Raw genomic sequence first — 144,179 nt, 5'->3', positions numbered from 1 at the left:
AGACTACAGGTGCTGGCCACAGTGCCAACCTATTTTTAGAGATGGGGTCTCACTCTTGCTCAGGCTGCTCTTGAATCTGTGAGCTCAATTCAATCAACCCACTTCAGCCTACCCAAGTGCTAGGATAAAAGGCATGAGCCACCATGCCCAGCCATGAAGTATTTTCTTTGATTAAGAGGCTACTGGACTGTAAATGCTTTATATATACTCTTCTTACAATGATTGCCACTATTAATACCATTTCTCTCCTACCACTATCAATAACAAAAATTATTTAATATTATAATATTTCCAAAGTAACATAGATATGAGATATGATTTTAATATCCATCTCTCCAACTTTAATACTCTTGATTGTCAGCAACTTCAGTAGTGCTCAAACTACCCTGCCAAGACCTAAGGGTCCTCAGGAAATCTATCAGGCTCTGAGATGATGGGAAGGGGGTTAGAAAATTCAGTATAAGGGCCAGGCACAGTGGCTCAGCCTATAATCCCAGAACTCTGGGAAGCCGAGGCAGGTGGATTGCCTGAGCTCCTGAGTTCAAGACCAGCCTGAGCTACAGCAAGACCTCATCTCTAAAAATAGCCGGGTGTTGTTTCGGGCACCTGTAGTCCCAGCTACTTGGGAGGCTGAGGCAAGAAGATTGCAGGATTACTTAAAACCCAAGGATCTGAGGTTGCTGTGAGCTATGGTGCCACGGCATTCTACCCAGAGTGACAAAATGAGACTTTTCTCAAAAAAAAAAGGAAAAGAAAGAAAATTCATTATAATCAACTTTATTTTACTCTCTGGTCATTTTACTGGTATTAGATTGTAATCTTCCCATTAGAAATGTTGAAATCAAGGGTTCTGTTGCCAACAGGATAAGATAACCCAACTCTTCATTAGCCCTACTTCTGTAGATACTGGAAATAATCTTAAATGAATAGATAAAAAAAGTGTTTGCAAGACACAAATTTCTCATATTTAGAATCAAACTAAGAAATTAGATATGTTGATAAGAAAATGAATAATGTATCCATTCATAATGAAGGTTTCCAAGCAATATAAATACAATCTCACAAAAAAGCCACTTAAATTGCTTGATTTTAATCATAAAACAAACCTTACTAAAATCACCTTGTTAGGTAAACATTACCTCCACTGCTTTATGCAGTACTTACATATTCTGATTGCCATTCATAAAGAAATTACTAATATTTTCTCTACTATTCTATTTCTATTAACGGAAGTTTGAGGTTAAATTCAATTAGATAATAAAGCTAAAAATTGGAGCAAATGTTTGAAAATAGCGTCTAAGATTAAATACTCAATTTAGAAATGCATAAAATCTAATTCACCCACAAACATTTTCAGGCTGTAAATGGACATTAAAACTGCTTATTTCAGAAATATTCAGGGAAGAAGGAACAAAAACACTGGCAGTTACAAAGATGAGAAATGGATGTACGTCCTTGAAGCATCTTCTTACGAAGTCATTAAAACTAACAAAACAGGTGACTGCTTCATTCTGGTATTCAGTTCATTTGCAATTTCAATAAAATGTTTTTTATATAAATCTTTATGTTCTCCTTAAAATTAATATCAAAGCAACTGTCTGCTTTTACTATATTATCTTTTAAAACTGGAGACACAGAAAAATCAGTAAATGAGGTTATATTACTAATTAGCATACTGTCTCCACTACCTATAGTACCCTACAAAAAAAATGTGACTTCCATTTTATCACATAGATGAAACAGTTATCTTTCAGGGTTTGAAATTTCTGTCATCTTTATGCTTAATAAGCTCAGTAAAAGGCATTCAAATTACATCACTTTTGTCTTGGAAGTTAAATTGGGAAATATTGCATTCTCTAAGATGATAAACTCTGCTGAAGATAAATTATCATGAGAAATAGTTTTAATTGATTTACCATAATAAAAGTTATGTGACTTTGAAGTGCAAATGACACATTAAAATGAATCTACAGTATGTTGATAATAAAGTGGCTTCTTTGTTAATGGAATCACTGACACTGCAGATGCTTTCAGAAGTGATGTCTTCTACTGTTAATCAAGAGACATCAGTGTAAAAGGAAGATGCTGTTTATTTAAACCCCAACTTCTCACTTCTTGCTTCAAGGCAGGTCAATAGTAAGGTCCAAATATCAAGAATTCAACAAAGAGAGTCAATATTTTAGCGGTTGTACTTCTGCAATATCTTAACTGTGTCCAGATTTTCCCTTTGTACATAAATTAGAAAGACAATGTCAGAGCAAAGACCAGTGACAATGTCCACAACAAATGTTCAGGTTTAGATGTCGATATATATATAGATTAGTGATAATATACATTCCAAAAGTTTCTGAACAGTAAGATTCAAAGGAAATCAGTATTTCGGGATTGTATTTTTAATAACAGAATAAAGTGTTTCAAATAAGCATGCTAGTTCAGTAAAATAGTTTCAGTTAAACTACATATTATAATCCATGATTAAACTAACTTCTATGAAAATACATTTTAGGCAAACTGTAGGAAATTTTTGAATATACTATTATTTTGTTTATTTGCCAATCATTATATTAATCATATAACTTATCAAGTTATCATTATATGATTCTACTAATCAGTAGCAGCATATGGAAGTAATTTTTAGTACTATGAATCTCTGTTTTGTAACTGAAAAATAAAATTACTCTCTTTTGACACTATCATCTTTCAATAAACATAAAGTGATTTCATGGGGAGGTATGGAAGGTGATGAGACAAAACCAGAACTCTACGGCGGTGGTTTCAATGCTAGGCATTGCAAGGGTTATTAAAGCAACACAGAATGTGTAGGGTAAACACCAGTTGTGTGCTCAGGAACACTCTGAAGGCTAATCATGTAGTGCTATAAATAGGGCTAAAAAGCAATAGGAATTATAAATTGAGTTATAAAATCTGTTATATTTAATACATGCCTCTGATTGACATTAATGTAATCTATGTCTCCAGAACTAACACAAATTTTCTTATTTACCGAATTACTTATACCAAATTTAGTATGAAGTATCCTCTCTTCCTATGTTTCATAAATGAATGACAAATTATAAGATTTCATATTTTAAAGCATTTATTAAAAACAGGGAAAAAAGTATAAGCATTATAAGTAATACCATTGTTTTAGATCCTTTCAGTTATTATATGAACAGATTATTTTCTTCCCCCAATTGAATAGTGATTTTTTTAGAAATATGGACAAAATAGTAAATAAAAAATGGTACCTTCACCATTAACTTTTTGAAAAATTCTAAATATGAATTTTTGGACTGTCCCAATCATTATTCTCATTAATACATATGGATGTGATCAAAGTAGGGAATATCACTTTTCATTCTAATATTTTCTCTTATTGTTTTAATTTGAAATAATTGCAGGTTTATAAAAAGCTTCAAAGATAATATAAAGAGATACCTTGTACTTTTAATCCAGTTTCCCCCAATGGTAACATCTTTTTTAACTATAGTGCAATACTGAAGCCAGGATATTGACATTAATACAACGTGTGTTGAGGTTTGTGTCACTTTACCACATGTGTAGATTCACAGCAATCAAGGCACAGGACTGTCACCTCACCAAAAAGGTACTTGGTGCTGTTTTTTTACAATGACAACCTCCCCTCCCTACCATCCATCCCTAACTTCTGTCAACCACTATCGTAGTTTCCATCGCTATAGCTTTGTCATTTTAACATCTTTTATGAATGAAATCATAAAATATACAACATTTTGAGATTAGCTATTTTTTTCACTCAGCATAACCCCCCTGAGATCCACCCCAATTGTAATATGTATCCATCGTTTGTTCCTTTTATGGATGGTATGCATGTGACACCATTTGCTTAAACATTCACATTCGGTAGGGCATTTTGGTTGTTTCGGTTTGGGGCTATCAGAAATACACTTCTGTAACAATCATGTGCAGGTTTTTGTGTGGACATAAATAGACATTTCTCTAGGAAAATGTCTGGGAAGTTGCTGGGTCATATGGTAAGCCTAGGTTTGGTTTTTTAAGAAGCTGGCAGCTGAGCTCTAGATTCACTGCAGCATTCTGCAGCCCACCAGCAACACGTGACAATTTTTGTTGCTCCCCAGCCTTACTGGCATGTGGTGTCATCATTATCTTTCTCCAGTCTTTGGCTTTCAATCTTCCTACATCATTAGCTTTGAAGTGAATTTCTTTTTCTGTTTTTCTGATTAACACACGGGTACAATATCAAAGATGTGGAAACAACTCAAGTGCTCTTCAACACATGAATGGACTAATAAACTAGTATGTGTATACCAGGGAATACTGTTCAGCCATAAAAAGGATGGAGACTTGTAACCTTTGTTACAACTTGGGTGACGTGAATTTCTTGTACATGGCACACAGGTGATTTTTTATTTTATTTTATTTTTTGTCCACTCTGCCAGTCTCTTGTCTTTTCATTGATACATTAGAACCGTTGCATTTGTCTCGGTCCATTCAGGGTGCTATTACAAAGCTCTATAGATGGGAGGCTCAAATGACATACATATGACATACAAATTTATTTCTCATAGTTCTGGGGGCTGGAAGTTTAAGATCAAAACGCTGGAAGATGTGGTGTCTGGTGGTTGGTGGGGGCGGGGGCAGGGTCCTGGTTCATAGATGACACCTTTTAGCTATGTTCTCATTCTAAGATAAATAAGCCTGAATGAAAGAAACGAGGTTTACATGTGAAAATAGCGAAATAGGCATAAAGTTTCTAAAATGTGTTATTTCAAAAGTGTTCTGTAAAAACTAAGTAACAATAATTTTATTACAGGCAGACTTAAACCAAGTAATACAATATGTAGGGATATAATACATAGATGTATTTGACTAAAACTGGAACAAACTTCAACAATGGAATAAAAGCAAATATTTGATAATTTCAACTTAGAAAAATGTCTAAGGGTATTAACGTTTGATTTTTAAAATTTCTGCTAATCTGTTTTCTACAAGTACGTCATCTGGACAGAATTTATTCTTTGACAATTTATTACTTAATCTCAGAAAATACTGTGCTGTGGTTGAAGACATTGAGGCAAACATCAGAAGTTTTCTTGCACGCATTTATTTACCAATTTGCACTACTCAGGCATTCTTTTTCTTTTAAACCTGGAAAGCTTCTATCTGATTTTTTAGTAGCTGTTTAAACAAAAATAGATGTTTATCTCTTTAAAATTTTGCCAGGAAGCTGTCACTTCCCCATTTACTCAAGCTATGTTGTGACAGAATGTGTCAGCTTCTCACACAAATGAAAAGAGATATAGACCTGTATTTACTTTAGCTGAAAAATAAGTAGTCATCAATTCAGAGAAAAGTGTTTTCCCATTTGAAAAGATGAAGTAAATAGGAGTGGTTTTGAGAACCAAGTATTTCCTAATGGTTAAAAGGCAGATGTAAGCCAAATCCACAGCACTGATTCACTTTGGGTTATCATTCTAAAAGTGGATAATCTCGTAGCGTGGAGAATCTGGTACTTCACTCTGTTCCTTTTGCAGTACATGATTTTGCTTTAACAATGATAAATGTTTATGCTGTTAATCTTCTCACATTTTTTTTCCTATGCAGCTTAAAAGCTTCCAAATTTAAATGGAAGAAAGAAAAAAATTATATCTCTAGAAAACAATTTTTGAAATCATGATAGATTAAAAACAAATAAAATTGATAGAGATTGGCCTCAAACTTTAGACTTTATAAAGATATTTGAAGTAATAGTAATGATCTCACTATTCATCAAACATTAAATGTATATATCAGTATATATGTTTTCCATTAAAATGTTTTTTAATTTTAAGAATGTCATAGGATACTATTTTATTGAAATATTACTGAATGCATTAAATTAACAGTCCTGACTTGAGCCAAAGAAGATATACAGTGACAGACTTTTGTTCAAAACTGATTAGAGTCATGTGATTAAATTAAGAGCAACTATTCTTAGTATATCAGAGGAAGGAAGGAGCAAATCCTAAGAGAAGAAAAGGATTTTAAATTAGGCACTTCTGAGTCTAACCTTTTGCCTCTGACTAGATGTTTCACTGATACAGATAGAAGCACAACAAACTTAAGTTATTTGTCTATTTCCTCATCTGCTAAAGAAACAACAACAAAAAAACCCTATCTAATAGGATTTTTATAAGAACGCTATGTGTAAAAGAGTATTTTTATATTCAAAATATATGTACAAAAATTATAGATCTTGCATTGTTTAAAAATACTTCTAATTCAATTGACAAGGCAGTGAGAAAATACAGGACAATTTCAAAATCTTAATATCTCATCAAGGAGAGAAAGGAAGGAAGGAGGAAGGGAGGAAGGAGGAAGAAGGGAAAAAGAAAGGAAGGAAAGAAGGAGTGAAGGGAAAAAAGAAAGAAAAAGGGAAAGAAGGAAATCAAGGCAATCATTTTCCAAAATGACATACTTGAATTAAGATGTCCATGGACGTCACCTCAGGGATCTTGGAGTTTTCTATATGACTATTTAGCTTTATGCTTCCATTTTAACTTGAAATTAAAAATTAGTATTACTCTAACATAGTGTCCATCGGGGCCACCACTTACATCTCAGCGTTTGTAAATATGTTCAGTGCTCATGTCTTTAGGTGTATGATGTCAGTAGTACAACATCACAGCAGTCTTCATTTTGGTTCTTAATGGGGAAATGACAGAAACATTTAATATACCAAGGGAAACTTATTTCTAAATAAAAGCTAATAAACATCTTGATTCCTCAGATACGGTCAAACTAGAGGTTATAAAATAATTTACTTAGAGTTAATACATGGAATATAGCAGTTCAGGTATGCCAAATTCAAAACAATATGTAATTTAGGAGTTTAAAGTATTTGTATTTATTTTGCTTCTATTTCATTAAATTTAGTTATGTGTATAGAATTATAATCCTGCCACCTCCCATTTTGTACTTCCTAGAGGTAAATAATTTCAACCATTGTAGATATTTGATTCCAGTATTTATCTGTGTGTCTCTCAAAGTTATGAGTATGCTGCCTATTTTTATTTCACAATTACACTTCTCTATTATCTTCTGCTAAGTAAGAGGAGAATTCAGCTCTCTTTTATGCATTCCCATCCCCTAGTATGTCCCATCGTTGGAGCTGTCAAATATACAAAGGCAAGTTCAATTTAAATTTAAGATATAAAAATAGTAGATTTTTAGTATAATAATTTTCAAAATATTGCATACTTACATGAACAAATTGTTATCCATCTGAAATTTAAATTTAATGGCATCTTATATTTTAACTGGCAGACTAACCCCTCCTCAATCTTTCCATATCACTCCCTGGGAGTCTGGTGTGATCGATATTACTTGTGGACACAATTGTGATCCTATGTAACTGACAGGAGACTGATATTTGAACTATTAATATTTCAACTTTCCTTGCACACTTTGTGTTTTCTCTGAAATTTCAATTATCTTACTTTTGCTTAGATTTTAAATGTAGTATTGATATATTCTCAAATTCTTTTTCATAGCCTAAATTTTGTCTTGGTGCTCTCAAATGCCTTGAGTATTTCATCACTTTCTCTTTCCTATGGATGGATTTCCTTTGCCATTTATAATGCATCACATACAATATAGACGTGACCTTCATTATTGCCCTGGGCTGTATAGGGAGTATCACTTTCCTACTTTATTGAAATAGACTTTCTTTTCCCTGGATGAGTTCTCATGCTTTTCTTTATCTGCTCCCTTGTTTGGAGCAGCACTTTTTCCAGTAGTTTTCTAGGATTGGGTACACGAGAAGTTGATTTTTTGAGATCTTGTATATCTGAAAATGGCATTTTTCTAGCCTCATGCTTAGATAATTCACCTTGTTACATAACTAGAGACCTGAAATATCTTTCACTGTGAATCAGAAAGTCTTCCTTCATAAGCAGAGACTAGAGAAGAACATACTCCTGAAAGGCAAAACTTTACCATCTGAAATTTTTGAGTCTATATTTCATTTTGTTTGTTTTTTTCATCAACACAATTCTAAACTGTACAAAGGTTGAGTAGGAAGAAGTTAAAAACTTACTCTATGGGCTATGAGAAGGCTGGGACCAAGATAGGCAGAGAAGATCAAAATGTATGAGGCATTCCACAGATACAAAGAGAATCAAGAGGGTGAGTCCCAAAATCCGTGTATGAACTATACTGAAATGCTGGCTTGATGTCCATGTTATGAAGCTGCAGGGAAAAATTCTACAGTACCAGAGCACTCTACAGAAGAGTGAGCAGCAGATGAGGAATGAGCAGAGATGCTGACTATTACCTACTGGGGATAAAAACACAGCTGACTGTCTGAGTCTTAGAAAGTCAAATGTCTACTAGAACAAAAGAGTAACTGAATCTATAGTCACTACTACATTTTATCTGTAATGTTTAGTTTTCAGTCAAAATTGTGTAAACAGTCAAAGAAGCAGAAAAGTGTGACCATACTCATGGCAGAAGGCAGTCTACAGAAATTGACTTCCAGTGTACCCAGATTTTGAATGTAGCAAGCCAAGAATTAAAGAAGCTTTTATGAATATTTCTAATTTTTGAGAAGACCCCAAAACATGGAGACAGAGAACCTCAGCAGAGAAACTATTTAGAAAGAAAATACTGGCTCAACGCCTGTAGCACAGTGGTTACCACGCCGGGTTCAAACCTGGCCCAGGCCTGCTAAATAATAATGACAACTGCAACAATAAATAGCCAGGCATTGTGGTGGGCGCCTGTAGTCCCAACTATTTGGGAGGCAGAAGCAAGAGAATCACTTGAGCCCAAGTGTTTGAGGTTGCTGTGAGCTGTGACGCCATGGCACTCTACCAAGGATGACATAGTGAGACTCTGTCTCAAAAAATAAATAAATAAATAAAATATTGAAACTAACTAGTAGAATAGTGGCAATAAAATAATTATCATACAGTTTTGGTAAACATTGGAAATGGCATAAGAAAGAATGAGTACTTTGAATATAAGTCAAAAGAAATTTATCAACATGGAAAATAGAAGGAAAAGATGTAAGAAAACTAAAATTAGTATAAAAGACACACAATAAGTCAAGTGATTAAAAACGAAAAGTCAAATTTTAAAGCCAAAATCCTGGAATAAGAGAAGTCAAGAAAAGAAGCAGCAAACATACATTTTTTTAAATAACTGAAAATTTCCATTAAAGAGAAATTCCAAACAGAGTAAAAATAAAGAAAAACACTCTTCAGGATTTCTTTTAAATACTCTTCAGAATGACTATTAAAGACAACAGAAAGGAGAAAATCTTCACAGCTACTACAGAAAAGGCCGTCACACCTGGGAAGATAATTTATTTAAAGAAAAAATCATCTTATTAAAGTCTGATTCAAACTACCATTATAACATAACATCTTATGTTATGAAAGACAAAATATATAACTTGCCATTATTTTAACAGTGAATTTCTTTTCTTTTTTTTCCTTTTTTTTGTAGAGACAGGCTCTCACTCTATTGCCTGCTGTAGAGTGTGACGGTGTTACACAGCTCACAGCAACCTCTAGCCTTAGCCTCCCGAGTAGCTGGGATTACAGGTACCTGTCACAATGCCCAGTTAGTTTTTTTGTTGCAGTTTAGCCAGCGCCAGGTTCGAACCCACCACCCTCGGTATGTGGGACCAGGTCCCACTGAGACACAGGTACCACGCAACAGTGAATTTATTTTCAAAAAATAAGATTAAAAGAAAAAGGATTTCATCACCAGGCTGATGAAAATGATGTCAATGTTACTGGAGAGCACAGCAAATGGTAAGCAGTAGGTAAATATAAAGAAACAAACAGAAACACAAAACACATGCAGCTTTACCTTGTCTTTTTTTTCCCTAAAACCATATCATAGTTCAAAGCAAATATTATAGCACTATATTTTTATGCATAGGGATATAATGCATAGGAAAAGATAGATAGCCATATGAAGAGGGTAAAATTAAAAGTAGAGCCTTGGAAGTTCATTTCCAATATTTTGTCAGATGTAATTCAGCCCAAACTGTATGAAGAATGCAACAGTTCAAAGCAGCATAACTTAATCTCAAAAGCAAACACAAAAATATAATGTGAATAGATACATCTGTGCTATCATAAGGAATTAAAAAGTAATATCAAAAACATTGTGATTGAGAGCTAGGAGCAAGATGGTGGCCAAGTAACAGCTTCCCTGCAACTGGGCATGGTGAGTCTGGGGAGATAAGACCCAGGCATATCTGGCTGGTGGGATCTGCCTATAATCATCCCTTTGAGGATACAGGGAGTCAACAAGGGACTTCTGGACCCCAAGAGGAGGACAAAAACAGTGGAAAACTGGCAAGTGGTTGCGTGTGTTCCATCAGCCTAATCCCGCCAGCAACAGCGTACAAGCAGCAGTGAGACTGCAAACCAGAAAGGCCTTACCTGTGAACTATTTCAGTGTTTTTGGACTTGGCACTCAGTTGACCTGCCTTTGGGAGAGCTTGAGTAGGAGTGTGGAGAAATTTGGGCATTGTCTAGGGCCCCTAGATGGAGCTAATAGTATTCAGCTGTGGGCTGCAGGGAGCCATTGTGAGAGAACTGCCCCGGCAAGCTCTGCCCTCAGGGTCACAGAGCAAGGATTGGGTGGTAGTTAGAAACCTAGTGACTGAGCAGCCTAAAGGGGCAGAGTGAGACCGGTTTTGGCACACTGGAGCCTTGGGCTGTTGCCCTGGGTAGAGTGCCTTAGCGTCACAGCTCATAGCAACCTCAAACTCCTGTGCTTGGCACCACCCGGACCTCCATAAGAGCTGCACCATGATTCGCAACACGTGACCTGAGCCCTGTGCCCGCTGGGCCTCCGCATGCTCTGACCAGGAACTGTGGGAGCCATGAAACCCTACATCCTCCCTCCTGTACCCTCCCTGCCTACACACTGGCCTGCTAGTCTGGCATGGGTCACTGGTAGCCGCTTGCCCTCCAGAGCCCTCCCTGCTTTGTACAGAGCCCTACTCCTGGCCAGAGACTGCTAGAGCCTTGGGCTCTCTGTGCCAAAGTCACTGGGCTCCAGGCACTCCCAGAACCGTGTGCACCACCTCCCGCCCTGTTGCTGGATCCAGGTGTGTCATACTCTGGAGCTTCTTCCACAACCAGAACTCCCTAGCTGGGGCAGCCCCAGAGGAAATACACAGGGTTACTCCTTACAAAGATCCAACAACAATAGAGTAATCCTGCTGGGGTCTAATCTTGGAGAGACACCTCCCCAACTCTGAGGACGGTCAGAGGATTGGTGAAAAAACAATCATGAGGTGAAATCAACAGAAAAACTCTGGCAATATGAATAATCAGAGTAGATCAACTCCCCCAAGGATCAATGGGGCAGACACAGCACAAGATGCCATCCACAAACAAGTAGCTGAGATGTCAGAAATCAAATTAAGAATCTGCATAGCAAATAAGATTGAATTAGAATTCCAAGCAGCAACATAAAAGATATCTCAAGAAGTCAACGAATTCAAAGACCAAATGACCAAAGATTTTGACACATTGAGACAAGAAGTTGCAGCCCGCAAAGATCTGAGAAACACAGTAGAATCCCTCAGTAACAGAATGGAGCAAGCAGAAGAAAGGATTTCTGACATTGAAGACAAAGCTTTCAAATGCTCCCAAACTCTCAAAAAGGAAAAGAAATAAAGGGCAAAAACAGATCACTCTCAGAGAGCTCTGGGATAATTTGAAGAAAACTAATATTCATCTCATAAGGATCCCCAAAAGCGACAAAGTGGCTTCACAAGGCACAGAGTCTCTTCTCCATGAGATTATGAAGGAGAACTTTCCAGACATGCCAAAAGATTCTGAAATTCAGATAGCAGACAGTTTCAGAACTCCAGCACAACTCAACCCAAAAAAGACATCCCCCAGACACATCATAATCAATTTCACTAAAGTTAATATGAAGGAGAAAATTCTGAAAGCAGCCAGACGAAAGAAAACCATCACCTACAAGGGCAAGAATATTAGAATAACTGCAGATCTCCCTGCTGAAACCTTTCAAGCTAGAAGAGGATGGTCATCGACTTTTAATCTCCTAAAACAAAATAACTTTCAACCCAGGATCCTGTACCCAGCTAAACTGTTTCATTTATGATGGAGAAATTAAATACTTCAATGAAATTCACATGTTGAAGAAATTTGCCATAACTAAACTAGCTCTCCAGGGTATTCTCAGACCTGTCCTTCATAAAGACCAGCGTAATCCTCCACCACAAAAATAAACCCACCCAGAAAATTTTGATCAAATTCCAACTCCCACAGACACAAAAGAATTAAAAATGTCCACCGGACTCTCGAAAGGCTTATCAATATTCTCAATTAATGTGAATGATTTAAATTGTCCGCTAAAGAGGAATAGGTTGGCTGACTGGATACAAAAACTCAAGCCAGATATCAGCTGCATACAAGAATAGCATCTTACATTAAAAGACAAATATACACTCAAGGTGAAGGGATGGTCATCTATACTCCAGGCAAATGGAAAGCAGAAAAAAACAGGTGTTGCAATCCTATTCACAGACGCAATAGGCTTTAAACCAACCGAAATAAGGAAGGATAAGGAGGGACACTTCATATTTGTTGAAGGCAATACTCAATATGATGAGCTGTCAATTATTAATATTTATGCACCCAACCAGAACGCACCTCAATTTATAAGAGAAACTCTAACAGACATGAGCAACTTGATTTCCTCCAGTTCCATAGTAGTTGGAGATTTTAACACCCCTTTAGCAGTGCTGGATAGATCCTCCAAAAAGAAGCTAAGTTAAGAAATTTTAGATTTAAACTTAACCATTCAACATCTGGACTTAACAGACATCTACAGAACATTTCATCCCAACAAAACTGAATACACATTCTTCTTATCAGCCCACGGAACATACTCCAAAATCGACCACATCCTAGGCACAAATCTAACCTCAGCAAATTTTAAAAAATAGATATTATTCCTTGCATCTTCTCAGACCATCATGGAATAAAAGTTGAACCAAATAACAACAGGAACCTGCATACCCATACAAAAACATGGAAGCTAAATAACCTTATGCTGAAGGATAGATGGGTTATAGATGAGATTAAGAAGGAAATCACCAAATTTTTGGAACAAAACAACAATCAAGACACGAATTACCAGAACCTCTGGGATGCTGCAATGGCAGTCCTAAGAGGGAAATTTATAGCACTGCAAGCCTTCCTCAAAAAAACAGAAAGAGAGGAAGTTAATAACTTAATGGGACATCTCAAGCAACTGGAGAAGGAAGAACAATCCAAGCCCAAACCCAGCAGAAGAAAAGAAATAATCAAAATCAGAGCAGAATTAAATGAAATTAAAAACAAAAGAATGATACAACAGATCAATAAATCCAAAAGTTGGTTTTTTGAAAAGATCAATAAAATAGATAAACCTTTGGCCAACCTAACCAGGAAAAAAAAGAGTAAAATCTCTATATTCATCAATCAGAAATGGTAACAATGAAATAACAACAGACCCTCAGAAATTCAAAAAATCCTTAACAAATACTGTAAGAAACTCTACTCTTAGAAATATGAAAATTTGAAAGAAATTGACCAATACCTGGAAGTACGCCACCTACCACGACTTAGCCAGAATGAAATGAAAATGTCGAGCAGGCCTATATCAAGTTCTGAAATAGCATCAACTATACAAAATCTCCCTAAAATGAAAAGCCCAGGACCAGATGGCTTTACGTCAGAATTCTACCAAACCTTTAAAGAACAACTAGTACCTATATTACTAAACCTCTTCCAAAATATAGAAAAAGAAGGAATATTACCCAACACATTCTATGAAGCAAACATCACCTTGATCCCCAAACCAGGGAAAGACCCAACAAGAAAAGAAAATTATAGACCAATATCACTAATGAATATTGATGCTAAAATACTCAATAAGATCCTAACAAACAGAATCCAACAACACATCAAAAAAATTATAAACCACAACCAAGTGGGACTTATCCAAGGGTCTCAAGGCTGGTTCAATATATGTAAATCTATAAATGTAATTCAGCACATACACAAACTAAAAAATAAGGACTATATGATTCTTTCAATTGATGCAGAAAAAGCTTTTGATAATATCCAGCATCCCTTCATGATCAGAACACTTAAGAAAATTGGTATAGAAGGGACATTTCTTAAACTAATAGAGGCCATCTACAGCAAACCCACAGCCAATATCATATTGAATGGAGTTAAATTGAAATCATTTCCACTTAGATCAGGAACCAGGGAAGATTGCCCATTGTCTCTATTGCTCTTTAACATTGTAATGAAAGTTTTAGCCATTGCAATTAGGGAAGAAAAGGCAATCAAGGGTATCCACATAGGGTCAGAAGAGATAAACTTTCACTCTTCGCAGATGATATGATAGTGTATCTGGAAAACACCAGGAATTCTACTACAAAACTATTAGAAGTCATCAAGGAATACAGTGCATCTTGGAATGGGTACAGGTGAAACTTACTAAATGCAGAATACAAATGTCTACATACAATAACTAAGAAAATGCCATGAAGGCTACGTTGAACAGTTTGATGAGAGTATTTCAGATTGTATATGAAACCAGCACATTGTACCCCTTGATTGCACTAATGTACACAGCTATGATTTAACAATAAAAAAAATGAAAAAAGAAAAACAAAAGAAAAAAATTTTGATTATTACAAAATAAGTTAAGAAGAAAGGAGAAGTATATTGAAGGTGAGAAGGAAAATAATGCCAAAATATTGAACATAAATACACCTATATCATTAATTACACTCCAATCACAAAGCTAAAATTATAAAATGAGGTTTTAAAAAATAAAGAGAGCATAAACAATGCTATCTACAATATAAGAATTTCAAATAATAACATTTAGGCCAATGATGGACCATATATATGGTGGTAGTTCTGTGCATTATAATACTATATTTTTTATATATTTTTATTTATATGGAACAAACCTGAGGACATCACTTTACTGGTAAATTGTAATCAAAGCAGCATGGTACTGGAGTAAAAATAGGAACATAGACTTATGGATCAGAACAGATAACCCAAATATGAAACCATCCTCATATTCCCATCTGATCTTTGACAAAGAAGATTAAAATCATATACTAGGGAAAATAAACTCTATTCAACAAATAATACTAGGAAAACTAGATAGCCACATGTAACAGACTGAAACAGGATCCAAAACTCTCAACATTTGCAGCAATTAATTCACAGTAACCTAAGACATGAAACTATAAGAATTCTAGAAGAAAATATTGGAGAATCTTTTATAGAAAATGGCTGAGGCAAAGAATCTACGATGTAGACCCCAAACCAATCACAGCAGCAACAAAAAATTTCAAAAATAGGACCTGATCATATTAAAAAATGTCTGCATAGCCAAGGACACAACCAGTACAGCAAACAACCTTCAGAATGGGAGAAATTATTTGACGCCATACATCTGATAAAAGGCTGACAAGCAAATCAGCAAGAAAAGATCAAATATCCCCATTGAGAAATAGGCAAAAAGCATGACCAGAACCTTTTCAAATGAAGATGGAGTAACGATCAATAAACACATAAAAGAATGTTCAACTTCTGTGACCATCAGGAAAATGCAAATCAAAATCACATGGAAATATCACCCACCTGCAGTGAGAATGGTGTCTATCAAAAGGTTCCAAAGCAGTAGATGCTGGCACTGATGAGGAGGGAAAGAAACATTCATTGTTGGTGGTACTGCCAACTAGTACAACCTCTATGGAAGTAGTTTGGAGATACCTCAAAGAACTAAAAGTACACCTACTCTTCATCCAGCAATTACACTTTGTTTTTACTCAAAGGAAAAGAAGACATTTTATGAAAAAGACATTTGCCCTTGAATGTTTATAGCAGCACATTTCACAATGACAAAGACATGGAAACAACCCAAATACCCATCAATTCATGAATGGGTATATGAATACATAAACCACATGAATAAATTGTGGTTTATGTATACCAAGAAACACTATCAGCCACAAACAAATGGTGACCTTGTATTCTTTATAACAACCTGAATGGATTTGGAAACCATTCTCCTAAACGAAGTATTCCAAGAATGGAAAATCAAACCCACCATGTACTCAATACGACAGTGGAAGTAGTCTATCACAACCTATGTGCACTTATGGCAGCAAAACTCAACAGAATTCAATAGTTGAGAAAAAAAAAAGGGATGGGCTCACACCTAACAGGTACACTGCAGACTTCCTGGGTGAAGGGCACTCTTAAAACTTTCACTTAAAATGTACAAAACCAAACCATGTGACCAAAACATGTATGCTCCTGCAGTACATGTTTTTACTACAGGAGCATACATGTTTTTTATGCTCCTGCATACAAAAATGCAGGAGCATTTTTAAATTTTTAAAAAATGAAAAAACTGCCATAGAATATTGAGCAGTATCTTGAATGATAATAAAAACCCAGAACATGTCAACATTTGTGGTATACATTCTTTGGAGGATAATTTATATTTTTTATGTTTTTATCAGCAAAAGAAAGTCTAAAGCCAAAAATTTATGCTTTCACTTTAAGAGTATCGAAAAAAAGGAGCAATTTAGAACCAAAATATGAGGAAAAAAGAAATGAAAACTATAAATCGGTTAAATAGAAAGAAGGTAAACAATTCAACATTCAATGAAACCTGAGATGGCTAGTTGGAAATATCCATAACACTGATACTCTGTGGCTTGACTGACCCAAAATTGAGAGACACATAGAAAAGAAAAAACTACCAGTATCAAGAATGTAAAAGGAAGACAATGGTACGGCGTCTAGAGACGTTAATTAATAAACAGGAGACCAATACCTGGAATGATAGTGGAATGTTCTACTAAAACAGACAGCAGCATAGATGGACCTTAAAACAATAAGCTAAGTGAAACCATTCAGGCACAAAAAAGGACATAGTATACTATTTTATTTATTTAAAATATAATAGAAATAAAAAATGGGATATAGTGCCTAAAAGCTGACCAGTGCATGATTGGAGTTCAGTTTGGGGGTGGGGTAGATAAAGGAAAAGGAATATGAGGGACATTTGGCGGGTGGCTAATACATTCTGTATCTTGATCATGTAATGGGAATCTCTATGGGTATAATTTGTCAAAACTTATCAAAGTATACTTTTAAAATGAATGCAGTTTATTATATGTAAATTGCTCCCTAAAAGAAAGTAAAAACAGAGGGCGGCACCTGTGGCTCACTGGGTAGGGTGCTGACCCCGTGTACCGAAGGTGGCCGGTTCAAACCCGGCCCCGGCCAAACTGCAACAAAGAAATATCCGGGCATTGTGGTGGGCACCCATAGTCCCAGCTACTAGGCAGGCTGAGGCACGAGAATCGCCTAAGCCCAGGAGTTGGAGGTTGCTGTGAGCTGTGCCACCAGAGCACTCTACCGAGGGTGATAAAGTGAGGCTCTGTCTCTAAAAAAAAAAAAAAGAAAGAAAGAAAGAGAAAATAAAGACAGAGAGTGGAATTTGTAAATTCATGGAATTTTTGAATCTGGGGCAGGTAGGGAGGATCATGCCTATAATCTCAGCACTTTGAGAGGCCAAGTTGAGGAGATCACTTGAAGCCAGAAACTTGAGACCAGCCTGGACAACCTAGTGAGACCCTGCCTCTCCAAAATACAAAACTAAATAAAAAAATAAATATTGGGGGGAAAGAAAGTAATTCACTATCTGTTATGGGCTGAATTGTATCATGCCAAAAACTCCTATGTTAAAATTCTAACTCTCAGTATCTGAAAGTGTGACTGTAGTTGGAGATAGGGCTTTACATATATAATTATGTTAAAATGAGGGCATTAAGATGAGTCCTAATCCTCTGACTAATGTCCTGATTTAAAAACAAAACAAATGGAAATTTGGATGTAGATACATACAGAAAGAAGATGATGTGAAGGGACAGGGAGAAGAAAGCCTGAAATAGACACTTCCCTCGCTGCCCTCAGAGGAAACTAATTCTGCTGACACCTTCATCATAGGCTATTAGCCTATAGAACTGTAAGGGAAAAAAAGTACTTCTGCTGTTAAAGCAATCCTTCCTGGCATCTTGTTATGGCAAGCCTAGCAAACTAATATACTATCAATAGATGCAATTATAGTAAATAATGATGTAAATCAACATTGCAAAAGCTATTCACTTTTTAATGATTTCTTTGCATTATTAAATATGAAAAATGGTGACACAGAATGACGCTTCTTAACCACTTTGGGGATTGACCTTGAACACATTTTCATGACAGTTACAAAAACTCTTTCGGCTTAGTTCCGGCCAGCTGTTTAATGAGGGCAGCTGTAAACTTCAGACTGCCTAAATGTGGAGCATCAGTCTTCTTCAGTATATTCCTGTATTCATGTCTTCTGTAAATCTTCTCTTCCAAGCTGTTCATATTATCCTCAAAAGAAAAATATGAGTTGTCTAAGTTAAAACAGTACATGGATAATGATGACTCTTGTAAAATGAGTAAAAGTGTCTTGAAAGAATATATAGAGATTTTGAGATTAAATCAAACGTAAGCAACTCAGCAAAGAATAAAATACTGCTAATGACATTTTATTGTTACAGTGAAAATAAACTTGATTTTGGAAACAATGTTAACTGAACCTTTTAATGTTTTCTGCCTCCATTCATTAAATGTTCTCCCGTGTTCTGAACTGACACTCAGTAAAACCTCCCAAAGATTGCTCGGGAGGGAAAGTGAAATAAGGACGGCAAAGCAGAAGTCCTAGGACTCACAGAAGCTTCCAACACGGGAAATTAGGTTTTATCTATTTATTTACTATATGTGATCCATTATAAAACTGCATGAAGTTTCTGTGTCAAAAAATTGAAAAGTGCTCCTCAAATAAACATTTACCTGAGTTTCTCATTTTTGATTATCTAAACATAGGAAATAAGATTTTAATAACTGACAATTTTGTTTATCCTAATTCAGGAATCAATCAAATAGCTTATGAGATATTTCTGAAGTTCCTTCTAGTTTTCACGTCTTCGTTGTTTGGCTTGTGTAAAATGAGACTTCTAGAGATGGTTTTATATTTTATGATTTCTTTTTTTTTTTTTTTTTTTTTTTAGGTCGGGTCTTTGTCACCTCGGCTGAAGTGTAGTGGCATCTTCATAGTTCACTGCAACCTCAAATTCCTGGGCTCAAGCCATCCACCTGCCTGAGTTGCACAAGTAGCTGGGACTATACAGGCCTGCACCATCATCGTCACATTGAGCTATTTTTTTTTAGAGACTGGATTGTGCTATTGCCCAGGTTGTTCTTGAACTCCTAGCCTTAAGTAATCCTCTGGCCTCAGCCTTTCAAAGTGCTAGGATTACAAACATAAGCCACAATGCCCAGCCTATAATTTCTTTTTCTATAATGTTTTATTATTCATCTTTCTGCCCTGTTGGCTGGTCTTCTTAATTTAAGTACTTCACTACGTTTTGTAAATCTCCATTAATTTGAATTTAATGAATATATTTAGAACACTTTATAGGATTAAAGAAGAGAAGCATGAGTTATTTTCCAACTACACAGCCAAAAAAGAGAAATAATTATAAACAAATATTAAAATAAAATATGTAAATGAAAAAATGCGATGTATTTTAGCCTGCTGAAGATATAAATAGGCATATTTTCGAGACGTGGAATGTTCACATTGATTATCTTACATTTTCTAAATTGTTTTGCTTTGTTCTCAGAACATTTGTATTGAACAATCATGAGTCATATGTCTGAAGTTTCTATAAAAATCAGCAAACTTAAATTGGCAAAAATCTCATAGGGACCAAACTGTGCTTATGCTTTTTTCTTTTTTTTTTTTGTAGAGACAGAGTCTCACTGTACCGCCCTCGGGTAGAGTGCCGTGGCGTCACACGGCTCACAGCAACCTCTAACTCTTGGGCTTACGCGATTCTCTTGCCTCAGCCTCCCAAGCAGCTGGGACTACAGGCGCCCGCCACAACGCCCGGCTATTTTTTTGTTGCCGTTTGGCCGGGGCTGGGTTTGAACCCGCCACCCTCGGCATATGGGGCCGGCGCCCTACTCACTGAGCTACTGGCGCCGCCCTGTGCTTATGCTTTTAATGAATACTGACCTCACCTCTGAAGTTTATATTTTAATGTCTTAACAATTTCCCAAATATAATTTATGTACATGTATTCATAAAAACATGCTAATAGTTTATTTAAATTAAATAATTTTTTATTAATAATTATGAACAGGCATGGACCTCGATGGGTCTGAGCAATATGATATCCAAAATCAAAATAATAATAGTAATTATTATCAGGCAGCACCCATGGCTCAGTGGGTAGAGCACCGGCCACAGCCACCCTGGCTGGCAGGTTCCAACCCAGCTCTGGCCAGCTCAACAAAAATGACAACTGAAACAAAAAAGTAGCCAGGCATTGTGGCGGGTGCCTGTAATCACAGCTACTTGGAAAGCTGAGGCAAGAGAATCACTTAAGCCCAAGAGTTTGAGGTTGCTGTTAACAGTGACATTACGGCACTCTACCCAGGGAGACAAACTGAGACTCTGTCTCAAAAAATAATAAGTAGCAGAATAAAGGTAATAATTATCAGCAGGTGGGCAGTGCTCGTAGCTCAGTGAGTAGGGCGCCTGCCACATATACCGAGGCTGGCAGGTTTGAACATGACCCAGGCCATCTAAAACAACAATGACAACTCAACAACAACAAAAATAGCTGGGCTGTGGTGGGCACCAGTAGTCCCAGCTACTTGGAAAGCTGAGGCAATAGAATTGCTAAAGCCTAAGAGTTTGAGTTTGAGCTGCGACGCCACACACTCTACCCAGGGCAACAGCTTGAGACTCTGTCTCAAAAAATATATAATAATAATAATTATTATTATTATCAGCAGGCTGTTTTCACCAGAGGGGGGAAAATGTTCAGAGAGACAATTAATAATTAATTAATATGGTTACTACATTTTTAAGTAAATGGAAAATTAGACCCAATTGACTAAATTAAACAAAAATAAGGAAATGTTTAAGCAAGTAGAAAAAACCTGCCATGCTTTTTGCCTTATAAGCTAAGACTATGATTATAAAATCAAGCTAGTTCAAAGAGCGAGATGGCTATGTCACATACACGCCTGCATTTGCTGTCAGGCTCACGGGGTTTAGGATGCAGTTCATTCACTTTACCACGCGTGGACATGCTCTTAGTCTATCAGCTTATTCATTTTACTCGCCTGCCTTTTAAGCAATACAACTTCAACAGTACACTTAGTATAAACATGCCTCAGAGAGAGAAAACCCTTGCCCTGGCCTCATGACTCACAATATTGAAGGATAATTTGTAAATCTAAACTCTTGGCATAATGTATTTTAGGCTAGGAGTAATGTATTAGAGGTATATAGATAATCTACATTCTTAAGAAAACATATGGTTGCACACAACCTCACGGAGGTTCCAATTTGCTCTGTGGGTCACCCCAAAGAAATTCTCCCTGTGGGATTTTGCCTTCAGAGAGACAAAGTGAATTGATTCTGTTGAAATATTCATTAAATTAAAAGGGTTCATTTACTATTCTAAAAGCAATTAATCAGTTTTCCTTACTCTGCTAAGTAAGTACTAGCCACCACTTCACATAAGTGCATGAGTGCTCTGGGGAGAAAGCACTAGCATTGCAACAAAAATTGATAGGATCTGTTAAGAAAGCTAGTTATAGACAGAAAGTTAAAAGTTTTGTTGGAATATAGAAAACTTTGAAACAGGATATTTAATAAAATTGCTCACAGATAGTAACTCAAATTCAAAAACAATAATAAAAAAGAAAATACCTGTTATGAATACTTCTGAAGAGTTTTGAATTATTGAATTTTTAAATCCAAGTGTAAAGAAATGAAATTTACTAAAATAAGTAATAGTAAATAATGAATTTTATTAAGAAGGGTCCCCCAAAATATTTAGAGCAATGACATTAGCAAGTACTTTTGATGATGAAAAAAATGCCAATATCTGCATGATCTTTGTATGCTCACATATTTATCATTAATTATTCTAGTAACAACATGTTCAGCACATCAGTCCTAAGTCACTATCTGAGCAAAGACCAGGATAATAATTACAGAATGTTGTAAACCAAATATATATTCCTCACCTTGCATTTCAGTATAATAGGAAAATTATTGCATGATTTCAACATAGTATTTAATTTAAAAAATAATGCATTTTGCTAGTTAAAGCATAAACTTTAAATAAATGCAAAAGTGTATTTTAAATTTTTTTGATTAGGCCAGGTGTGGTGGCTCACTCCTATAATCCTAGTTCTCTGGGAGGCTGAGGCAGGAACATCACTTGAGCTCAGGAGTTCAAGATCAGCCAGAGCAAGAGCAAGACCCCATCTCTACTCAAAATAGAAAAATTAGCCAGGCATTGTGTTAGGTGGCTGTAGTCTCAGCTAGTTGGAAAGCTGAGGCAAGAGGATCACGTGAACCCAGGAGTCAGAGGTTGCTGTAAGCTAGGGTGATGCCATGGGATTCTAGCCTGGGGCAACAGAGTTAGACTCTGTCTCAATTTGAATTAAAAAAATGTATCTATATAAATAAATATACCTAAATATATATTTATATAAATAGAAGTAGGTTAAAACAAAGTAGAAATAGTGCAAAGCATTAAAAATTAAAGAAAAATTTAGAACATAAGACATAAAAAATACTTACTTTTCATGAATGTTATAATAAAATATTGTTAAATTTACTTCCACGAAGAATGACCAGAGTGTTACAGACTAGACAACTACCACAGAATAGTTGGACAAGTCACTCAACAGCCAATGTGCTGTTTTGTACTGTCTATTTTTTTCAAAACAGATTTATTCTCCCTTGAAGGATGCAAACATGACTTGGAAATCTAATGAATTTCTTTGAGATAGCGACTAATTATGTTAAATGAACAATCAGTAAATGCCATATGTTTAGTAAGTTCAACCCCTTAGCTAATGTTACTTCTAAAAGATTTTTTTTAATATTAAAGAACATAAAATTAGAGGGGGAAAATTGAGATAGTGAAAGAACTAACTTTAAAAGTAAACAAAAGCAGGCATTTTTCTAGATGAAGTCGGTGTCCGTCAGTCAATGAAGAGGTTTCTAAGTCAAATAAAAAAGCATAAATCTTGAGTAGAGGGAAGGGATGGAGTCGGTAGGGAAATCCAGGTTCTTGCAGTTGCTTGATCGGGGCAATTAACTAAACCTTCCGACTTCAGTTTTCACAACTGTATAATAGGGGCAATAAAACATCTTTCTTTGGAGAATAAAGGCGATGTCTTGAAAGTGCTAAACACTGTACTTAATTGGCACTGAGAACAGACAAGTAGTTTTGGTAAGTTTTGGTAGACTACAATTTTTTTTTAGCCTCTCTGATTACTATTATTCAAGTCATTATTTAAAAAAATTATATGAAATATCAAAATAGAAATAAACGGTAAGATGACGTCATAATATTCACAAAAATACACAGATAATTGTTTGTTTGTTTTTTGTAGAGACAGAGCACCGCCCTCGGGTAGAGTGCCGTGGCGTCACAGGGCTCACAGCAACCTCTAACTCTTGGGCTTACGCGATTCTCTTGCCTCAGCCTCCCGAGCAGCTGGGACTACAGGCGCCCGCCACAACGCCCGGCTATTTTTGGGTTGCAGTTTGGCCGGGGCCGGGTTTGAACTCACTACCCTCGGCATATGGGGCCGGCGCCCTACTCACTGAGCCACAGGTGCCGCCCACAGATAATTGTTAAGAGAGTCATTTAGAACAAAAGAACCAACCTGTTTTCTAACACAAAGATTTCATACTCAGCACTCAAGTATACTGTCCGAAAGGGTCAACTCAATTGTTACTAAATGAATTTTTATTACTTGAATACTGACCTCCCTCTAATGAACCAGCCGGTCTTATGTTTAATCCTATTTGATTTTTACAACAACCTGTGACATGGGCTTTATGTTTCCCACCTTACAGAAAACTGAGGCCAAAGCGCTTATGTGACTTGTCAAAATCATAAATTTAGATGGAGAAAATCTACAATTTAAAAAGATTCTTTTCCTTTACATATTAATAAAGCTATCTCTTCTCTAAGGAAACTGAATGATGTTGCTGGTGCATAATCCTTTGACGTATGTGTTCACAACTCTTTATGAACATACTCCAAATTATGTATTTTTTCTTGCCTCCCAATGTTTGTGCACATTTTTCTGCCTGAAACGCTACTCTTCCCCGAGCAGCACTGAAGTTAGGGAAAAGTGAATGAGTCCTAAATCTACAACGTAAGGGGGTATCGACAAGAAGTAACTGAGGTAAATAATATTTAAATGAAATATTTATAACATTCAAAATAAATACAAAAAATTGTCAAAATTTTAAGTAAAGACAGTATCCACTGGGCATCCAGGAGCTTGAGCCAAAAGGACAAGATCGCTAATCTTACGTAATTTCTGTTCTTCTTCAGCAAGTCTCAGCTTAAATATCACTTATACTCAGAAACCTTACCACACTGGTTTACAAGCTGCACTTCTAAATTCCAATTGTGTTTTGTGCTGACCTCTCCAAATGAAATCAGCTACTCTCATTAGTGTATTCACTCTCTATTGTTGCATAACACAAAAATCCAAATATTAGTGCCATAGAACCTCAAACATTGATTATTTCATAGTTTTTGTGTATCAGGAATTGGGGACAGACTTCACTGAGATGTGACTGAGAGACCACAATGAAGTTTTAGTCAAGAGGTCAATTGGGCTGTAGTCACCTAACAGCTAGACCAGGACTGAAGGTCTGCTTCCAACATGGCTTACTCACACAGCCCATGCAGAGGTGCCTGCTCCGTGCTACATGAATCTCTTCACAGAGTTCCTTCAGGGATCTCGCGACATGCGAAGGCTGAACAATCCGGGGGGACTGCAAGAATGAAGTTTCTGAGTCTTGTATCACCTACTCCGTAAAGTCTCAAACCATCATTTCTAATTAGTTTTGTTCTTAGTACTCATTTGTTAAAAATGAGTACTAAGTGTAACTCAAGAGAATCAGGGTCCACCTCTTGAAGTGAGGATTATCAAGGAATTTTTGAAAATATTTTTAAAGTATCTCAAAAACTTACCTGTTACTCGGCTATTTCTGACTATCAATTCCATGAGAGCAGATACCATAAATGAACTATTTGTCATTTAATGTCTTAGTCCCTGAGCCAGTGCCTGACTCGTCGCAAGTGCACACACTTGTCACAAATGACACACGTGTCATTTAGAGCATTCATGGAATTCACAGAGACATCCTATCAGTGAAACCATGTGATAAAAGAGCCATAACAAGACAAATCCATTTACATGAAAAGGAGAAGCTCACTAAGGAGAAAAAAAATAATAATCATTTGATACCTGTTTGCCAGACAAAATTAATTGGGATATGACGAAAGTTTCACTTACGACACCATAAGTGAAAGATCAAGGCAGAAAAAATTATAAACTTTCACTAATTTTTATTATTTTGAAAAAGAAGTTAAGAGGGAAAAATTAGGTGGTTAGGGAAACTAATCGGAGTAGTACTATTTTATAATAAATTTTAGCACAAGCTTTAAAAAGTCATCTTATTTGACTGATGTCTTAGTTCAGGTTGCTATAATAAAACTCCATAGACTAGCTAATTTATAAATAACAGAAATTTATTTCTCATGGTTCTGGGTGGTAGGGAGTTCAAGATCAAGGTGCCAGCGGATTCACTGTCAGGTGAAGCTCCCTCCTGGCTTCATGGAGGCGCCTGGTGCTGCATCTTCACACGGTGAAAGGGGGCAGCAACTTTGCATCTCTTCTATAAGGTCACTGATCTTAAAGACTCAATCACTCCCTGAGGGCCGTATCTCTTACAGCTATCACGTTGGGGACTGTTTTCACAGGTGAGTTTGTGCTGGGAAAAGGCACATATTCAGACCATGGCTGGAATTGAAATTCTTCAAGGGTGTGACTAGGAACCAAATACATATACATACAAGTGTGTGTGTATATCTGTGTGTGTGCGTATATATAGAGAGAGTTTGAAAAAATATATATATATATTTTCTTTTCCTGGCACTGAAGTCATGCTTTTCCTGTTATGCCATGTTGTCTAATATCAGAATTTAAATATGGAGACCCTAGCAGTTTTTCCAAATTTATGAAATATCTTTCTGGAGTTGGGAAATTAAATTTATTTTCTGCTGTAGTATGAATGTTTATGACCCTCCCCCCAAATTATTGGTATTTACTCAAAATTAATGGGGTGGCCTTGAGGTAGTGCCTTTGGAAGGTGCTTGGGGTATGAAGGTTTTGCCTTCATGAATGAGATCAGCCTTCTTCTACAAAAGAACTGAGTTTATGTGTCCCTTGATCATGTGAGGTAGAGGAGGAGGAAGAGGAGAAGGAGGAGAACTGAAAGATAAAAATACTTTTCTACAATTATCTTTGCAATGATACTGTCCTTGCCACCCAACCAGGTTCATTACTCACTTCATTGCTCAAGAGGAAGCCAGTCCACTGAGACAGCAGGTGTTACAGCAGAGGAAGGGTTTAACATCAGATGTGCCATAACATGCGGGGAGATGGGAGGAATTTCTCAAATCCGTGTCCTTGAAAATTTGGGAGAAAAGGATTTTAAAGACAGTTTGGTAGGCAAAAGGCTGAGCAATTAGGTCTGTGAATTGGCTGGGTTGGGGCAGAACAATAAGAATGTGGTAGAAATTATCTTCTTTCCTGAGTCGGCTCCTGGGTAGGAGTTGCGATACCAATTGAGTCTATTCCTTGGTAAAGGCCTGGGCTGGGTGGGTCGGCCATTCCACTGGAATGTGGGGCCTGGAAGATATCTCAGAAATTACCTTTAGAGTTTGAAAAGGAGATGTTATATGAAAAAAGTTAAGAATCTTCATGACCACCAGTTATGCAACTCCAGAGTAGCAATTACAGAGAAGCCAACAGGGAGACAGTGGCTGATTATAATCCTTATTTTGAGCTAGGCCTGTGCCTTCACAGAGTTTTAGGCCCTTACCACAGCTCTTGCCTTACACCTTTTTTATTTATTTTTAGAGGTTGGTTTCACTGTTAGGTAAAACAAACTGGTTTGAGCCGCAAAAGAAAGTAAACCTAAGCAGCTGTGTAGATCAAAGTAAATTTCCATAAAGTAACTCAAACATAAACACTTGGGGCTTGATGGAATTTATTCAGTGACTGTGAGCTTTCAACTTAACAGATACTAATGTTATGTACCTTTGTCCAGTGTCCCCTGCTATGTAAGAATATATTTGGGCCGGGAGTGGTGGCTCATACCTGTAATCCTAGCACTCTGGGAGGCCGAGGTGGGAGGATTGATTGAGCTCAGGAATTATAAACCAGCCTGAGCAAAAGCCAGACCTTGTCTCTACTAAAAGTAGAAAAAAAAAAAATAGCCAGAAATCGTGCTGGGCACCTGTATCCCAGCTATTCAGGAGACTGAGGCAGATATTTACTTGAATCCAGGAGTTTGAGGTTGCCACCCAACCTGGTTCATTATCCACAGCACTCTAACCAGGGCAACAGAAGAAAAGAAAGAAAGAAAGAAAGAAAAAGAAAGAAAGAAAGAAAGAAAGAAAGAAAGAAAGAAAGAAAGAAAGAAAGAAAGAAAGAAAGAAAGAAAGAAAGAAAGAAAGAAAGAAAGGAGGGAGGGAGGGAGGGAGGGAGGGAGGGAGGGAGGGAGGGAGGGAGGGAGGGAGGGAGGGAGGGAGGGAGGGAGGGAGGGAAGAAAGAAAATATTTGGGGTGCTCTATTGCACAGAAAAACTTGCAAATAATATTTTAGGTAGACCTAGTATATCGACATAGGGAAAAAGTAATTTTATATTTTAGAATCAAGCTTGTCTTAATGATTTGCATTAGTAAGAGTAATGTGGTTCCTTCAGTTGAATTCAAATTATTACCTAATTTTAAGCTTGATTCCTACAAATCTCAAATTGTATCCTTTATGCCTTAGTGACCTGACCTAATAAAAATGTGATCACTGTACAGGTAAAAATATTATACCAATGACTCTTCATGTGAACACATAGCACAGGAGATTCTACTTTGTGAGTTAGGGAGGGAAATTAATCAACATAGAAACAAAATTTACTACCAGAAGCAAAATACTGCAACATTTGGGTTTGCCAATCTGTTTAAGAAAATGTTACTTACAATTTTCCTTAAGCTGAACAATGAACTTTTAGATAGATTCTAATTTACATCAGAGTCCACTTAAAAGTAAATTTTATAAATTCTATGCTTGTGAGAAACACAGGGCAACGTGAATACACTTGGAAACAAATTCACATAATGTATTTTGAATACTTCTCTTTCTGTCTCTCCTCTCGTTTTCTTTTCCATTAGACAAAAATTACTCAGATAGAAAAGTATCTCTCAATTAAAATTTGCCTTTATAATGAAATTTCTGAAAAATATATAAAACTATGCTAAAATATGAAATTAAATAAAGTAAGAAATTATTTGAACAATTTAAAAAACAATGTTACATGGTTTCAAAGTGTTATGTCTGTGCTGTGAATTTTATTTCCCCAATGCTTGCTAATATCAACCATCTTTTCAAGAGACTATTTGTGCATCTTTTTTGGAGAAACATTTACTCAAGCCCTTTACTTAATTACTTAATTGGGCTGTTTATCTTTCTGCCCCCAACTTTAAGGACTTCTTTATCTATTGTAGATATTAGGCTCTTATCGGAGAAATAATTTGAAACTATTTTCTCCTAGTCTGTACATTGAACTTTAACTTTCTTGAGAGTGTGAGTGGAGATGTAATTTTTAAAATTTTTTTTTGATGATGTCCAATTTGTCTATTTTTTTTGGAGGGTGGTTTGTTTTGTTACTTGGGCTTGTGGTTCCATATCTCAGAAACCACACACTATCCTTTCGATACACATCAGTTCCCACTCCCATCATCTTTTTATTTATTTATTTATTTTTTTTTTTTTTTTTGAGACAGTCTCACTATGTCGCCCTTGGTAGAGTGCTACGGCATCACAGCTCACAGCAACCTCAAACTCTTGGGCTTGAGTTATTCTCTTGCTTCAGCCTCCCAAGTAGCTGTGACTACAGGTGCCCACCACAACACCCAGCTATTTTTTTGTTGTTGCAGTTGTCATTGTTGTTTAGCTGGCCCGGCCTGGGTTAGAACCCGCCCGCCTGGTGTATGTGACTGGCGCCATAACCACTGTGCTATGGGTGCTGAGCCCCCATCATCTATTGTTAATGTGTCTTCTTTTTTTCCAATTTAATATGAGGGTACAAATGTTGGGGTTATATTGTTTTCATTTCTAGAGTAAAGTTCAAGTTGTAGCTCAGCCCTTCACCTGGGGCATGCTGAACACTCGCATTGTGTACGTTGGTTGAGGTCCCTGCCAGCCACCCTTCTTCCTTTCTCCTCCCCCTCAATAGACTATATTTATGTTTTCTCTTTCATATGGGTGTGTGGTTGTTTATATATCGGTTTCATGTTGGTATTGAGTACATCGGACATTTGCATTTTCATTCTTGTCATATTTTACTAAGAAAAATGTGTTTCAACTCCATCTAGGTAAACACAAATGATGTAAAGTCTCCATCTTTTCTTAAGGCTGAGTAGTACTCCAGGGTGTACATATACCATAGTTTGTTCACCCATTCATGGGTTGATGGGTGCTTGGGTTGATTCCATGTCTTGGAAATTATGAATTGAACTGCAATAAACATTCTGGTGCAAAATAAATAAAATAAAAGATAAGAATATTATATATAGTGAAAAAATAAACATGTAAATATCATGTATCCTTAGCATATCTCAAGCTGCTGCCCTGGGTAGAATATGTGGCCTCACAGCTCACAGCAACCTCTAATTCTTGCGCTTAAGTGATTCTCTTGCCTCAGCCTCCCAAGTAGCTGGGACTACAAGTGCCTGCCACAATGCCCAGCTATTTTTTGGTTGTATTTGCTGTTGTCATTTGGCAGATCCAGGCTGGGTTCGAACCTGCCAGCTCTGGTGTATGTGGCTGGCACCCTAGCCACTGAGCTATAGGCACTAAGCCTCAGAAAATAATTTTGATCTGATTTATCTTGAATATGATATCATAGATTATGACATTAACTCTTGATTATACTCTGAAAACATAGTCTAGTACATTTAACTTTTCAGTGAACTCTGTGATTTGTTTTTTTTTTTAACATTAGGCTTATGACTCTATTTTCCTTTTAACTATATCAGGGGTTTATTCATTTATTATAAATAATTTTAAATAGACCCATTCCCATCTTACACAAATATCTCACCCCAAACACTTAGGTATTTGATGTATTTTATACGTAGTCAGGTTTACCTTGAAAGGAAAAGCAACAAACAGTGATCTACCGTATGGAACATTGTAAAATTTCAATTTCAAGGACATCGATAAATTAATTCTTAATCACAAAATACAAAAACAACTTTTCTCTGATTTTAAAATATTTACACATACAAATTCTCTGTCTTCTGTATTTTTATAGACATATATGGCCACGAATCAAAATAATCAATGTAAATGCCATTGTATATTCACTATTTAATTTACTCATAATTAATAAAGAAACTAAGGACTCATGTGTTTCTTTGCATCTAGCAATTCTTCTCCCCTTCTTTCTCTTATGATGCATTAGCATTACATTCCAACCTTTCCCATTGCTCCGCCTTTTCTTTCAGTGCACACATAAACATCAGCAAATTCTATTATTTTTTCTAAAATGAATTTCATGTGTATATGTTCCTTTTCTAACTTATTATCACCAGGGTGACATGATGATATTTTATTTTCAGACTCCTGATTTCTTCCTTGTCATATATATTTTTTCTATTTTAATTGGTATAATTGTATTATACTTAGTGTTTAAAGGGCATTTCTCTCTTAGATTCTATTAGTAGCTCCTAATGATCTAGTAAATAATGAAATCTGAGCACCTTCTCTTGGCAATTGTTAATCACCCTAATCCAAATCTTTCAGAAGTTATATTCCATAACTCCAGCACAGAGCTACATTAGCCAGGCTTTCCACTCTCACTTTCAAATGCGATACAAGTTCTTGCTTCATGCTTTTGCTCATGTTTTTCCCTTCCATTTTCAACCTCAAGCTACAAATTGTTCATAAAGATTTTCATTGGGCTGGGTGCCATAGCTCATGCCTGTAATCCTAGCACTCTGGGAGGCTGAGGTGAGTGGATTTCCTGAGCTCAGGAGTTTGAGAATACCCTGTACAAGATCTAGACCCCATCTCTACTAAAAATAGAAAACTAAGCAGGTGCTGTGGTGGGCTCCTGTAGTCCCAGCTACTTGGGAGGCTGAAGCCAGAGGATTGTTTAAACTCAAGAGTTTGAAGATGCTTAGAGCTATGAACTACGACAACATGGCATTCTACTCAAGACAACAGAGTGAGATTCTGTCTCAAAAAAAAGGGGGGGAAAGGTTTTCATGATTATTTCCAGGTAAAGTGATCCTTTCTTTCTAAATTCTTTATTTTTGTGTGTGTGTTTTTTAGTTATCTATACAGATGTTCTATATATTAAGGATATCTGAATTCCTAATCATCAATGCAGAAATTTTATTTTGCAATCCTACTTTTGATGTTTAGATATCAGGAATGTGACTAATTGTTCACATCTACTTGTATCCAAGCCATTCAACTGTGCCCTTCCTCACTAACTCTGGGTCTGGATTGCACCAGTGGAGCAGTAGCCAGTAGAGTGGCTTGAGTGTGTTGGACTGGTACCATCTCCATCGGAAAATGCTTGTTGAAACGGTGAGCGAGCAAGCCAACTCACTCTGCCCTTCACCTGGCCTACTTCCAGATGCATCAGCTTCTAACTAGCACGCCAATGTACCCCCAACCAGGTTAGGTTAGTAAGCCCTGCCAAGACCAGAATGATAGTGCAGTTTAAATTATTAATCTGTAGTCTTGCAAGCCAAACAAATGCTTATTGTTTTGAGAGACTCAGTGTTGATATAGTTTGTTACACAGAGTTATTATTCCATTAGAGAACGATACATTGTCTCTGAAATCCAAACAACAGCCTAACAGTACTTGGCATACGTTCCAAATTTAGTGAGGATTGAATAAATATACCTCACACTATGCTTAAAGGTAACTATAACACATACACAAAGTAGTTTGAAATAGAAAGCAAAGGAAACTGAACTCTGCGAGCATCTGTAATATGCCAAGTTAAATGTTACATAATTTCATGTTTGTTCTCATTTATTCCTTGCCACAAAAAACTGTGGTAGTTGTTAATAAGCCTATTGTGCTTATTAACATAAAATAATGAAAGTGAGGCTTAAAGAGATAGTGTTATTCGTCTATACAGTACATAGAATGTTTAAATAGAGCTAAAATAATAACATAACAATCTAATAGAGAAGTTTATGTCCATTATATCAGAATTATAACTCAAGTCCTTTTAAGGAAGGGGATATTAACTGAGTAAATACATAACAATTTTTAAAAATACTTTACACTGACATTTTTATGACCCTTCTCTTTTTTGGAATGAAATTTGATGATATGCAAAGGAAGTAACTTACTTGTAAATACTGTATGCCTTTATCCTTTTCATATTGCCTCATATACTTCCAAATTTTTTTCCATTGTTCAACATTATTTTCTCATCAAATTTTTGTGTATAGCTAGTACAGTAGTTGGTACTAACTATATGGTTGTTGTAAAAACAGACACAGATGCATACAGGCATGTGAGCCAGTGATATTAGTAGCTTGAATTTAGCAGTGTGAAAGTATTAATATTTATACCAGAGTAATTAGCAAAGAGTACAAATTTTCTCTCTTTACTTCTTTCTTTCTTTTGTTTTTCTGTTTTGGGAGGGTGGGAGAAACTAGTTATTAAATATTTACAAATACATATTTAGAAGCCTTTGGCCATATAAGAAAGGAAATTTGATTTATATTGCATTCAAAAGCCCATACAAAAAGAATATAAAGAAATATGTGTAAATTAATATAGTGAAATGTAAAAAAAAATCAGATCAGAAAAAAGCAAGCAAAAAACCAATATAATGTTTATAAAAGTTAAAATAATCCATAGAATACACATATAATAAAAGAGGAAACAGCATAAATTGAGAAATATGAATATGTAAGGCAAACAGGATAGCTAGGCAAATAACAAACTAGATAAATATTAAAGCATAAAGTTAATATTGATAAAAGGAGGGATTTACTGTAAACATAAAGTAAGTGTGTAATTTTCAGCACGTAACAAGTCTCATAAAATGTAAAGCAAAACAAAAACTCACAAAACTTAAAGAAAACTTACAACCATAATTATGACATGAAACTTTTATATAAAATGTTCATTTACTTATATATAAATAAAGCTAAAAAATAATACATAAGAAATTTAAAAAATGAGCAGGCATAGTCATAGAAGATAAGAACCCAGTTCAGAACAATTAGAGAATGTATCTTTATTCTGGTTCAAATGAATTTTTTGTAAAAAATAATTTCAAAAATTTTACAAGCCATACCATAAAAGAGTTATCACAAATAAATGGTATTAATAGTGAAAATATCTCATAATTAGAGAAATCCAATTTATAAAAATAACACTATGAAGCACTTTCTATCAGTAAATTTTTAGTTTACACAAAATAGTTATATTGAGAAAACTATAACTTATTAATATTAGCTAATATAGCCTTTCAATGTTGAGTCAATAGTTTGCCACCTTTACATATAAACTTAATGGGTACATTTTTATAAGCTGTGCCAAACTTTCAAGTTGTAGACAGTTGTGAAATTTAAATAATTGGGTTTCTTAGAGGTACAAGTTGTTCTCCAATTTATGTCATAAAACTAGTTTATATTTGCTATGAAACAGTGAATAATACTAAATAAAAATACATTTAAAATGTAAATTCATTAATACAGACAGAAAACTCATATAAATGCTAGCAAACAGTATCTACCCTATATTAATAAAGAAAGAACATGGCATGACCAGTTTTGTCTTATCCTAGAAATACAGCATAGTATGTAATTAGTAAATTTGTTAACAAAATCCATTACATTAACAAGTTAAAAATATATATATAACCACCTCAGAATATGGAGAAAATATATTTAAAATAATTTAAAACCAATTTATAACTCATTACAAACTAAAAATAAAAAGAAGCACCTTAATCTGACAAGGGAAATTAACCAACAACAAATTCAGATTATACATTAGAAGTAAAATATAAGAATTTTCTTAGTAGTCAAGAAGAAAAAGGTACTCAGTAGTAAAACATAGTCCTAGAAAATTCAGCTAAACAAGGAAAATAAATGAATTGCAAAACAATTGGAAATAATTGAAGAAAGCTATCAAATAATGGTGGTTTTCATAGGAAAAAAATCAAATCCACAGAGAACTCAAACACATTAGCAAGAATAGAACAAGGGATCCCATCGCAGGCTGGGCAAGGGATTTGAAGAGAAACTTCTCTGAAGAAGACAGGTGCGCGGCCTTCAGACATATGAAAAAATGCTTATCATCTTTAATCATCAGAGAAATGCAAATCAAAACTACTTTGAGATACCATCTAACTCCAGCGAGACTAGCCTATATCACAAACCCAAGACCAGAGATGTTGGCGCGGATGTGGAGAAAAGGGAACACTTTTGCACTGCTGGTGGGAATGCAAATTAATACATTCCTTTTGGAAAGAGATATGGAGAACACTTAGAGATCTAAAAATAGATCTGCCATTCAATCCTGTAATCCCTCTACTGGGCATATACCCAGAAGACCAAAAAGCACATCATAACAAAGATATTTGTACCAGAATGTTTATTGCAGCTCAATTCATAATTGCTAAGTCATGGAAGAAGCCCAAGTGCCCATCGATCCATGAATGGATTAATAAATTGTGGTACATGTACACCATGGAATATTATGCAGCCTTAAAGAAAGATGGAGACTTTACCTCTTTCATGTTTACATGGATGGAGCTGGAACATATTCTTCTTAGTAAAGTATCTCAAGAATGGAAGAAAAAGTACCCAATGTACTCAGACCTACTATGAAACTAATTTAGGGTTTGCACATGAAAGCTATAACCCAGTTACAACCTAAGAATAGGGGGAAGGGGGAAAGGGAGGGGAGGGTGGGGGGAGGTGGGTAGAGGGAAGGGGATTGGTGGGATTACACCCGCGGTGCATCTTACAAGGGTATATGTGAAACTTGGTAAACGGTCTGTGAAGCTAGTGAATGATGCCCCATGATCATATCAATGTACACAGCTATGATTTAATAAAAAATAAAAAAGAAAAAAAATCAAAAAAATAAGATATGTTTTTCTTATCTTATTTATTTTTGAGACAGTCTCACTCCGTCTCTCTGTATAGAGTGCTATGGCATCATAGCTCACAGCAGTCTCAAACTCTCTGGCTCCAGTGGTCCTATTGCCTCAGCCTCCAAAGTAGCTGAGACTACAGGCACCAGCCACACCACCACACTAGTTTTTCTATTTTTAGTACAGACAGGGTCTCACTCTTGCTGAAAAAAATCTCAAATTCTTGAGCTCAGGAGATCTACCCACCACTTCCTCCCAGACGTCTAGGATTTTTAGGCATGTGTCGCCACACTGGACCAGAAAATAGAAAATTAGAATATTAATGAAAGTTCAACAAAGTTGGTGGATATATAATAATACACAAAAATACATTTAATTGTGTACCAAAACATAGTTTTTAAAATATAGCTTTCTAAGTGGAAATACATTTGGTAATGGTAGCCAAAATTATGTGATACTAAGAACAATAATTCCAAAATGTTTGCAAGACTTTTATGGAGAAAATCATAAAAGTTTATCAAAAGTCACCAATGCCCTGAAAAAAAACAGAAAAATAGTCTATAATCAGAGGAAGAAAGATGCATTATAGAAGGTGTCAATTCATTATAATCACAATGAAATTCCTTAAAAGGTGATGATAAAATATATGCAGAAAATGTATGGCCTAAAGATAGCCAATATTAATTTTGAAAAAAAAATAAGAAAATGAATAAAAGAGGGTAAGAGAGTGAGAAAACCACCCTACTAGATATCAAGTTTTATAATACAACTATACCATAGTAAAAAAAATAATATTATTGGAGATTTACTAAATTCAATATATTATTTAAAGAAATTGTATGTATTTACTCATTTATATTGAAAGCTATGCAAAGATAATAAAAATCAGAAAAAAAAAGGTATTACCCAATGTTATACATTTTAAATAACATAGCCAGGAATAAATATGATCGGTCTAGCTGCTCTACCACTTAGCTATAGTGCTGAACTTTCTTGTGTCCATATTAATTTAGTGTGGTTTTTTGTGTGGGAAATGACAAATCAATTGGTAGACTACCACATATAATAGAGATCTCAGAACCACATCTATTTAACCATAGTGGAAGGAAATAGTTAATAGCTCTGCTGAGACCCATTGCTAAACTCACCCCCCCAAAAAAAGAAAGAAAAAAGGAAGGAGACTTGATCAAATTGTCTCATAAACATTCTAATGAAAGCTCTTCTGGCAAACATATTCATCATGTTAGCTAATAGGAAAGGAAATGCTATTTCTTATTCTATGTTGTCTTGTAGACAACTATTTGGAATCTATGAATTTAGGGCCAGAGATCCCTAGGGACCATGATTATTAAAGTCTAAAATGGACATGTATCATAATAATCCAGCTCTTACCTTTGTAAATAATGTTATTTCAAATCATCCTGAGAAAACTCATATAAAAATCGGAGTCAGGGTGCATCCTACCTATCAGTAACTGATTTTACTTAGGTTACTAATTGTTGGTGCCTAATTATTTGTTATGTTTGATGCTGGCTCAGACCTGTATTTGTGTGCTACATGAATCTGTGTCTGTGTGAAGTCTGATTAACACTCTGATCTTCTGTGTCTGAAAGATGTAGTATTACAGATTAGTCAAAAAACTAATGAACTTGTCAATAATAGTTACTTAACTTACAGACTAAATAGATTTGGAAACTTGTTTTAAGCCATAGACAAAAAATAATTCCAGGCGAATCATAAGACCAAGTTATAAAGTTAAGCTTTTAAACTTTTATGCAAAGAACAGAAGAATATCTTGAAAACCTCAGGGTAGGAAGAAATTCTTAAAATATAAAAAGTACCATGAACTGTTTGGGTGCAGTGGCTGATGCTTATAATCTCAGCACTCTGGGAGGCTGAAGTAGATGGATTACCTGAGATCAGGAGTTCAAGATCAACCTGAGCAAAACCCCATGTCTAAAAAAATATAGCCAGGCTTTGTGGTAGGTGCCTGTAGTCCCAGCTACTTGAGAATCTGAGGCAAGAAGATCTCCTGAGCCCAAGAGTTTGAGGTTGCTGTGAGCTATAATGCCATGGCACTCAACCTCAGGTGACTGAGTGAGATTCTGTCTCATACAAACAAAACAAAGCAAAACAAAAAGTGCCAAGAGTTGATGAGAACATACATTCAGTACTTTTGGTGCAGAATGTTCTGAAAATGTGAGACCCATTTGTTCTAGAGTTGAGTTAAAGCTTATTGTTTCTTTGCTTCTTTTCTGTTTTGAAAAATATATTCTGTTTGGTCACTGGAGTGTTGAAAGCCCAGAGATGATATCACTGGTATTTATCATTTTGTTTCTATCGAATAGTATTTGGTTTACGAATCTTGGAGCTCTTGTGTTAGGTGTACAAATATTTAGCATTATTAGGTCTTCTTGTTGAATTGTTCCCTTCTCTAAGATTGGTCACATTCTAGGCCACAAGACACATCTCAACAAATTAAAAAAAATAAAAATTATGCCAAGAGTCTTCTCAGACCACGGTGGAATAAAATTAGAAATCAGGTCTAACAGAAACATTCATCCCTACATGAAATCACAGAAACTAAACAACCACCTGTTGCTGAATGACAGTTGGGTCAATGAAAAGATAAAGATGGAAATCAAAAGATTCTTTGAAATAGATAATAAATGGGGATAATGCAGATATAAGTTCTTAAAATCTATGAGATACAGAAAAAGCAGGCCTAAGAGAAAAATCCATAGCTTTAAATGCTCACATCCAAAAGACAGAAAGTTCACAAATCAATAGTCTAATGAATTTTCTCAAGAAATTGCAAAATGTAGAGCAAGCTAATCCCAAATCCAACAGAAGAAAAGAAATGACCAGAATCAGGGCAGAACTAAATAAAATTGAGAACAAAGAACTATACAGAAGATTAATGAAGCAAAAAGTCGGTTCTTTGAAAAGCTGAACATAATCGACAAACTCCTACTTAGATTAACAAGAAACAGAAGAAAAAGGATTTTAATAAGACTAATTAAAAATAAAATATGGGAAGTAACAGCTAAAGTCATGGAAATACAAATTACCATCTAGGAATATTATAAAAAATCTCATTTCTGACAAACTTGAAAATGTAGAACAAATGGACAGATTTTTGGAAATATACATAGCCTCCCTATGCTCAGATTTAGAACCCATAAAGAGACCAAAAGAAAGCACCAGAATTGATGCAGCAATAAAAAATCTTCCAACAAAAAATGTGCTGGATCAGATAGTTTCATAGCCGAATTTTACCAAACCTGCAAAGAAGAGCTTATAGCTATTCTGCAGAAATTATTTCTTACTACTGAGAAGAAAGAAATCCTAACTCATTCTAACTAACCTTCATACCAAAGCCAGGAAAGCAACCAACTGAAAAAAAAAAAAAAAAACTATCCCTTATGAATGTTGATGCAAAAATTCTCAGTAAAATCTTAGCAAACTGAATTCAGCTGCAGATCAAAAAAAAAAAAAATTTTTTTTTTTCATCACAACCATTGGGCTTAATCCAGACATTCAAGGATGGTTCAACATATCCAAATCTATAAATGCAATCCACCACATAAATATATTCAAAAAAAGGACCATAGGATTCTTTCATTGGACACAGAAAAAGCATCAGACATAATTTAGCACCCTTTTGTAACAAGAATGCTTAATAAATACACATAAATGAGACTTGCCTCAAAGTTATAAATACCATATATAACAAACCCATAGCCACATCCTATTGAATGTAGGAAAACTGAAAGCATTCCTGCTTAGAACTAGAACCAGACAAGGTTCTGTTCAACATTTTGCTGGAAGGCTTAGCCAGAGCAATCAGGCAAGAGAAGGAAATCAATGATATCCAAATGGAGAAAGAAGAAATCAAATTATCACTCTTTGCTTATGATATAAAAACATATTGAGAGGCTGGGTGCAGTGGCTCACTCCTGTAATCCCAACAGTTGGGAGGATGAAGCAGGTGGATTGCCTAAACTAACAGTTTTGAGACCAGCCTGAGTTAGAACGAGACCTTATTTCTAAAAATAACTGGGTATTGTGGCAGGCACCTGTAGTCCCAGCTACTCTGGAGGGTGAGGCAAGAAATCACTTGAACCCCAAGAGTTTGAGGTTGTTGTGAGCTACGACACCATGGCACTCTACCAAGGGCAACAGAGTAGACTCTGTCTCAAAAAAATTAAAAAACAAAAATAGCCTGGAGAAAAGAATCCTTATTGAATAAATGTTGCTGAGAAATTAGATAGCCACATATAAAAGATTGAATTAGGATCTGCACTTTTCACCACTTATAAAAATTAATTCATGATGGATAAAGGACTTACCTAAGGCATGATACTTTAAGAATTGGAAAAGCATGATACATAATGTGCAATCTCAATCCCAGAAAATCGGATGTTGTGTATGTACACTCAGGATCTAGAAAAGACATGTCAAACTATAATTTGCTTGTGATTGTGGATGACTTTGTTCTTTGCTTCTTGTGTTTTTCAGTTTCCTATACGCCATATATTAACTTAAAAAAAAAAGGTTATTGTAAAAACTGAAAAAAGGATTCTAGGAGAAAATATTGAAAAAACTCTCATAGATATCAGCTTTAGGAAATAATTTCTGAAGAAGACCCCACAAGCAATTACAGAAACAACAAAAATAAACAAATAGAACCTGATAAAATTCAAAAGTTTCTGCACAGCCAAGTACACAATCAATACAGTAAATAGACAACCCACAGAATAGGAGAAAATATTGCCATGCTATACATCTGATAAAGGTCTGAGTAGCAGAATCTACAAAGAACTCAAGCAAATCTTCAAGGAAAAAATCAAACGGCCCCACTAAAAAGTGGGCAAATTCAGGAACATAAAATTTTCAAAAGAAGAGTCTGATGGTGAACAAACATATGAAATACTACTCAACATCTCAGCGGTTCAGAACCATAATGAGATACCACCTAACTCCAGTGAGAATGACTCTTAGCAAACAGTCCCAAAACAAGTGATGGCCTGGGGGCAGAGAGAAAGGATCATAGAAAGTGAAGATACCCCCAAAGACTGTAAGTAGACCTACCTACCATTCAATCCAGCAATTCCACTTCTGAGTGTTTATCAAAAGGAAAAAGGAACATTTTATCATAAAGACACTTGCACCTGAATGTTTATAGCAGCACAAATCACAGTTGCAAGGATGTGGAAACAACCCAAATGTCTCTCATTACATGAGTGAATTAAGAAAATGTGGTATATGTATATCATGAAGATGTATTCAGTCATTAAAAAAAAAAATGGTGATCTATGATCTTTTTTAACAACCTGTATGGACCTAAAGTGAAATATTTCAAGAATGGTAAAAGAAATACTACACATACTCAATACTAAATTGTAACGAGTCAATCAATACTTTGGGGCATATATGGAAGTAAAACTCAATGGGAATCAAGTAGGTAGGACAGGGAAGAAGAGATTGGGTTAATTCAACCTAGCTAGTATAATGCAAATATTATGGCTGACAGGTATAGACACACTTATAACTTTGACCTGAAACATACAAAACAAACTATGTAACCAAAATGTATGTACCTCTGTAATATTCTAAAATAAATAAAAGGTAGAAAAGTATAAATCATTAAAAATACGATAAATCTGGTGGTGCTTGTGGCTCAAAGGAGTAGGGTGCCAGCCCCATACGCTGAAGGCAGCGGGTTCAAACCCAGCCCCAGCCAAAACTGCAAAAAAAAAAGAAAAAAATTGATAAATCTGATAGCTTTGAAATAAAAAATACCTTAGTGATAAAGTTATATAAAATTAAGATAAATATTTAGGGACAAAACAATTACAATGCATAAAATGTCAGTATCTGAATGTATAAAGAAGTCATAGAAAAAGTGAGTAATACCCATGAATTAGTAATAAAAAAGAGATGAAAGCTAAAATAAACAAATAAACATTATAAAACACAATCCAACATTAATTAGGCAAATACATGTTAAAACCGTAACAGAAGTATTACTGCAAATATTTCAGGTTAATAAAATTTTAAGTCTAACTATACTATGTTGATGAATATGTAAAATGATAGAAAAGTTTATGCACTGTGCATTTGTAGATGTAAATAAATTTATAAACAACCATAGAAAGTAACTTAGAAATAGCTAGTAAAGTTTAAAATTATGCATGTTGGGTGTTTCTCTGATAAAATATCAGAGGAACTCCTGTATACAAAGAGACTTAAATAAGACAGGCTGGGCTCGATGGCTCACGCCTGTAATCCCAGTACTCTGGGAGGTCGAGTAGGGTAGATTGCTTGGCTCTGGAATTCAAGACCAGCCTGAACAAGAGGTATAGGCCTTATCTCTAAAAAACAGCCAGGCATTGTGGGGGACACCTGTAGTCCCAGCTACTAGTGAGGCTGAGGCAGGAGGATCACTTGAGCCCAGAAGTCAGAGGTTGCTATGAACTATGATGATGCCATGGCACTCTACTAAGGGCAACAAAATGAGACTCTCTCAAACAAAAACAAAAAAAAAGATACTATATAAGAGTGCACTTTAGATCTCTGACTTTAATATTAAAATGTAGTAATTTCTAAATGTCTATAAACAAAAAAAAAGATTGATAAACTATGGTATATTTATACAGTGGAATACAGTATGGCAAATGCAAATGAGTGACTAATATCACATATACTAACATCACTTAATATCGAAATTCTTTTAGCAAATTAAAAAAATGAATAAAATACACTGAAGGTTACTATTTTTTTTTTTTTTTTTTTTTTGTAGAGACAGAGTCTCACTGTACTGCCCTCGGTAGAGTGCCGTGGCGTCACACGGCTCACAGCAACCTCTAACTCTTGGGCTTACGCGATTCTCTTGCCTCAGCCTCCCGAGCAGCTGGGACTACAGGCGCCCGCCACAACGCCCAGCTATTTTTCTGTTGCAGTTTGGCCGGGGCTGGGTTTGAACCCGCCACCCTCGGCATATGGGGCCGGCGCCCTACTCACTGAGCCACAGGCGCCACCCGAAGGTTACTATTATTAAAAAATTATATACTTTGAGGCATTTAAATATGTTGTAAAGGTATAAAATCTCCATGGAATTTTTAAATGACAATTTCAGCATTTAAGTTATATCTGAGGAGAGTGGCAGGTAGAACTGAAAAAAGTTTTACAGAAAGCTCTCATTTTACTGATTTTTATGTTTAATCTGTATGTGTGTTATTGGTGGATTGCTATCTTAATTCCCATACTTTTATCTGGGCTACATATTTAATAACAACACACTTAAAATAGGAGAAGACATTAAACATTAAATTATTAAACATTCAAGTTGATGCTGAAGCTGTTGGGTTTGGGAAGAGAGGCCCTGTTGAATTGCTACAGAGTTTTTGTTTTAATGACCAAAAAGTTGTAAGAGTGGTAATCTTGGAACTTAAAGGGCTAAGCCCTTAGGAAAGAATAAAGAATGAATGAAATTTTCTTCCCCAGACAAGAAGAATATAACTAGCGTGAACCACAGAGCTCTTCTTTTCCTAAGATCTGATTTTGCTTTTTTTTTTTTTAAGTAAACCTTTTTTTTTTTCCCAGAGAATTTGAAAACTCAGTACCACATTTTAGAGAAATTCAGCACTTAGAATTACTGGGGGTAGCAGGGGAGATACAGAGTCTCACTCTGTTGCCCCAGGCTGCAATGCCCTGGCATCAGTCCAGCTCACACACACTTGAAATACCTGGGCTCAAGTGATCTTTCTGCTTCAGTCTCTCAAGTAGCTATGACAATGGACACAGGCCACAAGGCCTGGTTTATTTTCTTTTATTCTATTTTTAACAGAGATGGAGTCTTGCTCTTGCTCAGGCTGGTCTCGAACTCCTAAACTCAAGCCTTTCTATGGCCTTGGCCTCCCAAGAATACTATGATTACAGGCGTGAACCACCATGCCCAGACAGCATTCAGAATTTGCAATTTGGCAGCTTCTTTGCAAAGAAACACTAGTGGCCGTCCTCCAACTCATTTAAGATGTATAGAGCTTAACTGAGCTCTTCTCTATGCAGGCAATACTGAAGATGAATGGAAAATCCAAATTATCAAACATTTGAGAAAATAACCACTACACATAACCAACATACACAAGAAAAATGTCTGATTTGGTTTTTTCAAAATTATTTCATAAAGATAATGGAAATAATATTTAAGGAAATGACCCAGAATTCAAAGCAACAATTAAAAAGAAATAGAAAATATTTAAAAAATGATTAAAAAAAGAAAACTAAGAGAATGCTAATTTTGTTAGTTGTTGTATTCCTAGGATTTAGAACAATGCCACAAAATTGGATTTTAATAAATAGTGATTAAATGAACAGAGGACTGAATAAATCAGCTCACAAGTATTTATTTTAAAAGAGATGTCAGTACTGGAACAACAAATGTAGGATTCATTGGCCCATAAATGATATTTAAAATACTAACCCTTATAATCAAAGAACAAAAAGACACGCAAAGAAGACTGAGGTGATAAATTAGGATGCAAACCAAATCAATGCTGTTATTATGGATTCCCCTTTCTAGACAATAATAATGACAAATTACGTGCCACACTGCCTTTGTCCAAGAACCACCCATTCCACTCTACTCCCTATCAGCCCCATAAACACATACTTTTTTATGGCCAGGGACGGTCCAATGATTCATCTGCCATGATCAGATCAATACCATGGCACATTCCACTGTTCCCAGGCTTTGTTATCTTGCTGCAAAGTCAAGTCCGCTGATCATTCAAGGGGTGACTAATCTTACCAGTGGTATGGCTGGTTCTTCCCTAATCATACTACTTAGAAACATGAAAGTTAATTGCTTGAGTACCTCCATGTTGTGACATATGGACCTGCCAGATTACTGTGAGCTCTCCAAGACTGTGTCAGGCAGTAGGAACCCTGTCTCATGAGTCGTCTCCAGGGAATGTGGTGCTGCAAAGTCAAATGTGAGAGCTCTTGGCACTGCAAGTGAGTCAGGTACCTTCTACCAACCCACTTGAAATTTTGAAGGAGCACTACAAATACACTATATTTTTATACAGTGTAAATTAATCTCCACAAATGTTTTCAGGAATTCAGAAAGAATGAAGAAAAAAGTCAAACTTTCCTTTTCCTCTCTCACTTCCTCTTTCCCTCTCTCCCTTCCTCTTTCCCTTCCTTTTTTCTCCCCCAGTCTATCTTAGTTTTATTTGTTTTCTCTTCCAAATAAACGTGCACACACACACACAGAGTTACAATCATAAAATACTATTGAATATGAATTATGAGCAAGACATTTTGCAAACAAACCCAGACTATTTTTTGTTATAGGTAAAAATACAGTGATGATTCAAATTGGCACTCTTTCCTCGAGGAACTTAGAATGTACAAAAAATGATTTTAATTCATATATGTAATTCTAGGTAAAATATAATCCAGTTTAAAATGTTCTATGAAATATGTGTGCATTATTAACATTTACTAAATATTTATTATTTGCCAGACACTGATTCTAAGTATTTTATTATATATTGTTTCTCTTAATTTTTACCTGCAAGGTAGATAGAAACTATTATTATTCTATCAATTGAAGAAACTGGAATTCAAATGTTTCAGTTGTGTGCTCAAGATCATATAAATTGCCTAATATATGGCATATTTAGAAGTTGATCCTCATAGGATGATGCTATAGCTTTTGAGTGTATTATCCTAACTGACCAAACTTCAAGAATCATGTGGGGTTTTTTTTGTAAGAGGAAATGACATCTGAATTTAATTTCAAATGATATTTTACCACATATGATATAGTCTTAAATATTAACACCAATATACTGTGAAAAATAAGACTATTGAATGAGTTTTAGGATATTTGTAACTCCACTTACTTTTGTATATACTTATAATAGTGTCATATTGAATTTGAATTGCAAATATCAATATAAACTTATTTGTTTCATTTAAAATACATGTATATCCTTAATTCTTTGTGCTGAGGTCTTAAAAGCAGTGACTGAGGTCTTAAAAGCCTAATAGTAATAAACACACTCAGCGCCCAGGTTATTGACCCTAGACAACAAGGAACCAAAGCTCTCTGAGGAGTAGCTAACTCCAGGTCCAGGGGAAGAAAATATACCAAGACCTAAATATTGTTGGTCAACAAAGTATGGAAATTTTTCAAATCCCACTTGTTTACAAAAAAAAAAAAAAATAGAAAAAAACACAAAAGCAAACACAAAGAAACAATAAGTGCCTGAGGTTGTAGAGACCCCAATTTAATCCTTATTTGATTAATTCATATTTATGCCTATATAAAAATATCACATATTCCTCATAAAGACATACAGCTTTTTATGTACTCATAATAAAAATAAAAAAATGATATCCACAGTAAAAAAAAGTGTGGAATACAATTGATTGAAATGTATTGATTAATAAAACCCAAAAGTTTAAAGTTCTACTTTCAAAAAGAAGACAGAAAGCATAAAAAGCAAATTGCTCATTGGGCACCATTGGACATAAATTGGGAACTAATGCCTACGTTAAAACAAACGCACAGTGCATAAACTTTTCTTCTCAAATCCCATGAGTTAAAAAATTAAAGCATACTCTTGAGTTGGAACTAACAATACTAACCTAGATAACTGATAGATCAAACCCTGCCCAAATAGGGTGGACCCACCTATAAGAATCAAATGCCTACCCTCCCCCCACCGGATGTCCCACCTAACAAAGGTGAGTGGGTCAACCCCCTACTCTACCCCACTGGATGTCCCACATGGGAAAGGTAAACGGGCCAACCCCTACCCTTCCAACAGATGTCCAACCCAGGAAAGGGAATGACCCGACCCCCACCGTCCTAACCTTTAAAATCCCCCTCCATTTGACCCATGTGCTGACTTCCTTCTTGAACTCAGCTCACCTTCACCAGAGTGGAATAAAGGCCGTGGTTGCCCACACAGAGCCTGGATCCTGTTTTCCTTTCGTCTCCCATCTCGAAATAATCTTTTATTTTTGGTCTTTAACCTCTCAATAACCAACAAAATTTCATCGTCAACTTATCTTCTCTGATCTATTTATCCTTCTATTTCTAAACATCATCCCTTCACACCCTGAACTAGTGACTTTCTGCTTCCAATTTGGGATGTGATGTGAGTATCCCTCAGTTCTAACTCAATTGTTTCTAACGTAGACAGTGTTTGTGTCCACATCAAATTCCCGCGTTGAAAGCCTCATCCCCAGTGTGCTGGTATTTGAAGTTGAGGCCTTTGAAAACTAATTAAGGGTGGACTATGTAAAGAGCATGGGATTCTCATGATAAAATTAATGCCTTTATAAAACAGAAGCAGAGAAATAGCAGGTCTCTTTTTCCACTGTCTGAGGATACAGCAGGTAGGTTGCCATCCACAAACTAGGAAGAAAGAGTTCACCAGATACTGAATATGCCAGAAGCTTTATTTTGGACGGTCGAGCTTCTAGAACTATGAGAAATACATATTTGTGGTTTAAGACACATCATTTTGTTATAGAAGCCCAAACTAATGTAAGATACTTCCTAATCCAGATACAACCATTAATATCACATTTAAAGTCATCTATTACTTGAAGCAAGATATTGAGGTTAGTGTTCTAACTGGCAGAAAATTATGATCTTTCCTGGTTAAGCATACAAGGTGTATGGTCTACACGGATTTTTCAAAACCATTGAGAAAAAGCAAAAATAAAACTGTGAAAATGACATTTAAAACGGGTATCTGGTATACAATCAAATAGAGGACGTGCAAAGAAAAGGGAGGGTTAAATTGGTTAGCTGAGGGACTGCTCAATAAAGGTAAGCATTTATTTGTTCTAAAGAATTCAAATGATAAGGGCTATTCAGCAGAAAGATCAAACCCTTTGATATTTGGTTCACTGTTTAATGCAAAGAATGCTTTAGGACATGACATGGAAAAGGCCTAACCGTGTCTTAAAGTTTACAGTTGAATTGAGAGAGTAAGAAAGTTTAGACATGTCCTGCCAATGGCAGAAGAACTGTAGAAAGACCCCAAAAGTTTTAAGAATACAGAATTGAAAGATATTCTGTTCACCTAGGAATAACAGGTAGACTTAAGGGAAATGGTAAAACCCCAAGCTCAGCCTCAAAAATTATGGATAACAGTTATTGGAAAACAAGAAATAATGAGAGTGGAAGACTAGAAAAATGGAACTACAATAACGATGGCACAGTTGGAGAAGTTTTGACAGCAGAGTAGAAAAAAAGTGGAAATACTAAAGTGATATATGTTAGACACCTCCATTGTTATGATGAATAATTTGAAATTTACTCTTGTCATTGGGAAATTTCTTTGTTTTTAGTTTGAAATTAAACCACATAGCATTTGTAAAATGGGACTAACAATTTGATATTCCACCTCTATCTGCCACATCTCTAACCATAACCAGGATAGTAGAAATGATGCATTCAAAGCATGACCTTAACCAACTAGATATAATCAATGTTTTGTAAATAAAAAGTACACCAAAAATATTTTTGGTCTTCCACATGTGTGCTGAAACTTTTGAGGTCTCTAGTTATTTATTTCTAAGGCTTCCTTTTGACTGTTAAATTTCCCCACTGTCCGGTTATGGATGATGACTTTCCATAAAAAAGAACTATGATTATTTAAAATGTTTTCCACCCAATTCTATATGGTATCACACACACAGAGAGCACTTTATAACATCAGCTACACTAACAGCAAGAGGTGTCAGTCTGCTTTTCATCTCTTTTCAATAACATCCACCACTATATGCATGAGACATTGTTTCTTTTTATAACTATTTTTATACTGAAACAGAATTCTGTATCTTCAAAGCCATATAAAAATCTCAAGTCTTACACAAAAGATGTGATTAGGGGCCCAATTGTGCCTCTCCTTGGGTCGAACTTTGAGTCAGGACTGGGAATTCTTATGTTATATGTTTATGAAGTATTCAACCTCTTCTGCTCAGAGTAATGATTGGTTTCTTTGGTTACAGCTAAAGTTGATATAGAGAATGCACCCAACACAAAAATTACACATAAGTGTCTTGATTTCTCCAGGGAATTTTGAGAGTATCTGCACTGCTGTGTTCCAGGAGACTCGCAGGGGTCCTCAAACAGGCCTGCGGGCCACATGAAGCAGTGCGATTGTATTTGTTCCCGTTTTGTTTTTTTACTTCAAAATAAGATATGTGCACTGTGCATAGGAATTTGTTCATAGTTTTTTTTTTTTAAACTACGATCCGGCACTCCAACGGTCTGAGGGACAGTGAATTGGCCCCCTGTTTAAAAAGTTTGAGGACACCTGTGTCTAGAGTGACTATCTTATTTACCCTGAAAATACTAAAAACAGTTACTGCAGCCTGGCAGTTGCTATAGAAATATCTTTACCCATGTTTCAAAAGGGCTTGAGGTCAGTCAGTGAAATGCATTTTCCCCCCACATAGCGATGCATGGAATTCTGTCACCCCAAAGTGCCTTGTCTAAAGAATTTTACTCAAGAGAAGTAAAATTTCTATCTGTTTCTGTCAAGGGAGGAAATGTTTGCACACTAATTTATTCACTGCTAGCAGAGTACCTACACAGGTGATCTGCCTTCCTCCGCCATTTCTGAGTGTTTGCGTGTGTATATGAGTGTGTGAGCCTGTGCACACACAAGCACACATGCAAATGTTTCCCACACATAATCTTCGCCTGCCAGTGTCGCCACATGGAGAATCGCAATGTGCCAACATCTGGGCAGGTGCTCTCATGACCTTCCCAGTGCAACGTGAATTTCCTTACGTAGTGACAACGACATTCTGGCAGCCGTTAAATCTAGATTCAGTGATGCAGTGAGGCACAGTTCAGCAGTCATTTATAAATTTTACATACACATTCATGCTGCAGAATACTTCCAAGAGAAGCGGAAACAGAAGTGGACGATGTTTATTCAGAGCTACTGTTTCAGCATTCATGGAAAAGAATCAATGAAAAGAAAGAAAGAAAAGCAAAATGTTTGTGCCTTGCTCTTGCCCCTTCTCTTCATTTTATAACAAATGGATTTAGTGTTTGAACTTAAGGTATTTCTAACAAGCATTCTACTCTAGCTACCTTCAGAGTGATTCACAGGAGAATTTTAGACAAGTTATAACATACCTTTGTATATAACATTTTAAAACTAAATCAAATCATTAATTTAAATAAAGACAACCTATGATAAAACAAATAGTTTTGGTGAAGCAAAGATTAAATAAATTCCTCAATAACAAGTTGGGACATAGGATACAGAACATCTATTTGAATTTACATTGCAGATTAAACAGAAGATTTCAATTTTTAGTGCACAATGTCCCAACTATTGTATGGAGCACGTGTCTGCTAAAAATTATTTTTTATCTTAAATTCAAATTTAACTAAGTCCTGGTGCTTTTATTTACTGATTTGATAAACCTCTATACGAAGGCAAGTGAGAGGTATATACCTTAAAATCTTACCAACCCGATGCCAGTGTCACTATATTTAAACATCTGAAGGTACTCTCCTACTTCTTCTAGCTCCATAATATAAAATATTTAGAACAAATAAAAAGAGATACTTCACTCAGCAGGTAGTCACCTTGTGAAATTCACTGTCACCAGAGGTCACTGGGCTGAATAATTTTATGACCAATAATAACATTTGTCTGAATGCATGCTGAGAAAAGGTAATCAAATCTCACACTTTAGGGAATACGTTGCTCATTGCAGAAATTGGGAGGGAATGACTTCCTGCACAATTGGCTAGGGGTATTACAAGGGTTACGGTCATCGCCAGAGAAGCTATCTGCCTCCGTGCACCAGTACAGAGGCTGACAAATCAAGGTTCGTGGTCCCGAAAGTGGATGTAAAACTATTCCTGGATAGTAATAACATAATCATGATGATGAAAATAACGATGCATGGGCTTATTTTAAAAGGGTAACTCACACCTCAGTGGGGGACAATGGCTAATTTGAGATTATTTTATGTGATATAATCTAAATAAACATATTAATTTATGAAGACCGTTTTTCTCTTTTGGGCCAAGACTATAGAAGACAGAGTGGGGACTGTTCACTAGCCTCCCTCCACCTCACCCCACTCCCATTTCTCTCTCTCTCTCTCACAGGACTTTTGCCTTCCTTTCAGCCCATTTTACACACAATCTTAGTTTTATAGCCTCAAGACAGGAAAAAACAATTATAAACCAATCGTAAATATATAAAAGAGGTGATTTCACAGAATTATGAAAAAGAAAACTTTGCCTCTTTTTCCAGCTCTCAACATCTCTTTTTCCCCTCTTTCTTATGAGTCTAGACTTGCCATACTCTTTCTTTTGTTTTTTGTCACAAAGAAATGCTGTAACAAATGAAGTCATTGTAAACGGATATCAGGCACAGTCCTATTATCCTATTAGGGAAGTCCTTCAGGTAAGGGGGAACAGGAAATAGGCAACAGTTTACCCAAAGCAAGGAAAATCTAATGGCAGAATTTCTGAAAATGTAAGGAAAATTCTAAATGTCTCCCAAAATCATTGCAGATGTTAGGCTGTGAGGTAGAGAGGATTCTGGCTTTTTTTAGAGAAAAAGGACAAAGTGAGTGCTCTACCTCAGTGCTGCCTCCAGCAGTTGCCCCTTCTGGGAAGAAGGAAAAGCCTGCCCCCACCCAGCCCCCCTTAGAGCCAGCCCACCTTAATCCCATCCTGAGCTGCTGCAGCACAGGGGAAGGGAATTCTGGTCTGCACAAGAATGCAGGGAATCCCAGCCCGTCAGCCAGGCAGCCCACCAGCCAGGCAGCCCACCAACAATAGGAACGCGAAAGTATTCTGGAACTCAGAAAGTGGTGTAATTCAGTCTGAGTCCAAAGGCCTGAGACCCAGGAGAACTGAAGGCATAACTCTCAGTGGAGGCAGGGTGTGCAGGTGCTCATGTAAATCCCGGAGTCAAAAAGTGAAAGGATAGCCAGGTGTGGTGGTACATGCCTGTAGTCCAATCTACTCAGGGGGCTGAGGTTAGAGGATCTTTTGAGCCCAAGAGTTTGAGGTTGCTGTGAGCTATGGGGAATCCATGGGCACTCTACCCAGGGTGACAGAGTGAGACTGTCTCCAATAAATAAGTAAATAAATAAATAAAATAATAGCTTGAAGTAAAAAAAAAAAAAAGGGAAAAGGAAAAGTATGCATTTAAATGAATAGAAAAATCACCTTTAGACACAATTAAGCAATTCCTGATCTCATTAAATATATAATTACTATATATTTTTTTTTTGCTCAAAAATACATCTAGGTTACAGTGTGTTCCAAAGTTTGTCCATCTATTAGGGGTGGCCCTGGGGACATTCTATATCTATAATATTAACTACTTCAGTTGCAGAAAACAAGCTAAAATGCAAAAGTATTTTGTCTAACTAAAATCTGAGGTAAAGTAGATAATCAAGGATGGATTTATGTATAAAGAAGTAAATAATTTATTTCCAGGATGAAACTTGACTCTAGAATCTAGTGACCTAATTGATAGAATCAAAGAATTTGAAACCATGGTTAAAAATCTCAGTGAGTAGTTTAACATTATTGTGAAAAAGATAAATATTTGAATTAAAGATAAAAAGTTCACTAATATATTTTTGTGACTGCTGTACCAAACTTTAAGAAATTTAAATGGAGCGGTGCCTGTGGCTCAAAGGAGTAGGGCGCCAGCCCCATATACCAAAGGTGGCAGGTTCAAACCCAGACCTGGCCAAAACTGCAAAAAAAAAAAGGGGGGGGGATTTAAATGAAGGTTGGTGATAATAATATTTTTAGCAAAGGTGGCAGATGGTATTTTAAATTGTGTTTCTGTATTATACTTGTGTTACACTTCAGTGTTATACTTGTATGAATTTTATACTGATGGATTTTCCTGAAAGTAATCAATGTTTTATGTTAGTAGAGTTTTTTGTTGTCTTTACTCTTTTAGGAAAAACTGTTTTGAAACAACCTAGATGTTTGGTTGCACCCAAGAATGCTTTAAGTAATTAATGTTTTGTTTTAGGAAAAAAAAATAACTGTTTGCAGGGTATTATCGGTACTGAAATGGAAAAGAGTAGGTATAATACTCCAGTAAATTAAAAAATCTCTGTATACTATTATCAGGTTAAATATGATGTATTCCTTTTATGATGTATATTTTCTATCTAAAATTGTTATATTTACATTAAATGAATACACAGACATTATAATATACTTTAAATTGTTATGTCAAATAGCTTCAACTTAAAAACATTTTCCTATTTTTCTGTTTCTTTTCATTGCCCTTTAGTTAATACTTAGGAAAATATTTAATCTTCGTAAAAATTTGCAGGAAACTTCATTTTTGATTTTTAAAGTTGTATAATTTTTCAATGATGTAAACAAGTCTACATTTGGGAGCATTTATTGTGGTCATTAAAGTGCTCCATATGTACCTATATTATAAAACAACTAAAGAGAGTAGATTTTGTTTAATGTCTGCAAATATTTCATTTTATAGATATTTCCTAACAATACGCAAACATACTTCAACCTCATGGATGGCAACAGCATATTGCCATCTGTCTGTTTGTATTTTAGGTAGATCATACTATGAAAATGTAGTAAAAATATACACCAGGAAAGATAACTGAAGCCAGTTTTAAGTAGATTACTTCTTGATGTGAAATGTTTAGCATGCAAAACATTATCATCTGTGCTCTTTTAAAAAGATATTTTAAAATAAATATAAATGAATACTTGCTTTTTAGGAAGAGCAAACAAATAGAAATAGTTCAAAAGGCTAAAAAAATGTTTATTTCTTTAGGAAAATGTCATTTTTAAAGATATAGTCCATAATATTTTCTATTTTTTCTTTGTTTTAAATTATTTTAATTATAGGTATATTCTGTGTTTCGTTAAAAATTCCATATTGAATGTGTATCTATATATGTATATACATATTATATATAATATGTTACATATTATACATACATATAATGCATAAATAATGTACATATAATATATAATATATATTATATACATATAATGTATATATTATCATATATTATACATATTATATGTATATATTCTGTGTTTAATTAAAAATTCCATATTTATATATGTATATGCAAATAATATATAATATGTTATTATCACACATACATATAATGCATACATAATGTACATATAATATATTACATATTATACATACATATATAATATATATTATCATATATTATACATATTATATGTGTATGTTATATATATACATATATATATATGGTCTATTCTGTAATTTGTGGTTACCTTCACTATTTATGGATTTCCCACTGTTAGATCAATGGCAAGGGACTTCCATGACTCTTCAAAGGGACAAAGTGGGTACTTTGCCTTTGTGCTCCCTCAAGCAATTGACCCACATGGGAAGAAGGAAAAGAATGAGCACCATCTTGATGCTGCCTTATCCTATTCCCATCCTGAGCAACTGCCACACTTGGTAGAAAGAGGAATACCCATGGGCCAGGTGGCTCAAGCATAATAGGATTTGGAAGGTGACTTCAGTTTACTCTAATGATCTAATCAGGTCATTAACTATCCATCAAAGTGGTTCCCCAGTGATGTCTGAACCAAGAACCCAGACAGTACAAAACAGGACCCCTGACTATGACCAAAGCCTTTTCCTTGTGACAGGAGTGCTGTTCGTTGTCCATGGGAAACATATCTTGCTCTGTAAGGCTGTACCTTGCTCTTAGTTTTTAAATCTATCTTCTCCTCCTCAGTGAACTTTCTTCCATGTTTGCCTTATTTTTGGTGGGTCTCATAATTCTTCAGCCAACATCACACCAAGAACTGAGAACACGGACAAGTGCCTGAAGGCCGGCACCATCACTCTCTCTAGAATTAAGTTCCTGAAACTGAATTTTTCTTACAACAAAGAATGAAAATATTTAATGTGAGTAACTCAATTGATATCACATATTTGCTATATTTTCTGGAGGACTATTTTTTCTGTGGCGGATGCAAATTTCTGGATAGATATGGAAGTATTAGGTAAATTATGTGCAGATTCTTGTTATATATAATGTAACATATCTAATAGGTTATTAGAAGACACAAAATTGCCTGAGGTTTCAATTTTTCTAAATGTCCAGTACATTAAAATTCCATGTTTGGATTTTTTATAGTACATTTGAGAAAACTGATTTCTAAAAATTCTAACTATTTATTCTATGTGTAACTTCATGTTTTCTAAAAATATCCATATCTAACTTGATATTTATTCATTAATTTATAAATATTGGTCATCAGAAGATAAAATTATAAGCAGACTTACATTTCAAAATATAAAAAAAATCTTGGGCGGCGCCTGTGGCTCAGTGAGTAGGGCGCCGGCCCCATATGCCAAGGGTGGCGGGTTCAAACCCAGCCCCGGCCAAACTGCAAAAAAAAAAAAAATAGCCGGGCGTTGTGGCGGGCGCCTGTAGTCCCAGCTGCTCGGGAGGCTGAGGCAAGAGAATCGCGTAAGCCCAAGAGTTAGAGGTTGCTGTGAGCCGTGTGACGCCACGGCTCTCTACCGGAGGGTGGTACAGTGAGACTGTCTCTACAAAAAAAAAAAAAAAAAAAAAATCTAATGCCTAAGATATTTTTACAAAATGCTAAAATTTGTTAACCAATGAAGAACCAAGGACCCACAAGTTAAATATAAGAAACTTCATTTATTGTGCTTCCAAATGCAATAAACAAACAAATAAGCAAATACAAAGCAAGATGGAGTAATGGAAACTGGATTTAACCTCCTGCTTGAAACAACCAAATAAATGGGCAGATACATGTAGCAATAGTTTTGAACACACTGAAGGAAAGTACTACCAAATCCAAAAAGCGGGGAGGGGGGACCAGCCATGTAGCAGCACCTCTCGCCCCTACCATAAGAATGTGACCTTTTGTAACTGTTCTAGGAAATGGCCCCAAGCTGAAGCAGATAACCGGTAACTGGTTCTGAAAGAAAAAAGCTAAGCAAATGTTCAACTGCTGATCTTGTCTTAAGACAGATGAGTAATGAACCAGAGTTCTTCTTATCTGGAAAAGCCCCTGCTATGACTGCTACCCCTCCCTAAAGCCCCTGCTATGTCTGCTACCCCTCCCTACTTTGTGGTTTTTGCCTTTATAAGCTTGTAAAACCTGCTGTTCAGGACTTGACTCCTCTGCTCCTGAGAGAGTTACGAGTTAAGCCCCAGCATGCTGGAATAAAATCCTCTTGCTGATTGCATCAAGTGCCGTCTCTTGCGGTTGATTGGGGTCGTCATCGTTCAGGACAGAGTGGGGGGTCCTGCCCCAAGTCTTTCATTTGGGGGCTCGTCCGGGATTTGACGACCACCCGTCACCTGCAGAGTCGACCTTGGAGGTAAGAAAGGGGTACCCCGAAAACTGTCTGGTCTGTGTTTTCAGTCCTTTGTTCTGGTCTGTGTTTTCAGTCCTTTGTTCTGGTCTGTGTTTTCAGTTCTTTGTTTGACTTTGAGTGCGTGCTTTCAATTTCACAGCCATTCGGCACCTCATGAGAGTGGCCGGACAGTGGTCGGTAGACGTGCCCGGAGGACCACAGGCTGAAATCCTGGGGGATGCCCCAGGAATTGAGGAGAACCAGGGACACCTGGTTGTCTCCTGCTGTAAGGGCGCTGATCGAGTCCGGTTGTTCGATCAAAAATTACGGGAAACGCGCTCGTCTGATTCTGTTGTAGACTTGTGAGGGACCAAGTGTGGTAGGTAGGTCCTTGTATCTGCAATATTTCTGTTATTCCTGTTATTTGTGTTTCTGACATATCTACTGACAATGGGACAGACTGTGACAACCCCTCTGAGTTTGACTCTAGATCATTGGACTGAAGTGAAGAGAAGAGGTCATGACCTGTCAGTAGAGGTCAAAAAAGGCCCATGGCAGACTTTCTGCTCCTCGGAGTGGCCCACTTTTAACGTCGGCTGGCACTCAGGAGGAACCTTTGACTTATCTCTTATTTTTGCTATCAACGAGATTGTTTTTCAGAAGAGGACTGGGAGCCCATCCGAATCAACAACCTTACATCATAGTCTGGCAGGACCTGGTGCAGAATCCGCCCCCCTGGGTTTGGCCATGGACTGCCACATCCAGGCCCCTGTCTAATCCTCGGGTGCTTGCTGTCCAATCTTCCGGTTCTAGAAAAGGGGGAGACAGCTCGGACCTCCCTAAGAAGATCTACCCGGAAATTCAGACTGATCATCTTCTCCTCGACCCTCCTCCCCCATACCCTCCCACCTTGGCTCCTTTTGGGGGGCAGAGAGGACCAGCATCGCCGGATCCGGCGATTGCCCCCTCTGCACCCCCGGGGGGAATCTTCACTGGGGCCCGCACAAGGTACCAGGAGTCACTGCCGGGGAGGAATGTCTCCCGACACTACTGTTGCCCTGCCCCTGAGGGCATACAGTCTCCTGCCGGTGGCAACAGATGAGGGACCACCTCCTCTCCAGCCCCTCCAGTACTGGCCATTTTCTTCTGCAGACCTCAACTAATCACCCCCCTTTTTCAGAAGACCCCCAACACCCGACTGGGCTGGTAGAGTCCCTGATGTTCTCTCATCAGCCCACATGGGATGACTACCAGCAGCTCATACAGACTCTCTTCATGACTGAAGAGAGGGAGAGGATTTTACTAGAAGCTAGGAAGAATGTACTCGGGGCGGACGGGCAACCTACCCAGCTCCCCAACATCATCAAGGCTGCCTTTCCCCTCTCCAGACCTGACTGGGACTTCAACACAGCAGAAGGTAGGGAGCGACTGACAGTCTATCGCCAGGCTCTAGTGGCTGGCCTCCGTGGGGCGGCAAGATGCCCCACTAATTTGGCTAAGGTAAGAGAAGTAATACAGGGGGCCACGGAACCCCCCTCAGTGTTTCTTGAGCATCTAATGGAAGCTTTTAGGCGCTACACCCCATTTGACCCTGCCTCTGAAGGACAGAGGGCTTCCGTGGCTATGACTTTCATAGGGCAGTCAGCTGTAGACATTAAAAGAAAGCTGCAGAGGATTAAAGGATTGCAGGACTATACCTTGCAGGATTTAGTTAAGGAAGCTGAGAAAGTATACCATAAAAGAGAAACTGAGGAAGAAAAAGAGCAGAGAAAGGAGAAAGAGAGAGAGGAAAGGGAAAATAAGAGAGACCGAAGACAGGAGAAAAACTTAACATGGATTTTGGCCGCAGTAGTAGGGGAGAAGAGCCAGGAACAGACCCAAGGTAGAACTAAGGAGTCAGGTAGCCTGGGCAACCGCGTCCCGTTAGATAAGGATCAATGTGCCTACTGTAAGGAGAAGGGGCACTGGGCCAGGGAATGTCCTAAAAAAAAAAAAGAAAGAAATCTCCAAGAAAGTACTGGCCTTAGAGGAAGAAGAAGATTAGCGGGGACGGGGCTCGGAACCCGTCCCCGAGCCTAGGGTAATACTTAAGGTGGAGGGGAAGCCAGTTAAGTTCCTAGTAGACACTGGAGCTCAACGCTCAGTCCTACTCGAACCATCAGGACCCGTCTCCAAGAAAAAATCTTGGGTTGTAGGGGCCACAGGGCATCAGCAGTACTCATGGACTACCCGAAGATCAGTAGATCTGGGAGTGGGACGGGTAACCCACTCGTTCTTAATTATCCCTGAGTGCCCTGAGCCCCTCCTCGGGAGAGATTTACTCACCAAAATGGAAGCCCAAATCACTTTCACTCCTGATGGCCCAGAGGTAACCCAGAATAAGAGAGTAACAGCCCTGACCATGCGTTTGGAGGATGAACATAGACTCTTTGAAAAGCAGTGGGAGAAAGGGACTAGTCTCGTACATGACTGGCTAGAAAAATATCCCGGGGCATGGGCCGAAACTGCCGGAATGGGACTGGCTGCAGAAAGGCCACCTATAGTCATAGAACTCAAAGCTACTTCTACTCCTGTGGCAGTGCACCAGTATCCTATGACTAGGGAAGCTCGGGAAGGGATTAGGCCTCACATTCAGCATCTCCTACAGCTGGGCATACTAGTAAAGTGCCAGTCACCATGGAACACCCCCTTATTACCCATCAAGAAACCTGGCACAGGAGACTATCGCCCTGTGCAGGACTTGAGAGAAGTAAACAAGTGGGCACAAGACATCCACCCCACCGTGCCTAACCCTTATAATCTGTCAAGCTCTCTCCCTCTGGACCATATCTGGTACACCGTCCTGGATTTGAAGGATGCCTTCTTCTGCCTCCGACTACACTCCTCTAGCCAGAACATCTTCGCATTTGAATGGAAAGACCCGGACTCTGGAACGACGGGGCAATTGACATGGACCCGACTTCCACAGGGGTTCAAGAACTCCCCAACCATCTTTGATGAAGCCCTCCACCAAGACCTAGCTCACTTTCGTGCCAGCCACCCTCAGGTAACGCTCCTACAATATGTAGATGACTTACTACTAGCTGGAACGACAAAGGAAGAGTGCCATCGGGGCACAGAACTGTTGCTGGAAGAACTAGCCTGCTTAGGATATCGAGCCTCCGCCAAGAAGGCCCAGATCTGCCAGAAAGAGGTAATGTACCTGGGTTACACCCTAAGAGGAGGGCAGAGATGGTTAACAGAAGCCAGGAAGCATACTGTGACTCAGATTCCAGTTCCCCGCTCGCCCCGCCAGGTGCGAGAATTCTTAGGGACTGCGGGGTTCTGCCGCTTATGGATACTGGGGTTTGCTACTCTGGCAGCCCCCCCTACCCTTTGACCAAGGAAAGCACTCCCTTCGAGTGGGGTGCCAGCCAACAGCGGGCCTTTAACAACATTAAAAAGGCATTATTAACAGCCCCGGCCCTGGCTCTACCAGATGTAACAAAGCCCTTTGTCCTATACGTAGATGAGAAGAGAGGAGTGGCCCGAGGGGTGCTGATGCAGCCTTTAGGGCCAGGGAAAAGACCGGTAGCATACCTCTCCAAGAAATTGGACCCCATCGCTGGTGGTTGGCCAGCCTATCTGAGGTCTGTGGCGGCAGTAGCGGTACTGGTAAAAGATGCAGACAAATTGACTATGGGGCAGAAGTTGACAGTCATTGCCCCCATGCCTTAGAAAGCATCATCAGACAGCCCCCTGACCGGTGGCTGTCCAATGCCCACATGACACATTACCAGAGTCTCCTATTAAATGAAGACAGAGTCCAGTTTGGCCCGCCTGTCATCCTCAACCCGGCTACCCTACTACCTGATACCTCTGTCCGGGAGGATGTATTACACACATGCCAAGAAGTACTGGCTGAGGAGACTGGAACTCGGAGGGACCTCTGTGATCAGCCCCTGCCGGATGCCCAACTGACCTGGTTCACTGATGGGAGCAGCTCCATAATAGAAGGTAAAAGGGTGGCCGGGGCGGCAGTAGTGGACCATAATCAGACCATCTGGGCAAGTAGTCTGCCTGAAGGGACATCGGCCCAGAAGGCCGAGCTGGTCGCCTTGACCCAGGCCTTACGTTTGGCAGAAGGGAAAAAAGTTAACATATACACCGATAGCAGGTATGCTTTTGCTACAGCCCATGTCCATGGGGCCATTTACAGACAGCGAGGACTGTTAACTTCAGCAGGAAAAGAAATTAAACACAAGGAATAAATCCTAAGTCTACTAGAGGCTGTTCACCTCCCTAAGAGAGTGGCCATAATCCACTGCCCTGGACATCAGAAAGGGGGGTCCAGAGTTGCTGAGGGAAACCAAAGAGCCGACTGAGAAGCTAAGCGAGCGGCTCAAGGGCTCAACATCCTACCGCTATATGAAAACACTTTAAGGCCTAGCCTTAAAGAAATAGCACCCCCGCCTTATCAAAAACTTTAAATATTCGGAACGGGATCTCAAGAGAATGGACAGATTAGGCCTCCACCTAGAATCCCCAGAGGGGATCCGAGAAGCCCTGGAAGGGAAAAACATCCTCCCTGAGGAGAAGGCAATCACCTTTCTCAGACAACTTCATAAATTAACCCATCTGGGCCCCAAGCATCTAAAAACCATTGTTCAGTCCTCTCCATACTATATTATAGAATTAAGTAAGCTTGTTGATGCAGCTGTAAAAGAGTGCAGACCTTGCCAATTAGTAAACACCCAGCCTAGCACACTAACTCAGGGAAAACGACTCTGAGGGGATCACCCTGGAAGCTACTGGGAAACAGATTTTACAGAGATTAAGCCAGCTAAGTACGGATATGAGTACTTGCTAGTGTTCATAGACACTTTCTCAGGATGGGTTGAAGCTTTTCCTACAAAGAGGGAGACTGCTCAAGTTGTGGCCAAAATAATATTAGAAGAGATTTTTCCAAGATTTGGGCTACCCAAAGTAATCGGATCTGACAACGGTCCCACTTTCATTGCCCAGATTAGTCAGGGTTTGGCCAAAATCCTGGGGCTTGAATGGAAATTACATTGTGCTTATCAGCCCCAGAGCTCAGGGTAGGTAGAGAGGATGAATAGAACCCTAAAAGAGGCCATGACTAAATTATCCTTAGAGACTGGCATTACTGACTGGACAGTCCTCCTTCCCTTTGCCCTGTTCCGTGTGCGCAACACCCCTAGTACTCTCAAGCTGACCCCCTTTGAAATCCTATATGGAGCTCACCCCCCACTCGTTGCCATGCAGCACCTCCCTTCCCCAGAATCTTACTCCTCTCAATCTCCATACACCAGATTAAAAGCCCTTGAAACTGTGCAAAAGGAAGTGTGGAGCCGGCTGATCGAAGCCTACAAGCCCGGAGATCTGCAAATACCTCACCAGTTCCAGGTTGGAGATTCAGTGTACATCCGGCGCCACCGGACAGCCAACCTTGAACCACGGTGGAAAGGACCATACCTAGTACTGCTCACAACCCCAACCGCAGTAAAAGTTGATGGCATTGCAGCCTGGATCCACGCGTCTCATGTCAAACCAGCACCGCTGCCAGACTCCGGGTGGAAAGTGGCAAAGACGGACAACCCCCTCAAGCTCTGCATCCGCCGCAGTAGCCCTGCTCCTGCTGATACAACTCCCCGTGATAAGTAGCTCTGGTCCCAATCCCCATGCCCCCCAGAGGTTAACCTGGCAGGTTCTCTCTCAGACTGGTGATGTAGTATGGAGTACTACAAAAGAGGACCCTCCTTGGACCTGGTGGCTGTCCCTCACCCCAGATATTTGTGCCTTAATAGCAGGGCTAGATAATTGGGATATCCCCGATGAGACCTTTAAAGAGGTTCCATTGAGCCTTGATCATCATTTGACAAAGCACTCGCTTACCCAAGGCTCCACATCCCAAGGCCAGTACATTGCAGACGCCCCTGGCTGTGGCAACTTGCCCGCCCAGCGCCAGATGCAACAAATGGAGTTCTATATCTGTCCCCGGGACGGGAGAACGAGAAGCCAGGCCAACAGGTGCGGGGGGATAGAAAATTTCTATTGTAAGCAATGGGGATGTGAAACGACTGGGCAGGCCTCCTGGCACCCCATCTCCTCTTGGGACTTAATAACTGTAAAGAGAAGCAGTACCGGGGCAGGGTCAAACCCCCTAAATATTTCCTTCATGGAGAGAGGGAAACAAGCCCGAGATTGGATAAAAGGAAGAACATGGGGATTCCGTTTCTATATGTCAGGGTGAGATAAAGGATTTACCTTCTTTATCAAATTAAAAATAGAAACCCCCGTCGCTGTCCAGATAGGACCCAACATCGTACTCTGAGGACAGCAGCCGCCAGCCAGGCCACCTATTTCCCCCCGTATGCCCCAGACCCCAGGGAGCACCCAATTAACTGGGGCCAGCACAGCCGCCCCATCGCCTGTAGAACTGTCTCCCCAGGTAACATCCCTGGAGACTCCAAGCACCGGGCAGAGACTCCTTAACTTAATACAGGGGGCTTTCAATGTCCTCAATACTTCCAACCCTAATCTTACTGAATCTTGCTGGTTGTGCCTAGCCCCAGGCCCGCCCTATTATGAAGGAATCGCCTTCTCAGGTATCTTCCAAAATACCACCTCCCATAATTCCTGTGACTGGGGGTCCAAGATCACCCTTACAGCAGTCTCTGGACGAGGCACTTGCCTAGGCACGATCTCTGAAAATCGCCAGCATCTGTGTAATCAGACCATAAAAAGCCCGTCAACCACTACCAATTATTATCTAGTACCCCCTAAAGGAGGATGGTGGGCTTGCAGCGCCAGGCTAACCCCGTGCATTTCCTCATCAGTGTTTAACTCCACTACAGACTACTGTATCCTCTTACATTTAATACCTAGAGTTATCTACCACAAGGCAAGTTCCTTCGAGGCAGAATTCGATCTCAGACCCCATAGACAGAAGAGGGAACCAGTCTCTATTACCCTAGCTGTCCTGATGGGTATAGGGGTGGCAGCCAGAGTAGGAACAGGGACGGCTGCGCTTGTCCAGACCCCACAGTATCTCGAAGAACTGCAAGCAGCCGTAGATGAGGACCTAAAAGCCATAGAACAATCAATCACAAAACTAGAAGAGTCACTGTCCTCCTTATCTGATAGTAGTATTGCAGAATAGACGAGGACTCGATCTCCTGTTCCTAAAAGATAGAGGGTTATGCGCTGCACTGAGAGAAGAAATCTGTTTCTATATAGATCACTCTGGCATGGTAAAAGACTCCATGTCTAAACTCAGGGAGAGACCGGAAAAAAGGCAACGAGACCGGGAGGCCCATCAAGGGTGGTTTGAAAGGTGATACAACCAGTCACCTTGGTTCACCACTCTCGTTTCCAGTTTAATAGGACCCCTTATTATACTGCTTCTAATTCTTACCTTTGGGCCCTGCATTTTCAACCGTATAGTCACCTTCATCTGGGAGAGAATGAGTGCTGTACAAGTGTTAATGCTCATACAGCATTACCAGTCTCTCTGCTGGGACGATAGCCATGAGAATAAATACATAGAGCCAGAAGTTCCATGATTAGAACTTCCCCCCCAAAAAATGGGGGAATGAAGGAAAGTACTACCAAATCCAAAAGGGGGGGGGAACCAGCCATGTAGCAGCACCTCTCGCCCCTACCATAAGAATGTGACCTTTTGTAACTGTCCTAGGAAATGGCCCCGAGCTGAAGCAGATAACCGGTAACTGGTTCTGAAAGAAAAAAGCTAAGCAAATGTTTAACTGCTGATCTTGTCTTAAGACAGATGAGTAATGAACCAGAGTTCTTCTTATCTGGAAAAGCCCCTGCTATGACTGCTACCCCTCCCTAAAGCCCCTGCTATGTCTGCTACCCCTCCCTACTTTGTGGTTTTTGCCTTTATAAGCTTGTAAAACCTGCTGTTCAGGACTTGACTCCTCTGCTCCTGAGAGAGTTACGAGTTAAGCCCCAGCATGCTGGAATAAAATCCTCTTGCTGATTGCATCAAGTGCCGTCTCTTGCGGTTGATTGGGGTCGTCATCGCTCAGGACAGAGTGGGGGGTCCTGCCCCAAGTCTTTCAACACTAGTGGACAATAATCCCCAAGGAACAGGAAACAAACTATTTGAATTCTATTACTGGCACAGTTCAGAATCTTGAAAGAATTTCCACACTGAGGAGCAGGATAGGGGAACCCCGGTGGAAAGAGTAAACTATTTGAACTGAAAACAGTGCTGTGATCTGAGAAGAAGGTGGCTGGAGTTAGCACAACAGAGAATCGGAGAGGAAGTCTTGCACAAACACATGAGGTGGCTGCAGAGGGTTCTCGTGACTTTTCAACTGAGGACTATTCAGTGCATGTTGTGTGACTAACCTGCCTAAACGCAGGCAAACAGTCATCTAAAAGGATTAGAGTAAATAATTCCCAGCAATGACACGGGCCTGGGAACAGTATCTCTTCCCACTAGTTCATTGGGAAACATGATTCACAGAACACTGAGGACCGTGCTCCAAAGCATTTTGTCTCAGTAGTGGAGAATAATTAGCCCAAGACTAAGCACTGCTGTAATCTTATCTTTACAAAGTTTAAAAACAAAATTCAAGGACCAGGTGCATTGGCTGACAACTGTAATCCCAGCACTATGGAAGGCAGAGGCAAGAGGATTACTGGAGGCCAGGAATTTGAAAGCACCCTGGCCAAGGGAGTGAGAGTCTATCTCTATAAAAAAAAAAAAATCTTAAAGCTGGGTGTGGTGACTCATGCCTGTAATCCTAGCTTTCTGGGAGGCCGAGGTGGGTGCATCGCCTGAGCTCAAGAGTTCAACAATAGCCAGGCATTATGGAGGGTGCCTATAGTCCCAGCTGCTTGGGAGGCCGAGGCAAGAGAATCACTTGAACCCAAGAGTTTGAAGCTGCTGTGAGCTGTGATGCCACAGCACTCTACCAAGAGCAACAAAGTGAGACTCTGTCTCAAAAAATAAAGTAAAATAAAAATAGCTGAGTGCGGTGGCTACTGCCTATAGTCCTAGCAGTTCAGAAGGCTGAGGCAAAAGGATGGCTTCAGTCCAGGAGTCTGAGTTGCAGTGAGCTGTGATCAGTGACGGAGTAACACTGTCTCTTAAAAAAAAAGAAACAAAATCAAGCCCCAAAATGATCAACTTGTTTTTAAGTAACTTAACTATGACCTAGAACAATGCTAAAGAATATCATTAGAAACACAATAAAAATATCCATCACCTAAGAAGATACAATTTGTAATTTACAGTATGTTTACACTATATAATTTATAATCAAATATTGCCAGGCATGTAAAGAGGTAGAAGAACACAAACTATAATGAGGAAAAGTCAGTCTGTCATAATCAACTTAAAACCGACACAGATGGTAGAATTAATAGACAAGGATATTAAAATAGTCATTATGAACTCCATATGTTCAAAAAATTAAGAGTGGATGATTTCAAAAGGCAGAAAGCAAAATTCTATAAAGGCAAATTGCAGCATCTGAATTGAAAATACACTGAGTAAGACTCATACAATATTAGACCAGGTAAAATAAAGGGGTAGTGAAATTCTATACCCCAGTAGAAATTATCCAAACTAAAACATAGAGGAAAAACTAAAAATTAAAATTAAAAAATAATAATGAAAAGCTCAACAGTGAGCTGTAGGACAATGTTAAGCAGCCTACTGGAGAGTAATTGGAATCCCAAAGTGGAGGGAGGAAGTGAAGGGGAATGAAAAAATATTTTTGAAAAGTTATTTTCTAGTTTGAAGAAAAAATACTCACACAGATCCCAGACTCTTAGTAAATCCAAAGCACAAGACACATGAAGAAAAAATCAAAAAAGAGTATATTAAAAGCAAATAAAGAACAAAAATACATGCTACGTAAAGGGAGAAAAGGATAATTGTGACAGCAGGTATGTCCTTGGGAACAATGCAAACAAGAAGAAAATGAATAGTAAGACAGTGGAAACATTTGAAAATCTCTAATATGGGCGGTGCCTGTGGCTCAGTGAGTAGGGCGCCTGCCCCATATACTGAGGGTGGCAGGTTCAAACTCGGCCCTGGCCAAACTGCAACAAAAAATAGCCGGGCGTTATGGCGGGAAGCGGTAGTCCCAGCTACTTGAGAGGAAGAGGCAAGAGAATCACCTAAGCCCAAGAGCTGGAGGTTGTGAGCTGTGAGCTGAGACACCACAGCACTCTACAGAGGGTGACAAAGTAAGACTCTGTCTCTAATAATAATAATAAAAAAAACTCCCTGCCCAGAAGGCTTCACCTTAAATTCTACCAACCATACACTTAAAAAAGAAATGTTAATTCTGCTCAAACTACTTTCATACATCACTAGTGGGAATATAAAATGGTCTAACCACTGTGGAAAACACTTTGAATAGTTTCTTAAGAATTACTATATGATCCAGCCATTCTAATCCCAGCTATTTCACTTTATTTATCTTTATTCAAGAGAAATTAAAGCAAACATTCACACCACCTCATTTGCAAATATTCACAGCAGCCTTATCTGCAATAGTCTAAATCTGGAAATGATGTAAATCATTAATAAGTGAATGGGTTAAAAAATTGTGTTGTATCTCTTGCAATGGAATACTGTTTAGCCATAAACTGAACTACTGGTTTAGCAGCTACATAGATGCGTCTCAAAATAACCGTGCAAAATAAATCGAACAAAAACCAAAACTCACTGTTACGATTTCATTTATACAAAATTATAGAAGATGCAAACAAACTAAGCTATTTCTACAGACTGCGTCTCAGAGACTATGTAGAGAACAGAAACAAGATACAGGTTTGGAAGAGTGGGACAAAGATTGCAAAGGGACAATAGAAATGCGGGGAGTATGGATGTGTTCCCATCTGTTGTTAGGGATTCACAGATGTATGCTTTACTAAACTACAGGCAAAGATACATAGCTGTTTAGAAAGAAACACACAAAAACCCAGATTTACATGAAAGGAGCTTATGTGCATTCTGATGTGCCCCCCCTTAAGCCAGAACCTCAAGTTTATATTCAGTATAGTATCAACTTATTTAAAGTATTTTATTGAAAGTAGTTTTTACCTAAACACAATTATCTGATTTTAAGCTTACCAAAGATCAGTTGCAAAGATTTAAAAGGTTTTAAGTTATTTTTATAGTTAGGAGAGCAAAAGATATAAATAAGAGTTGATATTGGGTGAAGACTTCTAACAATGGGTAAGTGTACCTGCACTAGGCATTAGAACACAGCACAGCTGCGTGGTTCCATATCCACCGCTTTGAGTCATTGGAGCAAGCTCTATTCTTAAATCATTTAGCTGGACTTCCTTGTAGTAGGGATAGTAGGGACTGAGTTCATTACCTTATATGTATCATCTCATTTAATGCTTATAGCAAACCTATGAATTAGCTCAAGTTTACTGAGATTGTGTTTAAGACCACACAGCTCTAAGACGCAAAGGGAAGATTTGCTCTCAGTTTGTTCTGAAGCCAGTTATCTCCTAATCACTCCACCTACTGCCTTTCAGAATAAATGCAGCGTTACTGTCTTGTATTCACCTTCCATAAATACACAAAGCAGAATATTTAGAGAATCAATTACTTTTCTTTTAAGAAACATAAAAAATAATGACTCAAAACTATAGCTGTGTGTCAGTGTTTCTGAAAATAAAATGAGATCATTATTTTCATATAGAGATGGAATAAAGGCGGATGAAAAACAACAGTTCAGCCATAATGATTTCATTAGGACAAATCTATGCAGAGATGAAAGGAGCAGATCACTAACAGATTGCTGGAGAAAGGGAGAGTGTGCTGAAGTCATTGAGTGTGATAACACTCACAGAAATGAGAGTTGAAATGCTTTAGAGAAATGAAAAAAAAACGAAAGCAATATTTTCTATCTGTCTTAGAGGGCACATCAGAAAAAGGGAAAATGCATATTTTTGTCAGTTCAGCCGAGTCATTGATCTCTTTTGAATGCTGAGTCTAATGAGGCAAGTAGGGGAAACGCATAATGGTTCTTACACGTGTGCTTAGCCGGGCTCAGATTATTGTGCAGAACTAAACTGGGTTCCACAAAAGAAGACTTATTTAAATGGATGCGCTCTTTATGGCTATAAATATATAAAAATCAACTTAGAAAATAATAAAAAAGGAGTTTTTTAAATAGCTAACTCTCAGGTTTTTCTAAAGCCTTACTGTAGGTTATTACAACTAAATGAATAGCAACAACGACAACAAAAACCCCAAACATCTGTTTCACTTGTACTGTGTTCTGTAACACTAAACTTCTTTGCATTTCGAGTTTTTACGGTTTTTTCACAGCCATAAAACTTCTCTAAGCAGGAGGTCATTTCTCATATTCTATATCAATCACTCTTTCACAAAGCATTGGACTATATCACAATTAATTGAATTTAATCAATTAATGAAGAAAACATAAGAGCAACACATATATACACTTTTGATATTTGAAATAACCTTTTTGTCCCATCTAAAGAGAATTTTTAATATCATGTTTAATAAATTTCTTACCTAATATAATTAACTGCCTTTTACCACTTTAACTGATGTTTCCAACCTATTCCAAGCATTTAATTGGTACCTATTAGAAATCTGAAAAATGTGTAAGAAAATTTAAATTGCTCATTACACATGATACTGTCATTTAGCTAGAACCTTGTTCTTATATCAGTGGATATCTTTCAGTCCTCCGTTCTGTATGCGGAGATAATTTTTATATTATAAATAGATTATATTTTGCCTCTTTGGCCATGCATAATTGGAAACATTTCCACTATCCTGTAGGTGTTAATTTTCCCACGTAATTCTAATTCTTTTATTAGGATTAATAGTTTGAATACCTTTGGAATTCTTCATACATCTTTTCTAATTCCTCTAGAAAAAATTAATTCATTTACTCTGACAGGAAATGTCTTGTAAATTATGTTTACCAGTGCGTCTCTGACAGACCTGGAGCAGCACTGTCTGCTGCTAAAGTTTTTAATACAGATGCAAGAGAAGCGTCCTCGCGCTTTTTGTCTGCCTGATCGTGGCAGCCAAGAGTTGAGTAAAGGAATACAGGGGAAAAATGGAGAATTTTCACAACCCAGAAATAACCTTCCTTGTAAATAGTGAAGAACCAACCTATTTTACCTTCCGACAACCTAAACTTTGAATTTACATTAGAAGTGTTATGGGGGGGGAGTAGAAAGAGGGATGGAGGGAGGGGGGTGGGGCCTTGGTGTGTGTCACACTTTATGGGGGCAAGACATGATTGCAAGAGGGACTTTACCTAACAATTGCAATCAGTGTAACCTGGCTTATTGTACCCTCAATGGATCCCCAACAATAAAAAAAAAAAAGAAGTGTTGAGAAACAGTCCTCTACCACCTGTATATGGTTGGTTACACTTGTAAAAGCTTAAAGGTTAAAACTAATCAAAAGCCAAAAATCTCTTGGGTCAAAAAAAAAAAAAATGTTTACTAAAAATACCCCAAATCTCTATGAGTAGTTTGTATATCTAAAGTATAATTTCTTTTAAATTAGAATAACGACAAATATAAACAAAAAGCTTAGCCTATTCATTTTGTTAATGACTTTTTTCCCAATTTTTTTATTGGGATAAAAAAGATATAATAAAATGTACTACTTCATCATTTTTTAATGCATACAGTTGATTCATAATATTTTGTGGCTACCACCACCATCCAGTTGTTTAACTCATTTCATTTTTAGTAAAGCTAAAACTCTATACTAAACAATAACTCCCCAATTGTCCCTTTCCGCTCCCCCGATAATCATTATTCAACTGTGAATCTCTATAATTTTGACTACTCTAATTATCTCATCTAAGCAGAAAAACACAATATTTGTCTGTGATTGGCTTATTTCACTTAGCAAACTGTTCTCAAAATTCAATCATGTCGTAGCGTATGTCACAATTGCTCTACTTTTTTAAAGCTGAATAATCTTCCATCACATGTATATAGCATAGTTTGCTTATCCATTCATCTGTTGACAGACACTGGAATTACTTCCATGTTTTAGTCACTGTAAAAAATGCTGTTATAAACATGAATATGAAAATAACCCATTGAGAATCTTTCTTTAATTCTTCAGGTATATGCCTAGAAGTAGAATTGTTTGATCATATGGTAAATTCAAGTTTAAATTTTTTTTTTTTGAGGAATTGCCATGTTGTTTTCCATAGTGGCTGTACCATTTCACATTCCCATGGACAGTACACATTTCCACAGCTTTCCCATAATCTTGCCAACAGTTGATGTTTTCTGTTTGTTTTTTTTTTATTCTAAAGATAAGAAGTGGATTTTCATTGTAGTTTTGATTTTGATTTCTGTAATTATTAGTGTTAATGAATTCTGATGGGCTCATGTGCTTATTGGTCCTTTGATACTCTTTGTAGAAATGTATTTTCAGGTATTTTGCCCATGTGAGCCACTTTGTTTTGGAGCTTTAGGACTTCTCTACACATTGTGGATATTAATCCCTTATCAAATACATGATTTGAAAAATTGTATTCCCTTCTGTGATATCTTTTTAATTGTTGATACTGTCTTTCAATGTTTTTTTAAATTTTTCTATTTCTATTTTGTGTATTTTTTGTTGTTGTTGCCTATCCATTTGCCATCATATCCAAGAAATCTTATCAATTCCAATGCCATCAAGCATTTTAAGACTTTGATCCATTTTGAATTAATTTTTATATATGGTATTAGATAACATTCCAACTTCACTCTTTTAAATGTGAATATCCGTTTTTCTTAGTATCATTTATTGGGAAGATTAACTTTCTCTCTCTTTCTCTCTTTTTTTAAACTCACCATAGTATCATTGTTTATATATATTTATATATATATTACACACACCAACCATGGAGTACTAATCAGCCATAAAAAATGAATAAAATGATGCTTTTCATGGCAACTTGGATGGAATTGGAGAACATTAACTTAAGCAAAGCATTTCAGGATACTTTGGAAAAGCAAAAGCACATGTACTCTCTAATAATTGAGAGATAATTGTTGGGCAGACACAGGTGCAAAGTGATGCAAAGGTAACTGGAAATCAAGAAGGGAGGCAAGGGAGGGAGAGGTAAATACCTGCTATCAAGTGCAATCAACACTAGTCAGGTGATGGGAACAAGGAAAGCCCTAACTTAAGCATTATAAAAAGTACCTATGTAACAAAAATGTTTGTACTCCTTTAATATTTTACAATTAACAAGTATATTGTTAGTCTTATAATTTTCTAAAGTAAAAACCTGAAAATTCAGATTTTAAAAATCCAGTACAATCACTTACCATATATAATTCTGCAACTATCGGTATTTTGATACTTCAGCTTCCCACTGTCACACTTCACACGTCATTCCTATGTCTCATGCTAATGTATGTCTGTAAAGCCTCATCTTTAGGAAGTTACTCTTAAAAACAAGTGTGTGGGTATTTTTATTTTAACAAAAAACTTAATCCTCCTACCTTAGATGCAAAGAGAAACTTTCTCCCTGCCATGAATAAAAGTTTGCACCAATTGTGTAAAACGTGTTTCATCCACTTTAGTGAAGCCAGAATATATTGAGTTGTGTTTAGCTATTAAGCTGATTTGAGATTCCCAGAAGCAGGGTTAGCATTTTATTTATGCTTCCATTCTCAGCTCCTAATATAGCTCCGGCTTCTCATGTGAAAACTTTCTCTTTTTTAAATGAAAAATCTTTACGTTTGTGATTCATGTCTTTTTTCTATAATTAATTAAAACTTGTCTATGTAGGTTATAAAAGTCCTCAAAGTTATTGACATTATTTCTAAAGGTGTATAATGAGCAGGAGAAAAAAAATTATGGTTTATACATACTGATAGCATATTTCCAAAAACCACAAAATTGAATTTTTGTCCTTTTCATAAACAGTAAAAGTTTCTTCAATAATTTTGCAAACTAATATAACTTAGAATAAAACCAGCTAGTATATTTAAAGCACAAAAGTATCACTTCAGATCATGAAAACTGAAAAATCATGTAAGAATAAAATAATTTTCCTGCACAGTAAAGAAAAAATAGGGAAAACAATGTCCTAATTAACAAATTGCCATAATATAAAGAAAATAGGGAAGTCATTTATTACTTATTCTTCAGAATCATTTATCTTTACTGGTGTTATTTTAAACTTTCGCTACTTATCTACCAAAATGTATAGCAGTATTCAAAACAACTCACCTTCAAGGAGATGTTGTGAAGTGATTGTTTTAGAATTTATAATAAATACATTCCTAGCCTAATTTCTGGCACTCAGATTAAAAGTCAGTGATACAAACTCACCACATTCACAGACTCACTGAGGCTCCAGTTGTCATTCTGATCATGAGTTCCTTCTCCAGTAAACCCTGCATAGCAAGGTCCAATTAATTGTCTCATCACAAGTCCCATTATTAGAGGACGTTACAGTCTCCTTCCTCAATGTCAAAGTACATGTCTCTTTAAAGTTTTGTTCTCGATATTCTCCTTGGACTATTGGTTACAATGCCAAGAAGCTTCAGGGAAAGCTTGCTAAAGTTTCTTGCCTATGGAACACAAGTGGCATGAATATTCATGACAGTAAATGCTCCCTTCATGCAGTCTGAGCTCTGCCAGTAATTGGTTCTTTCTTGGTATTTCTAAAGAACATTGTTTTATTTTGTGATTTTGTGTTGATCCTGTTTCTCCTGTTGCAGACAAGTGATTCCCTTCGACTCTGTTTGTTTTTTTACCTTTGTTGGCCATTTAAGAAAGCTGGAGCTTAGTGTCTTCAGTGGGCCTAGAGGTAAAATTGCTAGCAAGCAGTTCTTAGCATCTCTCTCTCTCTCTTTCTCTCTCCCTTCCTTTCCCTCTCTCTTTATCTCTCTCTTCCTGATTTTTGCCTCCTTTATCATTATGTTAATTATTACATGTGGCTGGCATAAAGGTAGAAGTGTGTACAATTTATTGACTGCTATATTTCAATATTAGAAGACATAACTATGATATTAATGACTTTCAAAACATTGTGCTTATTAACATTTTCCACAAAGAGGGAACTACATATGGAATTTAATTTTACTTAATAAAACACTTAAAATTATTTTGAGGTACCTTGAAACAATGTCATGTTATTATATTAGTTTTCTCTTAATTAGCACGTAAGAATGATAGTATGTACAATTTGTAAAAAAAAAAAAAAAATCAACGATATATCATGTATGTTATTACGTTCTCCTGAAAACAGGTTGAATAAATTAATAACATGTTAGGGGCTTTTCATGCTTACATTTTAAATAGGTTTACATCTAATTGCATTCATAATTTTTTCTGTATCTTTTTATATAACTTTTCTTATCTGTAGTTTTTAAAAGCAAATCAAAGTTGCAACATTGCCATGTTATTAACAAGGTCAAATACATAATTAACATTTGTATAGCATATATCACTGTGTAATGAAGTTGTGTTAACACCACTTAAAAAGGATGTAGACTGATAGACCCAAAGCTGACAGATGGGAGCACAGAATTTAAAAGCTTAAAATCTGCAAATGAAAGGTTTTGCTAAATGCCAATCTAATATTCTGTTCAATAATATGGTATCAAATATTACAATTAGGTGTATATAGGAAATCAATTATTCTAATTTTCAACTTTCAAACATTAATGTAAAAATGGCATGCCGCAGATGAAAAGGTGTAATTTCTATCACTTGTTTTGATGTTAATTTGAAATTTTAGACTTCTTGATCCTTCCATTCCAGGATAAGTATTTTCCATAAATTAATGCAAATATTAGTTACTTAAGCTATCAATTGATATTTGTAAGGATAACAATAGAGAAAATATCAAACAATTTTTAACTCTGAGATTTGAATCTGTAGATCTCTGAACATACTAAATTTATGAGCAAAAGAAAACCTACATAAAATGTAAGTGAGAAAGTAGGAATCGAAATTAATTTTTCTACTTAAAATATGTGTTTGAAAAGCATCCAAAGAGTACCATTCCTTGTTCTCTATCTTCTTTCCCAGTAAGTGACATAATTATTCACTTAGATATCTGTATTTTATCTTTGATAACTTTTCTACCTCGTATGCATCCCACAAGCCAGCTCTACTTACGAATGATCCAGTGGGTCTTTCTCCTGCCCATTTTTGTACATTCTATTACAAATACCTTCATACAATTTTCTTTTTTCCTTTTTCGTCTTCTCTTCTCTTTTCTCTCTCTTTCTCTCTCCCTCTTTCCTTTCTTTCTTTCTTGAGACAGGATGTCACTCTGTTGCTCAGCGTAGAGTGCAGTGGGATCATCACAGTTCACTGCAACTTGGACTCAAGCAGATCCTCCTGCCTCCACCTCCAAAGTAGAAGTATCTAGGATTATAGACACATGCTACCATACCTGGTTAATTCGTGTGTGTGTGTGTGTGTGTGTGTGTGTGTGTGTGTGTGTTGGGGTCGCACTATTGCCTTGGCTCGTTTTGAACTCCTAGTCTCAAATAATCATCCTGCCTCAGTCCCCCAACTGTTGGGATTGCAGGCATGAGCCACCACTTCCAGCCATGCATATAATTTTTATGATTTCAAATGTGCATTAATGAGAGAGGTTAAAATTATATTTTATATTATATATAAATATATATTTTATGTTATATTATATTTTAAAATTATAATTTTATCCTTTAATCTGCTAGAAAATATGCAGAGGTATTTTCTGTCTCATAAAACATTAAATTTTCACATTTAATTGGTTTCCCATAGAAGAAATCCAAACTCATCCTATTTAGCCACCGTTCCCTTTAGGTCCTCTCATAGATATATGGATCAGGCTTCATCTGGGACAGACTTCATTTTTCATAGCTACCTCTATAGCTATATTAGAGACGAGGATATCTAAATATCCTGTGACCTAAGAAGAATTAACGAGAAGATGGGAGCTGGAAAGAATTCAACCTTTTGAAAGTATCTATCTCATGCCTACTATATATAAGATTCTAACTAAGGAAACACAGATAAAGGCAGAATAGAAGATAAAACTTCTGAAGTAAGAACTACCATCTACTAAAGGCTTACTTTCTTCTATGCCTGAATTTACACCACTGTGCGCTCAGTGCTGTATCCTAACAATTTTTGTTTGTTTTATTGTTTGGAATTCATTGAGGGTACAAAGAATTAGGTTATACTGATTGCATCTGTTAGATAAAGTCCCTCTTATACTTGTGTCTCTCCTACAAGAGGCGTGCCATACACTGTGACCCAGCTAACCCTCCCTACTCCCCTCTCCCCACTCCCTCATTCACCCTACTCCACTCCTTATATTAGATCATCTACTGCCTTCATATTACAATTGAGTACATTGGATTCTTGCTTCTTGTGATGCTTTACCAAGAAGAATGTGTTCCACCTTCATCCAGGTTAATACAAAAGATATAAAGTCTCCATCTGTTTTAATGGCTGAATAGTATTCCATGGTGTACATACACCACAGCTTGTTAATCCATTCCTGGGTTGGTGGGCATTTGGGCTTTTTCCACATTTTGGAGAGTGTAAATTGAGCTGCAATAAACAGTCTAGTGCAAATATCCTTATGGTAAAAGGATTTTTTTTTCTTTTCTGGGTAGATGCCTTATAATTGGATTGAAGGGGAAATGGGAGCTTTAATTTGAGTTCTTTGAGGATTCTCTATACTTCCTTTGAAAAGGGTTGTATTGGTTTGCAGTCCCACCAGCAGTGTAAAAGTGTTCCCTTCTCTCCACATTCACACCAGCATCTATAGCTTTGAAACTTTGTGATGTAGGCCATTCTCACTGGGGTTACGTGATTCTCAGGGTAGTTTTGATTTGCATTTCTCTGATGATTAGGGACAATGATCATTTTTTCAAACGTTTGTTAGCCATCCATCTGTCTTCTCCAGAGAAGGTTCTATTCATGTCTGTTGTCCAGTGATATGTGGGATTTTGGGGTCATTTTGTTGTTGTTGATGATTAATTTGAATTCTCTGTAGATCCTAGTTATCAAGCTTTTGTCCAATTCATAATACACAAACATCTTTTCCCATTCTGCAGGTCAAATTCTTGCTCTTTGCAAACAATTATGATCTTATACTTAGAGAACACCAAAGACTCAACCACAAGACTCCTGGAAGTGATCAAAGAATATATTAATGTCTTAGGATATAAAATCAATATCCAAAAACCAGCAGCCTTTGTACGTGCCAACAATAGCCATGATGAGAAGCAAATCAAGGACACAATTCCTTTCACAGTAGCTTCAAAAAAAAAAGAAAGAAAGAAAAGAAATATCTAGAAATATACCTAACAAAAGAGGTGAAGGACCTCTACAAAGAAAATTATGAAATCCTATAAAAAGAAACAACAAAAGATGTTAACAAATGGAAGAACATACCATGCTCATGGCTGGGGAGAATAAACATTGTCTAAATCTCTATAATTCTCAAAAAAAATCTACAGATTCAATATATCCTAACAATTTTAAAATAGTTCTTTTTAGCCTTCTTTTACAAATAAGCTGAGTTTTAGAGACTTTATAAATGTTTTATGTTATTCAGCTAAAATAGGGCAAAATTATTTGAAAGCTCAAGCTCCGAGCCACTGAGGTTTTTGATGCAAAAACGATGTATCCCTTTTCCTTTGTTGCCTGATTCATGATTGCTGGTTAACGGTTTGTTGAAGAATGAATGAGAGTGTAGACCACGGTGCTGCATCCCCATAGCTCCAGCCTTCAGAGAGTCTGTAATTTACCTAATGAGACATAAATAACACAAGAGAAGGTTACTTAATATTTTATTCAACATATATTTATTGAATGTCCACTATGACTATGATATAGATACTGTTTGGTTCAATGGTAATGCAACAGTAAAGAGATCAGTAGGAAGATTGATGTATACAAGATAGACGAAGGCCATATGGACAGAAATGTGTATAGATACACAGAGAAGACCTTGCCTTCTTGAAGCTTCCAGTATAGTAATAATAGACAAAATAATTGTATCCAACATTACAAAGTGAACTTTCTGACATGGATAAGAAAGTAGGATAAGAGGAGGCAACGTGAAGGGTATAAGCAGCAAATGCTTATAGAAATCCAAACTGCATCACGTTTTAAATATTTAATAAAATAAATTAAAAGGAACTTAATTATCCTGTTTTAATTTTTTTAGAAAGTTTTATAAATATAAATTTATTTTCTATCTGTATCAAATATGCCATTCAGTTTTAAGATAGAAAGATTGTATTCATTGGGTCCTTTTAAATTTTATTTTGTCTTAAATATCTGCAATCTATTTCACATATAACTGACATTTGATATTAAACATACCTTCAAACGATTTTTGATTCAGAGGGAGTACACGTGTAACTTTGGTCCATTAAGAGTTTGACGTTACTTCTGGAAAAACAGCATGTATGCAAGAAATATTTAGAATTTGGATCTGTGCAAATTTTCAGGGTAATAAAAAAACAAAAGAATATAAAATCCACTTCCAGATATTTTCTCTGCCTTTGCCGCTTGGTATCTCCTTTATTTAGAGGCTAGAAGGGAAAAAATGTGACCTTAAAGTATCCTGAACATTTGGAACTTGTGATTTCAGGGGATGAGTAAGTCCAAAATTCTATCTCCTTGAAATTTGTTTCCAGAATGTTAACTGCAAAGCAAGTTATATATAGCAGTAAATGCATGCTTAATTTGTGCAGAAATCATGGTGTGATGAATACAATTAAGAGCCTCGGAGGGAATAATTATATTACTGCATAAAGCTGGTGGTTCTCAAATTGCTTGGTGCCTGGACTTTAAATTGGCCTGATTTCCTGTTGTGAATGTCATCCATTGCAGCAACACAACGGCGGCAGGAACGGCATAGTTTCAAAGTCACACAGAAAGCGTATTCTTTCTGATCAATTGCCATACAGTGTTGTTTAAAGGCAAAAAAAAAAAAAAAAGATTGGCAACATGTATACCAAAGTTGATTAAACTGATGAATTAAAATGCATCAGATCAAGTACATGGTTATGTCTATTATTCAAAAGAGAGAGTTTTATTTAAAAAAAAAATTTACTAAGTGGTTTATAATAGTAGGTTTTTATACACCTGCACAAACTACATACAAAAATTAACTGAATTGTTTAAAGTTAAAGACAATTCATTTCATGAAATTGATTACTAAGCCTCGATTACTAGTATCTTCAGATAAACAGATAACAGTTTCGGTTTCCCTTCCTGGAACGTAATCATTTATAGTAATATCTGAAAGTATCTGTTGTCCTATATGAAAACGCCACATTGTGTTGGAGTTCTGTCTGCCTGAGGAAGCTTTGTATATCATCATAAATAATTTCACACTTCTTAATTACTGGACAATAAATCATTTTTGTAATACTAAATATTTATGCTTGATTTACATAATTTTTCTATATTTAGGACTTAAGGTAGCTATTTCTTATCCATGATATTAAACAATAAGGAAAAGATAACAACATGGAGTATAGTCATTTAGTTACTGACAACTACATGTTACTCTGGAAAAAGCTTAGATTGGTGAAATAATTGGTGTTGGAAAGATGGTAAAGAGATAAGGGAAGTATTTTCAGTCCAGAGAAATATAAAAGTTCAAGAATTCAGAAAAAGTACGGAAAACCCATAGAACACTTCTATCCTAGCAATGCTGTTATTTCCATAGGCCCATGACAGCCATTACAAACCATCTACAATACTTTTGACTACTCGTTACACACAGAGGTAAACTTAGAATCACAGAGGGCTTTAGAAAGTAGCTACTGATCTATTAGAACTTGCAATGATCACTAGGCTTTTAGTTGCAGTTCACGACCTACTAAAACCAATGAGAAGACGAGGGCCTGAAGATGTTGTCTGCTTTACCAAATATTCCACTGCTGACATATGGCAGAACTGTAGGTAGGTACCCAACGCATAGGGATAGCATAATGCTAGTTCTCTTTCTAATTCTATGATATTCTTGCCAATAAGTGAAGTCTTCTATCCATTGAGGTTCATCCTCTATACATTTTTCCACAATTTTCTCATTGGCCACTCCATTTCATGGATAATTTAATACAGTATATTAATAAATTCCTCATATACTATTTCTTTTTTTCATTAACATTTTTATTTCTCCATTCAACAAAAATTCTTTGTGAATGTCATTATACATAATGTTAGATGCTGGGGGAATTCTATGAGTAATTTGTGGGCACTACTTTGAACATAACTAAGAAAAAAATCAAGGCTATAGGTCTTGTCCTTATTAAACATCTAATCAATTTTGTTCTTATGCAAAGTGAAGAGATTATTTGCTAGACTCCTGGTACTATCATAATTTTTTTCCAGTGAAAAGCAGGAAATCGAATGTAAGGGTAGACATAAGACTGTTGAATTAGGTAATCTTATTTGGGCTCTCTTTAGTGACTTTAAAAACCCTAAAAAATTTGCCAGTTAAACTGTTGATTTAACAGAAAGCAAACTATTCAGGGAATGTTTCACATGTGACATATTGTTTTCTTTCTTCTTTTTCAAATGTATTATAAGCTCTACCTTATTTTCATCTATAAGCACGCACAAATACACGCAAACATGTATATAATCTATAATCCTGAAGTAAAGACACTATTGACCTATTTTGGGGGATAATTGAAATGGAAGGAAGGTTAGGTTACAACCTAAAATCTGGTTGTAACAATTCTGTATTCACATTAGATTATCTTATCACTGATGTAACACATTCCCAAACTGTCCTCTAAATTTAGTGGTATAGCTCTTGACCAAGAAATAAGCTTAGTGATTTATATGTGGAGTTAAACCTTGGACTTATTCTTATTTATATTATTTGTCTAGCCATTTCAGAGATAATATTTAGTTCCATTTATTCTTAGTTCTTTAAATTAAAAACCACATAAATTAAAGGAGGAGCACACTGATGCTCAGCCTATAGCATATAAGTAGAAAAATAACCATGACATTCAGCACACATAACTTATTTGTTTACTCTGAAAGTATTATTTTATCATTATAAAGGGCTATTATTATTCTTTTTTTATAAAATGGCCACTGGCATAGAAAAAGAAAAGAAAATTGATCCAGTAGAAATAACTAAACAAATATATCCTGTTATTCAGTAAACAACCTAAAAGTAATAGGAATTTAGCCAATCTCTCAAATGTAATGACAGACATCCGTATTTGTATTTTAAAACACCATTGGTTTCTTTTTGTCAGTTAACCCTTGGCTTTGGTCCTTCATAAAACAGATAGAAAAATATAAATGGTATATATTTATAATTATGTCAAAAAATAGTAACTCCTGGACAGAAAAGAAAATACTTAACCTTTGAATCAGTTTCAGCAATTTCTTAATGCCTGGAACATAATAGGCCATCAACAAGGATCTATTGCATCAAATTGTATTTTCAATACACAATCTCCTGAACTTCAAATTATCAACATCAGGTACATGTTATTAGGAAATTGAATCTTAAGTTTTTGTTATCAAATTCTGAATTATATTTTTAAAATGCATTGGAAATTATTCATCAAAGGATATGGCATTATAAGTCAATCTCAGACTTTTACATGTATGGATAAATATTCCTGTGGAATATTATGACAAATTCTGCACAGTAAACTACAATTTTTAGTATACATGGTATATTTAGTAAATGCATATATCTGATCATAAATACTTTACCCTTGTCCAAACAGAAACACTCCTCTAAAAAATAAAGATCATAAATTCATTTCAAATAAACAAGCACATTATTCTGTAGGGTATCAATATTAACTTATGCCTTGGCCATTTAATCTCCCAGTGTTTCCCAATGGATAATTTTTCTTCTTTATAGAAACTTTATATTTCAAAGCCTGTAAATATAACATCTTTCTATAAATGTTGAAGCTCAAAGAGTGAAAGCTGTTACTTAAGATTGGTGTATCCACAGGAAGTTATACTGATCATATAACTTTTTTAAAGAGAAGTCTTGCTTGCTCCCAAGACACAAATACAAAATATGCCATTACAACCCTAGTAATGGGTAAATGTCTTCACAGATGTGATCACCGACATGGAGGAAGATTGAAAACAAGATCATATATTGTATAGAGTTATTAAATTAAGGCAAACTTATTAGAAATATTACTTTTATAAAACATAAAGTATTTAGGTAAGGACATGTTTCCCTTTATAAAATGCTGCTTGCCTTCAGTCTTTCTGGATTGCAATTACAAGACCCAGATGCTGAGCTGAGAAAATTTTCTTTCCAGCAACAGCATCTGGCTCCTTGGCAGCCTCTGTTTGCCCTTGTGTTGGCTACATCATAATTGTCTTCAGGCTGTGAAATGGTTAGGATGCTGATGTGATATCTTATTCACTTAGATGCTATTTCTTTTAGCTTTCTATTGTTATCTTCATGTGAAACATTTTTCACACTTCTAATCTTTTATGAATATAACATATTCAGAACATAATTGATACGTGATATAACGTTAAATTTCATTTTGTCTACACATTTAAATTTTTTTGTCTACATAAGATGTGCCAGCTGGATGATGAGATAAATTGAACCATTTTTCTATTGTAGTTAAAGAATAAAAATTGTATTTGCCTCATTTCTTATTCTTCTCTCTTTGTAAATATGTTATTTTGATACTTTATAGTTTTCCTCTTTTATATTATAACAAAATAAGAATTATAACGATGCCGATAATATTATACTACTAATAACCATTACATAGAGAACATTGCTATAAATCAAGGACTATATCAAATTCTTTTATTTAATTTCATTTAATCCTTACAAGATTTTACCATGTCCATCACATTCTTCACATAAAAATTGGAAATAAATTTACAAGATTTGTAATCTCCAAACCAAATGCTGTTAAGAAGGAAGATAGTCATTATCAGAGGGAAATTAGCCCAAGAGCTGAATCCTTTAATTTTTTTCCAATATGCCCATTACACTGGTCACAGTGTGACAGTAGATTCCCTCCCTCACCGTATCCCATGCACCATAGTCGTTAGTCTCTGGGGAGCCATCAGGCTCAGTGTGTTCAGCTGCCATTCCAGTGATTGGTGTTCCCCTCTTCACTCTCTTATTCTGCTTGCATATCGCCAAAAGCCAACTCACTCCTGAACTTCAAATAAAATAGAAAGATTCTTAGAAAGGAAGAGATGTAGAAAAAATTCTCTTCTCTGCAGGTCTCAAATGGAACATTAACAGTACAAATATGACCGGAATTCCCTTTGTCTTTACTACATGCCAAGCATGCTCCTGAGAGCCTTCCATGGATTCATTCATTCCATCACTACAACACCTTGTGGCATGAAGGAAAGCTGACTTTGTAAATGAGTCAACTAAGACGTAGAATTGTTATGAGGAGACAGAGAGAGTGAACAGTGGAGACAGATATCAGTCAAGTCACCAAGCATTTGGAGTCCTCCCCTTGGCATGCGAACCACATGACAGTGACTTCTCCCTCATTTCCTAGTTCTCCAGGAAAAGTACATAAAAACTTGGCCGTGGGTAAGGGTAAAAACTTCGTTTAACTTCCCCGATTCTCCATAGTTCAGAGATAATTTATGGGGCTTACTGTAGATAATTCTGCTTTTAAATATTATCGCTTCCTAAATAGTGTCTTTTGAACATTTTTAGATTATAGAAAATGTATCAAATAGAAGTGGAATTCGTTCTCCTTCCATTTCTGTCTCCTTCTGAATACGTACGCATATAGAGGTATACATACACACAAACATATGAATATGTATGTCTACACATACACACGTATGCATAGACATACACACGTATGCAAGTGTAGAGGGAGAATTCCAATTCTGTCTGATACATGTTCTGAATGAGTCTTGTTAGCCAATATAAATATCTTTCCTAAAGATTTAATTCTAAAGAAATAATGTTTTTACTTTGTCTTAACTTTTTAAATGAATTTTTAATTAAAATCATAACTGTATACATTTATGGGGTACAATGTGATGATTTGATATACAATGTGAAATGCTTAAATTAAACTGACTAACATAGCCATCACCTCCCTTACTCATTTTTTGTGGTAAGACATTTAAAATTTACTCTTAGTTATTTCTAAATATACCCTTGCATTGTGCACATTAGGTGAGATCCCACCAAATGCCTTCTCTCCTCCCACCTTTTCTCCTCTCTCCCCTCCCTTCTCACCCCTCCCCTTTGCTAGACTATACTTGTGTTTTATCATTTATATGAGTGTGTAATTGGTATCATAATAGTATTGACTACATTGGATACTTTTTTTTCCATTATTGAGATACTTTACTAAGGAGAATGTGTTTCAATTCCCTTAAATAATAATGACTTTGTGGTTTAGAGACGCAACTATCAAGAGGTGACCAAGAAGTAATAAGAGAAAAAGTTTCCCGTGACACCTACAAAATGCCTAAGTTATGTATGAACTATGTTGCAGAGGCTGTTAAATATTATTTATGCCTTTGCACTCCAGATAAAAGATTATTTTACTATACCACATTTTATTTTCTAAAAAATAAGCTAAATTAACACTTCCTTTTGAAATATTAAGTAATTGAACACTTTTTCTTGGCTAGGCTGTGTTGAATAATTGCCGCAGATATCCACTTAATTTTGAATAACTTTGACAGCTTTTTTTCATGAGTTGTCTTAAATCTTAAAAAAAGTGAAAACCAATAACAACTGGCAAAACATATTTACAACACTTGACACAAAGCTAATACCTTCAATTTACAAAGAGCCTATACAAATTTAAAAGGAAAGAATGATTGAATCAATAAAAAAAAAAATCATCCAAGAACAGGAACATGCAGTTTACAAAAAAGGATAAATGGCCCATAAATTTATGAAAAACTGCTCATATGTATACGGGCTGTGTGTGTGTGTGTGTGTGCGTACAATTTATAAACATATGCATTCTGCTCATTACTCTGTTATTAGAAATAGCCAAAACATGGAAATACAGAAAGAGTCTCTGGAGAAATATTTAGATGCTTAGATAGATAAGTTATTGTACTCTTTATAAAGGAATACTCTGCAAACATTAGAAACAATGAGGACCGATATTTTAAAAATAAGTAAAAAATAACAGTCCTTAGCAATGTCTATACTGTTCTCACTTTGGCATTTAGAAAACAATTATATATTCCTCTTACATACACTTATTACAGTGTGCAAACGTTTTTTTCTAGAAGATTAAAATACTCTAGTTTGTGATTTAAATTGAGATCCCATTATAACTTACTTTTCCTGAAAATTTTTCAAAGAAAATTTTGAAAACTCTGAAAGTTAGCAGTAGTCAAAACCACTGCTTCTTCCAGCATGAAGTTAACAAGTTGTTTCAGCTAATTTGTGTTTACATGTAATGAAAATTTAAAACATTTTGGAATATATGATAGAAATATATGATATCCAAATCCAGGCAAATCTTTAAGTCATGACATAAGCAAAATTTGTTATCAAATTGCTAATGACTTTGAGTAAGGAGAAATGCATCTAGATCTGATTTTATTTACGTTTTTATCATAAATTAGGTTGAATAAATGAATCAGCAAATTCTCATTGTGAGTTGGTTTAGTAGAGTGAATTTCACAAAGAAGAGGCATTTAACCCAGCCTTCAAAGTGAGTAGGATTCTTATGGGTAGGGATGAGCAAACAGAACAATCTCAGGACAAATAAAACTTTCTACACAAGTTCAGAGTTTATAATTTAAAGGGTGTACTTTCTGAATAGAAGTTTTTGCTTATCAATGAGATTGTAGAGAGAAAGAAATTAGAATATTGAAATGCAGGAAGATTAAATAGGATCTATGATGCTACTTGATCTTTGAATAGTGATATTATAGAACTTTAAAATGAATGAATTGAATCCTTTAATATTGAACAATAGGTAAAAAGAAGTTTGAATAATGTGCAAACTTATCATGTTACAAATAATTTGTATCAAAGAAAATTTTCAGCACTGTATTAATAGCCCATCTTTAGGTATAATGATTGTACAAAGAGGTTACTCATGTAATTACTATTTATTGAGGGTTTACTATGTGCTAAGCAGTGTTCTAGGATCTGAAGATTATAAGTAAAGTAGCCAAATTCAATGCCCCGTGAAATTTATATTTTAGAAAGGAGATGAGAAAATAAACATTCATGCAAGATGCTTTGGGAGGACTTAGAGAAAATCAAAGCAGGATAATGGAGAGAGAGAAAGTTCTTATGAGCGGATACTATTTTACATTAAGGAGTCAAATGTCTCACTAACAAGTTTGCACTAGATCAAATAATTAAATGCACTTTAATGAATTTAATTAAATGGAGCCAACAATGAAAATTCTTGAGGTGAGGATGATCAGGCAGAGGAAACTGCAAATCTGAGGCTGGGGGATGTGTGTCACATTCAAGGACCAGCAAGGAAGCTATGATGACTGGACCCAAATGAATGGGAATTGAAGATGTGTTCATAAAAATATCCCAATCCCAGATCATGTATAATCTAGCAGACCACAGATTATGAACTATCCAAGGTCACATAAGTAGCTAATGGAATACCTTAAAATCAGCATTTTTTATTTTCTCTGTAATTATTACATTAAAATAGCTGGCAAGCTTTATCTAAGCAGATACGAATTCAGTTATGTCAACTATCAAGTCATTTGTTTTGTCCTGGATACCAGAAATCTTGGGAAAAAGACGAATGTTTAAAAACCATGATTATCTTATTTCTCTTGGTTATTTCCCTCTGGTTTTTTTTATACAGGTTTGATTTTTTACTTTTCTTAACAGGTGCTGTTTTTATTATTGGAAAGACTTGATCCGTTCTGGGAAAAAGTGAGGTATTAAACAAGTTAATCTTTCAAGAGGAATGGCACTAGCAAAGAAAAGGAAATAAATATTAGGAATTGTCTCTAAAGTAAAATTTCACTGTGTGATGTTAAAAGTTTCTCATCAGTGTGTCTGTTTATGTGGACGCCCCAGAAAAATTCAATGAGGATGTTTTGTGCAGCAGCATGATGTACGGGGCGCCTACTCATCCTGGAGGAATTCAGATAGAATCATTGGCTGTGCTCAACGGATGGCAAAACACTGGGCAAACATCGTAACCTCATCCGAACATGGTAATGTGGCATAGGAGGATGAGGGGCAAATGAACTTCTATTTTATCAAAACTGAAGTCAGATTTTTAAAAACTAGGGTTAGGTCAGATCATCTTTTTTTTTTTTTTTCCCATCAAAGCCTAAAGAGCTCTTCATAAATGTAAATTTGATGCCAACTACAGCAAGACTTCTCTTTGCAGTAATCACTGCTATAATTTTATATTTTTTCAAAATTTTCTGATAGAATATTAATATACCATTTTTTCTGTCCAGAAATCAAATGATTAAAAGCTCTTTTATAGCAGGAACAAAATCAAACAAATAAACAACAATGTTGTGAAAAGAACACATTGGACATACTAGCTTCCGAAGTGTTTTTGGAAATGTTGATTATAATGACTGCACTCAGATTTCAGCCATTCTCAATTCCGTCAAGAACAAAACATTCTTACAGCTATCCCTTATCTGGATCCCTACCAATAACTACATAGATGGTCTCAGGTAGGCTTGCCTCCCAAATACTTAATTTTTTCTCTCCCATTCTCAATCTAAGGATTGCTTCAAAGAAGCATATAGGAATCTCTTGGGTATAACATTAACATTTGTGAGTCTATTAAAATGTTAAAAAAATTAGTAAGAATTTTGAAAAACCTTAACGCAAATTTTGATGTTCTAGGAAGAAAGACAAAATATGATGGGAAAATTATGTCTACATTTTAAGTCAACAGAGCATACGTGTTTTCCTAGAGGCTCTAGTTTTCATGGCCAGTTTAGTAATCATGCAAAGTACTTAGTTAGAAGGAATGATTATTATATCATCATAAGGATGTTAATAATACAAACAGCAAATTACAGCAATCTTTGTAATTATATGTACAGTCGCCATTAAAAATTTACATTCCTTGGTCTGATTACACTCAGGATAAAAACGCTTTTCAAGAGAAAATGCATATCAAGCTAAAAATTAGTCTAACTAAATTAAAGAGAAATACTTAGACTATCTCATGATCTACAAGTTATATTTCCTATTAACCATGTTTCACCATTTCGGTGTACAAGAAGAGAAACAATTCAGCAGCTAGGAGAGAAACAGATGGTGAAAAGTACCTGCTGACCAAACAGGAGCAGCAGGGTGGAATCAGGGTGGGTCAGCTCATCTGGAATGGATGCTTGCAATTGTCATTACACACATCAATTGTTTCTGATACTGCTGGATGTCATGCAGTGCCCAAGGGCTGTATGGCTTTCCTTGAAACATTTAACATAAAACTGCTGAAATATAATTTTGGTCACCCATTTCGAAGCAACTGCTAAATCCCCACAATAGGAAATTAATGTTGCCAGCATTATATTATTTTAATTAAGCATCTTTCCCTTCTAAAGAGCTACAGGAGCATTGTTTGATATATTTCCAATCTCTCTTCTAATTTATAAAAGGAAAATGATACTGTATTATTGTTATAAAGTTAATCAAGACTTTAATGGGACAGTTATGTTACAATCAAAGATTTTTTATTATTTTTTCTTACTATAATGTATGTGTTCAATGAGCTGATTATGCAGGGTGACAGTAATTTCACTAATTGCAAAGTTATTACTGTACCTCTAATGGGGAGAAATTCTAGCTTCCTAAGTTACAGATTCAAACATGGAGATCAAATGCCTCTGGAAAATTATCAAACAAAAAATATATTCAAAAACCCATTAAATTTTTAATTTAGATTATATATTTATATTAATATATCATTTTGTGTTCAGTTTTTTGTCATACAATGTAAATTTTGTTTTGCAAATATAATGATTTTGAGTAATTTATATAATCATAACTGCATAAAAGCAGTATTCTATGAAATGGGATAATTGACATTGGAATGCTATAGCTAAAAATATACAAAATCTATAGCGGATAACATATAAAATTTGCCATATTGCATGTCAGCAAACAATATATGTTAGACATTTCCATTAAAACGAAATAAGTTGGCAAGTTTTGTATTTTAGTTTTTTAGTTTTATTTTCCACATATTTCAGATTTTAGAAATGGGTTAAAGTCTATTAATGGGAATTTAGTAGATAAAAATAAATAAAACTTAAGTAAAGTAGAAAGAGAATAGGAAATAACTCATATTAATTTGCAGAAAAATGCATGCTAATTCAGTTTTTGATTCATATTTCGCATTTATTATTTTTTTAATTCTCCCCTTGTCACTAAACATAGACTATAATTCCCCAAAAGTATAAAGTTTATCTGTTTTCTTCACAGTCTGGTATTTGGAAGACACTCACTACATTTTTTTTTAATGATAGTTGATTTTTGTTGTTGTTGCTCAGGCAGGGTATCTTCATGGTGCCCAGGTCAAAGTACAGCACAGCCTCAAAGTCCTGGGCTCAAGGAGTCCTGCCTCAGCCTCCTGAGCAACTGGGCAACCAGCTATGTGAAGGGCAGTTCTTATTTTAGTTAACAGATTCTAATATTGGTGACATCATTTCTGTAATTTCATATAAATATTCCCAGTTAAAAATAAAATAGTTTTTAACTTATTATTTCAAAAAAGCTGTTCCATTTATTAGCAAACAAAAAAGCAATACTATGAAATAAAAAACAAATTTTATCAAATATTCTTTATTGTGATTATGTTACTAAACCTGGTATTAGTGAATTGCTGGATGGTAAAAAGTACACGAGATGAAACTGTGTTCTATTTGTTTGTGGTGCTATTTTGGACCTATTGGCTACTGCAATTTCTAAGTCTACATTATACAACCAATTTCCAAGTCTGTTTTATGCAACCATGTCCTGACTCATGTCCCAGTTCTCCCAGATATGGTCTCTATTTCAATTACTGCGGATCCTGTCTTTAGGAAATACATCAGCATGCTATTTGGTCTTTGCTTGCCAAACACACAATATTTATACTCCCTTAAAAATCAGACATAGTTATAATACTCTTGCATAGCACTACTCTTACGGTGTTATATATACATTTCAAATGATTGAGGAATACAAATTACTAAGAAATAATTGTACAAACACTGATAATTGTGGGTGAAATATCATCACTAGTTTCATGGCTATATAACATAGATCTTTCTAACCATTAATTATAGTTCATCTACTCTTGTTTCTTGCACTTACATGGTGAGATAAGATGTCTCTTTTTATTTATTTTTGCATTTTTATATTTGATATTTGCATATATTTAGATATGTTACTACATTTTTGCACAAACATAATTAAGACAGTTTTATTGCCATTAAAGGATTATATTTTTCGGCATTAAAAACTTCTTGCCTAAAAAAAAAAAAAAAAAAAAAAAACTTCTTGCCTGTTGTTTGTTTTCCAATTCATTTACAGGTTTAGTTTTTTTTAGACCGCTAATATTGGTATTAGGAATACAAAGTACTCACTGAACATTTACAAAAACCAATTAAGTAGTAATTTAGATAGAAAATCAATGCATGAAACTAGAAATCACAAGAAATATTACAATTAAATAAAACCCTTGCTATTTGGAAACTAAACCAAAATTTAAGAATACTCCCCAATTAAAAAGATGTCAAAGCCTGAATAAGAGAATATTCAGCTAATAACAGAAATAAAATCATTATGTAGGAATACATCAAATATAAACAAAATAATGTACAGAAAAAAACATAATAACATTATTAGAAACTATAAAAATGTTTAACAATTGATTATGTTCACAAAGTCTTGGATCTCTACCTAATGCCTAAGCTTCAATTTAAATTATACATGATGCAAACTTTAAGGATAAAAATTAAAGACTGGGAGAGGCGGAGCAAGATGGCAGCCGAGTAACAGCTTCCTTGCATCTGGGCACTGTGAGTCTGGGGAGATAGGACTCCAGGCATCTCTGGCTGGTGGGATCTGCCTATCATCACCCCTGAGAGGATACAGGGAGTCAGCGAGAGACTTCTGGACCCCAAGAGGAGGAATAAAACAGTGGAGAAACGGCAAGTGGTCGCGTATGTTCAATCCGTCTAAACCCGCCCGCAACTGTAAGTTCGGTAGCAGCGAGACTGCAAACAAGAAAGGCCTTACCTGTGAACTGTTTTGGTGTCTTTGGACTTGGCACTCAGCTGAACTGCCTTGGGGAGAGCCTGAGCGGGAGTGCGGAGAACGTTGGCCTTTGTCTAGGGCCCCAGTCTGAGCCGCTGAGCCAGATGGAGCTAATAGTGTTTGGCTCTGGGTCACAGGCAGCCATTGTGAGCGATCTGCCCCAGCAAGCTCTGCCCTCAGGGTCGCAGAGCTAAAATTGGGTGGGAGCTGGTAACCCAGGGACCAAGTAGCCTAAGGGCGGGGTCTGAGCCACCTTGCAGCCCTAACCCTCGGGGGCAGAGGGAGACCAGTTTTGGCACACAGGGTAAGTGGATAGCCACTTCAGCAGTGATCCCAGCGACAAGCACTTCCCTGGGAAAGCTTCTGCTCAGCAAGTGAACAACTTCAAACTGCCTTTTAAGTGGGCTGAAGAGAGATTTAGGGTGTCTACCTGCTGGGGTTTGAGAAACTAGCAGCCTCCAGTTGTATCAGAACTGTGATTAACATCTCAAATCCCAGAAGACCACATGTTGCCCAGACAATATTCAATAACATATACATACTGCTTTGTTTTGGTTGTGTTTTTTTTTTTTTTTTTTGGTTTGGTTGGGTTTTTTTGTTTATTTTGATGTTGCTGATTGTTGTTTTGTTTTTTAAGTTCAACCTTTTCCATACAGATCCTTTTTTTTCTCAATTTTTTCTAGTTTAATTATAATTTCCCATTGCTGCCTATTTCAATAATTAGAACTTCATTTTTGTTAGTGTTTCTACTGCTATTATTTGGTTTTCCACCCAATTTTATCCTGTAAAGTTTTCTGTTTGCTTGTTTTGGTTTGATTTATACCATTTTTGTCTTTCCTCTCTACTTGGTGGAGGTGGGGTACTGTGTCTGACTAGGTTAGCAAAGAGCTGCTGACCTCAAGGGAACCACCCAACTGGGCACCCCCAGAAGGTGGGTTTTTTTTAAGGTTGTATCAAAGTTCCCTATTGTACACCTATATTGCTCTGTCTCCCTCTTTCGGTGCCTCTCTTCTATTTGTCAATATCCCTTTTACCCACCCCCTCTCCTTTCTCTATTTCTCTTTTTTTTTCTTATCACTCGGTCCTCCTTTCTTTCATCCCATTTTAGCTCTTCATCCTTCTCAACCATCTGGTCCTGTAATCCTTAGTCCAAAGGCACGAGAACATAAAGAGCAAGAGGAAGTGAAAGGAAAATTAGGGCAAGGAAACAGATAAAAGAAATCACTCATGAGGAAGAATCAGCAGAAAACTCCAGGCAACATGAAGAACCAGTCCAGAACAACCCCGCCAAGGGACCATGAGGTAGCTACTGCAGAGGATTCCACCTATAAAGAAATATTAGGAATGACAGAAAGGGAATTCTGAATGCACATGTTCAAAACAATGAAAGAAGTGATGGAAACAATGAAGGAAACTGCTAATAAAGTGGAAAATAACCAAAAGGAAATTCAAAAACGTAATCAAATAAGAGATGAACGATATGAAGAATATAAAACGGACATAGCAGAGCTGAAGGAAATGAAACAGTCAATTAGGGAACTTAAAGATGCAATGGAAAGTATCAGCAACAGGTTAGACCATGCAGAAGAAAGAATTTCAGAGGTAGAAGACAAAGTTTTTGAGATAATTCAGATAGTAAAAGAGGCAGAAAAGAAGAGAGAGAAAGCAGAACGTTCACTTTCAGAATTATGGGACTTCATGAAGCGTTCCAACATACGAGTTATAGGAATTCCAGAAGGGGAAGAAGAATGCCCCAGAGGAATGGAAGCCATACTACAGAATATTATAAAAGAAAATTTCACAAATATCACCAAAGATTCTGACACACTGCTTTCAGACTGCTTTTTTGAGGTGCCCCAGGTCACCTCAACACTAACTGAGCTTCTCCAAGACACATTGTGATGAACCTGTCCAAAGTCAAGACAAAAGAAAAGATTCTGCAAGCTGCTAGGAGTACGCGCCAGTTGACCTACGGGGGCAAATCCATCAGAGTGACCGCAGACTTCTCTAATGAAACTTTCCAAGGAAGAAGACAATGGTCATCTACCTTTAATCTACTTGAACAGAACAATTTCCAGCCCATAATTATGTACTCTGCTAAGCTAACCTTAAAAATTGATGGAGAAATCAAATCATTTATGGATATACAAACATTGAGGAAATTCGCCACAACAAGACCAGCTCTACAGGAAATACTTCAACCTGTTCTGCACACTGACCACCACAATGGAACAGCAGCAAAGTAAGAACTCAGAAATTAAAGGACAGAACCTAACCTCCACACTCATGCAAAAGATAAAACTAAGCAATGGACTCTCACAAAATAAGACGAATAGAATACTACCACACTTATCAATTATCTCAATAAATGTTAATGGCTTGAATTCCCCACTGAAGAGACATAGATTGGTTGACTGGATTAAAAAACACAAGCCATCCATTTGCTGTCTGAGAAACATATCTGGCTTCAAAAGACAAATTAAAGCTCTGAGTCAAGGGTTGGAAGACCTATTTTCAGGCAAATGGAATTCAGAAGAAAAGAGGAGTAGCAATCTTATTTTCAGATACATGTGGATTTAAAGCAACTAAAGTCAAAAAAGACAAAGATGGTCACTTTATATTGGTCAAGGGAAAAATAAAACAGGAAGACATTTCAATTCTAAATATTTATGCACCCAATTTAAATGCTCCCAGATTCTTGAAATAGACCTTACTCAGTCTGAGCAATATGATATCTGATAATACCATAATAATAGGGGACCTTAACACTCCTCTTACAGAGCTGGACAGATCCTCTAAACAGAAATTAAACAAGGATATAAGAGACTTAAATGAGACCCTAGAACAACTGTGCTTGATAGACGCATATACAACACTCCATACCAAAGATAAAGAATATACATTCTTCTCATCACCCCATGGAACATTCTCCAAAATTGATTATATCCTGGGACACAAAACAAATATCAACAGAATCAAAAGAATTGAAATTTTACCTTGTATCTTCTCAGACCATAAGGCACTAAAGGTGGAACTCAACTCTAACAAAAAAGCTCGACCCCACACAAAGGTATGGAAATTAAACAATCTTCTGTTGAATAACAGATGGGTGCAGGAAGAAATAAAACAGGAAATCATTAACTTCCTTGAGCATAACAGCAATGAAGACACAAGCTACCAAAACCTGTGGGATACTGCAAAAGCAGTTTTGAGAGGAAAATTCATCGCTTTAGATGCCTACATTCGAAAAACAGAAAGAGAGGACATCAACAATCTCACAAGAGATCTTACGGAATTGGAAAAAGAAGAAAAATCAAAGCCTAAACTCAGCAGAAGAAAAGAAATATCCAAAATCAAATCAGAGATCAATGAAATTGAAAACAAAAGAACCATTTAGAAAATTAATGAAACAAGGAGTTGGTTTTTTGAAAAAAAAAAATAAAATAGATAAACCATTAGCCAGACTAACGAGGAATAGAAAAGTAAAATCTCTACTAAACTCAATCAGAAATGATAAAGGGGAAATAACAACTGATCCCACAGAGATATAAGAGATCATCTCTGAATACTACCAGAAACTCTATGTCCAGAAATTTGACAATGTGAAAGAAATGGATCAATATTTGGAATCACACCCTCTCCCTAGACTCATCCAGGAAGAAATAGAGCTCCTGAACAGACCAATTTCAAGCACTGAGATCAAAGAAACAATAAAAAATCTCCCAACCAAAAAATGCCCTGGTCCAGATGGCTTGACTCCAGAATTCTATCAAACCTTCAAGGAAGAGCTTATTCCTGTACTGCAGAAATTATTCCAAAAAATTGAGGAAGAAGGAATCTTCCCCAACACATTCTATGAAGCAAACATCACCCTGATACCAAAACCAGAAAAGACCCAAACAAAAAGGAGAATTTCAGACCAATCTCACTCATGAATATAGATACAAAAATTCTCAACAAAATCCTAGCCAATAGATTACAGCTTATCATCAAAAAGTCATTCATCATGATCAGGTAGGCTTCATCCCAGGGATGCAAGGCTGGATTAAGATACGCAAGTCTATAAACATTATCCACCATATTAACAGAGGCAAAAATAAAGATCACATGATCCTCTCAATAGATGCAGAAAAAGCATTTGATAAAATCCAGTATCCTTTTCTAATTATAACACTAAAGAGTATAGGCATCGGTGGCACATTTCTAAAACTGATTGAAGCTATCTATGACAAACCCACAGCCAATATTTTACTGAATGGAGTAAAACTGAAAGCTTTTCCTCTTAGAACTGGAACCAGACAAGGTTGTCCTCTGTCACCTTTACTATTCAACGTAGTGCTGGAAGTTCTAGCCAATACAATTAGGCAAGACAGGGAAATAAAGGGAATCCAAATGGGAGCAGAGGAGGTCAAACTCTCCCTCTTTGCTGACGACATGATCTCATACTTAGAGAACCCCAAAGACTCAACCACAAGACTCCGAGAAGTCATCAAAAAATACAGTAATGTTTCAGGATATAAAATCAATGTCCACAAGTCAGTAGCCTTTGTGTACACCAATAATAGTCAAGATGAGAGGCTAATTAAGGACACAACACCATTCACCATAGTTTCAAAGAAAATGAAATACCTAGGAATATACCTAACGAAGGAGGTGAAGGACCTCTATAAAGAAAACTATGAAATCCTCAGAAAGGAAATAGCAGAGGATATTAACAAATGGAAGAACATACCATGCTCATGGATGGGAAGAATCAACATTGTTAAAATGTCTATACTTCCCAAAGCAATCTACCTATTCAATGCCATTCCTATCAAAATACCAACATCGTACTTTCAAGATTTGGAAAAAATGATTCTGCGTTTTGTATGGAACTGGAAAAAACCCCGTATAGCTAAGGCAGTTCTCTGTAACAAAAAAAAAAAGCTGGGGGCATCAGCATACCAGACTTGAGTCTGTACTACAAAGCCATAGTGCTCAAGACAGCATGGTACTGGCACAAAAACAGAGACATAGACAGTTGGAATCGAATTGAAAACCAAGAAATGAAACTAACATTTTGCAACCACCTAATCTTTGATAAACCAAACAAGAACATACCTTGGGGGAAAGACTCCCTATTCAGTAAATGGTGTTGGGAGAACTGGATGTCTACATGTAAAAGACTGAAACTGGACCCACACCTTTCCCCACTCACAAAAATTGATTCAAGATGGATAAAGGACTTGAATTTAAGGCATGAAACAATAAAAATCCTCCATGAAAGCATAGGAAAAACACTGGAAGATATTGGCCTGGGGAAAGACTTCATGAAGAAGACTGCCATGGCAATTGCAACAACAACAAAAATAAACAAATGGGACTTCATTAAACTGAAAAGCTTCTGTACAGCTAAGGAGACAATAATCAAAGCAAAGAGACAACCTACACAATGGGAAAGGATATTTGCATATTTTCAATCAGACAAAAGCTTGATAACTAGGATCTACAGAGAACTCAAATTTAATCCACATGAAAAAAGTCAACAATCCCATATATCAATGGGCAAGAGACATGAATAGAACTTTCTCTAAAGATGACAGACGAATGGCTAACAAACACATGAAAAAATGTTCATCATCTCTATATATTAGAGAAATGCAAATCAAAACAACCCTGAGATATCATCTACCCCAGTGAGAATGGCCCACATCACAAAATCTCAAAACTGCAGATGCTGGCGTGGATGTGGAGAGAAGGGAACACTTTTACACTGCTGGTGGGACTGCAAACTAATACAACCTTTCTGGAAGGAAGTATGGAGAAACCTCAAAGCACTCAAGCTAGACCTCCCATTTGATCCTGCAATCCCATTACTGGGCATCTATCCAGAAGGAAAGAAATCCTTTTATCATAAGGACACTTGTACTAGACTGTTTATTGTAGCTCAATTTACAATCTCCAAAATGTGGAAACAGCCTAAATGCCCACCAACCCAGGAATGGATTAACAAGCTGTGGTATATATATACCATGGAATACTATTCAGCCATTAAAGAAAATGGAGACTTTACATCCCTTCGTATTAACCTGGATGGAAGTGGAAGACATTATTCTTAGTAAAGCATCACAAGAATGGAGAAGCATGAATCCTATGTACTCAATTTTGATATAAGGACAATTAATGACAATTATGTTTATGGCGGGGGAAACAGAAAGAGGGAAGGAGGGAGGGAGGTGGGGCCTTGGTGTGTGTCACACTTTATGGGGGCAAGACATGATTGCAAGAGGGACTTTACCTAACAATTGCAATGAGTGTAACCTGGCTTATTGTACCCTCAATGAATCCCCAACAATAAAAAAAAAAAAAAATTAAAGACTGCTGGGTATTCTGACACTTTGGTAATGATTTTGATATTTTACATGCATTTTATTCACATGTATCCATAAAATATTTTATAGATGACAATATATAGTATACACTAATTTTCTATGGCACACAAAAACTTGCATAATGCTGGTAGTCTAATATATAGTCACATGAACAGGTGTCAGAGCTTTTCGTAAGTATAAACGCCAACAACTTTTAACCTATTAATTCTTACTTATTAAGATTATATTATCCACCTATTTTTCAATCTTTATTAAATATTTAAAAATTAAAATCCATATTTTTTTCAAAAAATTAAATTCTAGTAGCTATAGTAAACTCTAATTGAGTTTTAATTATCCAATTTGAGTATTATTTCTGATATAGTGTGGAATGCGGAACTTAGAACACATCTATAACACCATAATACAAGCCATCAATAAATATGATAATTTTATAAAAATAAATTAATATAAGCCCAAATGAACATTCTATGAGGGTATTATGAAAATTAAAGAATGGTACAGTTTTAATTTTTAAGGCTTTCCACATTATTAATACTAACATAGGAATTTCATAGTATGTCCCTTTTCTGAATATAAATAAATGGCCAAATGTATATTGTTTTAAGGATTTCCAGAGAAAACAGCCAAAAGTATATGCATAGGTAGGTAGGTAGATAGATAGATAGATAGATAGATAGATAGATAGATAGATAGATAGATAGATAGATAGATAGATGGATGGATGATAGGTTTACTATAAGGACATGCCCTACCTGATTATGGAAGCTGGAAAGTCCAAAGATTACAGGTTGACCCAGGACGCCAGAGACACAGAAAAGGTGAAAAGCAGTCCAGGAAAAGGCAATGTTGCAGATGCAGTCCAAAGCTACCTGACAGAGAATTTTCTCTTCCTTGTGGGGGGCCTTTTTTGTTCTGTTAGGCCTTCAACTGATCTTTTTTTTTTTTTTTTTTTTTAAACAGGCCCAGGCTAAGTTCCAACCCGCCAGCCCCAGTGTATGTGGCCGGCACCCTAACCACTGAGCTACAGGGGCCTGGGCCGACCTTCAGCTAACTTTATAAGGACCATAATGTAACGAACTGTTTTTTTTTTTTTTCTTTTTTAGAGACATAGTCTCACTTCATCACCCTCAGTAGAGTGCCGTGGTGTCACACAGCTCACAGCAAACTCCAACTCCTGGGCTTAGGCGATTATCTTGCCTCAACCTCCCAAGTAGCTGGGACTACAGGCACCTGCAACAACGCCAGCTATTTTTTGTTGCAGTTTGGCAGGGGCTGGGTCTGAACTGGCCACCCTCCATATATGGGGCTGGCGCTCTACTCACTGAATCACAGGCACCACCCATGTAATGAACTTTAATTTTCTGATTTAGAGTAGAATCTCCCTGTGTGTCCATGAGTACTGAAGTTTAACACAAACTATAAAAAAGCAATCCATGTAACCAACACATTTGTAGCCCCATAATCTGAATTTTTTTAATTGCTAGTAGAATAAAATAAATAAATAAATAATATATAACTTAAGCCCATCCCGAATAGCTTCCCACAAATACCCAGAATAATTTTTGATCAAAAACCCAGGGCCCAGCCAATTTGACATACAAAGTTAACCATCACAGCTATTGTTTTACCTGTGACAGAAAACATCTGTTCATTCCCTAAGTCACAGGTGAACACAAATGATACTTATCTGGAATGGTACCCTGTGGAAGGTCAGGGCTGAAATGAAAATCAGATCTAGGAGGGCCAAGAAAAGGAGGGTAATTTATGATGTGGAAAATAGGGGATATGTTTAAATGCAGTTGAAAAACAGGATATTAATATAAACATTTGTCGAAACCCTAAACTGTGCCCAAATGCAAGGTATGTTTTCATGGAAGAGGTGGAGCAACATGGTCAGAGGTGCACATCTGGGTTGTTACAGCACGTCACACTACTTTGAATAGTAGAAATTCAGGAAGAACTTAATCACTGGGAAACCAGAGAAGATAATGGCCTTGAGGAAGAGGAGGTCTGATCCAAGAGCAAATTGTCACTACTGATATAGTGGGTTACTGACCTGAATCTTGCTTTTTTTTTGGTAAAAGAGTTAACTCAAGGGTCTGAGACATGATTTCCTCAACATGTGAAGATTATGTTCGAAAAGTCAAAGATTGAGAGGCTACCAGATCATAAGTGACAATTCTCCTTTTCTCTCTGTTAATCTGTGGAGGTTTCTGTATTATTACTTTGAAAAATGAAGAAGGTAACTGAGTCATAAATCAAGGATATGGTAGTCCACTTTATTCTCTATCTTTGAACTATGAGTAAATTCAGTGATAAACATGTTTTGATCTGATACGGTTTTCCTCCTTTTATATATTTCTTATGATGGATTTTTTTTTCTTTCAGAAGTTTGATTCCCCATAGTTACTCAGTTAGAGGTTGTCCTGAGTCCCATTTTCTTCTTTCTGTTTTCCTCATTCTCACAGACAACACTGATGCTGAGCTATTTTCCCAAAGATGTTATTGTAATAGACATTACACTGGTGAATTTGGCAACAACAATACAAGCAGCAGAGTTGGGAGAAATGTGGCAGTTTCTACTCCATCTTTTGGCAGAGATACAGATCTTAGATTTACTATCCCCAAATGCCTCATCTCACACATTTTTATTGTTTTTACAGCACAGGAAGATGCTTTTGGTGTCCATAGGCCAAATTTTAATTTGCCATAAACCTTCTCTTAGAGATCTCCATGCTTGAATTTATACTGATCCTCGATGCTACTGCAAAAACTTTAATAAAGTAATAACTTAATAGGTCTTAAAATATAAGTTGCCTATTGCACGTTTCCCTTTTTTTGTTCCTGCTTTAGTCTGAGTTTTAGGAATGTTTTCAGTGCCAAATCCGGTGCCTTTGGAGTGAGTCCCTAAAGATTTCTGAACTTTCTATCCTAGCTCTTTGAAGAAATGAGACAGAATTGGCAGGACTTAGCCCTTATCTTTGAAGCCTCAGGAAATGAGAGTACCAGTCTCTTCCCAGTGTTAGCTTTTGAAGTTCTTTTTTGTTTGTTTGTTATTGTTAAAATATTAAAGCTTTGGAATCAGAAGACGTATGCTGGATTCCTTATACTATAATTTTTTCAGTATATAATTTTAGAAAAAAATCTTTTAAATTACTTAAATAACTGTTTCCTCACATGTAAGGTGAAAATATTTCTTGCCTCGTGGTGATAATGACCAAATAGCATTGAAATATTTAAACATTAAACTGGAATGTTTTTGGAAGCTGCAAAGAAGGGCAGTTAGAGAAGAACATCTGAAGTACTAGCAACATCAATTCCATTATGATTTACATATAACTTAAACATATAAAAGAAGCATAGATTTTCTGAATAAAGAGTAGTCATTAAATAATAAATTTCTGATTAATTGATTTAATAGTCACCTAGTTTCCCTCTTTAGGTTCAATATAATATTTTTTAAAAAATTAAAAGAAATACAGTCATAAAAACCACTGGTTCATATCCATTATTTCAAAGGATTTCACGAGGAATGTTGTATATTTTTTAAAAGAATGGTCCATAGTCACTCATGGGTAATTGCACCTCCTAAAACAGGCATCCTCAAACTTTTTAAACAGGAGGTCAATTCACTGTCCCTCAGACCGTTGGAGGGCCGGACTATAGTTTGAAAAAAAAAAAAAAACTATGAACAAATTCCTATGCACACTGCACATATCTTATTTTGAAGTAAAAAAACAAAATGGAACAAATACAATTACACCACCTCAGGTGGCCTGCGGGCCACAGTTTGAGGACCCCTGTGCTAGATTTATGTCTATAGCATATTTCCAGAAGGGAAGAAAAGAAAAAGGCTGTCTGATTTTATTTGTATATTATCTTGGGTATATTGAAAGAGAAACATTGAAAATCATAAAATACTTATTGACGAGCAATTTCTCATTTAGAGGAAGAGGCAGAAATACATGATCAATAATTTTGATATTTGATATTAATGTATTCAATCCATTTAGCAGCTATTCAGTCTTAATTCCAAAATGGAATTGAAGTGACCTAGCATTTTCCAATAATCTCTAACATTGATGGACTATACTCATAATATTATCTCATTTATTATTACTCAGTCACTGTTCATTGAATTTTCAAGGTAAAGATTCAGTGATTCACTTCCTCAGACACTATGCAGTTGTAAACAGTTGGCTAATAAGGAAGTTGGATAGGAAAGTCAGGTATCTAAAACGCAAAGTGTATCCTCAAAGGCATAACACCAGATGAAGATTATCATGTCGTTTCTTCAGTTGCCCTTATTGGTTTAGCTAGTAGTAGTTTGGGGATGAAAGCTGAGAAGTTCAACCTCTGAAAAGGATAGTTTTAAAGAAAAATCTTTGTTTCAAAGCATCTAATAGTTAGTGAAAATCCAAATTAAGACTTTAGAGCTAGAAAATTAAAAGCATGAACCACAAAGTCATTTCAGAAAATATCAAAGACTGAGGCTAACCTTGCTCTGAAAGCCTCTAATCTAACATTATCTTCTCTAAAGCTTAGTGAAGACAGGAAATAGTATTCAAGTTTATCTTTACAAGAGACTAACATAGTTCTGGGTGTACAGTAGAAGCTAGCTGTATTAGGCAGGGTATTATATATAGTGGAAGCCAGATGTAAGATGTATTAAGCATCTGTACATTATGCATAATAGAAGCCAGATGTATTAGACAGGGTTCTCTGGAGAAAAACACCAATAAAAGAGAGAGAGAAGAGAGAAAAGAGAGACAGAGGGAAATAGAGAGAGAGAGGAAAGAAAAGAGAGCAGGGAAGAGAGAGTTTGAGAGATTGTTTTATAATGAAAATTATGGAATCCAAGAAATCCCATAATCCTGTCATCAGCCAACTGGAGAATCAGGGAGCTGAAGATATAATTCAGTTTAAGTTTGAAGGCACCAATATTAAAGGCAGTGGAGGACAAACGTCCCAGTTGAAACAGAGTAAATGTACCCCTCCTCTGCCTTTTTGTTCTATTCTGGCTCTCAGTAGATTGGATAATGCTCACCCACATTGGTGCAGCAGATCCTCTTTACTCAGTCTATGAAAAAAATACTAATATCTTTCAGAAACACCCTCACAGACACACCCAGAAATAATATGCATCACCTATCTGGGTACCTCTTAGCCTAATCAAGTTGGCATGTAACACTAAATATCACACAGATCAATTTCTGAAATTATTAAATTCAAACACAACCAAATCTCAGTTACCCAGCTCTATTCTTAACATGAAATTAATGTTTCTGAATCATTTATAAAAATGAAAATGCTGGGCGGTGCCTGTGGCTCAAAGGAGTAGCGTGGCAGCCCCATATACCGGAGGTGGTGGGTTCAAACCCCACCCCAGCCAAAAACTGCAAGAAAAAAGAAAGAAAATGCTTCAAAAACATGTTAAAGTATGCTACATATACAAATATCTATCAATATATATAGCATTAAACTTTTTAAATTGTCAAAAATTAAAACCAAACGATCATAAATGAGAAATCTCTTTACTCAAGCAAACAAACAACAAAAAAAGACATTGAACTTGAAGTAAAATTATCATGGAGTCAGATAAAACGCAAATGGTTATTTATGTTTATAAATTTAAGTGCTGTGAATTACAGACAGTATATGATAATTCACAGGTCTCAAAAATATTAAAACTTTTGGTGCCAAATAAATAGCTACTGCTATAAAGTAATTTAGGAAATACTAAGAATGAAGTGTATTTCTTATTTTATTGTTTGGGATTCACTAAGGGTAGAAAGAAATAGGTTACACCAATTGCATTTGTTAGATAAAGTCTCTCTTATAATTGTGTCCCACCTCCAAGAGAATGCAGTATATTTCAAAAATTCTTTCATTGCAAACATGCAAACATTGGACCAGGTATTAAAGAAAACCTATAATTTTAAGATTTTTTCTTATCTTAGGTCAATAAAAAGAAATTGTGAAAATCTATAGACTCCACATATTTTAAATGCAAAGCCACAACTAATTAGAGAGTAGAAAAAAAAAGAAGAATCAATGTCTTTGTCATACGGGATGTGGACTTTGGGAAAGCTATCTATGAGGAAGTGACATTGAGTTGGATTCTGCTGGATGAACATGGGGCACCTCCCAGTTGTCGAGGAACTCCCAAAGGGGATCATTGTATGATAAGGAAAAGACTAGAGAGTGCAAACATATTTAAGCAATTCTGTGCTACTGGTTCTATAGTTTGTGTGAGAGACAGAAGAGTTCAAAGCAAAGAAATCATACTGTGGCACGTTAATGATCTTGGATTTTATTCTCAATGCAGGAAGAAATTCATAGTAAGATTTCTACAAAGAAAATCATGTGATTAGATTTGCATTTCAGAAAGAAAACTGGAAGATGGCAGCCCAGTAACAGCTTCCTTGCATCTGGGCACCGTGAGTCTGGGGAGATAGGACTCCAGGCATCTCTGGCTGGTGGGATCTGCCTATCATCACCCCTGAGAGGATACAGGGAGTCAGCGAGAGACTTCTGGACCCCAAGAGGAGGAATAAAACAGTGGAAAACCGGCAAGTGGTCGCGTGTGTTCAATCCGTCTAAACCCGCCCGCAACTATAACTTCAGTAGCAGCGAGACTGCAAACCAGAAAGGCCTTACCTTTGAACTGTTTTGAGGTCTTTGGACTTGGCACTCAGCTGAACTGCCTTGGGGAGAGCCTGAGCGGGAGTGTGGAGAACGTTGGCCTTTGTCTAGGGCCCCAGTCTGAGCCGCTGAGCCAGACGGAGCTAATGGTGTTTGGCTCTGGGTCACAGGCAGCCATTGTGAGCGATCTGCCCCGGCAAGCTCCACCCTCAGGGTCGCAGAGCTAGAATTGGGTGGGAGCGGGTAACCCAGCGACCAAGTAGCCTAAGGGTGGGGTCTGAGCCGCCTTGCAGCCCTAACCCTCAGGGGCAGAGGGAGACCAGTTTTGGCACACAGGGTAAGTGGATAGCCACTTCAGCAGTGATCCCAGCGACAAGCACTTCCCCTGGGAAAGCTTCTGCTCAGCAAGTGAACAAGTTCAAAGTGCCGTTTAAGTGGGCTGGAGAGAGATTTAGGGTGTCTACCTGCTGGGGTTTGAGAAACTAGCAGCCTCCAGTCGTATCAGAACTGTAATTAACATCTCGTACCCCAGAAGACCACGTGTTGCCCAGACAATATTCAGTAACATGTACATAATGCTTTGTTTTTGGTTGTGTGTGTGTTTTTTTTTTTTTTTGGTTTGTTGTTTTTTTCTTTATTTTGATGTTGTTGATTGTTGTTTTATTTTTTAAGTTCAACATTTCCCATACAGATCATTTTTCTTTCTCAATTTTTCTAGTTTAATTATAATTTCCCATTGCTGCCTATTTCAATAATTAGAACTTCATTTTTGTTAGTGTTTCTACCGCTATTATTTGGTTTTTCCAGCCAATTTTCTCCCGTAAAGTTTTCTGTTTGCTTGTTTTGGTTTGATTTATAGCATTTTTGTCTTTCCTCTCTACATGGTGGAGGTGGGGTACTGTGTCTGATCAGGTTAGAAAAGAGCTGCTGACCTCAAGGGAACCACCCAATTGGGCACCCCCAGAAGGTGGTTTTTTTTTAAGGTTGTATCAAAGTACCCTACTGTACACCTATATTGCTCTGTCTCCCTCTTTCTGTGCCTCTCTTCTTTTTGTCAAAATTCCTTTTACCCAACCCCTCTTCTTTCTCTATTTTTCTTTTTTTTTTCTTATCACTTGGTCCTCCTTTCTTTCATCCCTTTTTTGCTCTTCAACCTTCTCACCCTTCTGGTCCTGTAACCCTTAGTCCACAGGCACGATAAATTAAAGAGCAAGAGGAAGTGAAAGGAAAATTAGGGCAAGGAAACAGATAAAAGAAATCACCCATGAGGAAGAATCAGCAGAAAACTCCAGGCAACATGAAGAACCAGTCTAGAACAACCCCGCCAAAAGACCATGAGGTAGCTACTGCAGAGGATTCCACCTATACAGAAATGTTAGGAATGACAGAAAGGGAATTTAGAATACACATGTTGAAAACAATGAAAGAAATGATGGAAACAATGAAGGAAACTGCTAATAAAGTGGAAAACAACCAAAAGGAAATTCAAAAACAGAATCAAATAAGAGATGAACGATATGAAGAATATAAAAAGGACATAGCAGAGCTGAAGGAAATGAAACAGACAATCAGGTAACTTAAAGATGCAATGGAAAGTATCAGCAACAGGTTAGACCATGCAGAAGAAAGAATTTCAGAGGTAGAAGACAAAGTTTTTGAGATAACTCAGATAGTAAAAGAGGCAGAAAAGAAGAGAGAGAAAGCAGAACATTCACTGTCAGAATTATGGGACTTTATGAAGCGTTCCAACATACGAGTTATAGGAATTCCAGAAGGGGAAGAAGAATACCCCAGAGGAATGGAAGCCATACTAGAGAATATTATAAAAGAAAATTTCCCAAATATCACCAAAGATTCTGACACACTGCTTTCAGAGGGCTATCGGACCCCAGATCGCCTCAACTCTAACGGAGCTTCTCCAAGACACATTGTGATGAACCTGTCCAAAGTGAAGACAAAAGAAAAGATTCTGCAAACTGCCAGGTGTAAGCACCAGTCGACCTACAAGGGCAAATCCATCAGAGTGACCACAGACTTCTCTAATGAAACTTTCCAAGCAAGGAGACAATGGTCATGTACCTTTAATCTACTCAAACAGTACAATTTCCAGCCCACAATTCTGTACCCTGCTAAGCTAAGCTTCAAAATTGACGGAGAAATCAAATCATTTACGGATATACAAACATTGAGGAAATTCATGACAACAAGACCAGCTCTACAGGAAATACTTCAACCTGTTCTGCACACTGACCACCACAATGGATCAGCAGCAAAGTAAGAACTCAGAAATTAAAGGACAGAACCTAACCTCCACACTGATGCAAAAGATAAAACTAAGCAATGGACTCTCACAAAATAAGATGAATAGAATACTTTCACACTTGTCAATTATCTCAATAAATGTTAATGGCTTGAATTCCCCACTGAAGAGACATAGATTGGTGACTGGATTAAAAAACACAAGCCATCCATCTGCTGTCTGCAAGAAACACACCTGTCTTCAAAAGACAAAGCTCTCAGTCAAGGGTTGGAAGACAATTTTTCAGGCAAATGGAATTAGAAGAAAAGAGGATTTGCAATCTTATTTTCAGATACATGTGGATTTAAAGCAACCAAAGTCAAAAAAGACAAAGATGGTCACTTTATATTGGTCAAGGGAAAAATACAACAAGAAGACATTTCAATTCTAAATATCTATGCACCCAATATAAATGCTCCCAGATTCTTGAAACAGACCTTACTCAGTCTAAGCAATATGATATCTGATAATACCATCATAACAGGGGACCTTAACACTCCTCTTACAGAGCTGGACAGATCCTCTAAACAGAAATTAAACAAGGATATAAGAGATTTAAATGAGACCCTAGAACAACTGTGCTTGATAGACGCATATACAACACTCCATCCCAAAGATAAAGAATATACATTCTTCTCATCACCCCATGGAACATTCTCCAAAATTGATCACATCCTGGGACACAAAACAAATATCAACAGAATCAAAAGAATTGAAATTTTACCTTGTATCTTCTCAGACCAAAAGTCACTAAAGGTGGAACTCAACTCTAACAAAAACGCTCGACCCCACCCAAAGGCATGGAAATTAAACAATCTTCTGTTGAATAACAGATGGGTGCAGGAAGAAATAAAATAGGAAATCATTCACTTCCTTGAGCATAACAACAATGAAGACACAAGCTACCAAAACATGTGGGATACTGCAAAAGCAGTTTTGAAGGGAAAATTCATCGCTTTAGATGCCTACATTCGAAAAACAGAAAGACAGGACATCAACAATCTCACAAGAGATCTTACGGAATTGGAAAAAGAAGAACAATCTAAGCCTAAACTCAGCAGAAGAAAAGAAATATCCAAAATCAAATCAGAGATCAATGAAATTGAAAACAAAAGAACCATTCAGAAAATTAATGAAACAAGGAGTTGGTTTTTTTAAAAAATAAATAAAATAGATAAACCATTAGCCAGACTAACGAGGAATAGAAAAGTAAAATCTCTAGTAACCTCAATCAGAAATGATAAAGGGGAAATAACAACTGATCCCACAGAGATACAAGAGATTATCTCTGAATACTACCAGAAACTCTATGCCCAGAAATTTGACAATGTGAAAGAAATGGATCAATATTTGAAATCAACTCTCTCCCTAGACTCATCCAGGAAGAAATAGAGCTCCTGAACAGACCAATTTCAAGCACTGAGATCAAAGAAACAACAAAAATTTTCCAACCAAAAAATGCCCTGGTCCAGATGGCTTCACTCCAGAATTCTATCAAACCTTCAAGGAAGAGCTTATTCCTGTACAGCAGAAATTATTCCAAAAAATTGAGGAAGAAGGAATCTTTCCCAACACATTCTATGAAGCAAACATCACCCTGATACCAAAACCAGGAAAAGACCCCAAAAAAAGGAGAATTTCAGACCAATCTCACTCATGAATACAGATGGAAAAATTCTCAACAAAATCCTAGCCAATAGATTACAGCTTATCATCAAAAAAGTCATTCATCATGATCAAGTAGGCTTCATCCCAGGGATGCAAGACTGGTTTAACATATGGAAGTCTATAAACGTTATCCGCCATATTAACAGAGGCAAAAATAAAGATCACATGATCCTCTCAATAGATGCAGAAAAAGCATTTGATAAAATCCAGCATCCTTTTCTAATTAGAACACTGAAGAGTATAGGCATCGGTGGCACATTTCTTAAACTGATTGAAGCTATCTATGACAAACCCACAGCCAATATTTTACTGAATGGAGTAAAACTGAAAGCTTTTCCTCTTAGAACTGGAACCAGACAAGGTTGTCCTCTGTCACCTTTACTATTCAATGTAGTGCTGGAAGTTCTAGCCAATACAATTAGGCAAGACAAGGAAATAAAGGGAATCCAAATGGGAGCAGAGGAGGTCAAACTCTCCCTCTTTGCTGACGACATGATCTTATACTTAGAGAACCCCAAAGACTCAACCACAAGACTCCTAGAAGTCATCAAAAAATACAGTAATGTTTCAGGATAGAAAATCAATGTCCACAAGTCAGTAGCCTTTGTGTACACCAATAACAGTCAACATGAGAAGCTAATTAAGGACACAACTCCCTTCACCATAGTTTCAAAGAAAATGAAATACCTAGGAGTATACCTAATGAAGGAGGTGAAGGACCACTATAAAGAAAACTATGAAATCCTCAGAAAGGAAATAGCAGAGGATATTAACAAATGGAAGAACATACCATGCTCATGGCTTGGAAGAAACAACATTGTTAAAATGTCTATACTTCCCAAAGCAATCTACCTATTCAATGCCATTCCTATCAAAATACCAATATCGTACTTTCAAGATTTGGAAATAATTATTCTGTGTTTCGGATGGAACCGGAAAAAATCCCGTATAGCTAAGGCAGTTCTTTGTTACAAAAATAAAGCTGGGGGCATCAGCATACCAAACTTGAGTCTGTACTACAAAGCCATAGTGCTCAAGACAGCATGGTACTGGCACAAAAACAGAGACATAGACACTTGGAATCATATTGAAAACCAAGAAATGAAACTAACATTTTGCAATCACCTAATCTTTGATAAACCAAACAAGAACATACCTTGGGGGAAAGACTCCCTATTCAATAAATGGTGTTGGGAGAACTGGATGTCTACATGTAAAAGACTGAAACTGGACCCACACCTTTCCCCACTCACAAAAATTGATTCAAGATGGATAAAGGACTTAAACTTAAGGCATGAAACAATAAAAATCCTCCATGAAAGCATAGGAAAAACACTGGAAGATATTGGCCTGGGGAAAGACTTCATGAAGAAAACTGCCATGGCAATTGCAACAACAACAAAAATAAACAAATGGGACTTCATTAAACTGAAAAGCTTCTGTACAGCTAAGGAGACAATAACCAAAGCAAAGAGACAACCTACACAATGGGAAAGGATATTTGCATATTTTCAATCAGACAAAAGCTTGATAACTAGGATCTATAGAGAACTCAAATTAATCCACATGAAAAAAGCCAACAATCCCATATATCAATGGGCAAGAGACATGAATAGAACTTTCTCTAAAGACGATAGACGAATGGCTAACAACCACATGAAAAAATGTTCATCATCTCTATATATTAGAGAAATGCCAATCAAAACAACCCTGAGATATCATCTAACCCCAGTGAGAATGGCCCACATCACAAAATCTGAAAACTGCAGATGCTGGCGTGGATGTGGAGAGAAGGGAACACTTTTACACTGCTGGTGGGACTGCAAACTAGTACAACCTTTCTGGAAGGAAGTATGGAGAAACCTCAAAGCACTCAAGCTAGACCTCCCATTTGATCCTGCAATCCCATTACTGGGCATCTACCCAGAAGGAAAGAAATCCTTTTATCATAAGGACACTTGTACTAGACTGTTTATTGCAGCTCAATTTACAATCGCCAAAATGTGGAAACAGCCTAAATGCCCACCAACCCAGGAATGGATTAACAAGCTGTGGTATATGTATACCATGGAATACTATTCAGCCATTAAAGAAAATGGAGACTTTACATCCTTTGTATTAACCTGGATGGACGTGGAAGACATTATTCTTAGTAAAGCATCACAAGAATGGAGAAGCATGAATCCTATGTACTCAATTTTGATATAAGGACAATTAATGACAATTGTGGTTATGGGGGGGGAAATAGAAAGATGGAAGGAGAGAGGGGGTTGGGGCCTTGGTGTGTGTCACACTTTATGGGGGCAAGACATGATTGCAAGAGGGACTTTACCTAACAATTGCGATCAGTGTAACCTGGCTTATTGTACCCTCAATGAATCCCCAACAATAAAAAAAAAAAAAAAGAAGGAAAACTGGCAGAGACAGGCTAGTCGGATCCCAAATATAGTGAAGCACTGAGTCTGCAATCTGTGTCCTTTTGACTGACAAGAGTTCTCCCACTCCCTCACATCAGAAATTGGATTTTATGTGATCAGGAAATAAATTTTTATTGTGTTAATCCATTGAAATTTGGAATTTATCTGTTGCAATAGCTACTACCACTTCCCTTAGCAACAGGTAATGGTATCTTGAAGTTGAGTGGTACTTCAGAAAAAATCTGAACACATGACATTAACTTGGTTGGTAAGTGATTATTAGTAAGAAAACAAAAGCTTGTTTAAGAATAGTTTAGTTTGGGGCGGCGCCTGTGGCTCAGTCAGTAAGGCGCCGGCCCCATATACCGAGGGTGGCGGGTTCAAACCCGGCCCCGGCCAAACTGCAACCAAAAAATAGCCGGGCGTTGTGGCGGGCGCCTGTAGTCCCAGCTACTCGGGAGGCTGAGGCAAGAGAATGGCTTAAGCCCAGGAGTTGGAGGTTGCTGTGAGCTGTGCGAGGCCACGGCACTCTACCGAGGGCCATAAGGTGAGACTCTGTCTCTACAAAAAAAAAAAAAAAAAAGAATAGTTTAGTTTGCAAACAAAATAAAGGAACAATGAGGTCCATATTTGTGGAGCTTTGCTGGATTAGGAAAAAAAAAAAATGCCTCCATACCCCTAATGGTAAATAAATAAATAAAGCCAAGAAAGATTTTTAAGATAAAAAGAACCTGGCAGTAAAATTCTGATTATGGGTTTAGATTTTCTAATCAAGAATATTATCAAAGATAGCCTAAATGCTACCAATATTAAGATGTGGGGCTAAAGATACAAAGAAATAGTCAGGTTTGAGGATTATGTCTAGGAAATAATTTTGGATGTGCTTTTCTCGCACCTGAAACTAGCTTGTAGCAAAGTTTCACTACTAAAGAAAAGTGCATTATCAATGAAACTATTAACTCATATTAAAATTTTTTGAGTGATCACAAATTTGCACTGGCAGGAAGCTATCAAATAAATGGCTAACAGGTGGTAATTGAGAAGGTGGAGCAAGATGGTGGACTAGAGACAGCTTCTTTGCAGCTGGGTGTGGTGAGATTGGAGAGAGAAGACTCCAGGCACCTCTGGCTTATGGACTTTGCCCCGAAACATCCCTTTGAGGGCACAAGGAGGTAACATTGGCTTCAGGACCCCAAAAGGAGGACAAAAGCAGTGGAGAAGTGGCAACTGTTTGCGTTTGGGCGGAGGCAGGCTGGCTGTGGTGGTTGCAGCAGCAGCAGCAGCATCAGTGAGAGTTGCAGACCGGGAAGACCTTCTCTCCGGTTTGTTTTTTTGTTTGTTTTGTTTTGTTTGTTTGTTTGTTTGGACTTGAGCACATGGTTGAGTTGCTGTGGGAGAGCTTGGGAGAGTAAGCAAATGACTTTGAATAGCACCCAGATTCTGGGACTGAGCCACTGGGGCAGAGTGGAGCTTTTATTATTCAGCCACAGGCTGGGCATAGCCACTGTGGGAGAGCTGCCTTGCAGACTTGGCTTTCAGGGTCCTAGAGCGAGGACAGTTCTGGCATGCCTAACAAGAGGGCAGCCACTTCTGGAGATATCTGAGTGGAAACTAAATGACATTTATGGGGTGGCACCTGTGGCTCAGTGAGAAGGGCGCCGGCCCAATATACCAAGGGTGGTGGGTTCAAACCTGGCCCCAGCCAAACTGCAACAAAAAATAGCTGGGCATTGTGGTGGGTGTCTGTAGTCCCAGCTATTTGGGAGGCTGAAGCAAGAGAATCGCCTAAGACCAAGAACTGGATATCGTTGTGCACTGTGATGCCATGGCACTCTATCAAGGGTGACAAAATGAGACTCTGTCTCTTAAAAAAAAAATACAACATTTATGGGAGGAAGTATGGAGAACCCTCAAAGGACTCAAACTAGACCTCCCATTTGATCCTGCAATTCCATTACTGGGCATATACCCAGAAGAACAAAAAAATCCTTTTACCATAAGGGCACTAGCACTAGACTGTTTTTGGCAGCTCAATTACAATCTCCAAAATGTGGAAACAGCCTAAATGCTCACCAACCCAGGAATGGATTGACAAGCTGTGGTATATGTATACCATGGAATACTATTCAGCCATTAAAAAAAGATGGAGACTTTACATCTTTTGTATTATCCTGGGTGGAAGTGGAGCACATTATTCTTACTAAAACATCACAAGAATGGAGAAGCAAGAATCCTATGTACTCAATTCTGATATGAGGACAATTAATGACCTTGTACACAGTGGGGGAAGGAGAAGGGAAGAGCAAAGAGAGCAAAAGAGGAAGGAAATGGAGGGTCACGGTGTGTGACATAGCTTTGGGGAGCAATTATAAGAGGGACTTTACCTAACAAAGGCAATCAATGTTACCTGTCTTTGTACCCTCAATCAATCCCCAAAAATAAAAAAGAAAGTAAATTAAGATAAATAAATAAATAATAAATAATCCCTTAATAAATAAATAAATAAATTAGAGAAAAGACATATGGGACAGAATAGAAAATACCCCTCTCTGTCCCCAGTCCTCTGTGGGAGGACATGGCCATAGGCTTTTGCCCTTACCCAGGCACTTGGCTGCTACGTTGGTCTTCCTCAGCTCCAGACCTTCTCGTTAGCTCCTGGAGACCCTACTGCTTCACTGTGCCCCTGAAGTGGTGTTTCTGGGTGGGTTTTCCCAGCCAGAGGTGGTTGGAGTCCTCTCTCTCCTGTTTCACTGTGAGTGGCTGGTAAGATGTCTCTAGTTCACCATCTTTTCCACCCTCCACAGACCAATATAGAGGAATTTTTGAGGTTGAAGTTGAGGATATGTAGTTACCTCTGTAGGCCAATATGCTTTTCATGGTTTGATTAGAGAAACTAAGGGTACTGTGTGCGTTTCTCATTTTAATATTGTTTTAATTTTTGTGAAATAATTCCACATCTTATTACATGGCGATAAAAGAGAACATCAAAATGACACAGAATTCTCAATATCTTGTAGAAATGGAGACTGTAATATATGTATATATACACATATATACGCACACACATATATGTATATATGCACATATTACAGTCTCCATATATACTTATATATGTGTGTGTGTATATATATATATATATTTTTTAAGATGACAGCAAGGGCTAACTTGAAAAGCAATTTGCAAGCTGATTTATAAAATAAAAATCCATGAGTGTTAGTTTTAATTTGTTATTTTACTTATTTTTATTTTATATTATGATCTAGATTATTAGAGAATATGCACTTATTTTAAATTATGCAAGCTAAATAGCTAATCAGTAGACTTTAGAGATATTGTTACTTTTGAAATACATCCAAAAGTATGTAGGCTTTGTGACCTTAAAATAGTTAGGCACATCTCTCATGATTGCCTTTTGCTATGTAATCTTAAGGAATTTATCCCATATTTTTTTAATATCTCCTTTTCCATTAGATCCCTGTTAAGCCATATCTATCTTTCCATTAGACTGATGTTAAGTAACATTGTGGCCTGTCTTACTGAATACTTACTAGTTATAATATCAAATATAGTGCTGATCAGAAAGAATTAAGGGCACTTTTGGCTCAAGATGCAACTTGTATTAAGACAAAATTTCTATTATCTCTTGTTAGCTCTTAGATATGCATATTTCATCATATTATCTATATGGCCATTGATGGAAAACTGTCTAACAATGCATTAAAGCATCTGAGAGTGAGTGATAGGTCTTTATTAGGCAATGTGAAAAGATCAGAGCAGCAGAGTGCAGAGCAACACAATGTTGAGTGGCTAAAGTCCATGAACAATCAGGAAATTAGTAGATGGGGCCAATGTTGACACTTCAGTCCTTAATTATCCTAATTAGAGACCATTAGAACAGCAAAATAATGTTTATTGAGTCTGGCAAAGTGAAATGCTTTCATTGTGCTTATTGCTTATTTTGGCAGCCATAATACATTGTTGACTCACATGCTACCTACTTAATGAAATCTCCTAAGCCATTTTATATGAACTGTGGTTAACCTAGGCACCTCTCTTCCTGCCCTTGTAAAATTACTATTTTGAACCCAAGCATAAGAACTTGCATTTTTTATCTACTCCTATATTCGTGATACTTGCTTATTTTTACAGCACATGATCAAGTCTATTTCTTAGGGAATGAGAAGTATCCACAATCAATATGGATATAATAGTAGTAATATTTCTTTGTTAAATAATAAGATAGGATATATTTTTTATCTCAAGGTTTTCACAGTCTAAAGAGAAGGTAACATTTAGATAGATTACCACAAAATTATGTACTACATGGATTATAATGATGTATCAACAAAATTCTGTGGGAGAAGGTAATATTTATCTTTTTCTGTATTTATTATTTTAATAGCAAATAAAAATTATATATATTTAAGGTTGCAACATGATAATTTAAAATATGTATACATTGTGTTATGGCTAAATTAATGTAATTAACATATGTATTACCTCACATATGTGTACTTATTTGTAGTAAAAACGCTTACAATCCACACTTGTAGTAATTTTCAAGTATATGTGGGTCACTATGAAAGTTTTGAAACAGATTGTGTTATGGTCCACTATTTTACTTCCAAGAAACGCAGTCTACAGCCTCCTTTCTGATTCACCTATGCAAATTCTAACTTACTTGGCTTATTGGTGTTGCAGGGAGGGCTTCATTCATTTTTATCCATGTGGGTTTTATATTTCTTGATTTTTGTGTATCTCAAAATTTTCATTATGGCCCTATGTAAAATATACTGTTATTAACTATAGTTACTGTGCTGTACAATAGTTCTCTAGAAGCTATTCCTCCTAACAACAATACAGTATCTTTAGACCAACATCTCACTCAACACCCTCAGCCCCTGCCCCTGGCATCACCATTCTTGTCTTTGTTTCAATTCGTTCAACTTTTTAAGATTCCATACATAATGAGAGTATGTGGTACTTGCCTTTCTGTTCCTGGCTTATTTCAAATAGCATAATATGAAGGTGGCCAGGGCAGTGGCTCACACTTCTAATCCTACAACTCTGGGAGGCTGAGGCAGGTGGATCCCTTGAGCTTATGAGTTTAACTTTAAGACCAGCCTGAGCAAGAGCGAGACCCTGTCACTACTGAAAACAGAAATTAGCTGGGCACGGTGGACATGCCTATAGTCCTATCTACTTGGGAGGCTGAGGCAAGAGGATCACTTGAGCCCAAGTGTTTGAGGTTGCTGTGAGCTATGATGCCACAACACTCTACCGAGAGTGACAGAATAAACACACACACATATGTAAAACAAACAAGAGAAGAAAGGATAAATAATAGGCTGAAAGATTGAGAGAACAGTCTATATTAAGTATGCAGGGGTAAAAAAAAAGATTATAAAATTATTGATTGTTTTGGTCATTTCCCCTTTTTTAAATAGCCAATTTGCTTAAATTGTTTGACTAAACATCTTATAAAGGAATTATGGATTATTCGGCGTCTTCTATAATCAACACTTTTATTAGGAAAAAACCAGCAAAAGAAACACATTCTTTTTACATTTTTACAAAAAATCATTACAACATTATAGAGGAATATTTAAAGTGTAAGCAATTTTTTTTTCTCATGAAATTCCTGATTAGATAATCTTTAAAGAAAGGGAAATTAGTGGCCTACTATTTTGGATGAAGGCTATATTTTATAATAGATACGTTCTCAAAATTCAAAGTCAGAAAAACGAGAAGATTTATTTATCCTTCAATTTCAGGAATATTCCTAGATATATATCTATGCATGTATTTTTTTAATTAAACTATTTATTCAACACTTCTTATATCTTCCAAACTGTTTGAATTTTAATCTTTTAGTTTCATGATGAAGTAGTACTATTTTATGTAACTGTCTCATAACTAATGAGTAAATTTTATTTATTTATTTATTTTTTAAAATTTCAGATTGATATAAGGGTAGACACAATTAGGTAACATTTTTTGCATTTGTTGGGAGAAGTCCAGGCTGGAGTTAACTCACACACTCATGGAGGTGTGCCTTGTGCCTTATACCCTCATTGTACCAGTTAAGTGGGAGCTTACCCAGGTCCTCTCCCCATTTCCTGAATTTGTGTTTCTGTCTTATGTGGTATTCATATATTTTCTTCCTTGATCTTGGCTGGCACTTGATCTGCCTGTTTAAGCTAGCTTCATTTTGGAAAATTTCTTTTTTACTACATTGATGTGACTTTGATGTAAAAACCTGTGCCCCCTGAAGGTAATCAGAGATTCATGTTCCTTCAAAATACTCCTGGACAATGTGTTTTCTAGAAAGTAGAAACTTGGAGAGGAAAAGAATGTGGTGAACAAAGCATATCCAGAGGTCGTTAGGCCACAAACCCAATGTGTATCACATCAGTTCCTATCTCATTGGCAAGAAAAGTGGAAGACAAGTGTGCTGCAGCTATTCAATCATGGTTCCAGATACAAGCCTAACACTATGGAAGAAGCTAGCAGTGTCTATCACAAGTGGAGAACTGTCTCAGTTCATTCATAGTCTTCTACATCACTATTGTTTCTATTATAAGTCTGTAAAAATTGATACAAGTATTTTAAATTTCAATTTAAAGAATGGTAGTCTGATTCTGTTCTTTTTTCCTTAATTTTGGATTAATAGAAGACCACATACGATTAAGTTACATTATTTGAGTTTGGAAGGTAAAGTACAAGTTATAGTTGAAACCTTCACCCAAGAGGTGTGCCCTCTACTCCTTACATTGTCTCTTTCCTACCTCCCCTCTTCTTGAATAATTGTGCTTTTCTCTCATGTTGACCTGTAGTTGTTCATCTCCTAGTTTCAAATTAGTATTGAGTAAGTACATTGATGTTTGCTTTCTGTGGTAGGTAACCTATTCTGTCTGTCTACTAACTTGTAGAATTTTCTCTTTGTTGCTATAATTTATAAATCTAGCCTTAACCCAAATTTATTTATCAATTTATGAATGAGTTAGATGTTTGTATGCACTTTTAATCTGAAAAACATTTTTAAAAACATGATTTATTTTGCCTATTTTTTCTTTTCCTATCTTCTTTTTCATTGAACTGTTATTATTCAATTGTATGATTATTTTCACTGATTATTCTCAATTCTTTGTATTTGAGCTCTGAAGTATCAAGCACTCATTTTTTTTATTTAAGTCAAATACACATAGATCATAAATACATTTACACATATATGGGGTACAATGTGTTGATTTATTTTTATTTAATATGACATGGTTACATCAAGCCATTTACGTAGCTTTCACCTCATTTACTTGACTATTGTACTGAGACACTTATATTCTACACTTGAAGATTGACTTGGTGCAAGTCAAGTACTATTCTAAGTATTAGGTATTCAGCAAGACAAAAAGTTCCCTTCCCCCCCAAAAAAGGTGCCCCCTAAAGCTTATAACTACATCAAGATACTATAGACAATGAAAAAGAAAAATATATTTCATATCAGATAATAGTGTTATTTAGAAATATAAAGTAGGGAAGAAGAGAAAGCATGGGAAGAAAGGTAGTCACTACTCCAGGGTAGTCAAGACAGACCTTATTGAGAAGGGCACATTTGATCAAAGACTTCGATTAGATGGAACATTAACACTTGTGCAGTTTTGAAGGAGCAAGCAGAGGAAACGCTGGAGGCCCTAAGCCAGAGCATCACCAGCAGGTTGAGGATCAGAATGAGCAAAGGCCAAGAGTAGAAGTTAGATAATGTACAGAAGGCCAGATTCTGGAAAGTCTTGTAAGACCTTGCAAGAATTTAGAATTTATTCTATATGGGGTAAAAAGCTACAGAAAAATTGAGAACAGAGCAGAGATACAATCTATGTTTGAAACGAATCACTGTGGCAATGTTGAGAATAAGCTGCCTGGGAATTAGGTGAAAGAAAAGAGATGCATAGGAGCAGCTATGAGAAGGCCAAATAAAAGAAATTGTTGTCTAGCCCATGACATTAGCGGTATAGATAGAGGGGAGTAGATGAATTCTGTATGGATTTGGAAAGCAGTGCCAAATAGACTTAAAATGGACAATAAAACCTGAGAGAGGGAAGCATTCGGGTATTCAGATTCAGCCACTGAAGTAGAGTAGCTATAGGCAAATGGGCATGAATACAGCCACTTTCCCCAAGACAGAGGCTATTTAATCCTATTATTTCACTTTCTTTATATTTCTTAAGTCATTTTGTTCCTATGCTCTTATTATTTCCAATAATATCATCTAATTTTTAGATCTCACAAAGTCATAGTTTTGAATAATTAGAAGAATTTGTTGGACCACACCCATGGGTGTGTTTCACAAGAGTACATGTGAAAGTTACTAAATGTAGAATATTAATGTCTTAACACAATAACTAAGAAAATGCCGTGAAGGCTATGTTAACCAGTTTGATTAAAATATTTTAAATTGTCTAGAAAACCAGCACATTGTACCCCATGATTGCATTAATGTACACAGCTTTGATTTAATAAAAAAAAAGTAAGCTTTCTCTGATGTCTTCAATTATGTAGAAATAGCCTATTTTGAATATTTTTCCTTTCAACTCCTGAGACCTAATACATAGGCAATCTTCTTTGCTTACTTTTCTTTGTCTATATTTTTTCTTTTTTGAAATAAATAGTTTTACTCTTAGATGATTTCACCTTTCTATTATGAGTGAAATTATTACTTATATATTAAATAGTTGCAGTTGCAATATTATTGTCTATGTCTGTAAAAAGGCAGAAAAATATTCTAGGATATTTAAAACAAATAACCTGAAATTCTGAACTGGTTTCAAGTAAAATTACACAATCATAATTGTTAAACAGATTGATATATAGAGTAATCTGTTGTCTTGGTGATATCCAATTGTACATTGCACTTCTCAATGTAATAGTCTTTTCAAATTAATATACTTTAATTTTTAGAGCAATTTTAGGTTCACTGCAATAACTTTTAAATATAATTTTTTCAACAGCAGAGAGCCAATAACGGTTACTTGCTTGGTTGATTCATGATAAATATTTTGTTCCCTACTATGTAACACTTACTGATAAATGCCAATAATAATTGCAACAAAATCTTTTGCTTTTAAAGCTGTGTAAAAGCCAGAAATAATCATGTAATCATCTTGTAATTATATGGTACTTACTATGCAATTACATAGTAAATACATTGTAAATTCAAAATAATTACATGGTTATTTGCATTATGCATAGTATCTAATCCAATTTTGACACATAAAACAGTGGTAGCATCCAAAGGGTTGCCCAAATTTCTCCTACCTACACCACAGGATCAGTAATAATGGAAGTAATTAGAGGAAGTCCTTGAACAAATGCTTGATAGTATATGATTGGAAACTATCCTCTCATGTTTATGACATAGGTAGAATTAAAAATTAGCTCAGAATGAGATTAGCAATTAGAAAATAAATTATCATTTAAAATCATGCTAACAATGATTTTGATGATATTTGGTGACACTCAATGGTATTTTTATCAAGAACAACTAAGTGAATATTCAGACAACAAAAATGCATTAAATGGTGTCATATGTGCTATCATTTTGCATTTTTAATCATCAGTGTATTAATATTAATAGACATATTTGAATCTATGTAGTAATATTAATAAAAATCAATAATATATTCGATTCCCTGAAGTGCTTGCACCCTTCAAAAAATATTTTGGCTTTTTAAAAATGTAAACAAAATATTTATTTTCAAAAGATGAATGTCCTCGAGAAACTGACTTCTAGAATGACAGAATAAGTAATATAGTGAGCTTCTCATCTCCCTAAAATGCAGACAATCAAAAAAAAATTACTTCATGTCTCTAGATTGTACTAAGGGACTAAAGCAAATGGAAAATATTTAATGTATAAGATCCACTAAATTTTTTTAAGAACAGTGAAAATCTATGGCAGTGGTTCTCAACCTTCCTAATACCGCGACCCTTTAATACAGTTTCTGTGAGTCGCGATCCACAGGTTGAGAACCACTGATCGATAGCATTTAAGTCACAATATATTTCTTTCCCACATTCGACAAGCTTTACTACGGGATCTCTTTCTTTCTGTCTCCTAGACTTAGCATCTTTTTTTATCACAAGATGAAAAGTCTACTGCTATTTCTCATGTTCCTCAATCTCATGTTGATGAAACTACTTTGAGCAGGTGTGAACAAGAAGACCAATGCTCCTTTCCAATCTGGTCCCCAATCATAGAGTAAAAGGGATACTGTAGATACAATTTAGGACAAGAATTCTAGGACCTGGTCACCCCATCTCATCTTGCTTTTAGTGTAGGGGTTCCACAAGAGGGACAAGCCAAAAACATACATTAAACCCTACACAGCATTTTCCATACAGTAGAAGGATAACTTTAGCAGAAATGGGCCATTGTCTCTGTCCCTAGCCCTTGTGCAGTTGTGTAGAGATTATGCACTTCAGGAGAGATGTGTCATAAGAGCAAAAAGCTTCACAGTTCTTTGAGAGAGCAATGACTTTACTTGAAATAAAGTGCTAAGAGTTTCATGCCTAGGGGAGAAAAGAGAGATGTCAAAAGCTATGGAAATCTTAGTATAGAGCCACTAAGAGGCTGCACATAACTATTATACACATAGTACTATCAAAAAGTGAAATAGCATAGCAACCATTCATTTAATAGAGAAAACCAAGAAATGATATATCCAAGAAGAGCTACTACTGGAGTAAAATTTAACTCTGGAGTCCAGGGAGGATATGAGCAAGCACTGGGCTGAACCAACTATAGAACAAGCAGAGAAGGGCAGGGAGCAGAACTGAAAACATTCCCTAGACAACACAGAAATGTACAACAAAGGGAAAACCCCATTTCCTCAAAACTAGGAGCTTAAGAACAACTTTTTACCAAGCACTAGCTGCACGATAAGCCACTGTGCAGAAATAATTATGAATAAGCCAGGTTTAAAAATAAAGCTATGCATAACTTTGATAATCTGGAAAGTGTGAAAGAACATGGTGCATGCCCAAGAATGTGTGTATCCTCTAAAGAGTGACCACACAGGGAAAATCCATCCTGCAAGCTCTAGACTGAATGGATGTAGAGGGCGTATAAATTCTTTAAACTGTGATAGCAATTTCCAACTTACTTTCAAAGTTTAGGGAGGTTATATGTTAATGTGAATAACTTGTAAAGTGTAAATGTCTAGCTGGCCAGTGGGACCTGAGCACAATTTTTGACCAATAAGTGGTTTATGCAGACCCTGGAAAATCCCTGAGTGTTTAAGCAAAGAGATAAAAACAAACAAAAAACAACCTGAAGAAGATCATTAGAGACTTCACATTTAACCGAAATACACTCTACAGAGTTAGCCAGTTCACTAAACAAATAATGACTAAACAAACACAACAACATTAAAGATGGGGTGGAGATGGTTAAGATCCTGGGTTGTCACAATGTTTTATTTAAAATGTCCAGTTTTTAAGAAACAAAGGAAAATATGAAAGAAGAAACTATGAAATCTACACTTAAAAAAAAAAAGTAACGAAAAAGGAAAGAAAAAAAAAGAAATTATGGGCCTAGCAGACATAAACTTGAAAGTAACCTTTATAAATATGTTCAAAAACTAAATATAAACATGTCTAAAGAAGTAGTGACTGTAAGATGGCAATGCCTCATTGAGTGACTATCACAGAGAAAATACTAATAAAGATGTATAAATTATAAAAAGGAACGAAATAGAAATTCTGGAGCTGAACAGCACATACAATAAAAAAGATCACTACTAGGAGAACTATAAAATATTGATGAAAGAAATCACAGATGACATAAACCAATAGAAAAATATTCAATCATCATGAATTGGAAGAACGGATAGTGTTAAAATGCCCATACTGCCCAAAGTGATCTACAGATTCAACACAATTCCCATTAAAGTTCCGATTTCATTTCTTACCAATCTAGAAAAAATAAACCTAAGCTTCGTATGGAAACAAAAAGACTCCAAATATATTACCTGACTTCAAATTATACTGCAAGACTATAACAAAACCACCATGATACTGATATAAAGGAAGACACACAGACCAGTGGAATGAAATACAGAACACAAAAACTGATTTTGTCAAAACAGACAAAAAACATACACTGGGGAAATGTGTATTCAATAAATGGTGCTGAGACAATTGGTTAGCCATATGGAAAAAGAATGAAACTGAATTTCTATCTCTCACCATATACAGAAATTAATTCAAGATGGATTAAAGACTTAAATGTAAGGCATTAAACCATAAACATTTTAGAAGAAAATATAGAAAAATTTCTTCTAGATATTGGCCTAGGCAAACAATTTATGAGAAAGACCCCAAAAGCAAATACATCAACAACAACAAAAATAAATAGGACTTGATTGAATTAAAACATTTCTGCATAGCAAAGAATCAACAGAATAGACAGCCTATAGAATAGAATACTCTAAACTATACATCTGACAAAGAACTAATATCCAGAACCTACAAAGAATCGTCTTTACTAAAAAAGTCAAAAATCAATAGATATTGGTGCAATTGCAGTGGAAAGGAATGCTTATACACTGTTGGTGGGAATGTAAACTTCCACAATGCTATAGAAAGGAGTGTGAAGAGTCTTCAAAGACCTAAATGTAGCCATACCATTTGATTCAGCAATCTTACTACTGCACATCCACCCAGTAGAAAATAGATCATTTTATATAGAAGGCACCTGCACCTGAATGTTTATCACAGTATAATTCACAATTGCAAAGGTATGGGACCAACCTAACTGCCTAACAACTGATGAGTGAAAAAAGAAAAGGGTGGGTGTGTGTGAAGGGAAAAACTGACACATGTTCTCACTTGTAACTGGGAGGTAAATCAAGGATACATATAGTTATAAAGACTAATAATGTACATCGGAAACTATGAAGAAAGGTAAGCAGAGTTTTAGAGACATGTGGGTCACAATGAAGTGCACTGACACATGTTTTTGGAAGAAGAGGAGAGAAGAGAGGAAGAGGATAATGTAACTTTTTGAAGAAATAATGATTGAAAACTTGCCACATTAAAAAAAAACAATCTACATATCTGAAACATCTCAGATTAGAATAAATGCAAAGAGATCCACATCCAGACATAATGGTGAGAATATTCAGAACCAAAGATAAAGAGGAAATATTAAAAACATTAAGAGAAAAAACAACTCATTGCATAAAAGTGTTCCCCAATAGGATTTATAGCTAACTCTTTATCAGACGACAATAGACAGTAGAATAACTTATTCAAAGTTCAAGATCCAGAGAAAGGGAGAGAGAGAAAAGAAGAAAGATAGAAGGAAAGAAGAGTGAAAGGAAGAAGAGAAAGATGGAATCAACCAATAATATAATATCCAGAAAAACTATATTTCAAAAGTGAAGGTAAAATAAAGAAATTCAAAGGTAAACAAAAGCTGAATTTGTTGTTATGAATACTGTCCTACAACCCATGAATGTATTAATAAACTGTGGTATATGTATACGATGGAATACTATTCAGCTATAAAAAGATGGAGACTTTACATCTTTTGTAATAACCTGGATGGAGTTGGAGAACATTCTCTTTAGTACAGTATCACAAGAATGGAAAAGCAAGTATCCAATGTACTCAATACTAATGTTAACCCAGTAGATGATCTAATACATGACCACACAAGAGAAAAACTCATTTCGATACAAGTTAGGGGAAAGGGGGAGGAAGGTGAGGATTGGTGAGCTCTCATCTAATGGGCACAATGTAAGGCTGTATGGCACACTCCTAGGTGTTGGACACAACTACAACAGAGACCTAACAAATGCAAAACTGCAAACTAATCATTTGTACCCTCATATTAATCTGAAATAATAATAATAAAAGAAATACTTGAGAAGTTCTTCAGGCTGAAAGAAAGTGACAGTAGACAGTATTCTGAACCCACAAATACACACAAAAAATGAATGATGATAAACAAAATGATGTAGGTAATTAGTTTAAAAAATTATGATTACATATCACATATTAATTTCCTCTTTTGTTGTTATATTAAAATTAATTGCATAAAACTAGATAGATGATGAGAGGTTAGAGAGGAGAGAGAGAAAGTTTAGGTTAAATTTTGTCCCCCAAAAGATAGAATGAGAATCTTAACCTCTCCTTCTTGTGTATGTGACCTAATTTAAAAATAGAGTCTTTACTGAAGTAATCAAATTAAGATGAGGTCATTTGGATGGGTCTTAGCCTTCTGTTACTGGTGTCATTACCTGGGGAAGACAACCATGTTAAGATACATAAATACACAGAGAGAATGTCATATGCTAAAAATTATAAAGACTGAAGTGATGTACCTGCAAGTGGATGCACATCAAAAATAAGAACCATTGAGTGAAGGGGAGCTGCCAGCCACCGACTCCAGTTGTAGGTTTCCATCAGCTGTATTACTGCTTCTACAGTATTAAAAAAACTGTGAGTTGGTATGTAGGATCCGAATGAATGAGCAGGCACAGGAGCACATCAGAAGGGACAAGAAGGTGATTGGCAGGTCTGAACCCACCTTCTCCGGTATATGGGGCAGGCGCCCTACTCCTTGAGCCCTTGAGTTACAGGTGCCATCCCATTATGAAAGGTTTTCAAAAATATTTAGGGTAGGGGAGGCGGAGCAAGATGGCCGCCGAGTAACAGCTTCCTTGCATCTGGGCACAGTCAGTCTGGGGATAGGACTCCAGGCATCTCTGGCTGGTGGGATCTGCCTATCATCACCCCTGTGAGGATACACGGAGTCAGCGAGAGACTTCTGGACCCCAAGAGGAGGACTAAAACAGTGGAAAAACAGCAAGTGGTCGCGTGTGTTCAATCCGTCTAAATCCGCCTGCAACTGTAAGTTCAGCAGCAGCGAGACTGCAAACCAGAAAGGCCTTATCTGTGAACTGTTTTGGTGTCTTTGGACTTGGCAATCAGTTGAACTGCCTTGGGGAGAGCCAGAGCAGGAGTTCAGAGAACTTTGGCCATTGTCTAGGGCCCCACTCTGAGCCACTGAGCCAGACAGAGCTAATAGTGTTTGGCTGTGGGTCTCAGGGAGCCTGAGCGATCTGCCCCAGCAAGCTCCGCCCTCAGGGTCACAGTCTAGAATCGGGTGGGAGCTGATAACCCAGCGACCAAGTAGACTAAGGGTGGGGTCTGAGCCGCCTTGCAGACCTAACCCTCAGAGGCAGAGTGAGATCGGTTTTGGCACGCTGGGTAAGTGGATAGCCACTTCAGCAGTGATTCCAGTGATAAGCACTTTCCTGGGAAAGCTTCTGCTCAGCAAGGTTACAATTTCAAAGTGCCTTTTAAGTGAGCTGAAGAGAGATTTAGGGTGTCTAACTCCTGGGGTTTGACAAATCAGCAGCCTCCAGTCGTATCAGAACTGTGATTAACATCTCATACCCGGAAGACCACGTGTTGCCCAGACAATATTCAATAACATATACATACTGCTTTGTTTTTGGTTGCGTCTTTTTTTTTTTTTTTTTTGGTATGGTTGTTTCTTTTGTTTATTTTGATGTTGTTGATGTTGTTTTGTTTTTTAATTTAAACCTTTTCCATACAGACCATTTTTCTTTCTCAATTTTTCTAGTTTAATTATAATTTCCTATTGCTAACTATTTCAATAACTAGAACATCATTTTTGCTAGTGTTTCTACTGCTATTATTTGGTTTTTCACCAAATTTTATCCCGTAAAGTTTTCTGTTTCCTTGTTCTGGTTTGATTTATAGCATTTTTGTCTTTCCTCTCTACTTGGTGGAGGTGGTGTACTGTGTCTGATCAGGTTAGCAAAGAGCTGTGACCTCAAGGGAACCACCCAACTGAGCACCCCCAGAAGGTGGGTTTTTTTTAAGGTTGTATCAAAGTTCCCTATTGTACACCTATATTGCTCTGTCTCCCTCTTTCTGTGCCTCTCTTCTTTTTGTCAATATTCCTTTTACCCACCCCCTCACCTTTCTCTATTTTTCTTTTTTTTTTCTTATCACTCAGTCCTCCTTTCTTTCATCCCATTTTAGCTCTTCATCCTTCTCAACCTTCTGGTCCTGTAATCCTTAGTCCACAGGCACGAGAACTTAAAGAGAAAGAGGAAGTGAAAGGAAAATTAGGGCAAGGAAGCAGATAAAAGAAATCACTCATAAGGAAGAATCAGCAGAAAACTCCAGGCAACATGAAGAACCAGTCTAGAACAACCCCGCCAAGGGACCATGAGGTAGCTACTGCAGAGGATTCCACCTATACAGAAATGTTAGGAATGACAGAAAGGGAATTTAGAATACACATGTTGAAAACAATGAAAGAAATGATGGAAACAATGGAGGAAACTGCTAATAAAGTGGAAAATAACCAAAAGGAAATTCAAAAACGGAATCAAATAAGAGAGGAACAATATGAAGAATATAAAAAGGATATAGCAGAGCTGAAGGAACTGAAATAGTCAATAGGGAAATTAAAGATGCAATGGAAAGTATCAGCAACAGGTTAGACCATGCAGAAGAAAGAATTTCAGAGGTAGAAGAAAAAGTTCTTGAGATAACTCAGATAGTAACAGAGGCAGAAAAGAAGAGAGAGAAAGCAGAATGTTCACTGTCAGAATTATGGGACTTTATGAAGCGTTCCAACATACGAGTTATAGGAATTCCAGAAGGGGAAGAAGACTGCCCCAGAGGAATGGAAGCCATACTAGAGAATATCATAAAAGAAAATTTCCCAAATATCACCAAAGATTCTGACACACTGCTTTCAGAGGGATATCAGACCCCAGGTCACCTCAACTATAACCGAGCTTCTCCAAGACACATTGTGATGAACCTGTCCAAAGTCAAGACAAAAGAAAAGATTCTGCAAGCTGCCAGGAGTAAGCGCCAGTTGACCTACAGGAGCAAACCCATCAGAGTGACCCCAGACTTCTCTAATGAAACTTTCCAGACAAGAAGACAATGGTCATCTACCTTTAATCTACTTAAACAGAACAATTTCCAGCCCAGAACTCTGTATCCTTTTAAGCTAAGATTAAAAATTGACAGAGAAATCAATTCATTTATGCATACATAAACATTGAGGAAAATCGCTACAACAAGACCAGCTCTACAGGAAATACTTCAACCTGTTCTGCACACTGACCACCACAATGGATCAGCAGAAAGTAAGAACTCAGAAATTAAAGGACAGAACCTAACCTCCACACTGATGCAAAAGATAAAACTAAGTAATGGACTCTCACAAAATAAGATGAATACAGTACTACCACACTTATCAATTATCTCAATAAATTTTACTGGCTTGAATTCCCCACTGAAGAGACACAGATTGGCTGACAGGATTAAAAAACACAAGCCATCCATTTGCTGTCTGCAAGAAACACACCTGGCTTCAAAAGACAAATTAAAGCTCTGAATCAGGGATTGGAAGACAATTTTTCAGGCAAATGGCATTGAGAAGAAAAGAGGAGTTGCAATCTTATTTTCAGATTCATGTGGATTTAAAGCAACTAAAGTCAAAAAAGACAAAGATGGTCACTTTATATTGGTCAAGGGAAAAATACAACAAGAAGACATTTCAATTGTAAATATTTATGTATCCAATTTAAATGCTCCCAGATTCTTGAAACAGACCTTATTCAGTCTGAGCAATATGATATCTGATAATACCATAATAACAGGGGACCTTAACACTCCTCTTACAGAGATGGACAGATCCACTAAACAGAAATTAAACAAGGATATAAGAGATTTAAATGAGACCCTAGAACAACTGTGCTTGATAGACGCATATAGAACACTCCACCCCAAAGATAAAGAATATACATTCTTCTCATCACCCCACAGAACATTCTCCAAAATTGATCATATCCTGGGACACAAAACAAATATCAACAGAATCAAAAGAATTGAAATTTTACCTTGTATCTTCTCAGACCATAAGGCACTAAAGGTGGAACTCAACTCTAACAAAAATGCTCGACCCCACCCAAAGGCATGGAAATTAAACAATCTTCTGTTGAATAACAGATGGGTGAAGGAAGAAATACAACAGGAAATAATTCACTTCCTTGAGCATAACAACAATGAAGACACAAGCTACCAAAACATGTGGGATACTGCAAAAGCAGTTTTGAAGGGAAAATTCATCACTTCAGATGCCTACATTCGAAAAACAGAAAGAGAGCACATCAACAATCTCACAAGAGATCTTATGGAATTGGAAAAAGAAGAACAATCTAAGCCTAAACTCAGTAGAAGAAAAGAAATATCCAAAATCAAATCAGAGATCAATGAAATTGAAAACAAAAGAATCATTCAGAAAATTAATGAAACAAGGAGTTGGTTTTTTGAAAAAATAAATAAAATAGATAAACCATTGGCCAGACTAATGAGGAATAGAAAAGTAAAGTCTCTAGTAACCTCAATCAGAAATGATAAAGGGGAAATAACAACTGATCCCACAGAGATACAAGAGGTCATCTCTGAATACTACCAGAAACTCTATGCCCAGAAATTTGACAATGTGAAGGAAATGGATCAATATTTGGAATCACACCCTTTCCCTGGACTCAGCCAGGAAGAAATAGAGCTCCCGAACAGACTAATTTCAAGCACTGAGATCAAAGAAAAAATAAAAAATCTTCCAACCAAAAAATGCCCTGGTCCAGATGGTTTCACTCCAGAATTCTATCAAACCTTCAAGGAAGAGCTTATTCCTGTACTGCAGAAATTATTCCAAAAAATTGAGGAAGAAGGAATCTTCCCCAACACATTCTATGAAGCAAACATCACCCTGATCCCAAAACCAGGAAAAGACCCAAACAAAAAGGAGAATTTCAGACCAATCTCACTCATGAATATAGATGCAAAAATTCTCAACAAAATCCTAGCCAATAGATTACAGCTTATCATCAAAAAAGTCATTCATCATGATCAAGTAGGCTTCATCCCAGGGATGCAAGGCTGGTTTAACATATGCAAGTTCATAAACATTATCCACCATATTAGCAGAGGCAAAAATAAAGATCACATGATCCTCTCAATAGATGCAGAAAAAGCATTTGATGAAATCCAGCATCCTTTTCTAATTAGAACACTGAAGAGTATAGGCATAGGTGGCATATTTCTATAACTGATTGAAGCTATCTATGACAAACCCACAGCCAATATTTTACTGAATGGAGTAAAACTGAAAGCTTTTCCTCTTAGAACTGGAACTAGACAAGGTTGTCCTCTGTCACCTTTACTATTCAACATGGTGCTGAAGGTTCTAGCCAATACAATTCGGCAAGACAAGGAAATAAAGGGAATCCAAATGGGAGCAGAGGAGGTCAAACTCTCCCTCTTTGCTGACGACATGATCTTATACTTAGAGAACCCCAAAGACTCAACCACAAGACTCCTAGAAGTCATCAAAAAATACAGTAACGTTTCAGGATATAAAATCAATGTCCACAAGTCAGTAGCCTTTGTATACAGCAATAACAGTCAAGATGAGAAGCTAATTAAGGACACAACTCCCTTCACCATAGTCTCAAGGAAAATGAAATACCTAGGAATATACCTAATGAAGCAGGTGAAGGACCTTTATAAAGAAAACTATGAAATCCTCAGAAAGGAATTAGCAGAGGATATTAACAAATAGAAGAACATACCATGCTCATGGACGGGAATAATCAACATTGTTCAAATGTCTATACTTCCCAAAGCAATCTACCTATTCAATGCCATTCCTATCAAAATACCAATATCGTACTTTCAAGATTTGGAAATAATGATTCTGTGTTTCGTATGGAACCGGAAAAAAACCCGTATAGCTAAGGCAGTTCTTAGTAACAAAAATAAAGCTGGGGGCATCAGCATACCAGATTTTAGTCTGTACTACAGAGCCATAGTGGTCAAGACAACATGGTACTGGCACAAAAACAGAGACATAGACCCTTGGAATCGAATTGAAAACCAAGACATGAAACTAACATCTTACAACCACCTAATCTTCGATAAACCAAACAAGAACATACCTTGGGGGAAAGACTCCCTATTCAATAAATGGTGTTGGGAGAACTGGATGTCTACATGTGAAAGACTGAAACTGGACCCACACCTTTCTCCACTCACAAAAATTGATTCAAGATGGATAACGGACTTAAACTTAAGGCATGAAACAATAAAAATCCTCCAACAAAGCATAGGAAAAACATTGGAAGATATTGGCCTGGGGAAAGACTTCATGAAGAAAACTGCCATGGCAATTGCAACAACAACAAAAATAAACAAATGGGACTTCATTAAACTGAAAAGCTTCTGTACAGCTAAGGAGACAATAACCAAAGCAAAGAGACAACCTACACAATGGGAAAGGATATTTGCATATTTTCAATCAGACAAAAGCTTGATAACTAGGATCTATAGAGAACTCATATTAATCCACATGAAAAAAGCCAACAATCCCATATATCAATGGGCAAGAGACATGAATAGAACTTTCTCTAAAGATGATAGACAAATGGCTAACAAACACATGAAAAAATGTTCATCATCTCTATATATTAGAGAAATGCAAATCAAAACAACCCTGAGATATCATCTAACCCCAGTGTGAATGGCCCACATCACAAAATCTCAAAACTGCAGATGCTGGCGTGGATGTGGAGAGAAGGGAACACTTTTACACTGCTAGTGGAACTGCAACTGGTACAACTTTTCTTGAAGGAAGTCTGGAGAAACCTCAAAGCACTCAAGCTAGACCTCCCATTTGATCCTGCAATTCCATTACTGGGCATCTACCCAGAAGGGAAAAAATCCTTTTATCATAAGGACACTTGTACTAGACTGTTTATTGCAGCTCAATTTACAATCGCCAAAATGTGGAAACAGCCTAAATGCCCACCAACCCAGGAATGGATTAACAAGCTGTGGTATATGTATACCATGGAATACTATTCAGCCATTAAAAAAATGGAGACTTTACATCCTTCATATTAACCTGGATGGAAGTGGAAGACATTATTCTTAGTAAAGCATCACAAGAATGGAGAAGCATGAATCCTATGTACTCAATTTTGATATGAGGACAATTCATGACAATTAAGGTTATTGGGGGGAAGCAGAAAGAGGGACGGAGGGCGGGGGTTGGGGCCTTGGTGTGTGTCACACTTTATGGGATCAAGACATGATTGCAAGAGGGACATTACCTAACAATTGCAATCAGTGTAACCTGGCTTTTTGTACCCTCAATGAATCCCCAACAATAAAAAAAAAAAATGAGAACCACATCTAGAAGCTAGGAATAGGCAAAGAAGAATTCTACTTTGTGTCCAAGAGACCATGATCCTGCTGACACCTTGATTTCAGACATCAAGTCTCCAGAACTAAGGAAGAACGAATTACCTTTGTGTTAAACCACCCAGTTTGTAGGACTAAGTTACGATATTCCTAATATCTTCTGTCAGTATAGATAGAGACACTAGCTTGTCAGCCTTTTGACTAAGATCAAGTGTATACATAGAGAAAATTTTATAGAATGCTCTGTCTTTTATAAATACATGTATACGATATTCATGATACTATCTTGGCTTAACTGATCCAACATTCAATCTTTTTAAGCATTCTAGATTTTGATATAGATAGATATAGATACAGATATTCAAACATGTAGATATAATTGTATTGTTGTGTTTATATTACATAAATATTGTTTTATTTGTCTAGTGCTGCCATAAAAACGTAGATGGTTTAACAGAAATTTATTTTGTTTCATTTCTGGAGCTTAGAAGTCTAAGATCAAGGTGTTGGCAGGGTAGTTCCTTCTGAGGCCTCTCTCCTTGGCTTTTAAATGTCTATCTTCTCCCTCTGTCTTCGCAAGATCTTTCCTCTGAGCCTGCGCAAGTCTGTGTCCAAATTTTCACTTCTTATAACATCAGTCATACTGGATTAAGGCCTACCCTAAAGAAACCATCTTAAGGTCTTTAAATGCCTTAGCTTGAAATATGGTCACATTCTGATCTGATGGATATTATGAGTTCAACATATGGATTTTGGGGAAGAAGGGAAGCCGGTAGTGGAGATGTAATCTGTTTAACAATAACAGTGTAAGTTAAGCAAGTAATAACACATGATATATATTGGGGAAGGAGATGACACCACGTAAGTCAACCTGTAGGAAGAAATAAAGACATAGGGATATTCTTTGGATTATTCAATTTTAGCCCAATCTAGTCATATGAGTTAAAGTGGAAGAAGAGAAGGAAATAGATAACAGTCAAAAAGATGTAACACAAAATGGACCCAGTTCATTGCTATTTGTTTTCAAGATGGAGGTAAAAGACCATAACTCAAAGAATTAAGGTCACACCCAGAAGTTGAAGAAAGCAAAGAAACAGATTATCCCATGGAACTCACCGAAATGAATGTGGCTCAGCCACCATTGATGTTAGCACAGTGATACCAATGCCCAACTGCAAACCCACAAAACTATAATATTATCAATTTGAATTGTTATTCACTAAATTTGTGGTATCTAGTTACCAGTATATAAAGTTATAGTTATAATAATTCATTATTAGATTGGTAACATACATTGACATACTATGTTCACCAATTTCCTATGGCTTCTGTAACAAAATACTATAAGAGAATAAATGGCCTAGAAAAAGGGTAGAGATGATTTCTGTCTCTTCAAAATGCTATTACCCTTTTTGAGAACTACAACCTACATCCCTGTCTCAGGCTAGTGGTTGGAAGGGGCAGAGGAGTACACTTTGTTCTTATGCCACAGGAGACAGGATGAATACTGGTCAAAGTATTAAGATTGTCTTTGCAAAGATGGGATTAATCAGCACCATCCCCTTTAAAAGCTCTGTACTTCTGCTCAGAAGCAGGACATTGGTACTTTGTCCAATGAGATGTCTGACAGCCTTTTCATTTGATGGCCAATTGATAAACTTCTTTTTCTTTCTCCTCAAACTACTTGTCCTCATTCTTCTGCTGTGGCCTTGGGGACAAATGCCAATCTTTTACTAATAGTACCACAAACTGAGTTGATTGAAACAGCATAAATTAATTCTTTTACATTTTTGGAAGCTAGAGCTCTGTAATCAGGCATACGCAAGTCCACGCTTCCACTGAAATGTGTAGGGGAGAGTCCTTTGAATCTTCCTAGTTTCTGGTGGTTGCCATAGATCCCTAAGGCTCCTTGACTTGCCATTATATCACGCCAGTGTCATCCCCTGTCATCTCATGACATTCTCTCTTTGAGAGTTTGTGCCTTCACATCAGTCCTATTAGATTAAGACTCTGCTTTACTGTAATATGATACTATCTTGGCTTAACTGATTACATCTGCAATGACTATATTTCTAGGTAAGATTGCATTCTGTGGTACTGGGATTTCAACATTAACATATCCTTCTTGGGGGACACAGTTCTACGCATAACAATATGTTTGATAAAAGAACACAATAGGGGAGGAAGCTTTATATAGGTTAAGATTTTATTAATATGTTTCACTGGTATTAAATTGTTATAAATTTGAAGGAGCTTTTCAAAAGTTAAGATATGTATTTTATGTCCTAAAGCAAGCTTTCAGATAATTTCAAAGTAATTGAAGAGATTAAAATCTGACACTTGAAAATATCCATTTAATACAAAAGAAGACATTAAAGTGGGAACACAGAAACAAAAAGACACAAGACCTAAATAAAACAATAAAAATGGCAGATGTGAGTTTAAAAATATCAATAAAAACAGAAATGTTAACAAATTAATAATCAGTCTAAATGCAGAGATTAGTAACTATATTTAGGGGAAAAAAGGAAAACAAGAATTAGTTCTTGGGTCTCTGTATGATATGTACCTCAGAGTCAAAGATCTGAATAGGATGAAAATGAAAGAATTGAAAAAGATGCATTATGAAAACTGAGACCAAAAGATACGTGGAGTACCTATGTTACTGTCAGACAAAATAGGCTTTGAAACAAAAGTTTTATTAAAGATACAAAAGAATATTCTTGAAAAAATAAATACAGTAGGACCTCTGCAAGTTGATCATTCAAGAACTGTAATAAGCCGGTCAACATACCAAGGTGGTCAACATAAGGAACTAGGTCTACTGTAGTGACATGTACATGTGATGTGTGTCAAGTATATGAAAATTAGGTCAACTTAAGGAGATGCTCAATGTGGGGAGGTGGTCAGCACTGGAGATTCTACTGTGGAGAGTCTCACATTTCTGTATTTCAAAATTTATTACACAGCCAGGGTAATTCAGACTGTGATATCAGGATAAAGACATAGATGGTGATACAGATATAAATACAGATATAGATAGATAGAGATATTGTTATAGATTTTTGGCAAGGACACCAAGGCAGTTAAATGGGGAAACAATATTTGTTTCAATAAATGGTGTGGGAAAAATATCCAAACTAATGAATTCAAACTTCTTCTTCACACCATAGACAAAAATTTACTCAAAACAGATCATAGATTTACACATAAATGCTAGCAATATTAAACCTTATATTCATACATAGGAATAAATCTTTATGCCCTTACTAATGATTAGATAATGATTTCTTAGGTATAATACCAAAAACAAAGGTGATCAAAGAAAAATAGATAAATTGAGCTACATTGAAATTAAAATATGGGCCAGGTGCAGTGGCTCAAGCCTGTAATCCTAGCACTCTGGGAGGCTGAGGCAGGTGGATTGTTTGAGTTCAAGACTAGCCTGAGCAAGAGTGAGACCCTGTCTCTAACAAAAACAGAAAAATTGGCCAGGCATAGTGGCACATGCTTGTAGTACCAACTACTTGGAAGGGTGAGGCAAAAGGATCTTTAAGTACAAGAGTTTGAGGTTGCTCTGAGCTATGATACCATACACTCTAGACAAAAAAAGAAAAAGAAAAAAATGAAATCAAAATATTTGTGCTGCAAATTATGTAATCAACAAAATGAACAGATAACTATATAATTGGAGAATTTTGGAAGTATTGGATATTAGTCATCATAGAAAGCTCAAAATAAAAAATTTAATTCTGTATTCTATTCTAAGTGTTAGTAACGAATCTATTTTAAGAATAGATTTTAAGGGTATATTCAAATTTTATGTTTTGGTTTATTTGATCTTAGTTTTTCTCACAAATATTAGATACATTTTCAAATAAACAGAGACCCACTGCCTCAAAATATAAAATGCTTTGTTGTACTTAATTCTAACAAGCAATGTGATCTAACAGTAACTTTTAGTTGGACTTCTGCTGCTGTGTTAAAAATGCATCTTGCATAATATCTTATAATATGGATTAAATCAAAAGGCATGATGTTAACATCCAACTCTGTTGTTTATTCAAGTCAATCTACTTATACATACAAATCTGATATTTACTTCTTAAAATATTTAGCATGCGTAAGTGCCCATAAATCAGTTATGACAATCATTGTTAAGGCAATCAATAGTAAGGAATATGCATTAATTCAAATAATATTGATAGGCTCATGAACCTGCATCAGTCTTCTGTGAAGTAAGAAAAATGAGACATCTTCCAAAAAATCAATATTTTTCTTTCTATGTCATTCACTTCAAGATTATCAATAATACATTACTTTTTTACCTTATGTGTCAATGGTCTAATTTTTAAATACAGGCATCTTTACATTTTAATATAAAACGATAATGCAAGGGACTGAGATTCAGAAGTCATTTGATGGAAACATTTTTTAAAGCTTATTGCTTAAAATAAATATATATGTGTATATATGTACACACACACATATATATAGGTTTATACACAGGTAAATCTATATATATAGTTATAATTTTGTATATTTGTGTGTGACAGTGTAAGAAAACTATTTTAAAATGTACTGTCTTGCCTCCATTGAAAATGCTCATTCATTTTATTCTGAAGGTAAATTGTAGGAAGAAAATGACAGAGATTTCACTGCACATCTTTTTTTTAACGCTTCTGAACTGGGACATTATACAGGTATGTACTTAGGTAAAAATACAAAATGTGAAATTACAACACCCATTCATCAAAAAGGAAATATTTTAATTGGTTATAGGTGGAAAATATCTACTTGACAGTCAGTTTCTCACTTTCACGTAAGTGCTTTGCTGCTTGGATGCCTAATCTTGTTTAGTGTAGGGAAAGTAATTTGACATGAAAGTACCTAGATGGCTGCCGAAAATTAATTGCCAATTAAAAAAGAAAAATGTTTGTGCTACTCTATAAACAAGCCAACATATAAACCTTTCAGTCTTGTTGCTTTATTTATGTCTTTATAGATCTGGTTTCAAGCTATTTGCATACAATTTACAAATTCACATTATAATTCTCTAGTATATTTATGATTTTATAGTTGTATATATTTTACCTCCATGAGAAATATTTATTTCTGTATGCTTCTGTTGCTTATTATTTAACAAAAACATCACATTGCATTTGATAGTTTATGTGTCTTCTTTCCATTAAGACATTTTTATTTGAAAAGGGGAACGAAAATACCTTACCACCACCGCTAGGCACAGATTGAGCACATGAAAGCGTGTACACATATCTCCTACTACCTCTACCACAGGAACTCTGTCCTCTCAATTTAGAAAATACCCCCATGGCCCTATTTCTCTATGATAGTCTACAAAATATGGAGGATGATAATTTTTCAGAGATAAAACTTTCCTATATGAAGAAAACTATCTTTGGGAAATTAAAGGATTCCGAGAATAATATCTTATTCATTTGGAAATCTGAACTGGCAAAAAGAGAAACCATTCAAATTCTTAGCTGTATCCCCTATCAAGGTAACTTTGCACTGAAGTTGAAATGGGGAACCATTATAATTAGAGAAAATCAAACGATGAAGGAGAAGTGCCAGTGCTAATACACGTACATTTAAGAAAAATGATATTGTAGAAATAAATTATATTCGAACTTCGATATGGTATAAACAGTAAAGTAGATGTGCCCAAGAATACAAAATATAAAATAATGTAAAAGTAAAAGACAAAGCTCGATCCGCTTTCTGTGACATCATGTTGAGCGTGACTGCTGTGCTTTTAAAAGCCCAACATGATAGTCTCTCTCCCTAGAGAAAAGCAATTTTAACCTTTGAAATAACTAACAAAGAGCTTTTCACTTGATTTTTGGTTCATAGATTTTAAGATCATGTTTATAACTAACACTTATTTTACTTAATATTTGCCACATTTTTATGCTTCCCGTTTTGAAATTTTGGCAGGTTATTTTGGGGGGAGGGGAGAAATGTATATAAAATTTCCCATGAGATAAAAGGTGGGCATTTATTCCAGAAAAAGCATTATTTTTTCAAATCTATTTGGAAATAATGTTTTTTCTAAATAGATTTGTGAAATAATTACAATAACTTCAGTATTTGCTAATTTAGGAACAAAAGTTTCTTGTTAAGAGGTAGATAAGTGATCTGTATGTTTTCACCTCTACCAGCAAATTAGGCCTAACTTACTAGTATTCTGATCATGGAGTTACCTTTTCCATGTTTCTATAATTAATTCGGGGGAGAAAAGCCAAAAGAGCTGCCAGAGATACATCCACAACCTCCCTGTCTTTTATGAGCCCTTCCTCACTTGAAACTGAACTATTGCAAAAGCAGCCATGAATATATTTTAATAGTTATTGATTCCCAATTATACACATATGTCTTATTCTCAGAGAGCTGCCTTTACATAGATTATCTCATTAGTCTTCTGCAAACGAGGTGTTAATAGCACTAATTCTATGAAAAAGAACGTGGTAAGTTCTTTCTGAGCACAAGGCTACCCTGTCTTTGCATTCATAGGTCTATAGAATAGTTTCTTAATATACATCTTCTCAGTCTTAATTCCTCTACATTTGAAAATGTATATTAATAAACATTGCAAGTAAAATAATTCCTTACTATTCCCCAGAAATGTGTCAGTAGAGCATCTGCTCCAAATATCAATTTCGCCAGAGTTTGAATGTGAAATCTATGTCTTTGTATTAATAAAATACATATCAATATATTTTATATGGCATAATACAAGGCATGTATTGTTTAATAATGTAAAATTACATGTATGTTTGAGTTAAAATAAAAACTTAAATTTTCAGGTTGAGTTGGCTTTTTTTTTTATTTGCAGTTTTGGGCCGGGGCTGGGTTTGAACCTTCCACCTACGGCATATGGGGCCAGCGCTCTACTCTTTTGAGCCGCAGGCGCCGCCCTGAGTTGGCATTTTTCAGGTAAGTAAAGAAGGACTGTGATATGGGCACCTGTTACAGGCTTCTTCTTTCAGGCAGATGTGGCTCCAGCTCTGTGCTCCAGCCGCAGAGTGTATGGAATGCTAACTCTGTGGTTTCCTGCAATGCCATCGCCTCTATACCTACAGAGTTGTATCTATAGCACTTAAAATAATCTCTAATTCCAAATGCTACTTAAATGTTAATTAAACAAATGAATAAATGAAAGAAAAGTGATTATTTGATTAATATCAGTCTCCCTTACAGGACTGCAAGCATTTTGAATGTAGTAGTGGCTGCTGCAATACTCACATGTTATTGCCTTTCTGGGATCTAGTTTGGAAGTTGGCATATAAAGCACCATATATGCTGAAGTGGAAACATTTGCACATTCACACAGTCACGGAGAAACACGTAGATCTTTATATTTCATTGTGTTCGTTTGTCCTTTTAAAACTGTTCCCTGAGACTATTTACAAAAACGTTGCAGTTATCTAACCCCATATGGTTTACCATTTGACTAACACAACTAATCCTCAGGTAGGAAGCTCACTGTTTACACATTTTGATCCTAAACACCCTGCATGATTGATATTTCATGATGTTGATTTATCTTAGAGCAAAACCAGTCCATAGCCAGTTTGAAGACATCTAGAAAAACATTCATATATTTGACATTTAGTAGATTTGCGATGTAGTCAAATTTTGATGAAATATATATTTTAAACTTTCTCACAAGAGCAGATGTAGTAGAAAGAAGTTGGTGATTAGAATTAGAAAACTTAGGTTTCAATATTAATCAGCTACCAGAAGTTGTATGTCCACATGTGAATCACTTAAAGTCATTAAGTTTTTACTCATGAACTTGAAGAACATGATAGTTGGTCTATCAAGCTCTCTGGGTGGTTTTCAGGAACAAATGGGATAAGATGTAGTAAAATGCCTTGTAAATTATAAAACACTGCATAAATATGTTGTTCTGTTAACTGGTGGTTCCTGACCAAGCACACTCTGGATATTTGGACCAGTTATTCTTGACAGATTTGACAAGTGAACTTCAAAGAAAGGATAGACGACTAAAATCAGCCCCTGTAGACATCTTTGCATATAATCTTTCTAACTACTACCACATTGCTTGATGTAGCAATAAAAGCAAAGTCTTTCTTTGATTTCAACTCCAAAATTCTGCATTTCAAATAGAAAAAGAGAAACATTCTCCAAAGGTGTTCTATGATACCACTGCCCTCTGCCGTGCCAGATTGCTTAGCATAAACTCATGCTAATCATGACTCAATCACATAGTCATCTAATTGTTTCCTCTTCCATATTATTAGTCTAAATTTTGCTTCCATAAGTGCATCATATGTTTTTACTAAGAATGAAGTGGGATAACAAATCATTTTGGACATTTTAAAGATATAGAAGTTTTAAAACAAAAAAAAAATCCTTACTATTGTGCTGATGGCAGATCTTTTCAGGGTGCTTCTTATTTAGTGCGTATGATTAATACATATTTACTCTGAACCATCTTTCAAAATTAAGAATTTAAAAAAAATACATAGATAGTCTTCACTCTCGAAAATAGCTTACAGGTTATACTGGGGTTTTGGTGCCTGTTTTTTGTTTGTTTGTTTTGTTTTGTTTTGTCTTCTCTCATAATTGCTTCCGACAGTTTAGTGCCAAAGATCAAATTGTGTGTGTGTATGTGTGCATGGAATCTGAGAACCACAATCATATGTAGTACAATGCACTCTTTCAAAGACTGTTATTTGCAAATGTGCTTTTGTAAAGATTTTTTTCCTCCTAGATATAAGAATTTGGAAAAGGGGACATGATTCTAAAAGGATTAAACTTGTTAAATCTACAGAGTACTAATCGTAAGGTATAGATGATCTACAACTTTTTCAAATGGCACACTTTTAAATGTTATTTCATAAAAAATATAGCACCTTTATTTAATGTATTAATAACTCATTTAAGCTCCTACATGCCCCCTGACATGCCCTTTGGACTATAGTGGCAGATATGAAACTATTTTAAACAATATTGTATTTCTCAGATATCAACCATTAATGGGGAGCTGAGTATTTTACATATGCCATTTTAACTATCTTAAAGTAGACAGTAAAATTCAATTTAGAACATTAAAACTATCTTTCCCTACTAAATAAACCATAGGTGTCCCCTACACTACTGACACTAATGTAATTATTATTAGCTTGCAATTCTTATCTGAGACAGTTATATAGATAAAGTAAGCTCTAAGTAACATTAAATCGGCCAATTTGACATTCTTCTCAGTAATGACCCTGACATGGCTGTTTTGCTGCAGAATATGGGTATGATTAAGTAATAGCAGGTGGGTCTTTACCGACATTAGTTATTTACAAGTTACTTATTCTGAATTTATCTGAGCTCTTTGGGTTATAGATAACGGATACTTGTTAAATCTTTTTGAAAATTCTAGAGAGTTTCTTAAAGATATTGATACAGATATGTAGATATAGAGGGTCCCACCTATTTATGAAAGGTTTCTACAATAATATCTCATGAAATCGAAGTCTAATATGATCACAAATACACAGATCTATTTCGTTCAAAGACAATTTCATAAACTCTTATTTGCAAGTTAGAATTTTTGCATCGAAGGTTGTTTTCTACAATTATTTTCTTATTATCAAGGAATATTGACCACACTCAAGTTGGAAAACCCTAAGAATATTTTACTTAATTTTCTTATGAACTTAGAATCTATTTCTTCATTGTTTTTTCTATGTGAAAGGAAAATATTAATAATCTCTTTCCAATCATCTTATCTCATTGTTATGATAATATTTTTAAAAAGACAAAGACATAGTACTTTGGAAACAAAATGTTTATATTATGAATTGGAGGATTAGAAGATTTCCACTGTAGAACTTGAAGCAATAATTCAGCAACAAGATTAGTAATAAAAAGCTTCACTTTAACAGGTGTTGTTAGTGAATTCCACAATTAAGTAGGAGGTCTTCAGGTTGGAAGTTAATTGCCCTGCTCAGTGAGCCACAGGTTTGATATAGAGGTTTCAATTCAGATATAATACGTGTGCGAGGGTTTAGGTGAAAAGAATTGTCACACAACATACCCACACCCAAAGAAGTAATTAGACTTAAGCCCTGAAAATCACACCCAGTACTGAATAAAAGTTTCTGAAAAAAAAAAAAAATTCTTATTTGGAATAACATATGAGCTAATTCCATGAAAACTCTGACATCTGCACCTAAGTAAATTTTCTGGCTATCCAGTGGTCTGGGTCATAGCAAAATACTACCTCTTAATTAGTCAATTTTTATTTTAATAATACTGCATAGCAAACAGTTCCTAAAGTCTATTTTTTGCACATAGATCTGTGGAGTGAGAGTAGTTCCTGTGTTTCAGCCTGCAGATTAGGCTCGGATCAACTCTGCTTGTCTTTGTGAATTAAAATAAAATCTTGAGGCTCCCATTAAGCTGCTGCCTGACTGGACCCCATCTTGGCCAAGACGATTCCTAAACTGAGTTACTGCCATGAAAAAGATCAGAAAGGCCTCATCACGCCCCCTTCCCTTCTTAGAGATGTCCTTGGTGACTCACTAACAGGACCCACCTGCAGGTTCTCAATATACATAACAAACCACTTGATCAGTCCATTACCTTTGTCTCTAATTACCAGACCCTTTACCTTAAGGATTCCTTTTACTGACTCCTGGTGTTTTAGACAAAGCTTAACTCTTTCAGACAATTTTCAGCTAAAGAATCTTTAAACTCGCTTACTACCTGTCAGCTCACTCTTCCAGATGTTCCACCTTTTTGGGCCAAACCTGTGTATGGTTTCCACATACTGCTTAATGATCTCACCTGTAAATTCTGTCTTCCTAAACTGTATGCAAACAAACTGTAACCCCACCGCCGCAAATCCACTTGCTCAAGGATTCTTAGGTGTGGTTTCAGGTCATGGTCCTCAAATTTGGCTCAGAATAAACCTCTTTAAATTATTTCACTGAGTAGGGTTTCTTTCCCATCAACATCTCTCATCTCAGAAATGATTGGTTTGGATTTTTGTCCACAAAACTCATGCTGAAATTTAATACCCAATCTGGTAATGTTAGGAGGTGAGGTCTTGTGGGAGGTGACTGGGTCATGGGGACAGATCTGTCAGGAATGGATTCCTGACCTTTGACCTCTCCCTCAGTTAGCTTCTGGGAGAGCAGGCTGTTAACAGAGCCAGGCACCCCTCCCTCCCTTCCTCTCTTGCCACCTGACCCCTTTGTAGGGACTGACTCCTCTTTGGATTGCTGCCCTGACTTGGAGCAGCCTGAAGCTCTTTCCAGGTGCAGATGTCCAGTCTTGAACTTTCCAGACATCAAAATAACAGGCCAAATAAACTTTTCTTTATAAACTACCCAATCTCAGTTGTTCAGTGATGCCAACACTAAACAGACTAAGACAAGGACTAAGATGAAGCAGTCACTCCAGGGCAATTTTATTTTCATGGGATAGAGCAGGACGGCCAGAGTGCAGGCTAAATCAGGCAAGTCCATGGAAGCTTATTAATGCCAGCTCATCTTCCAGCGGCCAAACCAAGTTACATGCCAAAGTCAAAGTCAAAGGCAGGGAATTATACTGTTTCTGCTATAAACTGTAGCAAGAGCAAAGGTAAAAAAAGAGAATTCTAAACAAATGATACACTCCACCAAACCCTCAAAAGTGAAAGACAAATTAATGCATTTGTGTACTACTCATCATGAAGAAAACGTCAAAATGCTTGTGGCAAGTCTTTTAAGAGTTCAGAGGGAACATGAGATACTTTTGTTACGTCCTTAAGATATTCAGAAGTAACTGGACAACTGCCATCTTTTAGTCAGGTCATTGATGGGAGACAATTCTCCATGGGTCTTTATATCATGCAAGAGAAGCGCTGTATTTTGCCCAGGATTACATTTTAAAGGAATTTTTGCATGGCAAACAGCCTTGAAAGATAGACAAAGTGTCTTACTCTGAAGCAAAGGCCAGGCTTAAGCTTAATATCCATATGTGCTTGAACACAAAATAATAAGTATTACTTTTCATAATCTTATATATCTATGTTATTTATATTATAATTGTTGTTCAGAGTGACATATATATCCATTTATGCAAATCAAGCTGGTTAATTGTGTTTTTTGTATTGTCTATACGCTGATAGATTTTTTTATCTGCTTGACATATCAGTTGCAGTGAGAGATTAATTATACATTCTGATGGTCTATTTATCTATTTCTTTCTGTGATTATATCTTTTTTTGTCTTCTGGTTATATACCTAGTAGAGGAATTATAGGATTGAATGGCAGGTCTATTTTTAGATCTCTAAGTGTTCTCCAAACATCTTTCCAAAAGGAATGTATTAATTTGCATTCCCACCAGCAGTGTAGAAGTGTTTCTTTTTCTCCACATCTACCCCAACATCTCTTTCAGAAGTGGTAGGAGCTTATGGTTCCCATGGACGATCAGTTTTGAGGCACTGTTCTGGCAGTCATTCCTGGATTTCATACTATATTCTCAACAACTACAAGCTTAATTCCTTCTCTTAAATTTCTTTCTTGCTACACTATCTAGAATAGATTCTGACACTGAAATTCATATAATACAGTAACTTACAACACCATTCTATTGATGGGAACCTGGGATTAATTCCTGGTTGTACTAAATGGCAGTGATTAATTTATTTTTAAATACAATACCAGTAACCTCTATGTGCAGATTGTAAATGATTTGCTTACGTCATCATTCGCCATCCCTCTTTAGTAGGCCAAATGGATGCTGCCATGTCATCACACTATGGAATCCAGGAATCCAAAACCAGGAGGATGAATGGCTGTTTTATGCACTGATGGATTTTAAGTGGCAATAACACAATAGGATTTAAGTCTTAACTTTCTGAATAAAAGGAGGGTACAAGGAAGAAAATTTCTATGACTATCCTAAAAAAATTACAGCCATATGTTCTGGGTTGCAAAGTTACAACATACATTAAATTCAGAGAATCATCTGGGATCTTATGTGCTAACTGAAACAGTCACTGGGAAGAAGTTTGAGACTGATATTGAGAATGATGATATTTGAAAGGACTTAACCTGATTTAAATCACTCTCAAACTCATACTCCCACTGAGCCTTACCTGCCAGTAGAATCAACCCTTGCTTGCAGATTCTGGAGAGGCTTTACCTCCTGTCCACCACTGCTATCTGTCAGTTCTTCCAGGGCCATTACTAAAGTAAGATTTTAGTATGCCATTGCCAAGAGGATCAGAACACCTACACAGCACAGGAAATCCAGGATTATTATATGAGTATATGTAAGGAAAAAAAAAATCTCTAAGTGGGTGAAAGTAATTTCTGGA

This window comes from Nycticebus coucang, chromosome 15, assembly GCF_027406575.1.
Source record: "Nycticebus coucang isolate mNycCou1 chromosome 15, mNycCou1.pri, whole genome shotgun sequence".
NCBI classification, from domain to species: Eukaryota; Metazoa; Chordata; class Mammalia; order Primates; family Lorisidae; genus Nycticebus; species Nycticebus coucang.
The sequence above is the reverse complement of the archived record's forward strand: the minus strand, read 5'-3'. Positions refer to the sequence as shown.